The sequence below is a fragment of the Pithys albifrons genome, chromosome 7 (genome assembly GCF_047495875.1).
Source record: "Pithys albifrons albifrons isolate INPA30051 chromosome 7, PitAlb_v1, whole genome shotgun sequence".
Lineage (NCBI taxonomy): Eukaryota > Metazoa > Chordata > Aves > Passeriformes > Thamnophilidae > Pithys > Pithys albifrons.
Window position 1 is genome coordinate 30,623,491 of NC_092464.1, and position 120,994 is coordinate 30,744,484.

Genomic DNA, 120,994 nt, shown 5'->3' on the forward strand with positions numbered 1-120,994 from the left:
AATTATTCCAGGCCCATAAAAACTGGGCACAGAAGTAGAAGTCCTAAATGTGGTTTCTTTCTCATTTAACTTAAAGGAACAGCTACCATGTAGAAGGCAAAATGATACATGTTTGAAACAGACTCTGACAGAAATTCATCAATCATACAACAGACTATTCTGAGTTGGAAAAGACTCACAAGGATCACTGAATTCAACTCCTGGTTCAGGACAGGACAACACCAAGAGTCACACCATGTGCCTGAGAGTGTTGTCCAAACGGTTCTTGAACTCTGGCAGGCTTGTTGCTGCGACCACTTCTTTGAGGAGCCTGTTCCAGTGCTCGACCAGCATGTACATTACTATTTTGTAATCTGCTTCTGTTAGCCAAGATTTCACTTTGCATTTATACTGAAAAGGCGTTCTTTAACAACTCAGTAATTTTCATGCCCTGAACATCCATAATGCCCACAAAACACAATTTGCTGTGTAACTAGCACCCTCTCTCTTTACATAAAGGTATCACCAGAATGGTCAGAGAATGCAGTAGATTCTGTTTTCCATCTCAGTCACAAAAAATTCAACAGATGTTTTCCTGTCCAGTACCCTCCTGCACTGTAGTCCATACAAGCTAGTCATAATCTCTTATCATTACCTGCTGTGATTTCTGTATGATTGATTCTAGTGTTTGAATCTTAGTAGTTTTTATCACACTACAATCTTGTCATATAAAGTACCTTAACAATAAAAATTTAGCTTAAGAAAATAAATGACTGCTCAAGTAATTGTTTATGTACTTACTTTTGCTTACTCAGTAAGCTACAGCTTTATGTAAATGCTAGTTAACATACTCTATAGCATCATCCATGAACTTAACTCCTGTCCCTAATACTGTCAAGCCAGGAGTCCACCTACACAAACAGCTATCTACTAAGTATTACTACACTTAGGCTCAAGATGACACACCCTCTAGAGACCACAGTATTCTTGGTACTAGCAACACTACTGACAGAAAGAAAAAAAATATGGATTCTGTAGCAAGTGGAATAGAACAAATGTTTACATTTGGAATCACTTGGTATCACTCAGGTATCACTTCAGCAAGTTCTTTCACTAGTGACAGCCCATATCTTGATTTTAAAGAACTGTTGTCCGTAACACAAACACCTCTACAAGCTCCACTTAGCAGCAGAACAATGGAGCTTTAACATGTTCAAAGGCGTTTAGCACAACTACTCACCACTAGCCCCAGCACCACTTAGAACCTACATGTAATAAAAAGAAAACTAACATTTTCCTATGTGATACATAGGAGAACCTTGAGCCTCTATTTCCTTTACATGGCACTGCACAAAGTCAGCAAAACTGGTGAATTTCCAGATGCATGACATCCCAGTTTCACACTGATACAATTCCCCAAGACAGCAGAATATTGAATGAAGATCCTATACTTTTCTCCCCTAGATACCCGTGTTCTCACATTAGATACAAGCAGGTCTAGTTTGTTTGCAGAAATGATGTTTGGTATTACTGGGAAGCCGGTATTTTAAACCAATATAAATAATACACAATTCAGCAGATAAAACACAAATTTTTTTTAAACAAACTATAAAGGAATGTTTTCAATGAGGTTCTTGAAAACAAAAACATTGTCTTTGATAATCAAATTCTAACTTCACCATCACACTGAAAAAATAAGAAACCTGTAGCTTCTAACTGGAGATGACTTCTGCAAAGAAAATTTTGTGTTTACCCTAATACAGGCTGGCTATTTAAGAAAACACTAAAATAAACAAAAAAATTTCTGACTATTCTGTGCATGAAATAACCAGGTAACTTGCAGAACCATCTTCTATGTGTACTAAACGACAGTGTTCTCAATTCAAACAATTTTATGAGACTCTCTTACCTAAAGCTCGAGTAAGTTTCATCAGCATTGTTCCACTGAATTCAGAATTAACATGTTTCTTGAGCTCAAAATGAGAAAATTCAGAACAAAGACTCAAAAGACTTGCTTTAAAAAAGTGTTATGGTCAGAAAGAGCAAGTCCATTTTTGAAATTTACATTCCTTACTTGCAATTAGTAGGTCTTGATTGACAATAAACTCCTTATAAACTCATTCTCTAATTAAAATCAATCTCAGAATTTAGGTACTATTTCAATTCTAAAATGCCAAATGAGTATTCTAGCTAGCCCTTACTGAACCAGATATCAAATTATTTAACTGACCTATGTAGATTATCCCAACTCCAACATGCCATAACAATTCAGATGGACATGCCAAGTATCTCAGATAACTGGGAAACAGTTATTTGAGACATGAATACAAAAGTAGTCAAATGTATTTTGGGGAGGGACATACTGCAGTGGCATAGATCTTTCAAGTGTTTAACAGAAATAAAGCTCAATTTCTTTTGAAATACATAACAGAAGGGAACTGTTTTCATGATATAATTTCCTTTCTTACAAGAGATAAATTATGAAATTTGTAAAGTCAACGCAGAATGATGCTGACTACTCAGCTTCACAAGAACTTCAACAATTCTCACATGTGCATTAGACATCAAAACCAAAATTAAACATGTGGTAGACAGAAGAGTTAAATAAGCCACAGATACATTGAATCCTCAGTTAGCAAATGGTAGATATTTTTAAGACTTTTTTAAAACCAAGCTTAGTATGGAATGCATTTTTTGCCATGAAATTACCTTAGGATAACAGCTTCAACAAGTAAGAACTTTCAATTTGCTAAAGAAATTCCTGAGATGTGTCTATATCCTGTAGCGAGAGTGTGTAAGTTAGAGAAAGTGGTAAACACTTCACTCAGGGGTCAAAGAACTAACATCTCTGTAGCTCAGGACATCTTTTTGATGAATGTGAAACAGCTGGAATAAACATATCAAGGGTAACAATTGTGATCCCATGGTAGATCCAGCTGCTGAAAAAATAAACCCAGGGGAAAAAACCACAGTAGAAAACCCCCAACATCATAGAATCCCACTGTTTCTGTGTAAGTCCTTTTAAAATACAGGACTCTCTACAAACACTGGTCAAAAATGAACGTAGAGATTAATTTGTTAAAAGAAAAACCAGTTTACAAAACGTTAAAAAAACAAACAAAAGAACGAATGATTGCTTTATTTAAACAGCAATGTTTTTTATAATTAGTGATTTTATTTCAGACTTGTGAAATATTCATATCTGATAGCAAGAAAGTTATTTTAAAAACAAACAGAGACTTATAATAATCCTGTTAATACTTTATTAGTGTAATTTTTTAGCTTTCTATTGGACAGAACATAAATGCAAACTCCAAAAAAATTCAGAGTCCTCTGCCATTCAGTAGAAGTGACCATGGCAGCCTGTTCCATGTTTGCTCTTTGTTACAGAAACAAGAGGAGGGGGACGGGAGGGGAAAAGCATCAATAGAACAATTAGGCACACAGCTGACACTTACTGTACAATGATATGCATAAGTAATTTATAACAGCTCTATTTATGAGATGTGTTCTTCACATTCTTCCCTTGTAATATATGAGCTTTGCTTAGGTGAGCAAAGATCATTGAGAACAAAGGAGAAACAAATAAGACTTTTAAAACAAGTCCTTAAATAAACTAATGCAACATCAGAATGAAAAATTGTTCAGCTGAGAAGACATTTTTTACCTAGACTTCAGAACATTAAAAATTTATTTTACAGCTATTCAAATACACATGCATTAAATGAAAATATTGCACAAAATTAAAATTTAGATTGTGGAATTTATTTAGGTTTATTTTGGTAGACATTCTGGTAGCACTTAAAATTTACTGTTTAGTTCTAGCAAACACCAGTAGCACAAGCTTGAGGATGAACCAAAAGAAAAACTCAATTGCTCATTTTCTCTTAAAAATAATTAAGGCTAAAACAAGTGCATTTGTTGACCATGGCACAATTTTCAGCAGCCAGTCACAGCACCCAAAGGCCAGAAGATACACCCAGACACTTAAGTGCTGCATATTAACATTCAGTTTTGGAAACTTTCTAGAATAGGCTACATGGGTTGACAGGGTAGGTATTTTAAATCGTCAACAGGAAAACCATTTAAATAAAGATTACAAACTCGCTTTAACAGAAAGTATTAATTTCTGATGGTTCTTGCCAGCCAACAGGCACCATTGAATTAGGAAGCCACATTCTGTAATTAAATACAGAAGACAAAACCTCAATACATATATACATATGCACACATGAGTATATAAATGTGTGTATAGGTATATGTACGTAACAAATTCATTAAGTAAAACAACTAATAAGCACGGTGTATTATGTTCAGTTCACATTCCTAGAGATATTATTTTATTTTTGTACAGAAATGTACCAGATAATTAAAAAAAATCCCAAATTTGTATATTATCACTATTCTCTTGAAATTTTTCATGGTACCTAGAGATAGATAAAAGGTTCCACAGATTTGACAAAACAGTACTTAAATTTCCCACTTTCATACTGCATAACAAATTCAGTGACTTAAAACACATAAATTAGATTTGGTAGGATTAATGAGATATTTACTGTATCACCAAGAACAACTGCTGAACGATCTGTCATCAGTCAGATATCAGTTATGCCTGAGCACCCTGACATCAGAGGAAGATATAGGCATGTAAACAATAGGAGCTGGCTATGTTGATTACTTCACACAGAACTCAAGGATTTTGTTAAATTCAAAAGCATTTAACCATCACACTTCTACAGAACCTGCAGAGAGGAAGAGAGAGGGGTTCTTACATATTTACAAAGTTGTCTTCCTAGGGATTACAAAAGAAAGGGATTTAATTTACAGCATTTAGTTCTGCAATAAAGAAAAAAAGTGCACTTGAGCCCATGCATACTGTATGAGAATGTTGACAGTACAATATGATCATCATTAAGTAGTATGATAAAAGGCTACATTTCATTAATAGAGTCCATGAGAAAAAAATGATCTATATAGAGGCTTCAGTCAATTTAAGTAGGTCCTTTGAGAGCCTTCTGTCTTTTCTTAGAATGCTTTCATACAAGGTCTGTGTTCCTCTCTCACATAAAAGGACCATTTGTTCTCATCAAGACACAAATTATTACAAGGATCCTTGGGATCCTTGATTCACAGTTATATCTTACCCTGTGTTTAGCATTCAGGGGAAAAAAAGGGACTCTAACATTACTTTCTGTTCACTCAAGATAGTGGTGCTCAAACAGGTGGGGACTATGAAAAACATAAACTGAGATATGCTGTGGCCAAACAAGATTTGTTGTTAGTGTATTTTTAATCGGACAGAACTTTTTCACTGAAACTAAAAAGATGGATGTGGGGCCTTGATGTCAAAAATTTGTATTAAAATTTTACACTATGCAAAAAATAAAAAAATTATTTAAAAAAATATTGTAGTTTTATCTCCATTTTATTTTCATATATACACTGATATGCGTTCAGAAATTTCCAAGTGTTTGCATATGACAAATGAAATCTTTAACCTGTGAGAAACCAACTAATTCTAACATTTTTCCATATGAGGCTTACACACTATAAAGTAAGGAATCTTTAAGTAAGTAGGACATAGTCTTTTACATCCCTGAAATGTTCCAGATTTTAATGGGGAGTTGTGTACATACTGTGTCTTAGTGCAATTTCCTCATCTTCTAACACAGTATCCATCCTCTTTGAAATATATACTCCCTTCCTTCTACAACTATCAACCTGACATATGTTCATATAGACCAACTGAACATAAATATGATGCTCCCTCTCCACTGAAGTCACATGCAAAATGTATGCCAGGTGCTGTAAGAGCAGCATATGGCCCTTAAAGCTACAGAATAATCAGAATAAAGGGTTTTTGTTTTTACTGCACCTCTGCCTTTACTAAAACCCCCATTAGATATAACATTAGTTTAATTTCCAAAACATGAAAGGTGATATAAATGTGGCATAAAAGTCACATTATCTCAACCTTTCTTCAATAAATCTACTTTTATGATGGGGCTATAGCTATTTCTCCCCTCTCCTATGAACCTGCTATTCCAGAGACTGCTTTTCCTGTTAGGTTAGCCTTTACAGGAATGTTAAAATAGCCCTACGGAGCCTCAACAGTCATAACGCAGAGCAATTCCACCTGACTGTCACACATTGCGCTATCTCCCAGTGCCAAAACACCTTTTTCCTCAATTGTATCACTAAGTTGTGCTTTACTTGAACAGTCTGGCACTTTTCATTGCTGGCAAAACATCAACTCAGGAATGGAAGGGATCAGCATTCTTTTGTATTGGGCCAGTTTTCTTCTCAATGTTGCATGAAGACGCACCAAATCATTTAAGACACACAAACCCTTCTGGTAGTGGTTGAATTACACATGAAGATGAGAAGATCCACAGGTCTTACAGATACATTTATAATCTAATAAGTGACACTAGAAGACTGGTGCAGAAATGACAGCATGTGAGTTTGAAGCCCCAGAGAATCTGCCCAAGTAATTAGTCCTGGACAAACATACACCAGCTTAATAGGTTTGAAGTGTCACCTTTTCTGTAAGGAAGGCGCTTGAGTAGAGTGCAGTCTTTGCTTATATCTCTGCATCTGCTTTGACCGTGAATGTAGTTTGTTGAAGAGCTCAGGGAACTTATTTTGTGGAAATAAGGTTTCTAGGAATCTCTCCAGAAACACATACACCATTCTCTTATTCAGTTGACTATGCTGGAACATTTCAAAGACCCGAAGAATGCCTTTCCGTGTAGTCTCAGCACCTATGATGTGCTTCAGTTCATCTACAAAAACAGAAGTTACCCAGAAGTTTAAGCTAAATTATACTTCCATTTTAACAAACTTAAACTGAATATTAAGACTTACAAACTATGTAGCCTGAATTTTGAGATAACAGTACCTTTATTATACATAACATGACTAAACTAAAAGTTCTCTTACAGCACAAAGGATTTCTGAAAATTATTTCACTCTTATCCTGTATACATGGCAACCATGTTACAAGAAATCATACTGTATTGGAATATACACATTTCACACACTAAAATCATCTAGGGAAACTAAATACTGGGTTCGCTCTAAGAGACCTACAGTTGCAAATTCACAGTAAATGTAAAAATGTCCAATGCTTTAATACTTGGAAATCTTTTTATTTAAATACAGTTCACACATCAGTATTTCTTTTCAATACTTAATCAACAAGAATATTGACATTAATTCCATTAACAACATATGGTAAGGATTATTAGGCTTCAATCCCAAACTAACTCACCTGGCATTACCTCCAGTAATTTGGTCTTCCCTGCAACTCTTGTTCTCATTCTAATAGCTTTGTCCCTTCGTGGAACAGTCTCTGCTAAAATGCCGTTGGGCCAAAAAGCATCTCTGTAACAAAAGCAAATCTGTCAAAATACATTAACATCTTATCAAGTAAAAGGCTCTTTTAAATCCCACAAAGATATCTCATAAAATAAATGTATGTATGTATGGCCAGACTTCGTGAATGAAGATTCGGGAAGGGCTCTCCCCACGTGGGGGTGCCCTCCCAACCTGTGCAGTGGATTTTTTAGGTGAGGCACAGTGTGCACAGAACTGGCCTCACCGTTTAAGTCCTAAGGTCCATTTGCCACGGCTGAGCGAGCTTGGACAGTGACAGTGAAGTCCTCGGGACTTTCACAGCACCTGGTACTAACCGGGGCTGACCCTGCTGAGCATCTGAGATCTGACGGGATGGGATGGTAGGGAGGCATTGAACTGCCAGGGGACAGTCCCCACTGAGACTTGAACTCAGGACCCTGGGATTCAGAGTTCAGAGTGCTCTCCTTTACACCACAGGACTGCCGCATAAAATAAATACAAGAAAGTAATTTGCACACAACCTAACACACACTTAGAAGAGGAAAAAGAAAAGGTGAAGAAGAAATCAAAAGAAAGTAGTACAGTACACTCCATCTATTAGTAGCTACCATGTACTTTTTTAGTACAAGAATCAGAAGAAATAAAATTTTAATAAAGTATTAAACACTAAAACCATTAAAATACCACATAGTTATTACATAAAATAGACCTTAGCCTTGCTTTTACCCATTAGTCTCTACTGTCACTGAGAGAGAGAGACTCTAGGCTTAGGTCTATTTATTGCTTCATTAGATCTTTGGCCTAACAACAAGGCTAAGATCCAGTAGTTTCAGTGTAGTGTAAAGCTCAATAAAAAAAGACATGCCTCTGTCTAATAAGCTATTTGGTCTCAGTGAATGACAATCTTTTTCTGAATAAAAAGCACACATTCTTACACATTTTAATTAAAGAATAATCAGAATACTTGCAAAGTGTGACCCTTTGGTGAATACACTTCACTATTTTATGTCTTTCACTCCAACAAACTACAGGAAAAAAAGGGTGGGTAACTCTTTCTCAGCAAAAATGTAGAAGTCATTAAGACTTTTAGGAAATTGAAAGACAAAGACACTATATGCAGTAGTGATGAATGATGAAATTCCTAAGTATACCCATATTCGATTTCTGCCAGATTGGTTAACAAGTTTTTAAGGTAGAGGAGAAAACTCAAAAATACTCTTCCTCTTGTGACAACTGCTTTCTCTCACTTAACATATGCAAAAAGCAGTGTGTGATCTAACTGGTATTCTGTAGAGAGATAATGATTTCCTCATGTAAGAAGACTAGGAAGGATACATAGATATTAGACATCAATTGGCAAGTACTTCATATTTAACATCTATGATAAAAGACATACCTGAAGCGTTTCACCGCATCTGCTACTTGCTCAGGAGATGTCATCCAATCAACATGATCAACTATTTTTCTAAAATCAAATCAACAAAGTCTCTAATTTAATTTTTAGAACAGAGAACATTTAAGTGAAGCATTTTAAAGAGCACTCTAGGGCAAACAAACTATAATTTCAACTTTCTCCAATCTTATAGGTTTACAATAGCGCTTACTTGGAAGACAAAGAGTGATTTTTACGATAAAAGTCTAAGGTCACTGATCACTCCCTAAAGCTGAAGCTTTTTTCTATTTCAGTAAGTGTATGATGATGAAGCTTGGTTGCAAAACTGATGTTGCATTTCCCATCAGCATTAGATAACTGGTTTGCTCGTAGAGCACTCCTCTTCATGGAGCACTCCAAGTTCTGCTTCTGTAAGCAAATGACCTATTCAGAATCTCAAAACACCATACTTTTGTATGCAGATACTTCATAATCCTTAGCAGGAGATACAGTCTAATTGTTCATCAGACCTTCATTCATCAGCACACACACACAGTTCTACATCCAAATCCGGTATGCTTATAGAAATTATATATGCATCCATAATTCTAGGACTGTTTCCCTAATCTCAAATTGAATTCAGTTTTCTAAGAAATAAAAACCCCACAATTTTGCTGCTCAATGCCATTAAATTCCAAAACCTTGCCAGGATGAGATATGCCCGCTGAAGCAGAGGAAGCCATGAGCATCTGGAATGGCTCCAAATGCAGAAATAAAGTAGGATACTAGCCATCTCTGCAATACGGAAGCAGCAGCCTGTGCACAAACTCTGCTACTTATACTACAATCTGGAAACAGCAGAAAGTATTCAGAGTCATTCAACAGGGCAGTGTGTACTTGGAAGCACATTATCTCAAAGCGGTTGTCACCTGGCCACAAAGAATTATTCAAGAAAGACCAAGTGCTATTTTATTACATGGTTTCATTGCTACTGTTACCACAAGTCTCTATGTTTAACAGTGATGGTGAAAACATAACAAGTATACTTGTGAAGGGAAAAAAAAATATACAGTTAGGATTATCCTAGAAGAAAGTAATAGGAAACTACCTATCACTTGCTAGAAATTAAGTTTTTGATTCACGGCCCTAAATCCAAAGTGACAATGCAGTGCTAAAATCTGTATCTAGAATTTTTTCTTATTCAACATTTTTGTTTACATTTCAGAAACAAATTTTCAGAAGGGCATGTCTGGAAACTGTATATGTCTAAGCTGATGGCAAGTAACATTACTTACTTAGCACTATTAACTGGCTTTGCATTTGCATGATTGAGGGTACATGTGAATTACAGATAAAGTGGAGGAGGCAGAATAGACCCCATAACAGTTCTTTTCCTTGCCCTCTTGCATCTTTTAAGAGCAGAAACTTGACATAGCAAGTCAGTATAGTTCACATAATTTGATAGTGCCAGTGTATCCTTTGTGGCATGAAAGAGATGTAAGCAGAAATAGCGCAACAAGTAATACATAATATTGCTAACAAAAGGTACAGGGCAAAAAGCATCAGTATTAAATTATGTTCACAGAAATGTGAGCTCTTGTTGTACATGAAAGCTCTTTTTTAAGTTCTCTGGCATATAAGAGTTACCAGCATTTGTCTTTCAGCATTGTTTCGTGTTTATCTCCATTTTACACCACTTTTGTACTTTGCTTATTGATCCTCTTCAAAGGGGAATGCATGGAGATTTAAAAAACAGTAATTTAGTAATACTAAGAAGGATTTATAAACACAGACTACGCAGTCTCAACCACACAGTTGTTCTATGTAAGAAAAGCATTACCTATTAATTGTGTCACCATATGTTGCTCTAATAAGTTGCTGAAGCAGATTTTTTATGTTTCTTCTTAACCACTGATTTCTTTCCTTTAAATCAAAGACTTCATCCATAAGAAGGAGCATTACTCTCAGTGGAATATTGTCATCCACCTGATCAAGGGAAAAAAAAAAACAAACAGCATGCTTTTATTTCAGCTCGAGGAAGCTAGTTTTAGTAGCTATGCCAGAGGTCAAATGCTTCAATATAAGCACAGCAATGACAGAAATATTCTGCTCTGTATTTTACTGTAACATGAAATCTTCCCTAAATCTTCTGTAACATCATTAGTAAACTAATTAATAATTAATATATGTAAAATTAAAGATAAACTTAGATACACTGAATTTTCAAAATAAGACAAGAAGAAACAGTTATTTCAAAAGTCCACAGTTACAACAAAAGTTGAATAAAATTAATACACATCCCAGAGAGAGCTGGTCTCTGACCTCTTCCTTTGGTTGCTGCGCTTCCAACTGCCTAACACGAAAACTCTGAAAGGGGCTTTTTTGTTGCATCACTTTCTTATGGATGCTAAAAAAAATGATATTTCATTGCAATGTACTGCCTTTTATTTAGGGATCATTCTAACCCAAAGAGGTGTTAAGTGCTTTTATGCTTGGAGATTAAGAAAAGGATCATAATTTTATTATTTAATAGATGATGTTACACAGGTTAGTTTACAAAAAACATGTTAGAATTATTATTTTGGTGGACTACACAAGTTCATCTTTAGATACATCTGGAACACAGACAATGGGGTTTATAACTCAGATGGAGATTTTATAGACCCGTAGCTTACTTTTACAGTACTGCTTCTCCCTGTAAAATTCCATTCAAATTGCCATATTTTTGTCTTAGTGACTGAAAGTTGCAAGCAATAGATCTTACAAGAACAGTTGAGAGTTCAAAGGTTTTAAAATAACTGAAATCTGCCTTCAAGCAATACCTGCTATGTTAACTTAGAAGATATCAAAATTGTAGCTTCTAAACATTTTACAGAAGAACAATTAAATACCTACAGAGAAGCTGCTCATAAATTTGAGTTATATTATTTTGCTTTGCCTGTGCAAAACAGAAGTTCCAGGAGTATCAAAGATACTTGCAATTCCAATTGTAATTTCAAACTTGGGGATACAGACTTATACAGTGAAAAATAATGCGAAAAAAGAAAATCCAGAAGAACTTAAGGATATGTTAGCTGAGTTAAAGTACATCTAACAAGCCATCATAGCAGTCATGTACAAACTGAAGGGCTTTGATGTGACCAAAGAACCTGAAACATGAAGGGCAGAACAGGTGCAGATTTAAGACCATAGCAAATTGCATGTAATGACTGGTAATCTTATGGCTTTTCTGTCCTACTTAGAGATAAAGGGGTTTCTTCCATTTGTTTGCACACATATGATCAATGTTTCAATCAAAACAATAGCAAAATACCACAGCCTATGATAACACTAGGAGCTTAAAATTGACTTTGAAGTTTCTAATACTACTAACTGAACACATTTTAGGTGTCCGCATACTAAAAGTTTATTATTCAGAAACACATTCTGAAGGTTGCTTCCACAATAACACTTCTTTTGATCCACTAAAGAAATCAGATCCATAAAATGCCAGCTGATGTGATACTAACAGTCTGGTAGCACACTATGTTTGAACAAATGAAATTGGAGAGAGGAGGGAAAAAATCCCCAAAACAACTCCCCAAGCACAAAACACAGAAGCAGTAGTATGTACACTCACAGTTATTCCATTGTTGTGCAAACCATTTCGGTACTAACAAAGATATCAACTCTAGAAGTGTGTACATTTTTGTAAGTGTCTGATATAATGTCAGAAAACAATAAAAGTGTTGTTTAACACAGAACAAATAACTCATCAATTTGGTTTCAGAGGAGTCAACTTTGAAAGGAGTTTTATCAGACTCACGTTGTCATCAATTGGTGCAGCGACACGGCAATGGTCAGGATCTGAATAGGTTTTCTGGATCAGAGGTGGCACCTACAATAAAAAACGTTACGTTTATGAAGAAAAAAACACTTTAGAGTATGAATAAATCTGATGAATTTTCATACGCAATTTGCTTATAAAAATAAAACCTTTTGGTCAAAAGTCCAAAAGATAAGCATATAGCAGTCCTTTCATCTTCCAAAACCAAAAATCAAGTCTGTAGATATTTTCCTATAGCTATCAAAGTTATCAACATATTTAAGACAATCCATATATAATTTCTGAAGTGCCTAATGCTTCAAGTGAAACCTACCTAAAAATTCATACGAGACTGGTATTTCTTCTGGTGTTTCCCATTGATCTTATGTCCTGCCTAGTCACAGACTTCTCAGTGAGTATAACTGCAGGTATGTTGTGAGTCACTCATCAGGAGGTTACCAGCAATGAGAAAGCCCAGAGGCAGTCATTTTAGCCCATGGTATTTAAAAAACAAAAATAAAACAAAAACCCCACCACTACCATGCCCTGCTACTGATTTGTATTGCCTTTCATGGTTTAAGGGTTAACTTGCTCATCTCAGTTGCTGTTTTACATCTACCACATATAACTGCTTTGGTAACACAGAATGGAACAGTCCTTGACGACAGACCTTACAGCTACACACAGAAAGAGGAAGACAGGAGAGCAAAGGGAAGATGAACATGTTATGAAGATCACTACTTTCATAGGACCTTTAGATGGCATGCCATGCTACCATTACCCACCTCTAAAGTACTATATTTTAGGAATCTAAGAGACAAGGAAAGATGGCAAGAAAGACAGAAAGAAAATTTAATTCAAAATCAGAATTCAATAAGCTGTAAGCAGGAAAGAGGCTATCTCCCTGTTTTAAATTTCAAGATATGTTGGGGTTTTTTCCTAATGAAAGCAGTAGATGCAGAAAATTATGAGAATGGTTGATTAAAAAAAAATTAGAAAAATCAGTGAATCTCAAGTACTTTTCAAGTGGCTGCATTGAAATAAGTGAAGGATCACAGTAACAGTCTGTAGATGCCATCTTAAAACATGCCACTTAATAGCAAAGAGAACTTCATATTTGTAGTATAATGGCTCCTGCATCTTACTAAAAGGGTGTAGGTACAAAGCAGATTGATTTTCTGTTTAATAAATTGACTCTGTAACATTGGCTTAACTGAGTCAATAGTGAATCTTTTATTAATTTACTAGTATGTATTAACTACCAATATTTTCTTACCTTGAAAAATGATTGCTTTATGTCTTGTCCCAGTCTCTCTGACATTTTACCCATGTTGTCTGACATTTTAGTCATTCCCTCTGCCAGGCTGTCAGGGATAGACTTGACCGCATTTGAAACGTTTCTCATAGAGTTACGCAGTGGGTTTACAAATGTGTCCATCTGAAGGGGAAGATGTTTAACCAGAATTGCATAATCTATGAGGACACCAGTATATTAATATACTATGAGAAGTATCACACTGCTCCAGAAAACAATAATATAAAACCAAACTCAAATTACTGAACTTCTTTAGAGAATGTAGAAAAAAGTTTTAACTTCAATTCCATTTATATTTCTCATTCCTTACAGCCTTACTGTAGTTATTTGCATCTTTCAACAGATGTTTTCCCGAGTCATTTCCATTTCCCATCCCTTGGCTTTTCTGAGCTTGAATTTATTTTCCTTTTCTTCTCCATTCAATACCATTTCTCACTTTCAACCTTTCTATTTCCAGATGTTTCACTTTTGCTTTCAACTCTTCATCTTTGAAACATGTCTCTTTTGAACAGCACTGGAGTAGTATGCTTTAGTGTCATGGCAAGTACAATTAAAACCATAATGTAGTTCTATAGAAACTCTTACCATTTTTCTTTCAGTATATACTCTAAATTCAGTCCAAAAGAAGTACAAGTATTAGTGTGATGCCTTTTAAAAAGTTAAGCTTATAAAGAATCTCATAAGCTGGAAATCACATCTTAGTCATTTCATAAACCTTGATAAATATTTAACCGTTTCATTGTTAAGTATTTAAGGAATATAGGCAGAAAAACAACTTGAAGTGACAACAGAGTCACAGATGTTCTTTATATGAAAATCACTGAAAGTTCAGAAATGATGGCATTTGCAAAGCAGATGCCCATGCAAACTGGTTGACTCAACAAAGAATCATGTGTCTGAAGAGACTTCTGGTGGCTTAACAAAAAGGATGTAGAACCCAGAGCTCTGAATTTGACCAATTACTCTGAATGATTACAACACCTAAATACAAAACAGGTGCTTTTGAAGGGAAGCACTTATCGTCTTTTGGGCTGGAGAGTGGAAAGCATGGTAACAGCAGCAAATACAGAGTAAAGAACTGAAAAAAGAAAACAGAAGGAGTAAGACTACAAAACAAAATCCCAGACGTCTGACAGAAAGCAACTTGCAATGAATACGCTTTCAGAGTTGTCTTGAAGTGGTGTCCAATTTGAAAATTTTATTTCATTGTCATACAGAAAAATTTACCTATTACAAAACTTTTCATTTTTGGTCCCACATGTCCTCAGATACTTTACCACTCAAAAGTATTAAAGCAACTCGTAAGCTGCTTTCAAAGTGCTATACAGCTGTTTAATATCAGTTCAACATGTCTGTTTAATGCAATCATTGCACAAATTAATGCGCTAAAGTTTCTTTGACAGAAAAAATACTCTTACCTTCCGTGCAAAATCCCCCTTCCCTTTGCTGTAGGCTTTATTCTCCAGGAAGTCATATACATAATGGGCTAAAGCTGGAGAAGCTTTCATCATTTCAGGATTCAATAAGAGCTGAGTAAAATAATTTTTATTACATTATTTCAATAAATAATGAACAAAACACGAATTTTATTCCTATATTTTATTCCAACATGACACTGTTCTCAAGATGGAAACAATGGGCTTCGTGGTAATTCCCATCATTTTAACCATTATGTTCATTATAGCATCTCACAGGAAAATACACATCTTTATGACCACTAAAACTGTCATTTCATAATGTTTTACTTATCTTCATTATTTCCTGTTGATGTGTGTATAGAGTTGTCAACTTACTTTAATGCTAAATTGCCCAGAAAGTCCCTGTGGAGTAAGCCAACTGAATTCCTTTGCTTGGGTTGAAACTCATCATCTGAATGGAGGAGCTGTGTGGTTTGCTACGCTACTAAAGTGGGTGCCACAGAAACCCATATGCAATAGCACAAGAGAAAGTGATCACGAACATGTGTGTGAACAGAAGAAAATCACTGGTTAAAGCTCAAACTCAACACAGCTGGAACCTCACCAGCTTAGAAGAGTTGTGACAGAAGTGGCTGAGAATAAACCAAAGTAGCAGAGAAAAGATCTTGATTCTGTCTAATAAGTTTGTCTCATGGTATATTATTCAGGATTACATGCTACCTACAACACCCCTTTATTTTTTTTTACTTAGGGAAAAAAAAAAAGAAAAAGATACTGCCTCTGAAAAATAATTCCAACCAAGCACAGAGCTAAAATCCCCTAACAGCTTACCTGCAAATATGCATTTAAATCTTTTTTCCTCTTTTCCAGAAATTCTCTGTCCATATTGTTAAATGTTTTTTTGCCAGGAAGTTTCAGTATACTTGCAAGGTTTTCAAACTAGAAAAAAAGAGAAATTTTTTGTTCTGTTTTCAAGAATTTAAATTCTCTGTAAGGCCATTACATTCATCTATTCTTTCATATAACACCTGATAAAAAAATTTCTGCACCATGCCTGACACTCAGAATCCTCAAGAAGCCAAAATGAAAGGTACACTGTCGAGAACAAATGCATGAAAATTCCCAGGAGATTATCAAGGATAAAATAAATTTCTGAACTGACATTTGATATTCACTTTTGAAATACAGAACAATACAGTGTGCAAAAGTCTTAGGCTCAAGATTTATCATTATTATTTGGGCTGAAGTTACTAGGGTTATGAGACTCCATGAGAGAACTTGTATATCTTTCTAAAATCTCTTCCCTTTCCTATTCTGATCAAGCCTACTATGGAAATGATTAAGCTTTCATTCCTCGAGAGATGGCAGCACCCAGTTTACACATAGGTTATCATATCATGCTCAGTGTGCCATCACCTGTGCCTTTTCTCCAGGCAATGACAGTGATTGGCACTGGTTGACATGTATCCCATTGCACCAGTTTTGCAGAAAGAATGGTAGTTCTGGGGAAGCAGCAGGGAAAGAAGATGCCCTAACACTTAAGAAGGCAAATATATTTGGTACGATGCACAGAAATGAAGTGACAAGAACAAAGCTTGAAGAATCAGGACTATCCGCATATCCACATTTCCTGTAATTAATAAACAATATTCTTAAGGCAGTAAAGAAGGAAACATATAGTATCTAGGCTTTAAAAAATAACCTGGAACCAGACTGCATCCTATTCCCTCAAGAAAAGACCACAAAATTACAGATTTAATGAGATGGATTCCATTCAGTTCCTGCAAGATCTCTTCTTGCATCATGAAGCTTTGTAAGGTCACAAAGCTCATATAAAATTTATGGTCTGTAGGAAGCACCAAAAAATAACTCTTTCTAACTTTGCAAATCCCATTCCCTTGCAAGTAGGCCATGCAGGAAAATAACTGATCAGAATACGGTCTAGTTTTTATTTGCACACTTGTATCTAAGCAGAAGCAACGTAAGCAATTAACAGCCTCTATTTTAAGTACAGGTACCTACTTCAAATAATATTTATTAACAACTGACTAAAGCCACTGATGTGAATCTATTCAGTACTTTAAGGAAAAAACCCTCAGATACTCTACACAGCAAACTTTAATTCCGTTTTGGATCAACTACCTATTTTCTCTAAAATCATACACAATCCCTACCCTTCCTATTAATTTTAAATTAATGATTCTAACCTTTACCCTTAACATGTCAATAAAAATGACTCAGACAAGTCCACAAGACAGTAAGAATGTCTATGTTATTGTCAAGACTAAGCAAAACTGTTGGGAGTATCTGAGATGCTACAGCGAAACACAGAAGTTTGTTTACTCTTCGCAATCTTAGTGTTCCAGGATAACGTTCCTATTTTCCATAAATTCAAAGAGATCAGATTTAGCAACAAGCAATGTAGAGCTCTGACATTAACATTTTTGCTTTTGCCTTTATTCCTAGTCATTTACAGTTAGGTTAGCTTTAAATGACTGCCTCATATCAGCAAAACATTAACTCATTATAAGATCCATTCAAAACAGTGAATAAATTAAAAAAAAAATCAGCTTGAAGGAGTGTAAAAATTGGTATTTTAAATTTACTGTCAGAACACAAAGACCATCCGAAATTCAAAGGAAGGTCAGACTTCTTTTACCATTAATCCAAATATTAAACACATTTGCTTTATCAATAAAGCCTTTTCCATTTTTATTACTGCTATTACTTTTAAATCCTAACCTACCTGCACAGAATTTGTTCTCTATTCCTCTTTATTAATAACAGAGTAAAGGGATACAAACTGACGCTTCTGACTAGTTCAAAGGTTATGCAGTCAAATCTGACTTCTCCAAAGGCTTAAAAGCACTTCAGCCTCCTTTTAAAAGCACTATTTTCCTCATTTTTCCATATCAGCAGGTTCTACTTTGTACCAGCTGGTAAATTACAACTCTCTTCCTTCTCACATTTTAGAAGGATTAAGAGACTGACAATAAAAGTACAGCAGTAAAAGGCAGACTATCTAGCAGTATACTGAAGTGCTACCAAGCTATACCCTTTTGAGACCCCACCAATTCTTAACACTTCACTGAAAACCTAAATACCTATTTCCCAAGCTCATTTTTTATTTCTTCATCTGTGTGACAAATATAACTAATACACGACAGTTTGAGACCAATAGCACTTTCATTCAAACATCTTAAAGTAAAATTAAGCAGGAGGGGGAGAGGGGTGGAACTTTCTAAGTTTCATTTCCTTTTCATAGAGCAATTATATAGTTACTAAATGACAGGAATGTGCACCTATAAAGATTTTTATGAGATTAATGACCTGCTCAGTGATCCTCATATGAAAGTCATGGAAGTCACTGTAGCGTCGATATGTCTTCCACATCTCTTCGCTGTTCGGATTTCGCCGATGGACTGTGATGGCATACAGTGCGTATGTCTTGCCATGGTCATTACACACTCCTGCCACAGCATATGGGTCAGAGTCAGCATAGACTAGCAGTTTTAAAAACAAAAAAAAAAAAAAGGAACAAACAGAAAGAAGGAAGACGAAAGGACACAAATGTGAAGTGAAGAAATGTCTGGAATGACAGACTTGAAAGATAAAAATGGACATGCAGGCAGACAAGGAAGCTATCCCTTATCCAAAATACTGTATAAATGATACCCTCCAAAAACTTACTATGTAATTGTGAACAGAGATTAAGCAACTTTAAAGTTAGACATGTTTCACTGACATGCAAAACAAACAAATAAAAATCAACTTTAAAATAGTGAATAAATATTTTAAAAAATATTTTAGCCTGATGAAGTCAGGATGGGGGTAAAAGACAATTGTGGAACCAGAAGAAATTCCAGTCTGCAAAGTATTCTAATCATATTGCAAAAGTCTGCCCATCAAAATAATCTATAAATACAATTATAGCAAGCTGCAGCCTTCAGTTTTGTTATTAGCATCAGCAGTTTGTTATTAACTCTACGATAAAAAATACTCCCCACACTATTTTAGTCAACACAAGCTATATACACAGACACGTATGTGTACACACATATATAATATATTCTCTGTGTGTACACACATATTTTATGGAAAAGTTATTTTGTAAATGAAAAAGACACAGAGAGCTACCTGAAATAGACACAAGCATCTTTTTGTTCTTCATTTAAGTCCTCTTGGACATTCCATCATCACAGATTTTTCCCACTATGGTTTGTTTCCTTACCTTTAATTTAGTCTAGAGAATAATCTAGAACTAATATTGTTTACACTGCACATATTTTAAATTGGCAACATGTTGTATCTCTAAGTATTGAACCAATACCCAGTACCTATAATTGCCTCATGGCTAGAGGAAAATACTTTGTAATCAAGGTCTGTGAACTTTTCAATGCAGCCAAGCTCCAAAACAATACACTTTTTCTGACAAATCATCAGTTCCATCCTCTGTGGTGCTTCCAGTCTTGACCTCTCTGAAGTCTGATGATTAAGTCTAAGCAGCCAGGGAGCACCTAAAGGATAGTGGCAGCTGCTGACAACACAAGAATTATACACTAGAAAGGTGCATCATGGACACAGAACATCTTTTTGCCATCTACCCGCTAGAAGAATATTGAGTGCTGAACCCCAAGAGGAAAGAGCAGGATGTCAAGAGCAGCTGCCAAGGCTGACCAGAGGATGGAGCCAGGAAAGCCCAGGCTCAGAAACGCTGCACAAGCTGTAACCTCTACATTCACATTGACCACTTGGCCATGCAACCATCAGACCACATCTCAGGGGCACTGCTAAGCTGCACCTTTAGGAGAACCACTTCAGGACAGGAGTGGCAGAAAAAGAAAGAAGTTATTCCACTGCCCCTTATGTCATACTCTTAATCAGTATTTATTTTGCAACACAAAACAATGTGAGTCCTGAAACACATGGAGATAATCCTGTCTGTATATACCATACAAACTCAGTAAAGCACAGTAATTGGCCAAGGAAAAGAGCCTGCTCACAGATGCAAGGTGCACTTGCTGCCAAAGAAGGGACTTGCATTTCCTGTTCAAAAAAACCTGGACATATTCCCTATTTCAACTGGAGCATTATGGATTCACAGAGTCAAGATGATAGTTACCAATGCACGCTGCCAGCAAAATTATAAATTTTACCATTTGTATGGTACTAAGATTACCTCTTTTTCTTAGGTAAAAAGAAACTTTTAACTCTGAAAAAAGTATCATATACGATTTTAATAAAAAAGCAAAATCATGATTCTTAACTTTCAAGTAATTTTCCCCTTTCTCTGAGGACTGACTACCATGACACTTGGAGTGCACAAAGCTCTCAGACCAGATTAGAATAACAGTTTACAAGTTCAAGTAGCTGAATTCTCACTTACAGCTCATGTGTCTGCTATATAAATGCATAGATGTGAAAGCCTATTGAATAGTGTGAGAAATAAAAAGAGAGGGTTCATTGTGGGAGGTGTGGAAGGAAGGGGTTTTAGTTGATTTGAACAGTTGAATTAAAAGGTTCTGTGTTAATTGCTTTTTGGAAAAGCGGAATGGCCCTTTAAGGGGGGGATTTCTCCACATGCAGGTTAGACAGGCGAATTTGGCGGGCAGTCTGTGAGGCAGCAGCCTCAGCAAGGGGGGCTGTTGTCAGGGCCTGCGGACGGTGGTAGGGCCTGATAGGGCGACTGGATGGGCCAATCAGCGTTGATGACGCAGCAAGAAATTGCCCAAAGAAGGCAGTGAAGAAGTGAAGTGATGGAGTAACCTCAAATCAGCGTGCACGGGACCATACATGGACTACGGAGGGATGGACTCCTGGAAGGGAGGCAAGAGGGCGTGGAGTGAAGGAAATAAATGGGGGTGACCTCCCCCTCCCCGGTGTGCTCCCCGGCGACTTCGCTGTGGTGAGGCACCCTGTGCGCGCAGTTTGGCCATTAAACCCTATTTTGCTTTGCTCCTTCAACTCGTCTCTCTAAAAATTCTTCAAGACGAGATTGTTCTCACAAATAGTAAAATCTACCAACGATAGTATCTGAAGTTAAATTCACAAATTAATTACCCAATGCAATCTCATTTGCTTAGAATATTTACAAATATTATCTGAGATTTTTTTAAAAGGTAACCAAAAATGCCACCACCACTATAAAGACTGAATTAATTTCCTCAAATTAAGTTAGATCAATAAGGAAACACAAAAAATAGGGGTAAAATATTATAGCAAGAGAAGTAAACAGTCAAGAATTTTAATTGTGTGACAAGAAAGAGATGGCTATCAGAGTTTCTTTAATTGCTAAAATAAATACTACTCAATATTAAATTTAATGGATGATTCTCCAGAGACAGTAGTAGTACTACTACTACTACTACTACTACCATAAACAACAAAAACTAAATCACTTTTTAAGGACAAATATAGAGTCTATAACCTACAGCACAAATATTGTAAAGATTTCCCTTACAAAGACTTCATGGAAAATATGAATTCAAACGTTTTATGAGGTCAAAATAAATGAGAAGATTAGGATTTCAAGGGCCTGTAATATTACAAAACTCAAAATAAATGGTGGAAAACAAGTAAGCAGACATTGTAACAGCTTCACTTACCAGTATCAGAGATGTATGCATGGAGCTGAACTGTCTCATCAGAAGGGACATTTGAAAGGTCATCTAAGGACTGCAGTGTGGGGGAGAAAGGGGAGAAAGAAAAAAGAGGCAAAAAAAATAAGATCATAGATACATCTCATTTGGTATGTGTTTTGATTAGTGTATCTAATTTTCAAACTTTCAGTTCGCTACTCTAATAAATTAATGCACTATAACAAGGCAAGTAAGTGTTTGTACTACCTGGTTACCAAAGCCTTTCTTTCACAGAGTCTAAGGCCCTTCGTTTCCTTTGCCATTTGCACATATAGTTTTGTGACCACTCATATTTGATCAAACGTATTTGCCACTTTAGATTGATATCTCAATTCTAATGGAAGTATGGCTACAAATAGTTATTACTGAGTCTTAGGGAAAACAAAAAACCTCCTAAACAACTGGGGAGATACAGATGTTATATAAGAGATATTTTCATTTTATCTTTATACCATTCTGTTTTAATTTCTCTGCTGTATGTAAAAAAAGAAGCAGCAAAAATTTTTCTTAGGAATGTTTTCTGTTGTAAAAAATGAGCAGGTACATTCTTAGCTGGCTAATTCACTGTTTCCATATTCAGTAATTACTGAGATCAAAAAATGCCTAATGGTCTTTAAAAGAAGCTTTGCTATTATTTAAAATTAATACATCTGGCTACTAAGATTTAACAGAATAAAGCTCTTCAAGTGAAAACCTTGGATACACAAGAATGAAATAGAGGATGGGCCACTACCCACGTGAACCGAATCTTACATTACCAGGTTAAGAAAGTGTTGGAGCTGCTTAAGCAGAATTCACAGACACAGAGATCCCAGATACTTTATTTATTTTCCTCAAAGTTCTAAAAATTCTCCAAAGAAACATGTTCAGAGAGAATATAGCTATCTGTTATCTTTTTATCATTTTAACCAAGTCAGTTTTACAGCAACTTGCCACAAAAAGTTACCTAGAATGGGACTTACAGGTTAGCAGTGCCATAGCTGTGTCAAACTAAAATCTCATCCTACATCAATCCAGTTTCTAAAACTCCTGTTTCCTTAAACATAAACCCATCTATGTAATTACAATAAAAAGGTTCATTTTGAAAGCATAAATTATTTATAAACACTGTTCTTGCCCCTTCTTCATTTGAATCTTTATCACCTCCATGATATCCCAGCTTAATACTCCACTCTTTCCTCCTCCCGCTCTCTACAAGGAATGGCTCTTCTCTGCCTCAATCACCTCAATCAGCCTCTGTCTTAGCATTCACTATGGAAGGTGAGATATATAACATTTCTGTTATAAGGTCTGGACACTGAATAAAAGGCAGGGTTAAAAGGGTCTGGACACAAACTATGCTTTAACATGTAACACACTAAGGAGTCTCTTGGGCAATTTTATTATACAGGTTGCAGACTTAAAGTACTGAAGTACTACAATAAGAAAAGGTAGAGGAAAGAAAAGCGAGTTTGGAAAATCTGTTTTGCCACTGCATGCTACAGTGCTCCAAGTTCTTGTCTGTTGAATGGTAGAACAAATGTATTCAAGCAAAATTATTTTTTACAGCAGACATCTTTACTTCAAGAATTCCCAAATCTGTAAGATACTGGACGATGGACAGTATTCTGGTAAAGTATCACCACAAGTGGGCTGTTCCTTCAATCTTTACACTTGCTTTCAGCCATTGTTGGACATCGGACTAGACTTTCTCCAACCTAGTCCATTCTCAAGCAAGTCACTCTTGGACAGCAATGATCCTGTAAGGTGTGTTGCTCCTTACTACAGTGTCCAAATTTAGGAGCAGAATATCATCCGAGACTGGTGAATGGCAGGCATTTGTGGAAGCTTGGGTGTTTGATATTCTGAAAGCTCTAGAATTTGATAATCAATTACATGAAAGGGATGTCCTAAAAGAAGACAAGTAACTGTCAACTGCTCAAATATTTTGTTTGTTACGGAATACTGAAATTAAGGTATTGTTATAATTTTTTAACAAGCATCATTATTTGTGTTTTTCTGCTTCTCTTCATTGTAACTGAAGTTCAGTTTTATTCATGGTAAGTGAATGGACTTCAGCTGACTTATGGTAATGAGTGTCAGAAGTTCAACCCAGTCATTTCTGCCCTTTAAGGTCTTGGATAGGTAACACCTGTGTAACTCCTATTTTCTCAATGCAAAAGCAGTATGTGAAGCTCACATTATGGATCCATTTAGAGGAAATCTGCAAGAGTCTGTAAATATTTAAAATGGTTTTATACCCCCAAAATTTGTCCTACTGGTTTAATATAGTAGACTAATGCATTGAATTAAAAGGCAGAAATTAAGATATTTTTGTAAAATAACTTTTCCTCAAAATAGTTTTGAGTCTTTCTTCCAGATTTTTCCAGTGAAAGTATAAACTGCAGGTGATGTACTTTATAATAGAAACTTAAGGAAACACTCAACTGCTGTGGCAAGGCACTCTACAGCAACAATTCATACAAGCAAATGAAAAGATTGAAACAGATAACACAACAGACATTTAATATGACCTAATATCTTTGCCATTAGGTATATTCGCAGGAATACAAGTTAATTAAAAGCCAAAAAATATCACATCACAACTCAATCTTGTTTAATACATTGTCATTAACTGCAAGAACAGAAATTCCCTGACCTTTGAAGTAACCTTTCCAAGGTCTATTTTTCTTTGTGTAACAGACTTAACACAAGGGATCTAAACTATGTGTACTGAAATTTATTCTTGACATGGAATTCAGCCAGGAAAAACTAATCTACCAGTATTCAAACACCTGTAAAAGCACTGAACACCCTGAACAATATGGACCACAGAAAAGCAAAAGTGGTTCTGCATAAACAGAAATTTATTATGCATTTCTGCTAGAATGTTCTTCACTCTTTGTAAAATTAATAAATGTAGTGTTCTATAAATACCCTTTTCACAACAAAACCAAAAATCAAGACTTTGAAGTGTCCCATGAAAATACCTATTTGTATTGCAACATGGCTTGGTAAAGGCTTTAAGACTTTCTGGCTTAAATTGCAAAGTCACATGAAACTAAGCGGCAGAGAGCCACTAGCCAGATAACCCTATGAGAAATCCCCATCCATAAAATACTGCTCTCATAAGTCAGAACATTATCAAAAACAGTACATAAGAGAGATTTGAAAAATCTTAAGAGATTTTAACTGATTAGTAAATCAAAAGACTCTCTTGTGAAATGTTACTAGAACCGCATGTACATGTATTAAAAATATGACTAAATTATGTTTTTCTACTGCATCTTCATCTGCATTCAACCAGGCAATTGCACAAATTGTAACAGTTAACCACCTCTCCTTTTGGTTTGGGTTTTTATTTTTTTTTCATTTCAAAACATAAACAAGAAGAAAATAGTAGGGGAAAAAATTCCAGTTTAAATTAAATGAAATCACCAAAAAAACCCCACATAACAAAAAAGAAAAAAAAAAACAACACAAAAAATGAAACCCCACAAAGAACCAAACCCCACATGGATATACATTCACATTAATGTTAAGTCTACTTGTTTACAAAATACACTCATTCCTCTGCATGTAAGCAGGATCTAATCAATGCAGTGCAACTCCTAAGGAGCTACAGCATTTTCCAAGAATGAACTGTAAGGGCCTATGAATCACATAAGCCAGGAAATGGCATGCAGATTATAAACCTTTACATAAACCTTTATAAAGGTTTGGAGACATATTCTCATATGCAAAACTGAACCTTGCATACCTTGTGGCTGAGTTACACATAGTCTAAAGAAATAAGTAAGAGCAAGGGGAGGACATAAATCATATTTTTTTTTATTTTTTAACTAAATATGATTTTTGGGTTTAGTACATTGAAAAAAAAGGTTCTGACTAACTGACACAATCAAGAATCACTTGAAAAATACCAAAAGTTGAAATTTGACAGATTAGAAAACAAAGATTCATGTTTGGAATAAACTTCAGATACTTTTACATGTCCAAATTAAGTCCTAATGACAAAAAACCCCACAAATCAAAAAAAAACAAAAATCCCCACAAACAGAAAACCCTACAAAAATCTAATTAAATGCCTCATTTAACACTCTATTTGAACTAAATCCTTTGAGATTTATGTTTCAAAGGATTTGTTTTCACATATTATTTCCTAACTCCAAATTGATCTCTATTTATGAAAACCAAACAGGGATAAGAAAGTATGCTTTATATAAACTAACTGTTTCTGTGAGAAACACTGCAAAATTCATTAAACACTGTAAAGTACAAAAGGGACAATTTTATCTTACAGAGTAATAACTTGCGTCTTTCAACTTGATTCAAGAACTTTGTCAGAAATTAAACTGCAGTGCAGTAAAACCTGTAATGCACATAAGTTAAACTTTCTCTACTCTTGAGGAGACACAAAAAATAATTTCAAAAAAATCCAATCACTTACCAGATTTATGCTGCCAGTAGGAGACCCATTAAAAGATTCTGGGAGCAGTGAGGAATAGAAAAGGAAAAAACGGTTAGAAGACTTCTTCCTGTTGTAGGGCCACACATAAATAAAAATGCATGGATAAAACATTATGGAAAATAAAGGCAATTGTGGTACTGAGCAAAATGTTGCACCCAACATACAAGTGTTTCAAGTTTCCAATAAAGACATATAAAGAAATATAAGCTTATAAAGGTATAGATACTAAATAAATACTCCAGGTAACATTTTTTTAAGTTTATATCCCCATATGACATTGCCCCATTAAGGAGTTAGTTTCGTACTTCAAACTATTTCCATTGGATTTGTACTTCAGTTAACAAGAACACGGATTTTATTTGCTTTAAAGGGACACATCTCCTACACACTTTCAGTTTCTATTTCCAGAGGAACAGTATAGTTATGTATTAAAACAACCCCACATATTGAAAAGTCTTAAATATTTCTTAATAAAAAAATTAGGGTGGAATAGTCACATATTTATTTTAGCAACACACTTGTTACAGACACCTGACAAAAATTTAAGAGATTAATAAAGTTACCAGGGAGAAAACCCTATTTGAGTCCCAAAACAATTTATGCACAAAAACACAAGACAGAAATCCTAATTTAAATATCAGAGATACCACAGGAACTATTTAATTTCTTAAAACCAGTGCGGATAATTTTCTTGTTTTCATTTTAAAGCAGAGAAAAGAATGACCTCAGGAAACAGCCCTTACAGATATAGAGCTCACCTCCTTCACCATCATCTGATCCTCTGAAACTAGGATCCTTCAGCATATCCAGCTCAGCTAACATCCGCACATATAACACATTCTGTTTGAATGAAGGGTAGAACCTTTCATCTCGCAGCATCAACTCATACACCTTATTGAAACAAAAATGCCACCTTCAGAAACACTAATATGTTTCTCTGGCTTCCTCTTAATGGAAAAATTTATGAGAGCTAATTGTGCCAGAAGTGTAACACAGTCTCAGAAAATATCTAACTAGTGAGACATGCACACATGAGAAGGGAAGTAGCACAACAGTTGTAAATGCTTCCATCCTCTCCTCTTAACCCTTCCAATTGCACTATACACATATTTGGTCTTTATCCATTTTGTGACAAGTTATCTGAGTCCTTCTTTTTTGATAAATTATAAAGGTAGATCTGCAAACATGCAGGGTGAGAGGGGAGAAGAGGGAAAGGATGGGCAGGAAGACACCATATGCTACCTTCCTGACAATTTCCAGTTCAGCCAATACAGTACAACCCCACTTACAAAGATTTAAACATATCACATAAAAAAAAGAGTACATAGTATATACACATGTATCTACACATAGCTGAAATTAATTCATAATATTTGGACATTCGTGTCAACTCTACAATATTTTAATGATGATTTTTATATGGAATACAGTTCAAGTCCTATCATATATCAAGAATGAAAAAAATCAACTCATGCAGGTCTGAGGAAGTTAATTTGTTTTATAACACGAGAAATTTATGCTTTTTAGTATAAATTGCCCTTGTAGCCTACTTTGAGCAATACAGATTTCACAAGATGTTTTCTTTAGTCTTAAATGTGGGCCTCCAGTACAACAGTGTGATTTTAAGTTCTACAACTCATATCACTAATTTTTAGCATGAATGAGAGCATTAAGTTAATGACCTAAATTAAAACCTCCCAGACTGGGTATGGAAGTTACTATGAGAGTATTAAGCATTCACATCTCCTGTTTAAATACAGATGTTAGACTTGAGTGATACACTTTTTGTTCCTCAGTACTTGCTGCTTCTTAGTACTACACTCGGCAGCTTAACTTCTGGAAAGAGATACAGAATTTAATATGGGACCATCATATCAACCTCCAAAAAACAGAGCTAAAACTGAACCAAAACTGTACCTCTTAGTTACTCTGTATATGTTGCTTAAAATTGGTGCATAAACAAATAAAAGTACCATAATTCTAAATTGTGATTCCTTGTTAATTTCATACAGGGTACCTACTCTTTCTGTCTATTGCTTTGAAAACCACAGGCTAACAAATGAGTAAGCAGAAGTTGACAATTTATAGAGTGTGATTTTTATGGAACAGCAAAATGTTAACAGAGGATTAGGTATCTGAGTTCCTTCTTTTTCAATCTCTGTAATGCTGTTTAATACCCTATAGCATTAACAGTTACAATGAAATACAGGATGAATAGAGTATACCTTTCTCTGAATGTCATCAAAGATTTCAGGTGTTGGATCCTCATGGTTCAATGTTTCTGCAAGTTTTGCTACTAAGTTGTCATCTATATTAACTCTTGGAGATGCCTGTCATGGAGATCTAAATCAACTTTTGCAGTATAAAAATAAGAAAGCATTTTCACAGTAAAATCCAATCCAATGCTGGAATTCTCTAAGTAAACTACATTTCTTCTTGACAAATATCTCTGTAACTGTCTAGAACATACAAGAGTCAAACCCACTCCTGTGACCAAAATTAAGTTCTGAATTCAAATTAAAACTTAGAAGTCTCACAATTAAACACTAACAGTTGCCTCAAAAACATTTTATGCATACTGTTTTGAAGCAGTATCTAAACCATATTTACCCAGACTTAAAAACAGACTTCATTTATTTATGACTAGAAATACCTAGATACAGAAATCAAGAACAAGCCAATAAGAAAGTAAATGAATAAAGTCCTGCAACTCTGAGGAAAGGCTAACAGTTTCTCAACTCTGCCAGCTTCTGGAGAAGTTACTGCAAACAGAGAAGCTTTTTATGCAGACTCTACCACAGCTACTAGCATTCACGATATTCCCAGTCATTCCTTGGTATGACGTATTTCAAACCACTGCCCATCAAGGATTCTTTTAGACAAGCCTAAGTTCACACACTTCCCCCATTTTCTGTAACAGGGATAGGAAGCCAGCACTGAACAAGATTCAGCACAGCTCACTTGATAGTGTAGCTGACAAGGTGAGTTTATTAAGTGTTAAGTGGCTCCTGAATTCAAACTGGTGAGCAGCCAGTCAGCTCAAGAGCAAGCTCTGCACAGTCCACCACGATGACAGACTACTGAGATGAAAAAACAAAGTAAAGGAAAATATGTGGAAGGAGAACATTGCTAGATTATTTGAGATCATTTCTTCAAGGAAGCTTTTGAGTGAAAGGTCATTTTTATGCAGACACAAATTCAGAATCAAGATGCTTCTTTAACACAAGTTGACTAGTGGTTTCTTTCACAGAAGAATTCATTAGTGCCTATTGGAAGATATCCAATGGATATCATTAGTGCCAATTGGAAGATACAACTGTAGAGAGGCACAGGAAATTATTTCATTTGAAAACCCAATCTCAATCCAAATTTAGATAAATATTGGGTTCTAAGGGCACAAGCAAGAGTGGAGGGCAAAGTAAAAGGAAGGGAAAGGGCAGCATATGCAAAGAAAGAGTATTTATTACTCTGTCTTCACATTGTCTCTAGTTTGTCTATTCTAGAAAGCTTCTGGGGAACACATTCATTGCATTTGACAGGATAGTCGGTAGCAGTACAAGCCTTCTAAAACAGAGAGAGAAAAAAGGAGGACATTTTCTTTCCGCTTAACATAAAGACACACAATAGCTTAAATGTCAATGCATAAACAACTTGTGCTGCATAACAACCACTTCATATTAACTTAGCCATAACTATCAAAGACATATCTGCACAAAGAATAAATGCCAAACAATGCAGAAATAAAATATTTCTACCTTTTCTGATAAATATTGCTCATAAACTCCAAATGCAGCTGCTCTTAATAGACCCTTGGTCTGATTAGTCTGATGTTTTCCATCTTTCTGCCGACTTTGAAGTACCTCCAGCTGTTGCTGTGCTGTAACCCTGTATCCTTCCACTGTCATCCAGAAAAACAGATGTGCTTGGCCACCAGTCTGCTGCATGTAATCTACAGAAAACAGACACCACACTTTTCTGTAGTTATTGTTGTCCATCTCAGAATAAGAATTCTCTATGACATTAACTACTCGTGGAGCTCCAGGATCTGGTTATACATCTAGAATACTTGTCACAGAGTCAATAAAAAATACTATATACATATTGGTGACAATTAGTAAACTAAACTGAGAGCAAAGTCTAAGAATTAAGCACTAAAAGCACTAAAGCCTCAAATACACATGTAAAAAGTGAATCCATTATTACTGTGTGGATATAATAGGCTTGTAAAGCATGACAAAAATGAAGAGGAAGTTCAAACTGGAATTCTAAAATATCAGCCACAGGACCATTAGGTTGAAAAAGACATTCAAGACCATCAACTTACCAGAGCCAAGTCCACCACTAAATCATGTCCCTAAGCCATGTCACAAAGGTGATTATTTTCACAATCACTAAAAAGTGCAGATATATGTTTTTCAAGTACTTCCAGAGATGGTGACTCCACCACTTTCACAGGCAGCCTGGTCCAGTGCTTGACAACCTTTTTGGTAAAGAAATGGTTCCTAATCTAAACCTCCACTGGCATAGCTGGAGGCCGTTTCCCCTTGACCTGTCACTTGCTCCTTAAAAGAGACCAACCCCCACCTGGCTACACCTTCCTTCCAGGTAGTTGTAGAGAGTGATAAGGTTTCCCCTGAGCCTCCTTTTTTCCCAGCTAAACAATCCCAGCTCCCTTAGCCACTCCTCATAAGACCTGTGCTCTAGATCCTTCACCAGCTCCATTCTCCTTTTCTGGACACACTCCATCACCTCAAAGTCTTTCTTAGAGTGAGGGTCCCAAAAACTGAACACAGGATTCAAGGTGCAGCCTCACCAGTGCTGAGTACAGGGGGATGATTGCTGCCCTCGTCCTGTTGGCCACACCATTGCTCATCCAAGTCAGGATGCCATCAGTCTTCTTGGCCACCTGGGCACACTGCTGGCTCATGTTCAGCAGCTGTCGACCAGCATCCCCAGGACCTTTTCCGATGAGCTTTCCAGACACTCTGTAGTGCTATGTGGTGTTGGTGTGACACAAGTGCATCACCTGACACTTGGCCTTGTTGAACCTCATACAACTGGCCTTGGCCCATTGATCCAGCCTGTCCAGATCACTTTGCAGTGCCTTCCTACCCTCCACCAGACCAACACTCCCACCCAACATGGTGCCACCTTCAAACTGACTGAGGGTGTTCATTTCATGATCACTTTGCCCAAGGCAGTCTCCAACTATCACATCACCCACACGTACTCTGTTTGCAAACAACAGGTTCAGACTGGTGCCTTTCCAGGCTGGCTTCCTCACCAATTGTGTCAGGAAGTTATCTTTCACACACACTCCATGAACTTCCAGGACTATTTCTTCTCTCTTGTAATGTATTTCCATTGACTGCATTAAAAGGACTATCCCCATGAAGACAAATATTTTTATTAATGGCAATTAGCAATTCCAAGCATACAGTCCTGTGAGTTAGCATACTTTTTATAAATAAAACAGATCAGTTAAATTAAAATACTTACCCATAAAAAATTGTAGTGCAACATTGTCTACCAGAATATGGTCCAGAGGGACTGTGCAAAGTTTTCCGAAGTTTGCTGCCAGTTTCACAGTATCTATTTCCTGTAAGACACAGTTCAGTGTGTTCACAGGCTTCATTTTTTTTAATGAGCTTTTATAACTCCTACTTACCACAAAGTAAATGTGATTAAAAAATAATCACAAATAATGAAGTAGCCTTTCAATGATAGCTATTTTCACAATCAATAATAAGTGAAGATCTAGATTATAAGGTCATGTTCTCATAACTATTTGTCTTCAACATGGGCTACAGTTATTCTGCTACATGAGAAGCTGGTTGTTAATACTGCTGTTCATGTAATCCTATACAGGTCAATTTAACCCCAAATCCCTCACCAACAGTGACACCAGCAGAAAATTAATTTACAGGATGAATTAATTTCAGCATTTGAAGGGCTGCAGGTTACCAGAACTTAAATTCACCTCTGTCCAACCTTCTTCTGTCAACATGACATTTCTTGATACTATAGTGATGTTTCTGGGTCCAGATGTAGAATCCTTTATCACTATAATAGTTAGTATGTCCAATATTACATTATCTTGGAGCCATATCTAGGTCCAGTTAAGAGAGTCAAGAAACTAAGTGAACTCAAACATACCAACTCTGTCAGCCGTAAATTACAGAACAAGCAAAGAGAACAACCAGTCAGTCCAGTCATTTGCAGCTTCACTCTTTCAGAACTAAAAAAAAAAAAGTAACACTTACTTTTCCTGACTGCAACCTCTGAATTCTTGAATCACATACTTTTATAACATATAATAAACTGTTTATTTGATTTTTTATAGTGTTGATATCTGAAAGAAAAAGAGAATTAAGCAATGCAGATGAATAAACAAACACTTTTTCTTAAGTGCTCTAAAAATATCATACAAAAAGTGACAATCCACATACAAAACAAATCACCTTTGAAGAGAAGGGGATTTTTCAGTTTAAATACCTTACTGATGAAAGTGAAGAAGAAATACTTTTCTCTTCCCTTTTTCAGATTAATAGGCAGCTGACTACCCACTGCTACCTAAAGTATTACTGAAATTCTGAACCATCAGTTAGGCAGTTTCGATTTAGCAGAAATACACTTACCTAACCAAATAATCTATATTTAAAACAAACAATCAAACACACCAACCAACCAATCATGTAGGAAAATTTAAGTTTTAAAACTTCACATGTAATTTTGTTATTTTTTAAATAAAATATTTTATACTACACTGCATCAGAGCTTTTATTTTCTAAATTTTTGGACTATTCTTCAGAAATCATGCTGGTAAATGCATTTCATATTTTGCAAAACAATGCAGCACTAACCATCTCCTGCTGTATCTAGAGATCGAAGATATTGCAGTTCTTCACTTGCTTTATCTTTCACTGCTTCCAACTCTCCTATATTATCACTTAATTTAATAATATTCATAAAGGCCTCATAGTTACAGTTGGAATCACGAATCTGAAACACAAAGTGTTACAGTGTGAGTAATGCAAAACAGCTAAAAGCCTACATCATGATGTTTCATAAACTACTTTGATACAGCACTGCAAAGTGGCATTTTGAAAGCTCTTTGATGTTTCTAAACACTCCTTTTGATAATGAAATTTCACATGGACTAAGAAAGAAAAAGCATGCACAGTCAAAATCTATTTCACACCATCACTTTTTGTTTTCAAGAAGTACAACACAGATACACGGCAAGTCCGTCAACCTACTTAATGAAGATCTTGACCAAAACCCAATCAACTTTTCTCAGGTATTACACATTTCTTTAGCTAAATAGGCAGAAGGTAGTGAGACCACTGAAAGGGTTCAGCTTTACCCAGGTCTCCTGCAAGTGTATCTGCTCCCAACATAAGGCTTTGTGAGATACAGAATTACAAAAAGAAGCAAAACATTCTACAATGTAATCATAACCTACTGAGAGGAAAAAATGAAATAGAAATAACTGAATTAATATCCTCTCCAGAACCCTAATTCGGATACTCTTGCAAATACTATTAAGCTATTTCAATACATACTATTTTACCACTATTGGCACAGAGTGAACCTGCTCTAGAGACTCAAAGGAATTTGTGCAAGTGAAAGAAGCCTGCTGTGCTGCCAAGATCACTGGAAACTGTTGTGAATGCAGCATGGAGACCAGGGGAAGGTTGGCAGCTTTACAGCATGTGCATGCAGGTGCTGAGGGTTGAGTTCTAATGTTGTCTATCATCTGAAGGCAAATAAAGTCATTTCATCCAAATGTTTTATAAATGCTCACTTTGATATGAAAATGTAATGCTTGGTCTGTACCACAGAAGTGCATTGGCATGAGTTGCACGAAGCAGAGAGAATGAAGACTCGATACCATTGACTAAAGTTAATCAAAAAATCTCCAAAGAAATCTGGTTTTAGAAGTAATAGTACAATCAATACTGAACTTCAAACATTTAGTAAAAATGTGAATTTCACAGTGAAGAGAGAAGTTTGAATTAACTTCTAATTTTATATTGAAGCTTTATATTTTACTGCAAGATAATTAGTATCAAACTGTGGTATGCGTAGAAACCGGGAATTAAATTTCTCTTTTTCAAAAACTGATGTTTTTATTCAAATCTGATTTTATGTCAAAGGTTCCAAACAGAGCCAGGATTATTTCAGTCATCTCTACTTCTGACCTTAATTTCTGCAACAATCTTCATTCCATAAGACTTGTATTAAATTTCTGGAAGAGTCTATGTTTCCTTATCTTTCCCTCAGCACATTTACTTCCTCATCTCAAAAAGCAATTTTGAGAATTAATATTTGGGACGTGACCATCGTAACAGAAAGCTTTATAAAAAAGCCTCATAATTCTGTCACTGGATGCAGTAAGGGGCAGTGCTTAGTAAACAAAGAACAAGGCCAAGTTACAAATAAAGAATATATGTAGGAGGAAAGGGGAATAAAAAATTGAAAAGTCTGGCCTACACGAGCAATTTTTTTTCTTACTAAAGCTAGGTTCCTGGAGAATAGCAGCAAGCAAACTTTTACATGAAATGGAGGAAGCTGGAGTGAAGGAAACATTGTGCATGCACATCTGAATTCATTCCATAATTCCATACATAAGAACTTTGAAATGCAAGGGTGTTTTCAGCATAGTATTTAAAGGCACAAGACAAGGCTAAAATACATGAATAAAAAGCGAGAACTTGAGGAAAGAAAAAATTTAGCCTATCATGAACTATAAGGGATAATAAACTGTAAGAGTAACTTTTACCTTCTTTTGCCAAAAATCAGTAATGTTAATTAAGGTGTCAATATTCTACTCATGTTAACTTTACTATATAATACCACTTTTAAAAGTTTGGGGGCTCTTTTGCAGGTACATTAGAGGGTTAAAAGAAAGAATTTATTTCTTCCCATTCAGTTAAATTAATAAGGGTTACCACAAACAGTACTAAAAGAATTGCCTTGAAATTCCTTAGCAGAAAATTAAAAATAAATCTTACTACTTTTCATTTTTGAGGCCTCTTAAGCTTTAAAGCACAAATTGTAAACAGTCATGGGAAAACACTTCTACAGTTACTGCCATATTTCCTAAACAGCCAAGTAAAACAGTCAAAGGAGTCAGCTTTATACTCTGTCAAACATTTGTCTTCAGTCAGCCAACTTTTGCCAAACAATCACAACGAAGAGTCCAGACAATACAGAGTGTGAGTGTCTGTGTGTGTGTAAAATTTAGCATAGCAGTCATAAGTTCACCATCTCTGTCAATATATCCTTTGGTAACTTTTATACCAGACGTCTAACCGCCGTGATTACAGGAAACACAAATAAACCTTCATTTGAAAATATTCTGGAATACCATTCATTTTAAACACTTTAAATCTTACCATCCATATGACATACTGATTAATATAATCAGGATCACTGAGCTGGTTTATTAATGGAAGAAGAATTCCTCGGGAGAGGATTTCCTGAAAAACAAAGGATAATAAATCATTTGATACATTTATTCATAATAGTAATATAACTGCAACAATTTAAAAATCACTGCATAAAGGCTAAATTAAAAAATTTTCATTACAAAAAAACATTTAATAGGCACTAGCACGTTCTCTTCCAATTAACATTACAAAATGTTAATACCTAAAGAAAAGCAACATCTATTTCATCATGCTTTTCGAACGTTGCTAAAGCTAAAAGAACCTTCAAAAATGTTTCACACAAACTGCTCTCTGATACTAAATACTCATCAAAACTGCATTGCATTTAAAATACCCTAGTATTAAATTAGATCAATTTTAGAAAATAAGAGCAGCAATTTAGATCAAAAGTTTTTGGCATTAAACCAAAGAATTGGGATGGGTTTTGGAGTCTGTATTTACCCTGACAAAGTATCGCATGATCTTGTTCTGGAAGTCTCCAGGAGGTAGCAATATATACAGTAAAACCTCACATAGATCCCTTAGGAATCCTAAAGAAGGAGAACAATAATTTTATATTATGTTATTTCACATCTTACCTAATATTATAAAATCCTTTAGATAAATTCTTAAGTTCAATATGTATCTTACAGTCCAAGAATCACAGTAGTACCCCTTCAGAATGGAATATAAGCATCACTGATGTTAACCTAATTGAGAGATCTACCTCAAAACCAAGACGACAAAAGCCAAATTCCAAGACAAAAAACCCAAACCCTAATATATTTTCCCTACTTAACATACACAATGGGGTTTTTCCCTCCTTCAACACTTTGCCTAAAAAGATTAACTGATTGTTTTTTTTAATGAAAACTACAGAGTGATAAGGAAGGCAAATCTAACAAAAAGCAGTAAGACTCTGCAAAACCATACCCTGCCTCCCAGAAAATGTATTTATATCTTAAAATTCTTCCAGGAAAAGGAAGAAAGTTTACATATATATAGGCTTCATTGTAATTATGTGTGTACGAATTAGAGGAAATGTATATGTATAGTAGATGATCTCACTTTGTAAGTCACATGCCAAGATTTTAATATATTTCATATGGCGTACACAACTGTTAGTATTTTAATTTAGTCTCCCATACTAAAATATTTACTCAGAAAATAATATGAAGAGACCTTCTTCATCTTTGGGAGAAGTGCAGACTAGATCACGACAGACTTCTTTTTCCATTTCAACTTCAACCTCAAAGAATGTATCTACAAGTTCCTCAGCTTGATCTATACAAACAAAAAGAAACACACTTTTATAAGGATTAGAAACCTGAGAGCAAACCCTGATTACAAAATAAAGCTAACCATATTTCACACATGTGGCCTACTCAGAGTCAAAAATATTTTACATCACCTTTCATCTGATCACCTTTCTCTGCTATCCTTTGCTGAGCTTTTCTGAAAACTCGAAGATGAGTGCCAAAGTCATCAACAAGTCGTGTAGTGAAATAAGGCTGCCAATCTGTTTCCTTTGACCTAATAGAAAAGGACATCCATGAAAATGAATTATTTTATCCTGAACAGAAAGAAAAATAATAAATTTCTACTTCTCTTTCCTCCCTGCCAAGAACAACACTGATAGTAAACATGGAAAAGCAAAGAAATAAATCACTCTCCTAATTGTCTATTCACTGAAAACAAACCAAATATTGTAAAATATCACTCCTGCACCACAGTAATAATTATGCTTGAATTAGTTTAAAATCAACATTAGTATCTTGAATAGCATTCTGATTCATGATCATGCCAAATAGCTGTGAGAAATCCTGATAGAAACAGTCTACAACCTAAAGCTAAAATGTTCTCCAAGTCTTCTTCAGCCATACTTTCCACCATTTTGGAAGGCACCTAAACAAAATATTTTTCTTCTGAATTTGCAGTATATACACAAGTGAGAAAACACATATTTCACTTGAAAGTAAAAGCAATTCTAATATTATCAACAATTGCTTTCATAGCTTGTATCAGGTAATTAGTATGCACCCCCAACAATGCACATCAGTTTATATCAGAATATAGTCACTGTTAGATTTGCGTAAAACTATTTCCTTATTAGTATGAAAAAGATAAAGAGATATTCTTACGATGTCTGTGCCTTACTAGCCAAACTCAAAATGCTCTTGCGCATTATAGGTTTAATGAAACTTGATGTTAGTGACGGCTGCCTAGACTAACTATTCCACTACCTGGACTTCCTCAGACATTTACTTTGTTATAGCAGAATCCTTCTACACTTCCTTTTTTGTGTTTTCTCCTTCACCTGCTCTTTCTTCTCTCTCAAGAAGGATGGGAAACTCTGAAAGAAAGGGATGCCTACTGCAAAGTCTAGATGTGGGAATAAGAAGCAGAGCAGTCCCAAAGAGCAGCCAAGAATCCAGCTCCATCATCCGCACAATGATAGAACCACACAAAACCACTATGTGGCAGCATCACACCAGATTCCCAAATGTGCAGCTCTCAGGGAAAAAAACTTCCCACTGTATTCATTCTCTCCACAAGCTCACACATTATAAATACACTAATCATCATCTCTGCATAAGAAAAACTGCTGCAGACCTGTGAATTCGATTTGCTTTGTATAGCAGAACAAAACTGCACAGGAGCAATGCCTATTTTTGAAGAGCTATAGTACTGCAGGAAAGAAAAATAAGTTTGTTGTAACTTGAATGCTTTGACACAAACTCAGTGCTTGATTCTGCCCAATGAAGTCACTTCACCAAACAGACAAAAACACTGAAGCTGGGTGGCCAGGTCTATTTCATGCAAACCCAGGTTTGGTTGCTGTAACACACAGTGTATGTTGCATAGTTTTCACTATTTCCAACACCATTTCCAATGATTTCCATTATTCCACAATCGCTAACATTATCGTATAATGAATTTTTCTTAGTATTAAACCTAGCTCTACATCTCTGACCATTCTTGCCAGAAAAAAACACTGACCTACATTTACAAGTCAACAGAAAGATGGGATAACACCACCTTAAAATTGCTAAAATGTTAATCATATTTAGGTGACCCATAGCCTCTTCTGAAGGGAAAATAGGTAAAAATCAGCAAAGGATGAATACCTGAAATAAAAAAATTAACAAAGTAGGTGGATTTAAAGGCATGCAGTATGTGGGCTAAGAAATCAGCCATACTAAATAAGGTAAATAATTTCACAGACAAATTGCTTAATCAGGTAGCAGGAAATATAGAAACAGCAGAAAAAATATGGAGAAATTAATAAACTATCCACTTGTTCTGAATCAACCACATATTATAAAAAATAATTCACCTATGTCACAGAGCATTTAATTCCCCAGACTAATATTCATATGAAAATAACCACTCTTACATATTGAAGAGTGATACCAGATTTAAAAGTTATCTGAGCTGATGCATATTGTATTCAAGACTTTCAGGTTGACTTACCTACTCTTTCTATGAAAAAGACCTTAGGACAAAGAGGTGATGATTCACAAACTCAATGCTTAGGTTGTGAAAAAAAAAAAGCAGCTACTCAGTAATTTTAGACATGAAACTAAATTTGGAAATGGCCATTTTGCAGAAGACCTTGACTTCAAACATCATCATATCCATTATTTCCTTAAGGGATCAAAGACTGTAGTTCTTAACCTTCAAATTTCTCTAAAATGCACTGAAATATGTCAATAGATTAACTTAAATAACTTATTTACTACCATACAACCCATAGTGTATTGATGTAAATACAAATAATCTTACCTGGCAGAAAACTGAACAAGTGCATACTGAAGAGCCTGCCTAATCTCCAGAAGAAACGATTCATCATCACTTAGTGTGTAATACCAATACTGCACATAGTCTCTCAGGGAAAACTGGATTACCTGAAATAGGATAAAGAATGAAAAATAAAAATGACTTAATGAAAAAGGACAAAAAATATTCAATAGCTTTTTCCGCCTGATAATGCAAGAGCGGTTACCTTAAATGGTACATACTGAAACCTCCTTTTAATACTCGTTTCCAAGTATTCTTCATTACTGTATTGGCAAACTATAATATATGAAAAACATACTCGGATATTGTCCAATATCCTTGCTCATCTTCACTGTTTTTCCACTTATCACTCTCAAATACGATAATATTTTTGAAATTTTATCCGTTGTTCAACTATTTATATATGATACAGTCAGTACGTGGAACAACAATAAAAAAAGTTAAATAGTCCTGGTTAGAACTTACCTGTTGCAAAGGCTCATCAATTATATTTGCACCTGTCAGTCTTCTGTCAATCTTAATGGGTCTGGCTTCACGTTTCATTTCTTCTATGCACTTGAAAGAGATTGGGAAATGTAACTGTGCAGGTTTTAACTCTAACTAAAAAACAGCTCCACAGATCATGATATATATACCTCTAGTAACGACTTAATACATTTCCCCTGTTACTATAATTTATAGAAAAGATAGTAACAGCAGAAAAAAATTATTTGGGTTAGAAGGTCATCTAGTCAAATCCCCCTGCAATGAGCATGGACTTTTTCAACTCAGAGCCCCGACTTTGAATGTTTTCAGGGATGGGGCATTCACCACCTCCCTGGGCAACAAAAAGATCTGTATTTTTCACTATATACTAAATAATGGTGAGGAACTAAGCTTAAAATCTACTTCTTACTCATTGTAAATGAACAAGTGTTTGCTAAAATACTAGATCAGAAGGAAATAAAACTCAAATAGCCAGAAAAGGAGGGAAGAAAGAGACATGACAGGAGCATATGATAGTTTTTGTGCAAGACTCCAGTTCCCTAGGTGATTGTGCAATCTCAGCCAGGTAATGGTGCAGTTGGGTTTTTCTGGTTTCTTTATCCATCCAATTTATTATATATGCCAGAAAAGAGATTAGTCTTTTGTACCATTGCTACTTGACAGATGAGTCTTTGGAAAGCAGCTGATGATGAGGAAAGAAACTACAGAAGAAGTTGCAACTCAGAGCAGTTAACTCCAAGAATGACCTCATCAGAGCTGACCTTTGGCAAGTGACATAGTGAAAAAGAACACCCTGTATCAGTGCTTCTCTAAGTGGACTAATACAGTGTCTTTCTACAAAGTTTTAATTAAATATGCAATAACCCCCTCTATTTACACAGAAATAACAACCCAACAACTTACACTACTGTTCGAAATAAGCAATAATTTCTTTATCTAGCAAGTTATGACTACACTGGAAACAGACTGCCAAAACTATAAATGAAGAAATTATAATCCATATATCCAGTGTTTGTTCTGTGTGACTCTCCCCAAGTATCACTCATTCAAATCAGTTAACAGTGAACAGCATCAAATCCACATCTAATCTATAATATAGCATATGACTCACTGATTTACAGAAATTCAGAAACTAGTCAGGGATCAAATATGCAACTAGCACTTTTAAGTTGTTATCATTGTTATCTTACAGTAATTTGGCAATCTTATATCCAGCCTACAGAAACTCTTTGTCTTTTGGGCGTAGCATAGAGATATCCAAACATACCCAAGCATAGAGATGACCAAACATTCCGCATTTCTGTAATTCTAATTGAAAATAGCATTCAAGTTAACAGAAGGCTCTAAACTTGCCCTCTGTTCAACGTTGTTTTAATATAACTCTGCAGAAAACTGTATCTTGCAGAGCCATTACATTATCACATCGAGTGTGTTTCTGACACAAAAGTTATGTAAGACTTGCAAAAATAAATGCAAGTCTAATCCTAATTTTTTAGCCTCCCTGCCTGTATGCAAACAAAAAACAAATAGCAGAAAGGTATATAATGTTCTCTCAAATGTACATTAAGTATTTCTCTTTAATGTGAGGTGTCTTGGTTTGAGATAAAGTTTTAATTGTCTTTTTGAAAAGAGCTGCTTATAAAGAATGTATATCACCAGATTACTTTTTAGGGTAACAGAAAATAATTTCATATTAAGGTGAATGCAATTTGTATTTGGTTCATGGAAGAAGTATAACCTAAACAGACTAGCCACGAGAAAGAATATTTCTTGTTCAAGACCACTTGGGGCCACAATGGTTTTAAAGAGGAAAACAATTTCAAATTAAAAAAAATACTTTCCACAAAGATAAGTCAGCAGAAATAGCAAATAGGAATCACAAGCGAACTACACATTTGCTTTTGGTTAGGACTCCTCTCTTTTTGCACTGCTACTGAAAAACTCTAGTCATTTTAATGCAGTGGCAAAAAAGAAATGTCAAACGCTATTGTACAAGGCAAACACATTTTATTTGGTGAACAACTTCAAACAGCATTTTGTAAGTCAGCTAAAAATAAATACCTTTGGTATTACAAAACCTAAACTCAGAGATTAGTTGAGGCAGGTCAGTTGAAAAAAGTGAGTGGCAATAATCCATATCCAAATTATAGAAGTCAAACTACTGAATTTGTGAAGATAACACGAAAATCTCCACAAGATTTTATTCTTTTAAAACTGAACAAAAAAAAGTTTCATTCATGCGTTGGAAATTTTAAAGACAGAAAAACTTCTTTCAATCTGCTCTCAAAACACAATGACGTAACTAACACTCCGCAATCCATGTAAGAACTAAAGTCTATATAGCACCAAGAACCTTAGTCCTTAAAATGAGGTTTCATTAATGGAACAGAATCATTAGTTGATTACTGATTTTCCCCTTTTCAGCCTTAACTGTTTTTCATTTGGACCAGTGAATTTACTGTTTAGAAGATACTTAAGTTATAGGCTTATTTCAATACATTCAACAAACCTAAGTGAAGGCCACTTGCCAACCAAGCTATGAACCAGTCACAAAAAAAGATCTGTAATTAGAAAACATACTGTTGAATCACAAGATAAATTTCCATGGACTACCGATAATGTTGAACACTCATCCTTTTTCATAGACCACATTAAGTGTAGTTAACTGATAGCTATGAAAGAACAGGATGTTACAGCTGTAAGATTGCTAGGTATGTTAAATTCAACCTTTGTGTTAAACTGTTTTCTCTGTTCTGGTGAGTGCAAATGGATTAGGCCAAGATATAACTAAGCTTCTGAGCTACCAAGACATATTGGTTCATAAACCAAGAATTCCTAGAAATTCTACCTCTTGGCTACTAATAACTTTTTCTGTACTAAAAGATGCAGATCTGTCCAATGAGGATCCTTGAATTTAGGTGCATCAACCAAAATGATACATCTGTTAAGAATTCAGAAAAGGAAAGCTAAAAAGAGTGAAATGGGCACAATTCTTAAATTAAAACTGATTACTAGTGTCATTCTGATTTCCCAAGTTATAAAATCTGATCTAGAAGTTAAGACCAGAAAACTTTCCTTACCTTAGGGATCCCAACTGATGTACAAGGGAGGAATGAATGTTCGCACTGTTCAAGGTATTTTTCTGAGTTGCTTTTTCCAAATAAAAGAGTCACCACAAAACCCCTAAAATGGAAAAAGAAAGACCAGCTACAACAATCACCATCTTTCCCCACCCCTAGAATATATTTTACAGCAAGTTATAAAATGACAATATATCACAGTTGTTTACTCTCCTACTCTTTCACTGTGTAGCATGCTGCTTAAAATAACTGGCACAAAACAAAGTATGAAGTTTCCCAGTCTTGTATTATGTGTCTTGATATATTCTTATCACACAGCAGCTCAGTAAAGCAAAGTCTATACTACAGAGCCTGCTGCACAAGAAGAACCTGTGATGCAACACTGCCTGTGCTCACAAATATGAAAGAGGAATATGTGGAAAGAAGTTGCTCTGCTTGTATTTATACAAAGATTCTTTTACTTCACCACTATGAAGAAATAAACTCTTTACTGATAGTTTTAGGGCACTCCACTGTAGCATAAGCCACAAAAGCTCAGTCCAGGAATAAACTGATGTAGTAAGCATAACGAACCACTGATAGCGTGTGTTTAAAGATTGCACTCAAACTTGCTACAACAGCAATAATTTATTTACGGCTTATGGCACTAGGACACAAAAACACATAAACATGAGGCTGGTTTTACTAAGAAATAGATGAAAACCTAATGCCTGTACCACTTACAGCATAAGTAAAGTACATAGCTTGGAAACACCAAGCATAGTAAAGAAGTCACTGCTCAAACTGGCCTTGGGATGTCTAAATACACAGAGCTTTTTAGTCAAGCTTCAAAGCATTCAATTTAAAGGCCAGCTAACCAGTGTTTGTGATAACAGACACTCACAAAGCTATTCCAGGCTTGAAATGGGGTGAAACAATGATTTTAATATAGATTGTTGTTGATATATGATACTCTTCCTTGTAAGATTAGAGAAAAATTCCTATCCAAACTAAAATATGTCATTCGAAGGTTTTAACTTCCAAAACAAGAACCATTCTTTTGAAGTCCCCCAGAGGCTCAGTAATCCAGAAGCAGGGAACTAGGTGGTCATTAATACCTCAACAACTCAAGGAATGAGAAAATAAAAAATTATTATCAGTAACTAGACAAAGCATAAGAAAAGTTCACTTGATACTCTATTCCCATACAGCCATCTTTACCTGCTATATGACAGCAAAAAATAAAAGCAGGTCTAATTGCCCTTCTGCTCCAGGTAATTTTAAAATCATTACAACCAATTACACTAGTAGCATCATAATTCAATTCAAGGACAAGAACTTATTTAGAAAAGTCTCAATATTAGCTTCATCAATATTTTGGTTTTTTGGTTTTAGTTATTAAAAAGTTAAGGGTTTCTTTTGGTTATCTATGACTTCTCTATGAGAAACCTCAGTGGTCTTTTAAGGAAAGCAGTAGACTCAAATTTGGCCTAAAATCAGTTTTAACTTCTATCATCTATCAGCAAGCTGCTTCTTTTCTTCAAAAGGACTCAAGTCTTGGAAATAACTACTGTAGATTATATCTCTGTTTCCTCACATATGTTTTGACACTTTTAAAGGTAATGACTCATTCAAAAACATTAATACTACCACTATCTTTTAAAAATATGTTCCTCTTCTTAGATGCCTTTAAGTATTTTGAATTTTAAGCTAGAAATGCTAGGAGCTTCTGCTTCTACAACAGAAATTTTCTAATTTAAAATCTTGTGTGCATTAGAGGATACATAGTCTAATTATTCAGGGCACCTGTTATCTAACCAGAATCTTGTAATGTAAATGCTTATCTAATTCATCAAGAGGATTGTCAATACAATAAATGAGAAATCATTTAAGTCTTCTCTAAATGGTTAGAACAGGAAAAGGAAACAATTGTATTTTACTTAATTTTAAAAAAATTCTTCCAAAGATCACTGGAAGATCAACTTTTCTCAAGGACAGAGTAACAACAGAGCCAAGGTAAAAACCAGAAAAATGAAGACCATAGATTTATCATTTTCCCCTCAAGTCTGAAAAGTAACAGTCTCAGCTGAATGCTTTGTGAAAGTCAAAAAGCAGCTTCAGAAACATTTCTGATTTGGTCAGCACTTAGAATCACCACATGGCAGCCAATCACATATATATGGATGTGACTGAGTATCAATAATTATGGGTTTCAATGACACAGCAACTTTGTCCTTTAAATGACAAAGCAACTGATGACCTAAGAAATTTCAGTTCTTGCAACATCAAAAGCCCAAGCCTGGTGGTAGAGCCACATTCACGTAATTTCTATTTTTCCTCCTTAGGACTGAAAGACAGAAGGAAATAAAATAAGGCAATTAATTTTTAGTAGAAAGAATAGGCAGATAATAAGGAACAGGCCCAGAACTCAAGTTAAGGGATCTGCTTCAATATTGGAAAAAGAGGCAAAAAGTATTTCACAAAGAGTAACACCCTGCAATACTCTACACAGGTTAAGGAACCAAGATCTGTATTTTGTCTCCTGCTTTTGGTGAAAAGAGCTCAGTTCCCTACGTGATGAGTTACCAGATCCTGAGCTGAAAAAGGCTAACACTTTATAAATCATCCTTGAAACAAGGAGAAATTTTGATTAAGATCTTTTATTCAAATACACTAATGGCTTCTGTATTTTTCCATGTACACAAAACCCCAATAGTACACTTACTACAAATGATCTGTTTGAGAGTAAAACAAAAAGAAGGAATTAGCACATAATAGAAGTTAAGCAGTATAAATAGATTGATTACAGATACAGATATGACAGATTGTCTTCCTGCACAGCTCACTGGCATACAATTTAAATGCTACAGAATGCTAATATTAACCATAAAATTCTACAATAAAAATCCCTGTCCAAAACCCTTATTTTGCTCCAGCAAAGGATACAGTAAATGTTATGGGCACTACTGTAATCTGGATCCAAAACTAGATTTTTATTTTCTGTTTTTACATAAATGATGCAAATCATAAGCGGAAAAGTTAGTTCATAACATTAATTTGTTTCTGAGAGAAACATGACTCAGCATTTTATGTAATTCTAGGGAATTAATTGGAAAAAAAAGTGGGCAAGAATAACTTAGATATAAACCTATTTGACCTAGTTAGCACTCATGGTTCTGTGTGCTGAATGTTAAAGTGAGTGTGCCACTCTGAAAAAGATTTACAGTGTAAAAAAGGGACTGATCACAGCCTTAGCCAAAATGTGTATGTTAAAGTAATGAAGTGATGACATTTTACTGGAAGAGCTGAGATTTCACATCTGTGTAAGTGCCTTGGATTGAGCTGGCAAAATGCCAACTGCCCAATACAGAGTCAAAGCCTCCCTCTCCCCACTGAGAAAAGGGAGAAAGGAAAAAAACTTGGAAACTCAAACTAGGTTTATATATTTATACAGAAAAGAGAAAATTAAAAGAAAACTACAATACAACACACACACAAGTTAGATAGAACAACAATTTTCTACCTCCCATCAAAACCAGATTTCATTACTCTAGATTCATAAAACACTTCCAAAGACACCTAGCAAGGAACAGAAAGAAAGAATAACAATAAAATGTTTAATCCCTGAATTAAAACCAAATACGAGTAGCGGCAGCAGCAGCAGGGCCCAAACAGCAGGACAGCGGCTGCGTGTCCTGCCTCTACTGCAACTACGATGGGAACTGAGTGAACACCTCCTACTACTGTATTTATATCTCAGGTTTGCGTCATCCGGTATGAAATATTTCTTTGGTTGATTAAGTCAGGTGACACCTGCCTCTCCTCATCTTACATCAGATTTTCAGGGCCTACTAAAACTGAAGCCTAGCTAAAACTACCACAGTCAGTAAACACATAATAGGGAGGGGGATACAAATTCTGCTTCAACAGATATACTATCACTAGATGAATTTATCCTTAAGATCAGTGTTTACTGACTAGCTACAAAAATCACCCAAAGCAGCAGAAAAAACACAGAAGAGAGACATCAGAGCTGACTTGATAATGAGTGAGCTGAGGTACCACAGACAGTTTCATGGTGGCAAATTGCAGCTGGCTACATGAGAGACTGCTTTGACTGTCAGCTCTGAAAAGCCAAGCAACTGAAACTGAGCAAGAATGAAGGATAAGCTCTTATTTTAATACTGCAAATACTAAGGAAGTGGTAAGATGAAACAGTAAACAGAGGAACTCTTGCCCTTTGGACAGACTCAGAGCCTTCTGCTCTGGACAAACAGCCAGCAAAATATGACAGTCATAGAGGCATCAAGACTGAACAAGACAAAACCATTTACTCACAGTTAGTTTTACATTAACTAAACCCCTGTTCTAGTAGACTGACTATTCTGATTTCTCCAAGATGGAATACCAAGCTTAATATAGCTGAAATTCAAGCACAGCCACTCCAATTCTAGCTATGAAAGTCTATTACATTTTTTGATGAGACACACAAGAACATATATATATTCTGTACTGTATCAAATAAGGTTGAAAGACTGTTTCAAAGGAAGGAAAAAAAATTAAAGAGAGCCCATGCACCCCATTACAAATCAAGCAGCCCTTGGAGAGCCTAGAAATGTTGTTATCCTGCAGATTAGTCTTATGAGAGAGAAGAAGGAGGATTAGCCCATTAAGACATTTTGATTTGGCATTAAAAATGAAAATTTTAACGATTACAAGGCAAACATAATATACAATGCAATAATGGTGCCAAAGACTATAAAAACTTCACCTATTTGCTCCCTTTCTATCTACATAAAGTACAAAACGTCTACAGCTGCTGAACTGATCTACCTGTTCAAAGTGTAGCACCATTTACACACACAGAGGAAAACATCCACTTGCTTTCCTCATGAATCAAGTGTCTTAGGTAGGAAAATAAGATAGTGATAGAAAAGGAGATAATTACTTAGTATCTGGGAAAAGAACTGACACAGCAACAGAAAGTATGAACTGATTAACATTGGTTTATGTGAGCATTTGCCCTCTAACACACATTATAAATAGCTAAATTGAGATTACAAGGAAAAACCATTGCTTGGAAAGGGCTGCTCAAATGGGGAAATATTAATTACATAAAACCACTACAGATTTTCAGAGCAAGCTATTTGCTAATATTCGTGTTAAAATTTTACTTTCACAGCAAATTATACAAAACACTAAGTAGTGTACTTACCCACCCACAAAGCAGAGGATATAAAATGCAAAGTAAAATATAGCAAAGGGTCCAAAAGTTACTAGAAAAAGCACAAGGCCAAGACTTCCCCATCCCCATATGGAAAGACTGGTCTGCAAACAAGAACACATAGAAAAGGAACAATTAATATGATATTCATACATCTTTAAATGTCCAGAGCAGTATTTGTAGCTTCTAAAACGCTTGATACATTTTAACTAGATAGGAAATAAGTTTTGCTTGATTAAATAAAAATTACCTCTGTTTTAAAGAGTACATTGCTATCAAACATGCATGGGATAGTAGTCCAGTTTAGCCAACACTGGAGTATTTTTCTTTCATATACTGTTACTCATCTCTCATTTCAGATGACACACTTTAAGGTGCCATTTCTTTTTCTTCTCTATCCTCATTTTGTGCACTTTTGGATCCTTGAGATCCCCCCTTCTTGTTCCCCATGAAAAGTTCACCATCACTTCAATAAAAAAAGCAGGTTTTGAGACAGAATACAACACTGTTTTACACACCTAACCATATTATTTGATATAACCAAGCAATGCTATTTTTTCCCTACATAAAAGCAGTTGCAAGACTAAAAATGTGCTCCTTTCTTCAGTCAAGTCACAGATGAGTCAACAGGTGCACCAAATACTTGGTGTGAGTACACTTTTACTCTCCCCCATAAAGAAAAGGGAGAAAACTGATTACTACCTCTAATAATTACTACTACAGAAAACAAGAGCATTTCAAACAATTCTTTGAAATATGTAAGTACGATTTTCTTTTAAAGTCAGGACATTTACTATATAAATATATAAAACAAACAGACCAAGAAGAGCAAGAGAGAGATCCCATACTAACCCTTTTTCCACACAGAATTACCACATTCCTAAAACAGATGAGGCTTAGCAGGCAGAGGTGGGGAGACAAGGGCTGTTTGAAGAGTCTATAGGGCACTTAAAGCTAGCCACAAGAATATCTGTGGGGCTGGTGGGACTTTGATGCTGATGTCTTGCATAAATGCAGCAGGTAAAACGTCACCTGCAGTGGTGGAACCACCATGAGCACCAAAAAAAAGCAGCAAGATTCAGGCTACTGTGCCAATACAGGTTACAGTGTAACTGCATTTATACACACACATATCTATGTAAACATACATGATCTATCTACATAGACAGATGTGCGTATGCATATACAGATATGTATATGCAGGGTAATCTAAGAAAACAAGGTACGGAAAACCTGATTGATCTTAGCTACAATAGTTTTCAGACCTTCACAATGCTGCAATGCAGTCAACAAAGCTTTTATAAATTTAATTCAATCCCGTCTCTTGTTCAATATGTAAAGCATGTTCAGCCAAGACCCAGGAGTATGAAACCAATCATGGCAAGTATTTATAGGCCACCAAAACTGTTCCAGCTTCAAGGTTCTCAACTTTTTTTTCTTTTTTTTTTTCCTCTTTTTTCTTCCCCTGTAATTTATGCCTTTCCTAACAGTGAACAAATGATACCCTGATGGGAACTCAGACAACTGCTATGTCAACAAGTAACACTAAGGAAGTATTTAAATAAACTCGTCTTGCAGTTTGACATTTAGAAAACAAGAAGAGATTGAACACCATATTTGCAGAGAGCCCTTTTTTAGCTTTTAATATGGAGGAGAGGGGAAGCTTGGCTACAGCTCATTTCTCTCAAAGACTACTTAGATTTCATGTTTTCATCTTAGGCATAGGATTTTTTTTTTAAATCAACTTTTTAAAAAAAAAGTTTTAGAAACCTACTACTATAAACAATGAAAAATAACACAAATTGAAGACTCATATCTAAAGCAGCTTTGATTATTTTCTGAGAGCAAAGCCAAAAAGCAGAATCACAGCTCTGAAGAGACATTTTCACAGATCTAAACTGTAATACCCAGAATTATTTAATTCTCCCTAGTTGTAAGTTTAATGGAACATTTATATGAAACTCTATATTCTTCTTAAAGTTTCTTAGCAAAGGATGTAAGCTATACTGGTTTTTTACATAATGTTTGAGGCTGGGAAAAATTAAACATACCAGTATGTAGACGAGTGCAATTAAAGCGCTGCAATTAAAAAACTGCGTTGCAAGTTATTCAGTTCTCTTTAAGCTGAAGTGTGCTATTAGATGATATAAACCATACAATCCACACAGCTAAAATACTGAATTGGGGCTAAAATAAATAAATAAATAAACAAAAATCTGGATCACAATTAAGTAGAAGATTTTGTTGTTTTGTTGACTCATAATAAGTAAATGAGTACATAATTGTGGCCTTCCAGTACCTGAAGGGAGCCTCTAAGAAAGATAGAGAGGGACTATTTACAAGGGCATACAGTGAAGGGACAAGGGGAAAACGGCTTCAAACTGAAGAATAGGGTTTAGAGTGAATATTAGGGAAAAATTCTTCAGTGTGAGGGTGGTGACGCAGTGGAACATGTTGCCCAGTGAAGTTGTGGATGCCCCATCCCTAAAAGCATTCAAGGTCAGACTGGATTGAGCTCTGAGCAGCCTGGTATAGTGGAAGGTGTTCGTACCCATGGCACAGGGGTTGGAAATAGATGATCTTTCAGGTCCATTCCAATCTAAGCCATTCTATGATTCCATGATAAACTCTTTGAAGGGTAGAGAGACCTGCCAACCTACCAAAAAACCTCAACCAACAGACAAAAAAAAAGCCCCAGTGAAAGCAAACAAACAGAAAAAGATATCACCAAAAAATCCCAACCAAACACCAACCTGGTTAATACAACAATTAAGTAAACATGAGGCATCATTATACATCTACATTTCAATACAAAAGAAGACTGTCTATTCATGCCCTCAGCAACACATTTTTAAACTTCTGCAGAACACTACAAACATCAGGAAGGTAAGAAAGACATGCACACAGAAAATAAGATTTAATCATGGTCCCTATTTTTGCCAAAAAACCCGTATGCTTAATGGCATCATTTTAAAAAGTTTAAGTTCTAAATATGGAGTAAGCACTCTAAATGACTTAATTAAACTAGATGGCAGGATGCATATTCAGAGTTGGATGAATGCATAATTAACAAAGAAAGTTCTATAACTCTAATAAATAAAACAGTAGCCTTTTGTCCTCTGCTCTAGTTTTGCAATTTAGCATACGGCTACAGAGGTTCAAATCTCATTTGGTATTTTAATAGGATTTCTTAAAATTTGTACAACTTGGTACACTGCAGTAAGTACAACAGATAGTGGCCCAATTCTTGTATATTCTAAATGAGTTGTTTATAGTCTTGCAGATTTTGAGACATTCAAAGGAATTTAATCATCAGGATGGTACTCTTTTGGAGGACTGTAAATAAAATTTATCCAAACTTCACTCTTCTATAAGGTACTTCAGCTGTGTAACTCCTAAGAAAAAATGAAAATTTTGTTTAAAGTTCCTTAAAGATATCAAAATCAACTACTAAAAGAACATCTAAATATTACACAAATATGACTATGCAGCTGGTCACTATGAAAATAGTTCAGATATTTAAATTCAAACTCTACTTACAATTTATTTCCAAATCTGTTTTGCTTATGATGTTAATTTTTTTAGAAGATTCCCAGAATGACTAAAGCTCTGTCTAGCCTTACTAAAGTTAACTGCATGGTAAATGCTTATCACTCTTCACAGAAAGAACAAGCCAGTGTTCTGAAGAAATGGTATAAATGCTGGCATTTAAGTCACAGCTATCAAGACTCTTTAGAACAAGCTGACATTCCCTGTGTTGGAAGGGCAAACATCCAAGCTGAACTGGCACAGTGCTTGCTGTTCACTGACTGAAGGAAGCAGGGACAGTTACTTAAAGGCTAAAGAAGAACACAGGCCTTAGTCCCGAGGCAGGCATGTTTGGGTACACACTGTGTGCATACACACATGCACATACAGATAAGATCTCTATTCCAGACCAACAACTGTTCCATCTTATCAGTTTAGCCACTTTTGCTTACCACCACTGCGGATATCGTATGTTTGCCCCATCATCACCACTTCTTAGCTTTCAAGTGTTAACATTTCACAACAACTCCTGCAGTGTATTACTAAGGTCATATATGCAATGGGCTAATGCAGCATCGTGGTCACACACAGTAGTTTGCTTTCCACAGTATGGAACTGGTTTAGCAAAATAAATTGCAGTTGAGGTAAAGGGTTGTATGTAAGCTCAAACAGTGCACTGCAGAGCCTTATCCAGTGAGAGAAGACAAAGGTGAATATTCACACATGCTTGGTTCAGCATTTAGAGATAACAGGACTATCATCTCAATGACACCATCAGTTTTCTTTTTGTTTTTAATAGGTTTTGTCCATTTTTCCCACTGAGCTTTTTTCCCACAGTATACAGAAGGACAACTACATGAAGAATTTGCTTTCTTGTATACATCTGCTTTCTCTTTCTTTGGTTTCTGCTTCCTACTCAATGCAACAGTTTGATGGTCTTAGTTGCAGACCATTATGGCTAGCAGAGCTAAACTATGTGACTTACCATGACCATTCACACAGGACCTTATATAAAGCCACAACAGCAGTGATTTATTCCCATAAAAAGTACAATTATGCCTTACTAAAAAGTAGCTTCAATAGGTTTCTTGTTTGTTTAAAGAAGCTGACAAGCTTTCAGATCTTTGCCCCTCTCCCATCTTTAAGCAAAATCCTTAGCCTTGCCACACCTTTCTCTAAAACGATTCACCAAGGTAACACAAGTTTGTTTGGATTTAAACCAGTCCTGTCAATTTTAGCTTGCAACTGGCAGTAAGACACATGGGTGTCTCTGGTTCAGTGCAAAACAAGTGCTACTTCAGAAATCTAGATGACAGGTTCTTCCTTTCCTGCCCTTTGCCACCAAACAGCAGGCACATGGTGTTTCCTCTCAAAGCTCTGGGTGCGACTGTCTTCACACTCCAGCAAGAAGCTCCTGTTCCAAACATTTGCCTCCCTTCCCAATTTCTCCACACAGAGAATAATAGTGGTTTCAAGTTTGGAGGTGCAGTATGAGAGGATATAAAGGACATCCATACAGAAAGGTCAGTCTCTGAATTCACCTCTTGTCAATCTTAAAGCTTCAACAGAACACTACTGAAGTCTTAGAGTAGCATCCAACAGGCCCATACCACTTGGGAAGATTGCTAATTGTGATTGTTTTCAAATTTAATGATTGCAACAGAATAATCTGAACTCTGAAAGAATAATGTAATTTAAAAACAAAAACATGTTTCTTTGCTCACAGTTCTTTTACTGTGTTAATCAAATTACATTTGTCTATTAATATGTTAAAAATTACTGTATCTGACCTATCCCTAACAAGACATAATCAAACCATTCCTTGTCATTTGGGTAGTTCAAACTATCACGCTTTACCAGACGTATTTAATGCCTCCTCTGGGTTCACATTAAAAAAAATTGTCAGGGATTACACATAAAGTAGATGTCAAGTTTAATTCTGTTAATTCTACACATCTGCCTTTTATTTTGACTACCATTTTGAGTGTAAATGGAGCATGTTCACATACAAACCTTTCTATAATTAAAGTGAATGTCATTTCTGTCAAGTGATTAAAACCACTATTTTAGGTTTCAAATTACTGTCTCTTCAGTAGCATGACAAGTAAAATTGGAAAGCTGTACCAACTAGGGTGCCAATTTCACTGCATCAAAATTGTTATAGTACACTACTCAGAGAAATATTTAACAATTGTGAAATAAACCATTAAGAACTTTGTAGCTACCTTCTCCTATCTGCCAAAGTAACAGCAGGCATTCGAAAGACATGTCAAACAGGGTTTTGAAGAGTTCTGCATATTGTGGTTTCCTAACATCACTAAAGGTCTCTTTTTAACCTCTTTCTTCTTATCCTTTTGCCCTTTTCTTTGATAAGCCCAAAAGGCAAAGCAAAACAAAACCCTAAGTTCCACTGCAACCTCAGACTACATAAAAGTAATTGTAATGAATCCACTCAATGATTTACTGCAGGACTCACAAGAAAACTCTTGGGATTTTAAAATTTTTTTAAAGGAATTTTGCATAGTCTATTTTGCTTCTACTGTTCTAAGTTTAGATTTATTACTTTTCCCAAAGCAAGCTTAAAATACTAAAGCATATAAATATATACCAATCATATTTTAATTAAATAAAAAATTTAGACAATTAATGTTAAGAGTTAAGAAGGTTGACCAATGGAGCTTCTTCTAGGTAAGTGCAGTATTCCTGGTGATCCCTCCTGGTTACAGAGGCTGAAAACTCCTTTCTTCCATTCAGTTCATCTGCCCACTCTCTACCTCACCTTTTCTTCCACTCAGTACTCACCTTGTATGTCAGATGTCTTAACTCATTAACAGTTGGATTAATTCAAATGTATTCATGTCTAACTGTATTGAGTTCAGACTTTCCTGCTCTTCCTTACATTGCACAAAGCAGCCAAGCTTTTGAGATCATTTTCCCCTACCCCTACAGCTTTACAAGGCAGTCTAACAAATTAGGCTGTTAAGGATAGGCAATAATTTTTCATCTCTACTCTAAGACCACTATCACTGCACTGTTTTGCCTATTCATGAAACTCATTTTCAGAAGTGCAAACCTTTAAATGAAAATACATGTTAACATTTTCTTAAAATATATAACGTTAGTGTAACTAGAAAGTTTAAAAGTATTGAGCACATTACTTCAATTTCAGTATTTATTGAGAGCGCAACAAATTCCATTAGTAAAACCTACCTGTTTTCTAGTCAGAATATTACTATGCAATTAGTATTATAATTACAATAAAATATAAAATTATGCTCCATATTTTGATACAATTTGTTATTTTCATGAAAAAGACCAATCTTCTGGTTAACACTTACAGTTCTAACAGGATTGGTAAATATTTTCAACACCAAATTTTCTTTTCAAGAGAAAAGAAACAGAGTAAAATTCAGCCTGCAGTCAAAAGTCAAAATTAGTAAAGATTATTTTCTTCTTCCTCTCTCACACCTGCTCTGCCAGCACTGCTGATCACTACATGAAATTAGGAAGTGAAAATTTTAATTTTAAACTGACCTTCATTTCACTAACCTTTATTTTCATCCCTAACAGCTACTTTAATATACCATGGAACTATCACAAGGCACAGAAAGCCTCACTTCGTGTCACTGTTTCTTGAGCCTAAGTATTTCTCTTACTATGAAAACAAGAGACAACCTTCACAGACACACTTTTCTTTTATATTATGCAAGCATTAAAATCCACTCTGAATCACGTTCTGGTTTAAAAGGTTATGAAGTTTTGGTCAAATTTAAAAGAAGCACTTGGGCATCTTGGATAGCAATAGGAATTGCTTAAATATACAAGTGACATACTCAAACTTATCCTCAATACTATTTCCAAGAAAATATCCTTTTCCATTGTAACAATCTGTTTCGACTTGTATCCAAGCTAATTTAGTTATCTGGACATAAAACAAGACACAAAGGATGAAAGCATTTTGGATCACCTTAGGTGATTGAAACAGGGCCAGGTTTACTGCTTGACAGGATCACCTAAGGTGATCTAAAGTCAGAAAATAAAGTAATCCCTCTAACTCTACCTTGAATTCAAGCCAGTGAGATGATCTAGACTATTCTACATTCAGCCTCTGGATAAACAGATTACATCTATTTTAAGTCTTTCTAGTGCAAAACAACGCAAAGGGGAGAGCGGGAGAAGCCCCAGAATCTGTATCAAGTGAAAAAAACACCTCTGTTCTCCTAAATAGCTAAAAATAATGAAGTCACATGCTCTTTAGTCAAGAAACTGTTCTTGTGTATTTTATTTGTGACTACCACTCAAGCAGCATTTTAAGCTTTTTACTTTCTTGCCTATAGCTGCAGCAAGGAGTTATTTAGAAGTTCTTCTCACCAATATTTTCTTCTTTCAGCGCTAAAGAAACTTGATTCTACCTAATGAATTTAATCACCAGCTTTGTTTCTAGAGCAATTTATACCACTTAAGGTTCCCAATTTTTATCTAGATTCAAATACATTACATCAATCTCTCTCCATAAGAGTCAGATCTCATACGCTGCCTCTTTATGTTTCTTCTAATAAAAACAAGAGGGCAGAGCTCAGGGATACTGCAGAAACAATTGCATGGGACACATTTGTAAAAAAGGCTCTTCACACCTTTACAGCTATGCTTTCGAAAGGTAGAAATTTCATTAGTTCTAAGCTCTTCTTCCATGGTATGGTAACTTCAATTGAGCATCCTTTTTGCCAGGCCATAAATGTCTACCTATTCCTTGAACTTCAGGCAGTTAAATGCCTCCCTGACACCTGATCCTGTCAGATCTCAGAAGCCAAGCAGGGTCAGCCGCAGTTAATACTTAGGTGGGAGACCTCTTGGCAATACTGGGGGCTGTAGGTTCTAGTCCTGAGGCCTTCACTCTCACCATCCAAGCTCGCTCGGCCGTGGCAGATGAAACTGAGGAGTTAAAGGGTGGAGCCAGTTCTGCGCACGCTGTGCCTCACCTAAAATATCCACTACGCAGGCTGGAAGGGCACACCCATGTGGGGAGAATCCATTGCGAAGCGGAGCCATACAATTCCTTGAACTTAAGACTCCATCATACCACTCAATTTATGCCATTAACTTATTTATATACTTATTTATATATAAATTGTCTGGGACACAGTCTTCTATCCAAAGGCAAGCCATTACTCTTTATGATCTTAACTGAAGACAAAGTGGAAAAAGGTAGATTATAAGACAGCTGAAGAACAACTCTTACTTTTCTTAAAATAAATCCATTATTTTTTCTATGGAGGTTCTACACCATTTCACAGCAGTGGCTGTGTGCTAAATAGTTTGTGCAATCTTTAATAGATAGAATAAGCTTAATTAAAAAAAAAAAAGCCCAGTGATACATTATCTGCTTTGGAAAATCTTGGTTCAAACAACAACCACACAAAAAGAAACAGTGGAAGAAAGTAAAAGTGCCAAGTTTTGGCAAAGACAAAACTGTCAAAGACATGAAGATCTAAGAAAAACTACACAAAATTTTGAACAGTTCGGAACTGCACAGTGCTGCAGTAGCCATCAAGCCTTTTTATTTCCTTAAATAACTCATCCCATGTAACCGCAGACAATACCTTCAACTTTTATGTTGAGAAAAATAGTAAGATTTTCATTTCTGCCACTTGATGACCTGCTCGAGAACTATCAATAAGCAAATAATAATTTTGAAGCAAACTCCTTAAAATCAGTAGTTTCTTCTAAGCAGACTGATAAACCATACATTACAACAGAGATCTGTAGGAGGCATGATTTCTTTTTACTGAGAGTTAAACTTATACGTGTTTATACATATTTCACATATACATAAATATTATATACACAAACAAAATCCAGTACTTAAGTTTACTGTAGAAACATTTAGTCATTAACTTCTTAATAACCTTTTAGTACTTTGGCTTCCTCAGGCTATAAAATTAGTCATCCAAGAGTTTTGTTTACTTCTTCAATCCACTGGTGATGTTATATCCACTATTTGCTACTTGCAACACAATTTTCACCATTATCCCACTAACTTTAGGATGAAATTGCTATGGATGCAGTGTAGTGGTTTACTGAGGGCTTTGTATTCTTCTAATAGTACGTACCCAAATCTATTAGTTCCCAAATAAGCAACATTTCTCACCTAGATGAAAAAGTTACTTTAAAAACACTAAGCTAGCAACATAACTTCAGAGTATTTTTATCCAAGACTGGACCAAATATAAAGATTGACAAGATTCTGAGATACTTGGCTTATTAGGTCAGGTTACAATTGTGAGAGAATGTAGGTGAAAGAAGACCATTCATATTATCTATCTTAATTCAGTAACCTTCATCGTCCTACACAACATTCAAAAAGTCAACACTCAACAAGACTAAAAAATTTCTACATTGTCCCTAGTGACCAAGACTGTTGTTTTTATCTAGTCAGTTATGTCACATATCTTTGCAGAACTACTTTGGTAAATGAAATAATGTAGTTAAAAGATCCCTATCCCTCATCACTTCTGTAAAAGTCTTTTTTTTTTTTTAATTTACTAAAAAGGAGAAGAAAAGCTCTAAGCAATAATGCAGTATTTGCAAGAGGAAACCACACTGAGTTTCTCAGCTATAATGTCAAATGGCACCTTGACTACCAGTAGTACTGCATCCACTATCATGGAATTCAGAAAGCCAAAGCTCAACAGAAAGCCAACATAAATGCCAGACTATACTGGCAGCAGAAAAGGATCAGCAAGAAAGAAGCTCCAGACCAGGAAGGAAGGGAAAATACATTCCAGTCAGCATCTCAGTCCCTAAGAAGGTTGTGGGCAACCAAAAGAGATTTACCAAATGCAAATCGTGTATGATCAACCCAGTTGCTTTCTATGATGCGACTGACGCCAAGGACAAAGGGAAGCTCAGACAATGTGCACCCTGTTTCAGCACAATATCCCACAGACTCCTTATCACCAAATTGGTGAGGTATGGGCTGTGAAAAATTGACTGGATTGTTGGATGCAGAGACATCATCAGTGGTGCAAAGTTCAGTGGGCAGCCAGTAACAAGGTGGGAACCTTTAAGGATCAACATGGGACCAACGATGTTTAATGTCCTAACGGTGCAGGTGATGGGACACAGCAAACTTTCAGTAACTGGACAGAATAGCAAAGTGGGGCAACTGCTCAATACACTGGACACTTCAGAGGGGTGTCAACAGGCGAGAGATATGGGCTGACAGCAACCTCAGGAAGTTCAACAAAAAACAAGCACAGTTATGCATCTGGGATGGACTAACCCTGGGCCACAATACAGTTCTGGGGCCAACTCTCTGGGAAGCTGCTCTACAGAAAGGGACCCAGAGGTGGGCCATAAGGTGGACATGAGTCAGCACTGTGCCCTCATTGTAAGGTAGACAACAGTATTCTACCCTGTATCAACAGAAATGTCAGCAGCAGGTCCAGCAGAGTGATCATTCCTCTCTATTTGGACACTTCTGGAGTCCTTAGTCCAGTTTTGGTCTCCCCATTACAATACAGATCCATCTGGAAACTAATGTACCACATCCAATTCCATCACAAATACATTGGTGCAAAACCAAAATATATCCATATAATGAAGCCACAGACTGGCTACTCTGGCCACCAAGGGAAGGGTAGATTTAGAAAGGTTGTTGGTGCTTCGAATTAATATTCTGACTCTCTTTTATGTGACTAACAAGTAACAAAATTTTTAAAAGTATTATCCCCTTCCTCCATTTCTTGATTCTCACCATTATCTGCAAAAATAAGCAAGAGCAGAAGTCTCTACAGATCTACCACCAACTTACTAAAGGGTATCTACTGCCTAAACACTGGAATCTGAAGAAACAGCTACCAACAACGTATTCACTGATTTTAATACTTGGGAGAGTTGTTTTGTTCTTTGAATGCCAAGAACTCATTCAATGCCAGCATCATGAACTAGTTTCAGTTTGGACTCCTGCTTGCTATGATCGTCCCTTCACTATACCTAAGTTCTCTTGTCAAAAATTTCCTGATAGTTCCCCAACATTATTTGCAAGTATGTGGTGCTTTTTAATTAGCAAAATATAAAATGAAATGGATATAAAAATAGAGGAACTTCAAAGGTCAGAGCATGAACCATAAAGAAACAGTTTTCAGTACACAAATAATAAATAGATCTGAAGCTGCAAATACAGTATATTTTTTAAGAAACTTAAATCAACTGACAGATGCTAACTACTAGCACCTTCTTCTGAAGACTGTGATGTTACTCCACTGTTTCCTTCTTAAGTTTAAATTTGGTACTGTTCTTTGAGTGACATAGATTTTCTCCAGTTACAAAACACAGAAACTGATACAACTACTCCTTCACTATAAATTCCCAGTGGTCTCTGACAGCACATCTGAACTCCTACAAGGTCAAATTTCCTATGAAGCATGCTTAATGGATGAAGACAAAATAACCATGGAAACAGCTGTTATACAAAATGACACAAAGCTCTATGAAGTTAGATTAAGCCACAAAACTTCCAGTTCCTTGCAGCCGTGTTTCTGTTGGAATACCATCCAGTTGCATAAAATAAAGCAAGAGACAGAGATTAGTTAAGTGTGATCAAGTTATTCACGAGTCCACAATATTCAGGGCAGACAGCACCTTCTTCAATAAGCAGTTGATGCCTAACTCTTGGCAGAATGGACAGTGCCAACACAAAAAATTAGCACTTTAAGGGTAAGGCAAAAATGCCCTTAAAAGTGGGTGGAGTGTTTAAGTATTATTGTCTTTTTCCAGTGGGATAAATGTAATGGGAATATAATAAAAACGAACCAAATCTTCCCCCCCTTCACATATTTAATATCCCCCTTTCCCAATCCCTCCTCCAGTCCTTACTGTTTGTGTGCTTTACCCACTCTCTTCCTTTTGGGAAGGGATGCTTGCTCTGTGCATCTCTTTCATGGTCCTCTGCACACTTTTGCCTTTCCCTGAATGTTGTTGCTGAGAAAACCATTGTCCACTGCCTGCACATCCCTAAGAAACTCTGCAAGTTTTATCAAGGGATTGCTACAGAACACCACTCACAAGCACTGCCGCGTGTGGCTCAGAAGCAAACAGGTAAGAGTAAGCAGGGTGGAGCCTCCTCCAATTTCTTCCAAGAATCTGCTTCAAAACCTCTGTCCATCTGGCCTCTCTATGGAAACAAAGACTCCTCTTTGCTGTCAAATGGACAGAGGAAGGAGAAGACTAGACTCGAGTAGTCTCCTCTTTCCTCACAAAAAATCTGGACCCAGCATCAGCACGTCAGCTCTTCTCTGGATACCTCCCAGGTGTATATACTACCTCTCCCACTGAGACACTGAAGAAGGAAAGCAAACATGAGTACCTACAAATAATGTTTACATAGAGGAACATTTCTATGAACTCACTGGAGCACTTCACTCTCCAACATCAGTGCATGGAATATTTCCAACACATTTCAGTGAATTTGGAAGGAGAAAGGAAACCACAGAAATGGTGCATCAACTCTTGCCACTTCAAGATTATAGACAAACTAATTATAAATTAAACTAATTGAGTCATTTGAGCACCCAGCTCTAAGGGCAAGTTAACAGAAGATAGCTAAAAACTTCAATCAATGCCACTTGATCAAGAGCAAAATAATAAAAAAAAAAGCTACCAAACCTTACGCATAGTTTTTTCAGGAGGCACATATGCATTCAGAAGTCACAGAAGGAATGATGACATTCCCTGTTTTCAAAAGGACAGGATAGAAAAGAAGAAAAGTATCAGTTAAAAAAAGCACAATTAAAAGCAACAGCAATGGGCAACAGCAGACCACCATTAACCGGAGAATTCAATAAAAGAAAATATCCAATAACGTAATGGAAGAGCTTAGAAACATTCATAGAAATATTATTTGCTGTTGGTCTCTCTCTTGCTAATTCATAACCTTCTCAAGAATTTTTTAAGAAGCTGTAGTGGTGCAACTGTCAACTGAAAGACAGAAGACCAGCACCATTTAAGTCTAGACCTTAAAACTAACATAAAGAAATAAATTTAAAACTTATTTCAAAGTTTTAGGCACACATGCAAGTCAAATTAATACAAGCATGAAGCACAAGAGAGACAATGCAGTATGTAGTCATAAGTCCATAAAGTAAGGTACTAATACTAAATGTTTGTACATAAAAAGCAAGAGCAAATTATTTTTAACACACCAACAGCAAAGGATTCAATTTAGTAAAAATATGATTTTGAAAAGAAAAAGTTTGGTAAGTGTGAAAATTCAAAATAAAAGCTTATTCTCCTAGTCTAGTGTTGTAAAGCAATACCTTGTTATCAAAAAAAAAATATATTCATACAAAACAATCTGTTTTGCACAAAAATTTTAATTTTATAGATTAAATAATTATAATTAATTACCATTTCATTACATATACCATCAGACTAGATTTGTAATTCAGACACTAAATCACAAGATTTAAGATTTCCATAATAGATGATTTTGCTTTACAAAGTTGATGACATTTCAATTTGTTAGCATTGTGATCAGAAATACTAAGTTGAGCATATAAACTATAAAAAAAGTACTTTAGTTCCAAGTATGTTACAAGAGGTTAGATACCTCAATCAAATATACTTTTCAGCAAAAATTAGGGCATCTATCTACTAAGATATGCTGCGGGAAAGAACCACTCACACAGGTTTTTAGAAAAAAAAATAGGAATTAAATATAAGACACACACACCAAAATACAGATGTAATTTTCATGCACAAATAGTTCCTTTGGTGGATAAGGAATAGCTACCATTATTACTGACCTATTATTTTCAAAGTATCACAGAAATTATTACATGTACTTCAGAAAAGTAAGTTGATACAAAGTTATCAAACAGTACAACAGGGAAACAGAAAATAACAAAGTTTCGAGTTATTTATAAAGTCCACAGTGCAAAGGTTTAACTTGGCCTCACAAAGAAAGGACTCAAGACTCAGACATTTCATCTGCAACAGCTGTTAGAACAGAAGCACAGAAACAAGCAAGGTCCCTCATCTCTCCAGATCAAACAGTTCCAAGATCATCCTGACAATCAGCAAGGCTTTAAAGCAATCACACGTTCTGCAGTTACAGTGCTTGGACACTTGTTTCTCAAAGCATGTACTCTACCAGATACTCAAGTCATCCCTGCAGTCTGGAATGTCAAATGCTGAATAAAGGACGACTGGGAACATGACACAGGTTCATTCCCCATTGCCTTCAGTACTGATTAACAGGTATGAAAGAAATTACTCCAAGTCTGAGGTGCTGTTTCATAATCCATGGGACAGCTGAGGCAAGAATTTCATGATTCTTGAGTATTTTCTACTTGGCCTTGTCTAACAGCACTGACTGGAAAAGTGGAAATGCAGAGGATCCTACAGGATATGTAGCAATTCAGACTTCCTGCTCAAGTTAGTTCCCTTACACAGCCTAACCTGCACTGCCCCAGAGGCACCAGCAGAAGCATTGAGTACAGCCATTTCTTAGAATTGCAAAAACGCACAGAACAGGAGTATGTGATCTTAAAATAGTGACATTTATGAAATAATAGCATTCTGACACAAACAGATTTTATTGAAATAGAACTGGGATCACCCAGTTCCTCCAAGAAGCATGGGATTAAGGGAAGAAAGGCAGAGGAATGGAACAGACAAAAATAGAAATACCACTGTAACAAAAGCACAACTACATTTAAGCAGCTAATAATCTTCAAACTACATTCCCAAGTGCATGAACATTCTTGGAAAGAAAATGTGCAAAGCTCACCCTCCTAGCCAAAACTTCAGCTACAATGGGACACTCAGTTAAACATTTTAGACATCATTGTTACCTGTGAACTCTCAGCTAAGCCACATTAGCCCTCACTTGAATAAACACAACACTATTTCCACCAGTGAAATAAAAAAATAATTTTTAAAAAAGAAGTTCTTGAAATTTAGTATTTCTGATCACAAAAATTCTTCCATGTGAAGTTGCAGAAAGGACACCGTGCAGCTATTTGAATCATCAAGGCATTTAATGGGAAGCAAGCCAGCAGAAATGAGTTTACCTTCTTCTGCTGGCAGTTAGTGGACTGAAGAACTGGTGAGGCTCAAATCAAATTAGTCTTGTGCTCACTGTTCAAGAAAATATGTAAAACAGCAGGACTGAACAAATTTCACTGTCATTGGTAAAATAGTTTCAAAATAAACTACTGTGCCAACCACTATGGTTAAACTCTGTATTCTGTCCTGGGAAATCCCTTATTTTTCATAGAATCCCACTTGAACAAAACTAGTTGCAAATCTGTAGGGCTTTTTAGATGTTTGTAAAATGCCAATCAAAATACAGCAATAAATTTGACTCGCACTACTTTAACTGCAATTCTGAGATCACATCCTTTCCATACAGAAAACACAGACAACCATAACTTCTTCAGAAATTAATTTCCACTCTCTGAGGATTTTATAGCTATTCCTGCTTCAGAGAAATAGTAATCTTTAACAGGTACTCCCAAACTCTGACAGGGTAGGAGTTGATCTCTTGTCCAAAACACATGGCAGTTATAAAAGGAGTCCCTGTAGCTGAACATACCTATCAACTGTGCTTACTCACATTAAAAATAAACCCCCGTTTCACCTTATACCTGTAAACCACAATTACAAAGTTATCATTTAAAGATGCAATGCTATAGAAATTATGTAAACAAAGTTAGAGTGCCCTTGCTAAAGCCTGGCAATGTGTTTACATCTTGAAATAATGCCTCATTTTTTTTTAATTCAGAAATCACACGTTACTTTGGCAGGGGGAGAAGAAGAAGCAGTTGGGCACAATGATTTCTGCTTCTTGAAGCTTCTCTCTCATGTAACTGCAAGTGACAACTGCAATCGATTTTTCCATCATTTCAGTCTTGGTATTCTCAGCCAAGCAACACCGAAAAGTGTTAATGGGGCTTCTAAATATTAATTCTTTAAGTGTTGCAAATGACTTAGCTACAACACCAATGCTTTCTTGTTTCTAATAATAGCAATTCTGCCAATGCTGGTTCAAAGGAAAACATGCTTTATCATTTTGTAAGGGTGGGGAGAAAAGGACAAACATATTTAAAACAGAGATAATTCCCTAGCGTGCAACCAGACTGAGGAAATCATCATTTGGAGCTCCTTCAGCTATCTAACCAGACAAGCTATTACTATTTTTATTGAAGTAAGGAACTTCACACTATTCTTCTTCTACACAGTTAGTCCAGACTAACATTTTAGAGTTGTTGCAGAACTCTACATTCAGTCTCAGCAGTTCAGGCCCAACTCTAAACTGTAATAGTCCTGAGTGTTTAGACACAGTCTTTTAGTAGTAGCCAGTTAAATACTTGAAAACAAATACATAGGAACATATGACAACCATTCTTTGCAGAAGGTTCATTTTCTTAATTTTACCATTCTTCACATAAGTTTAACTGACACTTTCCAAAATACGGAGTTATTAAAAGAGGTGTTATAGCAACAATTAGGGATACAATGCAGACCAGCAACAGGGTAGATCTCACTTACAGAATATACCAAAGGAGAAAGAGGCTTTTTACCTCCCAAGGGCTTGCAAATAATGCTGCAGCCAGACCTCATCCAGCAAAACACTGGCACCAAAGAAAGCCCCAGCTTCTAAGTTTAACAAAAAGACAGAAAACTAATTTCTTTTGACACCCTGATAAATGTCTACACATTTGACGCTGTCTACCAGCAGAATATAGTTGAGACACATGAAACATCAGAGTAACCTGCCACTGCCATGTATCAAGGAACAGATAACGTTAACAATGTTACACTACATCACCCAATTAACTGTGTTCTACACCTTTCAGAGCTGGGCTAACACACATTACAATGTGCTACTATTGCAGGAAGGCTAATACACTATTATGTTAAAGTAAGTCAAAGCAAGCTGCTCAGTCAACCTTTATTCTTAAAAATCAGGCAAATTTACTCAGCTTTGCTCAAAAGTAGTTCTCAATGGCTAGTAGTTATCACGATCTAACAACAAAAATGTTTCTTAAAGATTGTTTAATGGAAAGGAAATGCTGCATGTAGTTTTTGAATTATCTTGACAGATGGCAATAACAAAAAAATACCAACACATCAGAGCTCATTTTTTATGGTTCTCTTTTGGTTGTGGATAAGAAAAAGTTTTCCTACTTCATCAAATTTCAAAAATCTTCTCAACTATCATTAGTACTGCCACAAGGTACTCTTGCTAAACTGAGACTTAAGTTGACAAAAATTCTGAAGGAAGTCCTCACAAAGCATCTCAAAGCAGTTTAGTGATTAACTGGAGGAAAAAAATAAAAAGGAAAAAGAAATCTATTCCTCAACTTTATCTCAAGTGCCTTCCTCAGAGCTAGCACAGGCTGCAAATGCCAACACCACAGGGCATCAACGTGAAAGACAATCTAAAACTTATTGTAAATTAAGTTCCCATAAGAATTTTAGACACTATTGACCACCAAGAGCCAGAGCTGTAAAACACCAGTTGCCTTACTGTAGTCAGGGCAGTACAGTTGCTACCGCACAAGGGCCAGCAGGATGAAGATGCTTGTCAGAAAACACAAGAGACAGATCATTGCAACTTGTGCCCATCAGCCTCGTCAGACGAGAAAGTGCTGAGACAGGAAGTCACATGGAAACAGGCCACACTGGGTCTTGAAAAGCAGAGGAGACATCTGATGAGCAAGAAAAGGGGAACAAGTGAAAAGACACGGAACGGCCAACACGACAGACTAGGGAAGAGATCACTTGCAACAGGAATCTGAATGCAGATAGAATGTATTCGACTGGACTGCAGAAATAAGTTTTGATGGCCAATAGGATGAAAAATTGGGAAATGGCATTTGCTAAGAAGGTAAAGACGTGTATGAGCTTGGCATCCAATGACACGATTTCTGAATGCAACTAAAATAAGACGGGCAGTAAGGGCCAAATAAAAAAACACACAGAGCACTTTCTTCCTGACAGGAAGTGTGATTTTTCCCTGAAATTACTGATGACAAAGTACTAATCCTAACTGCATCCACACAAAACTGAAATGAATCTGCTGGGGTCTGCATATATGGATACAGTCAAAGGATGTAAGGAACTGACCTTAAGAAATTCTAAGTTATATTTTAACTGCATGATAACAATACATATAGAATCTGATTGTGTCTTTCCTTTATGATCAAATATATTTAAGAAACAATATTGTCCACATTCTTATGTTATAAAACTTATAGATCTAAATGTTTAATGGCTAAAAAAAATTAGAGTGATCTGGGTCATTCTAGACAGTAGTAAACTAGACAAGTCTACATATATCTAGCATCAAAATAAGTGCAGTTTTTGCTTCTACTATCAGCCTACCATACATTCCATCTCAATTTTCATATATAAAGAAAAACAAAAAAAGGAGAAGAGGGGAAATACATGCATAAGTAGACTTAAAACAACCTGCATCTTCGTCCAAAGTCTGGTAAGCCTTATTGGGTGCAACTGCACAGTTTTCACAGGGTGTTTTAGCTACCAAGCCACCATTGGAACACCCGAAAAAAGGTGTGCTGAAAAAGGACTTCTCCAGTTCACATTAGGCAGGTACTCCTGACAACGAAGGGCTTCTGATTACCAGAAGAACTCCCTACCACTGCTTTTCAGGCAGCCAAAGCCTGCAATTTTGCTAGACTCTCTTAAAATTTAAAATCATCTCCTTGGTAGACACCAAGCTTGGAATACTTTATCCTGAAGCATTTTGTCTACAAACAATTTATATACAGGAACTAGAAGGAGACATCAGAATCCTGTCCTCCTAACACAGGGCTAAGTATCATAACTAGTAAGCACTAGGTTTTACTTCAAAAAGCCAATGGATCAAGTGTCATCCACACTGCTACTCACACTGTATCAGCAGTATTAGAAAAAAAAATTCAGTTCCAAGACAATGAAGTGTATTGGATAGGCAAACACAGCCATCATCAAAAGGAACAAACAGTCCAGTATGAGGCACTGACACAGAATGTTCTATGTCACCCTTAAAATAATCTAAATTACTATGGCTAATGCTTACACATCACACTCATCAACTCTCTTTAATGAAGATGAATAATCTTGACCACTCATCAAATACCCTCAATGCAAAAACAGGTCATGTATTTTTACAGGTTAATTCACTCTGCAAATTTTATCCTCCTGGGGAATTCTGAAAGTTCGTGGCTCTACAGAACCACTTTCTTAATGCCCTTATGCAAACTGAAAGGTGGAGGATACTTTTTTAATGACATTCAGGGGGTCAGAAAGCAATCCTTAACCCTGCAAGACTTAGGACAATTCATTTTTGGACGAATAACCTTCACTGTAGGATAAAATAGCAAATTATAAAGCACGGGAAATCCAATCATCGTGTTGGAGAAGTATCTGCACTCCGGACACCTTGCTGACAAATCAAAAATAGAAAATCAATTGGTCTTTGAAGAGGAACCAGAATACGGGGTAAAGTCTCATTCCCAGCAACTAGAAAACACTGGCAGATAGTCCTGCCAGATTACCCCTTTTAGAGTGCCTTTGGACACAGCAGATATTTCTAGCCCACGCTGATCCTCAAATACCTGCTTGCCTCACTGCTGAGCTGCCTGGCTGCTTCGGGACGGAAACCCCCCATCGTGGAGAGGCGAGCCGGGGCAGCCAACTTCTAATGATTACCTATGGCCGCAGCCCCCTGCCAGCATAGCTCGGCTTGAGCCCTCCAAGAAGCAAACACGGCGCACTCACGGAGCCTCCGCAGTGGAGGAGGCCAGAGGGGCCGCAGCCGGAGCGGGGCCCAGGCGGGGGCCCCCTCCCGGCGCGGTGCAGGGCGAGGCGGGCCCCGCTCCCAGGTGCGCTCCGCGCCGCCTGCCACGACCCGGTGGATCGCGGGGAGGACGGGCCGGGCCCGGCGCAGCCGCCGCAGGGAGCAGGCACGGCGCACCGGGCTCCGCCGCGGCGCTGGGAGCCCCTCTCCCGTCCCGCCCTGCCGAGAGAGGAGGGACAGAGATAAGCGCGGCCCGGCGCTGCCCTGGGCAAGCCGGACAGCGACTCTGCCTTCCGCGGCCAAGGGGCAGGGGCTGCTCTTCGCCGAGCAGCTCGGAGGCCCCGAGGGGCGGCAGACCCGCGGCACCGAGCGCCGCGCCCCGCGCTCCCGCACCCCGCCGGCAGCGCTCTTACCTCTGTTAACATTATTACCCCGCTGCGCTGCGGCGGCGCCTCGGCGGCTCTAGCCCCGCAGCATGGTGAAGCCCGGCGGCCGCGCGGAAAGCTGCCCCGCACCCCGCGGGGACGGGACGGGAGGCGAGCGCCGCCGGCACCGCCGTCTCCCCGCTCAGCACCCGCCCGGCCCCGGCCCCGCCGCCGCCCTCGCAGCCCGCTCCGGAGCGGCAGCCATCTTGCGACGGCTACGTGCGCCGCCGCGCCACGCCCCTCGGGGCCGCCCCCGCCCCGCACGGCCCGGCCCGGCCGGAACGCGGGGGGAGCGGCGCTCCGAGCGAGTCGGGGTTTATTGCTGAGTTTCTCGTGGTGTGATCTGTCTCTGAGCTCTTTGGTGCCAGGCAGCTGTTCTGTGAGCGCTAATGGAAATATTTTCTTACATTTCTGCCCAAGCAGTTTGCCGCTATCTACCAGTGACGTGTGCAGCACTGTCTGTCCCTGCCCCGCGTGTCAGCAAAGGGCACATGTCCTGCCTGGAGCGGCCGAGGGAGCTGGGCGTGTTCAGCCTAAAGAAGAGAGGCTCAGCCGTACCTTATCGCTCTCTAGAGCCACCTGAAACGGAGTTGTATCCAGATGGGGGTCGAACTCTTCTCCCAGACAACCAGTGATAGGACAAGAGGATATAGTCTTAAACTATAGAACAACATGACATGGTTCTTAAGCGCCACAGGAGGTTTAGATTGAACAAAGGAAGAACTTCACAGAAAGCAGGGTTCTACATTACAATGGGCTGCTCAGGGAGGTGGTGTAGTCACTGTCCCTGAAGGTTTTTAAGAAAAGACCGAACTTAGTGCCATGGTCTAGTTGACAGGGTGGTGTTTGGCCATGGGTGGGACTTGATGAGCTCAAGGTCTTTTCCAACATAATTGAACCTGTGATTCCGTGAGGGAGACTTCCATAAGTCTGTCACCTACAGTATTGCTAAGTCCTGGCATAAAGTACAGAACTGGCACATGTCTCAGAACCAGAGCCATGTGTGCCACAGCCCAGTGAGTGCTGTGGGCCCCGCTCCAGAGATGAGGGGTCCCCACAGCTCAGCATTTGAACACAGGAAAAGAGTCCTGTCTGAAACTTGTTGCTCTTCCTTTAAACGCTGTTCTCTGGGGTTTTGTTTGCTTGTCTGCTTTTTGACTAGACTTTAAAGTTAGTCTCAGGGACAATATGAAAGTAGAAATAACCTGGGATTTTTTTCTGCGTGTCCAATAGGGCAACATGCACACCAAAGAAATAGTAGTGGTTAGAAGGGAAGATGGAGGAAAAGCAACACTGCTATTAAAACATGAAGAAACCCAACCTTCTTCAATTGCAATGGTTTTTGTCCCTGAGTAAAGGTCAAATTTGTTTTCTTGCAGAAATGTGTAGCACATTAAGCAGTTCTCAAGGCCGGTGGGTTTTGTAGAAGTTCTGTAATTTTCTCGGGGATTGTTAAACATTTAGAACATTAAGGTTGCCCCCTTCTTAGTTTTATTTTTGAATATTACTGAGTTTCAGTTTTACTCATACAACCCTTTTTCCCCTGTCAGAGACCCAGCTGTTAGTCACATGAATTGAAAAGAGCAGACCCTTTATATCCATACTTATTTATTTTCCTATTCTAAATAATAAAAAGTACTAACTTTAAAAAGTATCTAGTATGCTTTGTACTTCTGAGTCTATATTTTGGAATGTTTCATGTTAGCAATACTCTTTCCTCCAAGCTGATCCCTCAGAGAAAATCCAAATCTCACAGGACGCATAACTCTACTTTAAACAATAGACTTGACAATAACAGAACCATGCAGTGGTCCTGCACATGGTATTTCAACATCTTGATAAATTAAACATTGTTTTAAAACACTGAGCAGTGGGAGTTGTGAAATACTAATTCCATTGTATTGGTTTGGTCCCCTAATATTTTGAATGTGCTTATTTGGAAGACAGTCATCTGGGTACACAGCTATCATTCTGTGTTCGTGGCTTTTATCATACTTCTCTTCAAGCAAATAATGCCCTGTGCTCGGATCTGTGGTAGAGGAAACCCTGAAGGTATGCATAAAATTGCAGAGTGATCAGTGAGCCATCAGTAGTGTAATTATGCAAAAACTTCAACACATACTTAGCTAGAGAGGAAATGAAACCAAAATACTTAAATCATCTACTGCTTGCCATCTTATTGAACCAATACATCCTCTGGGCAAGGCACAGTATCATGAACTGATAAGATAAATTACCCAGTTCATAAAATGTAAGGGATAAACATGAGGTAAAAATCCCATTATATTTATATGTAAATTATAGTAGTTGAACCAAGGTAATGGTCTAACAAAAGAAACTGTCTATTGGCACCATATTTCTTTCCCTTGTATGTTTACACATAGCGGTTGAGATTTTCAAAAGAAATAATCCCCTTTGAAATTTTTTTGCAAAACTGTGTATATCCTAAGTGTGCTGGATGTAACAGAAGAACAAATCTTACGCAAATGTCCCAGCAAAATGAAGTCACAATATTTTGTACTTGAACTTGCCCCTACTTCTGCTGGGGACTTGGCAGCCCAAAAGCATACTAGCCTGGGAAGCACTTTCCATTCTTGTACTGCTGAAATAAAACTCCTAATGCTTCAACTGAAAACTGTTCTCTGATTTTATACCGGGTCAATATAGCCTTAATATTGTTCAAAAGTTTTACTAATGCTTGAATCCATTGTTCTAATTTTTGGTCAATACTATCTCAACTTCAAAAGGGAAAGGCAGTTAATTACAACAGCAGCAATGAGGCTTTGAGGAAGGACTGAACAACATAAAAGTAGGCCCAAGGCAGAAGATGTGGCAGCATCATAAAGCAGAGGTGAGAAGAGGCAGCAGCTTGGAAAGAAAATGATAAGAAAGACTTCTTGAAAAATTGCTGGGAGTAGCATAAAGAAGGAAGTGAAAAGAAAGCTGCAGTAATGCTGCCTGTTCCTTCTTACCATTCTTAGACTATATTGGAAAAATGTACAAATTTTTTCTTCTTTTTTTTTTTCCTGGGAATGAGGGTATTTTCTAATATGAACAGGTCTGGAAACAAGGCTTCAAGAGACTGAAAGAATTATCAATGGTAGGCCATAAGCACTAGAACAATTATCTGTTTCCCCTGACCCCATCTTCAAGTGGCAGTAATGTTATTGGATCTGATGAGTTAGAGAGTTTTATCCATTTTATCCTTGTGCATTTATTACATACAGCTTGGGACTGGTGGTGCAACAAGCCAGCATATTAACGGCAGCAGGGCAGACACGTTAGCACCACACTCATCCAGGAAGAGCAGCACATGCCTTAATTTTCATGTCACTTCCACAAACCTTCAAACACAGTGTGAAGAACTGTGTTAGGGCAAGTATTTATATCTGTAATCAAATGCAAACCCAGCAGAAAGTTTTTGCACCCAGTCCTTAAAATACTCAGAGAATGTTTTTTCTCTTAGGCCTAGACAAATGCTTGACTAAACTAGGAGTACCTGAATATGATGGCTGCAAATACCTTCATCTTTATAAAACACTACCTTTTGCCAAACATCTTACTTTTCTTTGCACTCATTACAGTTTTCACTGTCTATAAGCAAGAAGAGTTGCCTGATAGTCTAGATCCACATTTTGAAATCCCACAGAGGACACTGGAAGCTGCGGGGCTTTCTACTGAAATGATAGGAAAATGCAGTATTAAAATCTGAAATACAGCAAGAGGAGGTAGAGATAGCATCATCAGGGTCTACACCCAGAAGTTGATAAAGATTTTGTAAAGTATAGCATAGCAAGTGCACTGAGTTAAGAGACAAAAATATAGTTGTGAGGGAGTGGAGGCAGCACACAGAAGCAGGGGCACAAGCAAGATTTAGCAATAAAAGAGCAACTGTGCCAACTTGCAGCAAAGCACAAAGGAGCGCAAATTATTTTCCAGCCCTGAAAGGAGGCCAGTTCCACAACCTAAATAAGTGTTAGCTTACCAGCTGAAAAATGAAATCAGCAACCTAATTGCCATCATGATAACCTCTGAAAGAGCAGTTATCTGCAATTGGAGAGCAAAAGGATGTGTTCTCTTGGCCTACACAAGAAAACAAGGGAAGACTAAGGAAATAGGAAACTACAGGCAGGGTCGAGGGAGGGACAGACTGAATGAACAACAGACACCAATTTTGCTTTACTAAGCAGCTTCGTGGAAGTGACTACAAGACTGTTTCTGATGTCATCAGCAAGCCTGAACTTCTGTGCCTTTCTCTACAGTCTAGAAAGATCTTTGAACTAAATATTTCTGAATACTGTAAATTAGTTCTGATTGTCCATAACAACTGATGTAACCCAAAATTTGGCTTCTCTTCTCTTGTTAACATTGCTTGTAGCTCAGGCTGGCAGTATGGTTGGAGTTTGCATACAGTTGTTTCGTTTGAGATTCACCTTTGTGTGGGCAAAGGTGAGGTTGCATTCCATTACATTTCAAATATGATCACATGACTCCAAAAGTCTACACAGCAACGTGATTGAAAGGGGAACTCAAAGCATCTTTTATGTGTAAAATTTGAATATTCTGTTATTTTAGGATGTTGCCAATTCTAAGCTCTTTGGTCTGAGTTTTGTTTCTGATCAGGATCACAACTGTATAATTTCCAATTAAAGATCTCATTCACTTTATGATTTTTCAACACTTAACATGAGACGCAGCACAGACAGAAATTGCAAGAGTATGTACAAAAGGGCCACTCCAGACAATATGATGTGAATGCTGGGCATTAGATAAGTAATTACTGAAGAAGCTTTAATTCCTGCTTCATCATTTGCAGTAAGGATGCAATATTTCCCCAATGTTCATATTATCAGAATTGTTTGCCAGAGGGTTAAATTACTTTTAAAGCTTTTGCCAGCTTACAAGAGTCCTCTGTAGCGAACTTTTTGCTATTCAAAGAGCTGTCTGAAGCTAGAGAGACACTGTTTGCCTTAGCAGCTTAATCCTAGCTGTCTAAGTAAGTATTAGAATAAACTATATTTTTAATTCAAAGAAAACCCTTTCAAAATTTCACTGCTGTCTTTTTCAGAAGTCTATCGTGGCATGACTAGAGTCATGTCAGAATCATAACACAGGTGTTAGTCACCAGCTGCTTAGCTTCTAGCTGGGGATTTACTGTGAAAATTATGCAAATAGAAGGCTCCCTATGCTATTTTTACACTGCTGTTACAAATGCAAGCAAACAAAGAATACAACAAACTGTTTAGAAAAGTCATCTGAATCCTTAAAATTCCTTTAGAAGCAATTAAGGCAATACTTTATCTGAATGATACCGTAATTTGAAGATAAAGCTGTTAAATGGAATTTTTATTCTACATTATGGTTAATGATCCCTCTTCTTTCAGGTGGGTTAAGACACATGAGGACGTGTTTGTGGTTTGAAGATATTTCTGTTGCTCTTCAGAGTATTTGCTGTTACCCATACTTGACCTGGTATCAGCAAATGCCTGTTGCAAAAGGGTTTGTGTGGTGTGTCTTCTGAGATTTCAACCTCTGAGTGCATCTGGCAGGTAGATCAGCCTTTGTGATGGGCTCACAGATCTGAAGAGTACCTCCTTTTGGTATCCTCTCAAGCACACATATGTGCATTTTTAGAACATACTGCAAACAATTTATGTACATGGCTTTTAGTTTTGTTTGGTGATGGAGGCCCAGTGGACTCCATTTACCTTTCTGTTAAGAAGAATTTGTTTGCATCTTTCGATCATAGTTATGCTTCCAGGCCTTAGGTGTATATCCCAATCAGGTGTTTGGGCCTGAATTTTCAGATTGCATAGTGATTACAGTGTTACTGATACTGTGATTAAGTGTTACAAAAACACAGAACTTCGCCAGTGACTTAAGAACAAAATTAAGATATCCAGGCACATGGAGAACACAAAATGGGTTATATCTAAAACATTTTGGTAGGAAATACCCAGTTAATAAGACTAACAGGACTAACAGCAAGCAAAAGAAAGACAAATAGGAAGGAAAGTCATTTACTATGCATTAAAAAATTTAGCATCATTTACCATATTTGTATTCTGCAAAATCAGTGTCTATCTTTACATAAACCCAGATGAAGATATCATCCTGAGAAGTCTGAGAAGTCCAAATAACTGTATTGCAGTTAACACATGCTATGGGAGGTCCTTAGTTAGGAAATATATTTTAAAAACAAAAGTTGAGCAGAGAGAAATTAGAAGTGATTCTAATTATTTTTTGTAGGTAGTGTTTTCCACTAAGTCCTGAATACCTAATCAATAAGCAATAAAATTTCTAAAACAGTTAATCTGTTTATAGGGTGTGTATGTGGGGGAGAAAATGAGAAGAATTGCATAGCTAAGAGTAGAATAAATATTCCATCTGCAGTATCAGCAACCTCAGGTGTTAACAGCTATTAGCCAAGCTCTAAGAATCATGACATGGGAACTGTAAATTGTTTTCATTTTCCCTGTCTCCTGAACCTCTAAGAAGTAGTCAAGTCATATTTTCAGGCTTTGCTTTGCAATCATAAATGCTACAAACTCTTCTAAAAGCTTCTTTCTTCTGGCAATGCAGGCTCCACAAACTTTAAGGAGGAGGCAAAGTCACTATAATTTTGTAGGACTTGGCAAAACCTGTGAGAATACTGAGAGGTTTATTATACTTTTCTTCCATTGTGCATCACTGAGGTTTGCATTTTTTCTCTGGGTGAAGAACTTTATTGGCACCATCTGTACTCTCAGGGTTGAAGCTTTAGACCTTTGAGGCCACTTTGCAAACTGCCTGCATTCTTCTGGTTGGTTGTTTTGCTCCCCACTTACAGCAGTTTCTTTACAACAAATACTGCGGAGAAAAATCTCTACAAAATATAAAGATTTCATTTAATCCTTGGAAACAACCACAGTAAATTCAAACTCCTGAAAGTAAATGCTGCTTGTAATGCATTGGGAAGAGGACAACACAGAGGAGTACAACAATCATTTCTTATTTGAATGACATTTTCTCTGGTTTTGTTAAAAGCAGACTCAGAGTACTCTCCTCTGTGTCCTTTACAACACAAAGCAGTGTCTACTCCCCTGAAGGAGCATTAAAAACTGGTCCTGTGTCAATGCCAAATTGTTTTGCATGTATTACAAGGATTACCAGATCCTTCCTTCTCCAGAAAAACCTGTTCCTCAGGCACTCCTCTTCCTCATAGTTAGACACATAGTCAGAGAGGCCATTATAAAGAATCTTTAATTGGGTAGATTTTATACCTCTAGCTGTTTCCATGGTTTGTTTGCTTTATCTTTGACATTCTGTTTTTCTCCTCAAATTTTTCACAAGTTTGGTTTTTTGCTTTTTGTTTTGTTTTGTTTTCTGATGTTACTTTTTGAAAAAGATAAATCTTTCTGATTGTGTGTGCTCTTCCTTCACTTTACCAGAGGACTAATCACCACTTGTCCTCTTAATTTACCTCCAGCTCCCAAAAAGACAGACAGGTTTCTCCACAGTTTATTGTGACAGAATTGGAACACTGTATGCCAGTGCTGCTGACATGAGGACATCAGCACTATATCTAAGGTCACAAAGGATCAGTAAAGCCATAATCTTAGGTAAGCTTTTGCAGAGTGACTCACACACCTCTGTATTAATTCTTGCAACAAAGGCATATCCTAAAGTAGGATGGTGACATTTTCTACGTTAAATTCCATGATTTCCTGATAATTCTTGCTGTTCTTAAAATAGTTTCTCTGGAAATGCCAACTTGAATAGGATTTGTAATCCTAAAATGCATGGTTTGTTTTTCCATTTCACCTTGATGTCAGTGGGTTTAACAAAGAGAATCCCTTTTTCTTCAGTCTGAGAATACAGTACTTTAGGCTTATTTATGTCCCATATTACAAGCAGTACAGATACTGCAGTCAAATCATTGCTTCATATTAAACCAACAGCACAATCCCATGGATTTTATTTGGAAACAATGAATATAAACATCATTTGACCCAGACTACTCTGGAGTCAAAGTTGATATTGCAAAGTAATAGCCTAAGCTAAAATCTCTTAAAGAGCTGTGCACAGGAGTCTGCAATGCAGTTTTGAGTTGAAATTCAGATCTGCTTAGTCATCATACTAAGAGATTTTCAATTTATACAGATAACTGCCAGAAAAAACCTAATTTACTCCAAACTCACCAGTGTTTTGAAGGTGAAAAGACAAAGGGGAAAAAATGTGTTCTGTGCAAGGCTAATATATGACTGCTTTTAAGATTGTTATTTTAATTTTTTTTATTTTTAATTTTTAATTTTTATTCACCTTTTAAGTTCAAAAATTTCCACTTAGGAACAATATTATATACATCAAGTTCTTGATGTATATAATCATCAGTTACAATACATGGTGCAATAAAAATTTATGTAATGCCATCAGGTATTTCCAGAGTTGAAACCCAAAAAGCATCTAGTTTTCTAATTTAAGTTGCAAATTATCTGGCAAAAGTGACAAAGAGCAAGGCTGGAACAGAGATTTTCCAGTTACAAAACATAAATCAACTTCACTAGATCTTTTCTTGTTCCTTTCTGAAGCAGTCCAATGAACATACAGTTAGAAAACATATCAGGATAAAGAAACAAAACCAAGGTAGAATAATATACTTATTAGGCAAATTTAAGATTAAAAAAAAAATTTATAGTCCTTTCTACATCCTGCTCTGTAAGAAAAACATCTGCCCTGCAAAGTGCAGTGTCCATCTTCATCCATCTGTACTTTTTCTGCTCACTCAGTGCCCTTTTTCTTTGTGTTTTGATTTGGTTGGTTGGTTGGTTGGTTGGTTGGTTGGTTGGTTTTGTGGGGTTTTTTTTTGTTTTGTTCCTCATTCTGCAATATCTGGAGGTAATACTTTTTTAATTCTATTCCTCCATTTTCATAGAGGGAATATGACTCCCCCATTCTTTCAGCTCCTAGTTCCCTGGTGTAGCAACACATCCATATTCCTTGCCAAAATACCTCATAGCTCAGGATGAATATGGGTGATGTCTTCTGCTTGACACTTGGGGAGGGTACCATCCCAGAGGAGTGCACAAGCTGCCAGGATTTATCTGTCTTTTGTCACTCCCTCAAGCCAAAGAATTTCTATCTCCAAGAAGAAACATGCTCTGGGATAAGGCTGATAGTAGCTACCAAAAGCATTTCTGGATTCTCACTAATGGAGAAAGGACATGTTTGCTCTGTAACTTTTAACTGTATAGCTTTTCAAAAAATATGGAATAGCTTTAAATAGACAAAACAAAGAGTTCATCCTTATAGCAGGTCCTGTGGTTGGTTTTGTTGCTTCACCTAAAGCTGCCATCTGTGAAGGCATGTGTCTGAGCCATGTGATGATGAAAGATTCTGCTGTAGGCAAGCAAGTTTTTGTCCTTCCTCTTGGAACGGAAATGCTTAGTTATGTGAAGCCTAAGAAAACCAGGGAATTAGAGAAGATGCATTTCTGTTTTCTGATACAGATACCCCTTGATTCAAAGCCCTCCATTTTTGTTTCTAACGCTTTAAGACTTCAAAAACTTTTGCATCTCTAAACTTTGCTGCTGCAATAACTTTTATAATCACTCAATGCACAGAACTAACGCAGACATGTTAAGGTGTCTGTAGGGTTGTGACAAAAGCACGTTCAGATATCTTCTGCCCCCTGCCTGCTAATTAGGATTGGGTAGCTCTATTCCAAGCAGTGCTCCACAAGCAGATTAATATTTCAAAGGACATCATCAGTCATCTTCTCCAAAATCTGGAGATTTCCAGAACTCAGAATACCTCTCTATCACTTTAGCAATCTTTACCCAAAAATAGCTATAAGGAGACAGAGCTTTTTTCAACAAGGACATTTATTTCTGGGGTGATAAGGAAAAAGGGAGTAGAATTGCACTAGTTCATTGGTATGCACATAGCTATGACTAGACTAGTTAGGCAGAAGTTGTCGAAGTCTTTGTAAATTCTTTCCTAAAACTTTACATTATATCTAGAGAAAGTTCAATTGTGGAATGGATTGCAATGAATTGGAATGAATCTGAAATGAACTAGAGGTATGTACTGCAGATATATCCACAGAACACTTCTTATTTTTTTCCCCCTTTGGAGTTAACACTCTCATCATGTATGTAAAGTATACAGCTTCTGATTAAAAGATTGCATAAGGGATGCAGAAAGTCTTTTTAAACACACAGAACGAAACAGTGTGAGTGGCATTTTGTGATTTGTTTTCCAATGAGCAATGACATTTAATTTTAAAAGTTGAGCTCTTTTTAAGATAATGTTTTGTTGCTTCAGGTACATAGGCCTACTACTATGATTACTGATTGTAATTCTCACAATTTTAGGCACAGAACAGGCCACCTTGTATCTCTTTCCAAGAGTCTCAATTTTAATGTGTAAGACTATACTTACTGTTGTGAGTGACACAACCCCAAATTTATTTTTGGTCCCAGTTTTAATGTATTCCTAGAGTATTAAAGGAGCTGTATGTTTTAGATCTTTGCTGGCTTCACCAGTGTTGGAGGTAGACCTTTCTATTCAAGAAAAACAAGGGAAAAACATAACTTGTTATGCAGACCATAAATTGTCCCAAGGTCAGTTTTGAGGTGTGTAGGCATTAGCATGGATTCTATGGTTGAACTAATACAATGTGTTATATTCATAATAAATATTTTAAGTTGTTTAGCTAAAAAAGGCAAAAATAACAAGGAAAATCCACCTTTTTAAAGTATCCCAGTTGTATGAAATGCTTCATAGAAATAAGTAAAACTACATCTATACTGTTAACTTGCAAAAAATGGCTGCAGTGATGGCTACAAACTCATGTTAACCTGACACAGATTGACTCTCTCCTCCTGTACCCAGTTGCTCACTCTCATCTTAATGCTGGTACTTTCTTTTCTTAGAGCTGGTACCAGCACAGAAGCCTTAGAGCAGACATAGTCAGGCAAGTTAAGGAGCACATGCACCCATTTTTGCATCTAATCTGCAGGATTTAATCACATTAAACAGACTGTATAATCATGACCTGATTCTGCAAAACTGTAAGTTGAAGTTTTGCATCTTAAATAACTGCACATGTTAATCATGTTATACCTTATATGATACTAAGCACAAAGCAGGAGACCTATGGAAAAGAAATCTATTTTCACTTCAATATGATGCATCTGACAGTAGTACTAAGGAAAACTGTGATGAGGGAATTAGTATCTTGGATATGTGCCTTTTATATAATATCAAAAGTAGGTGTGCCATGAAGTAAAAAGAGGAAGGACAAGGAATCAGAGTATTTCCTATTTTGCTTTCAGAAAATTGTTTACTTTGAAATATTTGCACACCTTTAAAAATGCTTTAAGCAACTGCCTGGATTAAGTCAAAACAATAATTACGATTCCATGAGTTATTCTGTATCTTTTAGTACTGAGACTTTGATCTCTGACATGCTATATTATATTAGTGCTTATTACAGACCGCCATGCTGTTAACTTGACAAACAGGGAATTTTTCATTATGCTGGGCCTTGCATATACTTGAAGTATCTTGCTGAGACTATAAAAATAATGATTTTTTTTCTACATAAGATTAATCCTTAATTTTGTTTTTCATGAGCAATAGGAAAATTTTCAAAACCAAGTAAAGAGTCAGCCATTTTTATGTATTTGCTGTTGCATAACATGAGATTACTGCTGAAGGGTGTGTTTCAAATTGTATTTTCAGATTGGTTTTTTATAAGATAACAAAATTGCCTGCGTGGGTGCAAATGTATGTGTCTGAGTGTTGAATGCATACACACATGCATGTTTATCTCTCTATTTTCCATTAATGTCTTTGAGCCCTTTGGCTAATTCCAACCAAATTAACTTAGGACCATAGTTCTAAAAATAAGTGTGTTCCTCCAAGGCTTGGAAAATGGCCAAGTAAAATAAGGAAATCTTATCAGTGTACTGATTAATGGAAAAGTTCTTGTGTAAATGCACACAGTATGAGACACTAGGGAAACTACCTTGAAGATAACCTGTATAAATATCTCATCTGTGGAAAAGAGAGACTTTCTTGGCTTATGCCTAAACTGGATGATGCATGTTAAAATGGATCCAGCTTGCATGGGTATTGGGGTTTATGTCTTCTTTCTTTACCAACTTTGAAGTGTTTCCAAGTCCTCTATTCCTGTCCAGCCTTTGGTTTTACAGATGTTAAGTCTCTGGAATACCCAGCTTCATGAATCTACTTGAAGAATTTTAAGGGTACCCGTTGCCTCCATCCATCCCATGTAGATATTTGTTCCCTGCAGACAGTATCACCAAACAGGCAGAGCCTCCTGCAGGAACATACTTCCAGCCCTGCTAGCCTGTCTTCTATCTTCTAGGGTCCCCTCTGGTGTGTGGAAATACTCTGCAACAGATAGATAACTGAAATATCTAAAGATAGATTTGCAGAAGCTTCTTACCCCATTTTCATCCGTGAAGTCATCCATGGACTAGCAGAGACTGGGTGTTACCAGCCACCTTCAAAGGTCTCCACAGCACTAGATCTCATAGCTTAAGGGAATTGAAGGTGTAAGAAACTTCGCAGAATGTGCCCCACTTGATACTTTACAACGGTTTTGTTGTTTGGTTTTCTGATGTGTTTTTTTTTTCATTTGTCTGACACTTCCAATCCAAATACTGTATGGCTGAATAAAAGTTTATCCTTTCTCATTAGTCTCACATGTGTCTATCGTACTTTTGTCAGAGTCCTATGACTTACTCTATCTTAATTTTCTTTAGCAGCCACCCCTCCCAGCCCCAAAGTTAGCTTTGTGGTTGAAGTGAAAGCTTTAAGAAATTATGTAGCAATGAAAAAGCAAATTAAAAAAAAACCCAAACAAACAAACAACAAAAAAACCCCAACAAGCCCACAACCTCACACTTATAAAAATAATCTAAGATTTTTTTGTAAACCAGTTTTATGGGTTTGACTCAGGAATTTTTATGTCCTTGTATTGTCCTCTATGTTAATATGTTAACTGGACAAAGATGTTAAGGAGGACATGCAGAACACCCACAGCAACAGCAATACCACAGTCACATACTACTTTTAGAATTCTTTTTATTTGCGTAGAAAAGGCACTGCCCATTTGGCATAGGATATAATTCTACTAAAAATGTTTTCTAAGTTGTATTTTAGTCTTTTCTGGTTATTCTGTATGCAAACATATTCAAAATGCTTGTTGAACTACTGAAGTTTTCTTCTATGTGAAACTGCATTTAAAATAGAAATTGGGAGAAGAGATTGATTTATTGTTATTCTTACTTGAGTTGATGTGCATTGATTTTCCAATAGACTTTCCAGGTTCTAAAATATTAAGAAAATATAAAGGGAACTATTTACCTCTTTTAAAGTAATTAGCAATGACATTTGGGGAAGTAATCATCATCCATGCATGAAACTATTGCGTTAAAGGCAAACATCAGTAGCTTTTTCATGTAATGGTGCATATATATAGTAAGAATTTGGGAGCTTTTATGGAGTTTATGATCTTTTATGGAGCTTTCTGGAAATGTCAGTATTTCTAAAATATTTTACTATAGAAATCTGTATGGAAGACCATTGATATATAAACCAGAGTCTCATTATAAACTTCAGATATCTGTGGATGCATGTCATAGTTCAATCATAAAAACATATTTATAGGCAAACTGTTTTATAACTACATACATATTTACTTAAATACAAAGGCCAATATACACAATGTAGAAAAGTTATCCTACTAAAGATACAGTTTCTTGTTATTTCTGTTAAGGCATCAGATTTCAAAATAAAGTGGTTGAGGCCCCTGTAATGTCTTTCTACACGACCTAGAATTACAAAACCTAATATTCTTGGTAATTTTAAGTTAAAAAATTGCTTTTAAACTCTAGACATAAATGGTAAGGAGCAAAATAAGCTGCCTAAAAACTGGAAATTAATATTCAAATTTGGTTTTCTATGGATTTATGACCTAGTCATATACTCTTGCAATAATCCCATGTAGCCCCAGGTCCATATAGCACACCCATTTCAGAATCTGGTCTTTTCCAAGATCTTTGCTCGCTTCACCCCTAGCAATATCTCCAACATTGACCATAATTTGCAAATATAACCCAAATACCCCAGCACCCAGCATATCCTAAATCTATCTTAATTTTACCTTCTGTGTGTATGTTATGACTGGCTCAGTTACACATGTGCTGCCTGGCCAGTGAATGCAGATCAGCCAAGATCTGTTAAATCAGATGTAAAATATTTCCATTCTTTGTGTCTTTCTTCTAATGAACACTAGTAGCAGCTCTTTTCTCTCTTCCAGTGTCATTTTTTTTCACTAAGCATGAGTGCATGTACCAGCTGTGAAACCTCAGTGCTTTTGTGGTCACTGATGCTGCTAGGTGCCAAGTTACTGGGAGGGGAACTTGAAAAAGAAGAAACATTTCATAACCCTCATTTTCTGAGGGAAGTGCACAATAAAAGAAGCCAAAATCCAAGTTTTAAAAGAGTCATAGTACCTTCTTACTCTCTTTTGCATTTTTCATAGTTGTTTTAACATAAACTCCATGAATAATAATATAAAAGTAATTCTGAGCATTATGTTTTTGAAGCCCATGCATTTCTGCCTAATGGGTTGGCTCATAAACTGATATTGGGTTAGGTGTATGATTCTGAGCTGCTAAAAAGAGGGAAGCCAACAAAAGCTGAAGAAGAATGAGCCTCTGAATCAATATGTCTCATTTATGAGAGCCACATTATACTCCCTGGATATGGATTCCAGAATGACCCTTTGCTGTATGGCCCCAAGCGTATAATAGACCAGGCCTGCCATTTCCACAGTACTTTTGCCATCCCTAGACTGTGAGTGCAGGGTGTCACTGATAAGCATTTCAGTTGGGAGGCTCATTCTACATTGTCTCTGTCAATCCCATTATAATTATGTTTATTCATGAAAATCTGTAGTAGTTTCTGATGTTCTCCCAGGCTTCTAACATTAGTTCAGGAATACCACAAGATTCTTTATTTTGCCAACTTCATAACAATCTGTCTGAATTTCCTCCTAATCACATTCTCTTGTTTCTTTTTCCCATATAAGCCCCAGAAGACCTAATTTAATACATTACATCTTCCACTGTGATGGCTCTACCTTTATGCTTAACTGAAAAACTGACTAAAAATTTAAAATAAAACCCCGTGCAATCAAATGAGAAAGTTACTAATAGGTATATAGATACAGGAAATTATTTAAAGGTCATAAATTGCATCTAATGCAGTTGCTATCTGTCAGAGAGTCAGCCATGTCAAAAACCACAATTCTTATAAAATTTGTGACAAAATGTTTTCAAGAATTACTGAATTTTATTCAACACAACAGTTGTCTCATACCAAGTCTTTTGAAGACTAAAAACTGCATTCTCTGATGCAATGCAGATCATAACCAATGGGAAATAAGTATTTTCTCCAGTCTTTTTCCCAGCTGCTGTTGTTAAATGTGTACCTATGTTAAATGGCCTTTTTAAGATAATTGTTTTTGTGCATGTATTTCAGAGGTGTTCTGGTTCTTTAATGGTATCAGTTGAGCCACTCAAAGCAATATTTTTGAGTTAAGTTTTTTTAGCAAGGACAACTGTAATTCTGTAACCAGAGGAATTTTCATGGTGAATGAAGACATATGGTTCATGTCAAGGCCCCAAGGGCACAAAAAGACTGCAATTGCTGTGAGAAGCATCACCTGAGACCTGGACCCACACAGCTGCAGCCTCTGACTCAAGACCTCTATTTAAGCTCTGTCTTGTCCTTTTTTTTTTTTTTTTTTACTTTAGATGCTTACCATTGACTGTAAATGGGTGCAAAACTATGCCAAAACTCTCAGTTTTCTCTAACTGCTACAGACATATTCTTTCTGAAGCCCTCTTGCTCAACATTTAAGAATAGAGTTAATAAAACAAGTTCCCTGTCTAAAAGTCTGCAACTAATTTATTGCTTGATCTAAGTTTCCACAGTAGCATCTGAGAAAATAGAGGAAGGAGGGGTGCAGAAGGCAATATGAGTAAAATAAGTAAGAATGTGCTTCGCTAGAAGAATCAAAGGTACTGGATGCTTCCTTATGTTTTAAAAGGTCTTATGTGGTTTTTTGCTAATCCCCCAGGGGCTGTTGGTTTTATACTGGGGCAATGAATTGTCATGTTGATCTGTTTGCCATGTGTAATTCTGCAAGAAGTGTTGGAAACCATAGAATCATAGAAAGGCTTGGGTTGGAAGGGATGTTAAAGATCCCCCTGTGGCACACCCTAGTGCTGTGGTCTCTGCTAGTACCCTGTGGTGATGCTCAGCAGGGCTGGCAGCCCAGAGCATGGGTGCAGAGTGAGAAACAGGGCTCTGACTCAGCCTGCTGCGTCCAGTCCTCCTACCTTAATTCAGCTCAGACAACCCTATTAAGACTATTTATTAGTTTTAGTTTCTTTTTGTCAGAAAATAAGATTTTTACCAAATGAAACCATGATCTGGTGCCACTTTCCTGATGGGTGCCTGGGCTTAGCTTGTGACATTCAGAAATAAGAACTTCTTTCCTCAAGAAAGGTCTTAATCCAAAATAATCCTGCCTCTCTATCAGTAGTTGGTGTATGCATTAATAGAATTAGAATTTCTGAAGAAGGTCTGCTGGGAAAATTTGCTATGTGTTTGTGCTACGTGTTCTCTGTGTTCTTCATTGTGTCTTAGCCTATTCAATGACAACAGAAATAAGAGCAGGTTATTAACTGCTGAGTTTTTTTACTTCCAAATTGCAATACAGAGGGTTTCTACAACCAGAGGCATATTTAGAATGAAGCAGCATCTTTCTTGAGTGCAGCACTAGCTCCAATATCACTCATGCGATTTCAGTGGTCCTAGATGAAGTTGGCAAAGCGTGTGACTAGTGAATCAACTGCAGCAAAGCAAAATTGTTAGGCAGATAGAAACATAGGTATATGACCCTTTCTTTTGTCTTCTAGATGGGACTGAGATTCAAAATTCTAGACAGTGGAGGTCATAGGTTGTGTTTGTTTATTTTAAAACTTGTGTCATTACAGTTTATTTTTATACCTGCTATTTCTTATCTTGCAAGTATCCAGGCTACTTATTGAACAAAGGCTGCCTGGGCTGCTAACAGAGTAACAGAGAACCCAACCTCTACATACATCTAAAAAAACCAAACCAAAAAAGGTGATTAGTTAGAAACCTAGATTTTGAAGGACTGAAGTTGTCTGAATGAAAAAAGTATGCTTTTTTCAAAAGCTTTTCAGTGTTTTGATAGTTGTCTATCACTGAGCTTAAGTATGGAAATGCACAAGTACTTGAAAAAAGCCGTTGGTAAATATTGCAGATGAAAGCGATTCTACATTTAAAAAAATGTGACCTGCTTCTAGGGAATAGTCATGCATTTATGGATAGTGCAGGTATTCACACAGCTTGTCCTAGGTATCCAAGGCTTTCAAGGCTGACTACTGTGATAAATGCCACCTTTGTTACTAAGGTATTGTCTTGAACTTTGTAATCATCTACAAAGATAAATGTATTTTTAATACAAAGTATGTATATAACTTTTTTAAAAATATCACGTACCGTGTCCCATTCAAGTAGTAGTAAGTGATGCTATGATTCTGTATATCCCTGGTACATTCCAAAGGAAGTAAAGGATCCTTTAACTACTGCAAACAAGATGTATCCCATATAATATTTTCTCTTTCTTTTTTATATTTAAATAAATCTAATGATAATGAAACTAAACAAACATTTCAAAACGTGTGAAATGGACTATATGCCATTACTACCTGTCAAAACCTTCATTTCTAAGTCACTGGACTTATGCAAAATTAAGAGGATTAGAAGGAAAGGAAATTGCTGTGCATGAGAGAGTCAAGAAAATCTTGAAAGGAGAGTAGACTTACAAAGTAGGGAAGCAGTAATTTATTACTTTATAGCTTGATACAGAACTATTTGACATAAGCTGAACTGCATAGATTCCCTGTATTGTGAGAACTCAGTATTTCAATTTTAAGAATAGATGCAACTTTTTGAACATCTAATGGCTTTGTGCAAACTTTTTCACTCCTTCAGTATCTGTGATGTGACAAGTCTTCACAAACTGCCACCATGATATAGCAACAGTAGCAGCATGGTTTCTACAAATGCTTCTAAAGTGCTAGTGATAGACTTAATGGTGCACAACAGCTCTGTAACAGGGAATATGGTTGTAACATGTCAGCTACTGTCTGAAGTGAAATTTACTGGTGGATTTGAAGTTTGCTGTAAGCTATTACAGTGGAGAAAGACATCATGCTTTCAGCACACAGTGACAATACAGTGAATATGCACAGTGAATATACCTTTTATTTTTAACTTCCTCTTTATATTTGAGTTTTGTCAGGACCTCCCTGTTCATCCATGAAGACCTTTGCTTGACCTCCCACCTCTCAGCTGCAGGGATCCTTGCAAAACAGCCAGCTCTTTTGGACCTCTCTTTCCTCTGGTACTATCTCATGAGATTCTTCCAGGTAGCCTCCTGAACAGACCAGTCTCATCTCCTGAAGTTCAGGGTTGTGATTCTGCTCACTGGCCTTGTCTCCTCCTCTCAGGATTCTGAACTCCACAATATCTTGGTCACTCCAACCAAAGCTATCTACAACCTTCACATTCCAACCAGTTTTTCCTTGTTTGTCCAGCAGAGTGCCTGCCTCTGTTCAGTGCTCAGTTGTCTGTGTTAGGAAGTGACCACCAATGCACTCCAGAAACCTTCTGTATTTCTTGTGCCCTCCTCTGATTCAGATATTCAGATATCCATCAGATAATGTGTGGTTCCAGCCCTTCCTGACCAACATTAGGGATTACAAACATGGAAGCTGCTTCAGTTGTCTGAAGAGGCCTCATTTATTTCTTCCTGATCAGAAAGTTTGTAGCAGACACCCACAACACGTTCCATTCTGGCCTGACCTCTCATCCTGGTCCATAAGCTCTCAACTGACTCATTGCCCATCCCAGAGCAGAGCCCCAGGCACCCCTACTGCTCTCATGCACAAAGGACAGGTCCCACTCCTTGCCCTCCTGAGTTTACTTTTCCTAAAAAGCCTACATCCACCCATGACAGTTCTCCAGTCACATGAGCTATTCTGCCATATTGCCATGGTCCTGATGAGACTTAAGTCCTGCAGATGCACACAGACTTTTCCTTCCCCCTGTCCATTCCCCATGTTGTGAATGTTAGTTCAGGCACTCAAGAGGCTCCCAGTTGTGCTGATTTCCAAGAAAAGTCATTCCCTCTCATACTATCCCCCTTGTCAATGCCTTATTCCCCCTTTCTGCCTTGTTTTGAAGGTCTGCCTTACCCTCCACCCCTTCCTACAACTTTGCTTACCAAACGTGATCCTCATTCAATTGCTGGTTGTTTTCTCCCTGGTTTAAATCCCTCTTCACTGGGTTAGTTGGCCTGTTAACAAAGATGGTGCTTTTTTCCCCCCATCTGGTCAGATGAACCTATTCTCTTTCTACCCATCCTTGAAGATGTTCACACCATGAAAGCTGAATCCCCAGCTGTGCAACCTGTTGGCGGCCCATACATGAGTAATTGCAATTCAATGTGCATATCTATCCTGGGGCTGTACTGACCTTTATTTACCAGGAATGAGATCTTGGAGAATATCAGCAAAATCTTTGCTGTGTTTTCAGCCTTTCCTTACATGCTTGCTGCCAAGAGCACTGTAGATTCTGTTAGCTGAAACTTACTGCTTTCTGTGCAAAGTTTCTGGATTCTTCTCTTCTGGAGAGAATGTCTTACAGATTACTATTTTTTTAATTGGGTGTTTATTAATTTGAAAAAATATACATACTGGATTTTTCAAAGTTCATGTATTTTCTAATAACTTACAGCTGAGTATTTTCTTGATTGGAATTCATTTTCATCGGTCATTTGAGTGGTCCCAGTCTCTTAATTGAAAAGAAGGCAAGGATTAGGAAATCATTAGCAAACAAATGTCAGTTGAGGGCATCTCTAGTTTGTTATAGATTTGCTTGTTATTCCTAATGCCTCCCTCCCTTGCAATAGCCCCAGTTATCTCTCATATTCCTTTGAACCTTATCTTCTGTATGGCAAACCAGATAAATGCCAAAACCATGTGCTTTTTCATATATGCAGTTATGCACAAGATGATCATATAGTTGCAAAATAGAAGGTGGGGGGGAGATAAAATGGCTTATTTTGTTGGCCTTTCCTTTCTAGGTCACTGCTAATTTAGGTTTATCCTCTTTTTACTCAAGCGTAGGTTTCTTCACAGCTTGGAGAAATTGAAATCTTTCCGGTTTGGTCTGTAGAAGCCAATGCATTACTGATTTAGCATTATTTAGTCAATCACGTTGTATCAGAAAACTAGCTCAAAAAAAATGTAATAAGCTTGTCCTACATTAGAGGACAGAGAAGTGTTAGTGTAAGGGAAGGTATTGAAGTGGTCTATTTCCCTTTCTGCCATAGACTGTGATCATCTTTGATGTACTTCTTGTTGTATCTCTAATAGAGATATCACTTTTTAAATGTAAAAATCTGTGTAAACTGCTCTGGGAAGTCAGATTATAGAAACCATCAGTGTCTGGAGAAGGTAGGTATTCACGGTACTCTGGTCAATGACCACTTGCTGGATTCACTGCTGTGCTCAGCTGTCACAGCTGCCTTGATGCAGAGATTATTTTTCTACAGGGTAACACAGGATTTATAAGCACTTTCAAGTTACTTGTTGGGATGGAATTGACTTCCCCAATAGCAGTACCTTAGTGCTGTGCTTTGTCTTTGTAGCTCAAGTAATGTTGATAACACACCAGTGTTTCAGCTATTTTAGAGCAGTGCTTCTACAGCATCAAGGCTGTCTCTTCATCCCTACTCTGCCAAAGGCCAGCAGGCTGGGGTGGGCAAGGATCTGGGAGGCTGGGAAGGCTGTCCCAAACTGACCACAAGGATATGCCATACTATATGATATCATGCTCAGCAGTAAAAGCTAAGAGATGGGTGTCAGGGGAGGTGGAAATGGGCCACTTTTTATTAAGGTATTTATCTTCTGAAGCAACTGCTATGCATACTGAGGCCCTGTTTCCCAGAAAGTGGCTGGACACTGCCTGCTGATTGAAAGTAGAAAATAAATATTCCCTTTTTCATCTTTTTTTTTTCCTTCATTAGAGCCTTTACCTTGACCTATGAATTTTTAGTCTTCTTTTCTCATTGTCTTACTGAGGAGGGGAGCTGGCAAAGCAGCTTGGTGGACACCTGGCAGCCAGCCAAGGTCAATTGACTACACTTACGTAACATATTTAGTAATATTTTAGCTTAAATACAAATTAAAAAATAAAATTCAGAATTCTTGCTGCAGGTATAGGGGGCAGGAGATATTTACTTGTTTTAAAACATGTCTAGGGTGAAATGAATCAGATAATGAATTTATGGAGACTTGCTAATGTATATGCAGTCCCAGTGGACTGAAAGTGACTGCCAAGTAAAAAAATGGCACCTTGATTACAAAGATACTTGCTCAGCCTCTTGATCACCATTAACAGAGTGAGAATAACATGTGCTAGTAGTGATCTCTAGTTCCACAGTGATTTTTAAATAGATTTGTATGTCAAGAAATTAAGCACATCATCAGATTCCATTTGTGATCTATGACAAATGTGTACTCCCTTTGCCAGTGTCCAAAGGCTATGTTGACTTGTGGTACCTGGGTCCTGAATATTGTAATGATAAAACTGTCTCTCTTGAACATAAATATAACTAATATTAACATCAAGGATTTAACTCTAGGTGGCAGTTTATTCCATATATTTTTTTAATGCAGGCTTAGCAGCAGCATAGTGGCCAACAAGCTTTTGTAAATGCAACATTATAAATGCTGAAAATGATAGCCGGACAAGCTGTGATAACAGTTATTCTGATTTTTAAAATGTACTCTAGCCAGGTCGTTGACCAAAAGGATTTTAGAGGGTATCACTCAGATTTTACTTTCCTGAAGGTTAGTTTTTCCTATAAAAAGAATAGAATTTTAGGCCTGGGAAGAGTCTGCTCCTGACTCCAAAGCCCCTCTACCAATTCTTTTTTTATCATATTTGGGGTCAAACCAGTCAGTAATTACTGAATAAATCGACTTTAATATCCTTACTACTGCTGCTTCAAGTATTTGATGCTGGTTGCTGCTCCTCAAAAGCCTGCACCATTTTTTCAGCCTGTGACTGGGCTGCTTACTGTTGCAGTGTCACCTTTTCTTCTGGCTTTCTGCAAGCCATTTGCAACAACATTGTGGGTTCACTGCAAACTCTTTGTCTGGTCACACTTCAAATTTGAAAACTGCTTCCTTTTTAAGGATAAGACTTTCTCATGTTCTTTAGAAAAGAAATGAGACACAGGAATTATTTAGGGCAAACCATGTATCACCAAGTGATGGTGTAATATCACTGCATTGGTCCAAGGTCAACCTAAGGCAGGGCAGTTCTGGAGGAACTCTGATCAGGTCACTGACATTTTGAAGCAAAAATACAAACTCAAAAAAATAAAAACCCCAAACAACAACAGTAACACAAAAAGCCCCGAAAACAAACAAAAAAACCCCCTGGAACAAACAAAGGAAAAAACCCCACAAAATGACCACCCCACACCAAAAAAAAAAAAAAGGCAGGTAGGAGCAGTCATAGCATATCGTTGTTATGGTGAAAGTTTTTTGGGAGGTTTCTGTATTACTACAATTGCAAAAGATAATGAGCTTTCAGCACTATTTTACTTCTATTTCTCTTTTTGCTTTTTAATTTTGAAGGACAGTGGTAAGCATTTGTCATGTAACAGGCAGAGTCCTCAAAGGCAATGTACACCCACCTGAAAGGCAATATCATTAGATAAGCAATGATTCTGCACTGGCACAGTAGATGAAAGCTATATTCCAGTTTCTTCTAGAAATTTACTGCAGATACCATTAAATGCAGTTGTATATTTAGGTAGGCTAATTTACCAGGCTACATAACTGTAATAAGTTAATGAAGGCTTGTACTAAAGCAGAACTATCCCCTACTGAACTTCACAACCTTTCACACATGTTGCTATGCTCGTGTCATTGTCATAGTAGTTTGCCACCAATGTGGGTTCAGACGGGTCTGTTAAGATGAAACCAGATATAAGCACCAGTGGGTTGATGGTTGTAGAAAGGAAGTTTTCACATGAAGAATTAAATAATGGGGCCATAAAAATATCCAAGCTGGAAAGGAAGAGCCCTGGAGGGTTCTAGCCCTACCTCCTGCTTAAAGCATGGTCAGCTGGGAATCAAGCCGGGTTACTCTGTTCTCTGCAGAGAGGTTCACTTTGCAGACTGATGACTCCGGTTTTCAGTTAGACATGCAAAGAAAGCCAAGAGAAAGGAATGGCCACCTTTCATATTAATGTGAAGTAATTACCGAGGGTGACAACATGACTCATAATTGAGAGGTTCAGGGTACTATTCAGTGCTATGCATAAGGAAAATCAGAGATTTCCTTTTCCTCCTATGAAGACCTGAACTATGTGAAGAATTTAAATAGTGATCTCAAATGACATACCATGATACTTCAGGCACATACATTTGAAATACAGCAATGATCAATAATCAAAAACTGTGATTTTCAGTTGGAAAATCTAAAATTTAAAACTAAGGGAGCTGGGATTTTCACTAGAGAACTTCTTTGCAAAACCATTGACAAACATCAATAGAAGATACAATGGCAGGCAGGTAGGAAGGAAGAGCATAACTTGTTGTCAATAAAACTTCAGCAGTTATTGCTGATGGACTAAGCTCTGGACTATCTGCTAAACTAGGTATTTAATACATGAACTAAACCAAAATTTAGCCAAGAGTCTACCTGGTCACAGAAAATGTGTTTTCTGAAACAGCACTAAGATCACACTAGATGTTCTAGTGATTAATTCTGGATAGGAAAAAAAAAAAGAAAGCAGTGGATTCTCTCAATTTCATAGAATTATTTAGGTTGGAAAAGTCTTCTAAGATCATTCAGTCAACTGTTAACCTAACACTGCCCAGTCTACCTCTAAACCATGTCTGTAAAACACCACATCTACACATCTTCAATACTTCCCAGAATGGTGACTCCGCCATGTGGCAAAGGCAGTGGCAGCATGTTCGAACGCCTGACAGCCCTTTCAGAGAAGAAATTTTTCTTTATATCCAACCTAAACCTCCCCTGGTGTAACTTGAGGCAGTTTCCTCTTGTCCTATTGCTTGTTACATGAGAGAAGAGTCCAACCCCCACCTGGCTACAACCTCCTTTCAGGTAGATGTAGAGTGATAAGGTCACCTCTGAGCAGCCTTTTCTCCAGAATGAACATCCTCATTTCCCCCATATGTTCTTCATGGGACTGGCATGCTAGATCCTTCACCAGCTTTGTTTGCTTTCTTTGTGAGAGGAAAGTAAATACAATGTGATACATTATCAAGCACTAAGCATTTGATAACTTGGAAAGTTATAGAACATCCTGGTTAATTCTTTTGTGTATGTGAAACTATAGATGAGTAAATGTAACTTTCACAGGAATTACTGTATAGTCAAACCCTTGGTATGATATGGTTCACCAAAGGAAATATTCTAAATAACTGATACCCAAGGAAAAATAAGAGATGCATAGTATGAAGATTAGAAAAAAAGAGTGAATAAGAAGGCAAGAAGTACAATTTAAAGAAAATGTTCACTATTAGGTAGAAGAGTGTTAATTTGCTGTACTTTGAAAGTAGAAGCCAGAGAAGAAATTAAGCATAACAAGAAGGAAACTATTTCTAAACTTGCCTTTTTTTTTTTGCCTTTAATTGATTCAATAGTAAACAATCCCATCCTACTGTAATTGATGCCAGTGACAAATCATTCTGTGCCTTCAGTTGTGGCCACATGAAACTCACCATTAACTGAGGTGGGAACAGTGGGAACAAATGTGTGTATGCTCTAGCTAACCCTCATACAGGGTTTATCACGTTAGCTCTTTGGATTAGGGTTGATAGGGGAAAATCTCCTGCTTAGACTGAAATGTTACTTTCTTTTTTGTCTTAAACTCCTTGTGGGACAGTAATTCAGACCTAATATACTTTGGATGGTGTTCATAGTTTCTAAAATTAGCTAAATAGTCCAAAGTTAAAATTGGTTTCGAAAGTGGCTAAATATTTAGGGGTTAGTGGAGAGTCTAAGGAACCATGTCCCTGCTTGCATCGCAGCTGATCCAATCCTGTTACGTAACATGGATTTTGCTGATAAGACTGACAGTTTCTAATTTTTAATTTAAATAGCTTTATGAAGATAATTCAAGTTTTGGGGTTGCTGTATCTATCATTTCAAGATGCATTGTTGCATATTCATAGATATCCAATCCCAAACTCTTGTCTAATTGAGTGTGATGACTAAGGAATATAATAGAGTGCTGCAAGTGAATATGGGAAGTAGTCCCTGTAATTTACATACTTACTTTCCATTTTTCAAGTCAGAAACTCTCTGTGGATGACCACTAAAATCTTTGCACTCAACCAAATGCTTTAAATAATATAAGGGAATTTTCTATTAACTTTGCATAGTAGTCTGTATTTTCACTTCACCAAATTCCAGGCAATGGAGCTATGATAACTACCTCCTGACGGATCCACAAAACATACTTTATTCTCCCAAAGGCTGACTAAGAAACCTAGTTCAGATGTTTACAGATTATTGCCATTTCTTAGCTTCTTCCTCTGAAGGTTCTCACCCCCTTAGCAGCTGGGAACATGGTTGGCTAACCAGTGTGACACTGCTGACCATGATGGTTTAAGCAATGTTGCTGGCTTAGTGCCAGAAGCAACCAAGAGCCATGTTAATGTGCTGCAGTCTGATACTTCCACTGTGGGAACAGAGTGGCAGTACACTAGACTGTAACAGGCACCTGAAGGAGCAATGGCATCTCCATTTTCACAGCCATTTGCTAAGCAAAAGTGTACCACTGCTTTAGATTATACCTTGAAAGTCTTTGAATACTTAAAAGTCTTTCCCTATTCTTTATAATTTCATATTGGTTCTTAAGAATGCATGTAATTGGACTTGGTTTCAAACATAACAAATAAAAAGACATCCCCCAAGAGGTGTGGTTCTTCCACCAATTCTGCCTAAAACAAGATCTAACAAGCCTAACATAAGCTTTCCTATATTTTTTTTTTTCACTTAACACAATTTAAGTCAAGGCAAAATACATAATCTACTTCAGTCCTACTAACTCCTTATATGCAATCATTAATTATCTCTCTTTTCAAAATCCCTATTCTCTTTCATTGCAACCAACTGAAATATTAGATACCAAGATCTGTAAGAGTGGGCATGGAGCCCTGCTCTCATGCCTGCTGAGCACTGACAGCACCACTAGTTCTTGAAGTAGTGTCATTAAAAAAGGTTGGCAGTTTGGTTCCAATGCTTTTAAAAGTTTTCCATATGGCATAGTAGTCTCCTGAGTTTCAGCTTTTTCATTTTTATTTTCAGTGTGAAAAAACCAAAATCCTGAACTCTTAGGCTTCCAGCTCGAAAGGACTTCTAGGGTATTTTCCATCTCTTTTTCCAGATTCAGAAATTCAGTTAAGTGTTCAGATAAATACTGTCTTACAAGGCTATACATACTGTCACATTTTTTTCCTCAAAAATATGTGCTGTGAAAGAAACGATGGGCCAGTTTTGGTTTTTGAGTGCAAGCTCTAGGCAGTACATTTTTAGTTTTGGAAGGTCTATGTCTACATGGGCATGTGCCAGGAACTTTACCACCCTCATAGCAGAAAGCATGAATGATAAAATATGATTTACCTTGGACTGGGTTTTCCTGCAATTTTGTTTATATAGATGCTGAGGCATCCAGAGCTGGTTTTGTTTAATGCACTCTCATTTGAAAGCATTTATTTATGGGTCATAACCACTCTAAGTATTAATATTAATTAAAATTATTTTCTTGATTTATAATCACTATGACATCAAACAATGTCAAATTATACTGATTTAACTGCTGAAATTGCAATATTTTCAGTACTACATGAAGAACAGAGATAAATTTTCTTTTAAAAGAGGCTAGCTAGGAAAGGCACAAATTTCCATGGAAAAGCTAATTGTTTTAAAGTAACTTGGTATTTATTTTGTATACTCCTCTATAGTTTGCTTATTCCCTATATCTCACAGTCTGGGAGTCTGGGAACTCCCTGACTTCATACTATTACATAAGCATGTTAGAAAGTTGCCATCAATACCCAGAAATAAACAGTCAGAAAGGTAAACTAAGCTGAAATCAATAGAACAAGGATCCATCTCTCTTATTCTCCCTTTGTGCTTAAAACATTTACTATAGCTACCACTGTACCTTTTCCAATGATGCAGAATTCCTCCAGAGGTGCACATCTTCAAATAGATTTCCAAATGTGCTAATAGGAAGCCTAATTCTTTGAGCAGACTCATTTTCCATGTCTGTGAATGAAATTCAGGAAAAAACTTAGTCTGTATTCTGAGAGAATATATTAAGTTTATAACCTGAGACAGCTTTCTCTGCTCTTCTTTAAACATCAGTATAGAAACACTATGCTTTGTTATCTTCTGTCCAGATCACTGCCCTTAGAATTAGGATATCCATTGCATGTAACCTTGTGTTCTCTGTTATGAAAATAAGAAACTGTAATAGGCCTTATCTGCCTATTAGATGAGGTTATGATGTGTTTTATTTTGATAGCATAGTTTTGTAGATTGATTCTCTATTTTTTTTCCTATTTCTACGATGAATTAGTAACTTTCCTTTAATTATTCCTATGGAATGTGACTATTTTCCTTTCATATTTAAGATCTTAACTGGTCTCAGGGGTATTTTAAAGATACAAAACTTTCTGATACATAAAAATTTAAAGATCTTTCAAAAAACAGGTTTAATTCCAAAATATTCTTTTTTGAACAGTAAATAGTTACTTATTTGAAAAACGAAAATCTTCTGGTGTTTCAGTAATGATGGATTTTGGTATTTCCAAATTCTTGGTTTAGATACAGAAGACAAATAGAGATGGAAATGTCTTTCTGAAGCAGTGGGATTTATCAAAGAAACACAGACTCCAAACAAAGACAAATTTGATCAAAATGCAATTGTTGTTATCCTTACAGATTCCCAAAAGAGAAAAGTCTGGGTTGTGAATTAGGCTGTAGCAATCTAACAGAAATAGAATTAATTAACAAAAAATAATATCTGAATAATATCTGAATAATATCTCATTCAAGTATTAGTTATGAGAACATTTTGACTCATGTTAAAAAGCATATAATCTTTTCTGGAATGATGCACTCACTAATGTTCTCAAACATCCTAGAAAGTGCCCAGTAATCATCAACACCCAACTTTTTTGAATTCTCTAGTAGCTGGGTACTTGGATCTTATGAAAATTTCAGCCTTACATCAACATCACAGTGATCTAAAGAAAAGTTATTATGGTGAAATAAGGCAAGCATTGTAGCAGTGCATCTGTCGGCATTATAAAAAGGAATAGAGGCAACCTTATGAGGCGATCTAATCAATCTATCTGAACAGAACAGGAATATTATGCCAGGTCTCTTGCAGTCTCTATTGCTGTTAATCGACTCCTGTGTGATGTTTGGCTTTTTCATAGCAGCATGAAACTGCTAACTCATGCTCACTGTCTAATAGCATGTAAGGTTCAGATCTTGTTCCAAAGTAACTTTACCTAAAGATTGTATTTGTGGACTCTTCTTGTCCAAGCATAGTATTTTTTTGTTATTGTATTTCATCTCTTTTTTTCATGTTTCCCTGCTAATCTCTCAATATGATTTTGAGTTCTGATCCTCTCCTCTGCTGTAGTTATGGTTCATTTCAGCTTTCTCTTTTCCTCAGAACTATACTCTCCATTCCCTTGGGTCCTGTCACTGGTTGCCACAGAGAAGAGATCAGTGTCTGCTCCTCTGCTTCCCCTCACAAGGAAGCTGTAGACCATGATATGTCCCCTCAGTCTCCTCTTCTCCAGGCTGAACAGATCAAGTGACCTCAGTTCCTCCTTGTATGGCTTCCCCTCAAGGCCCTTCACCATCTTTATAGCTTTTTCCTGGACACTCTCTAATAGCTTAATGTCTTTATTATATTGGGCTGCCCAAAACTGCACACAGCACTTGAGGAGAGGCTGCCCCAGTGCAGAGCCTTGACTGGCTGGTGATGCTTTGCCTGATGCCCCCAGGACATTGTTGGCCCTCCTGGCTGCGAGGGCTGCCTGACAGACTCATATTCAGCTTCCCACTGATGAGGACTCCCAGAGCTCATTCTGCAGTGCTACTTTCCAGCATCTTGTTTCCCAGTCTGTACAAACGTCCAGGGTTGCCTCATTACGATTGCAGAATCTGGCAATCGCCCTTGTTGGACTTCAAAGCTGGTATGAAGCATTCCCCACCCAACTCAATTTACTTCTTGCTTTAAAAGCCTTAGCCACAAGAACTGAACTGCTTACTTATTCCTCACTGCATCACTTATTCATGTGTGTGAAATACAATCTTTAGACAGACCTAATGGCTTGTGGAAAATGCGCATTGAGTTACTGGGCAGGTTGCTACATTTCTGTAGTGTTCATTTCAGAACATGTTTTCCTTTAGGTAAACTTGCATATCCTGAGCTATTTTGTTCATGGAGCTGAACATTGCAGAAGCAGTCTTATGAGAAAACAACAATGAAGAGCACCATTTAGGCAAATCGTTAATTTTATCTTTGTTTTGCCAAGTCACAATTCATTGTCCTTCTTGATGATGCAAAACTAATTGGCTCTTATCGCAGTCACATTACCTCCAAAGGCAGATAAAATTAATGCAAAGTAAACATCCCCATGATCAGAGATTGACTGATTAAAAGGGAAATAGACTCGCATGAGGTTGATGTTGAAACCCACAACAGGCTCTCTCAGAGTTGTAAGTCAGGAAATTTTTCAAGTTATCAGCTACGGCTCCAGTTTATTATTTTGTATCCTTTGTTTTAACCTTGGGTCACCCTTAATACTTTTTTTCTGCAGTGATTAATACAAATGATGAAAATGAACTATGGAAGAGAAATGCTGTATTGGATGACTGATTACTCTGTCCTGTTACTTGTTTACAGCTTTTAAACATGTTTTTGGTCATATAAATAAATCAAAGCCTGTTGAGCTCTGTGTTGTACATGAAACACTGCCTCATCTGACTGTGAAACTTTCAAGTGGAGTTGTGACTTCCAAGAAATTACACTTTGAACTGCAAAATTTCCAGACTTTTATTTTCTTCTATTCAATCCCTTTAATATTTACTATGTTTGCAGGAAGGTCCTCTTTGAGTGTCAGAGTAAAGTTATTTCTCTCCTCGGAGTTCATACTTGAAAAAAAATCTATATACTAAATTCCTTCCAAAAAATCTCAAATAGCTTTGGCAGCAGGCCTTTGCTATTGAATCTGACTAGATTATGGTGTATAGGGCACAACCACTGAGTGGTCAGGATCATCATTTGCCTTTTTAAATATAAAAATAAATATGCCAGTGGCCTTATTTAATCCCAGGCTTCAAAGAAGAGTGCAGAAACATTCTTGGAAAAAGAGACGTTTCAACCCTAAGAAAATAAGTTATATTTAATCAAAAGTTGCAGTTAGTTTTATGTGAAGCAAGTAAAATTCTAGAAAAGATGAAAGATATACATTTACGTGGGATTTGTGTTTGAAGACTTGACAGTTACTCTGTACAAGATAATTGATTTTAGGAAATATGATTCTTCATTAAATCGGATGGCTTGGAATCTAGTATTGGGAAAAATGTCTAAGAATTGTTAAAACCCACTCAAAAATAGGAAAAGTTCAGAAATCATTGTGTTTCATAAGTTTATATACTGACATGCAATCAACAAGACAAATACATAGAAGACTCTTGTAAAGACAAAAGAAATTAATTATTCCCCATGTGTATTGGTGATAGTACAAGAAGTCTGGAGCATGAACTGTATGAGAGGGTGCTCATATGGCCTGGAGAACAGTGGAAAAGAGAAGCTTCTCCTCAAATTATTCCTGGAGAAGACAAAGCCTATCTCTTTCTCATGACCGTCATTACTGAGGATCCAAACATGACAGGTTGTTCTCCAGTGTAGAATACATTGGAGGTGATGGGCTTAATTAGATGGATCTATGTTTAATATATTCTATTATATTTATTATGTGTAATACTAAATATCTCAAAGAGAATATGTTGGGACATTGATTTGGGAGCCTGAGAATCTGAAACATTAGGGAAAGTGGGAATTGAGAGCCTCTATTCTATATGTGAATATAGGGAGCAACAGAAAGACAGAATCTAGAGACTGAAGAAGTTACTTGAGGAACTCTGATATCCATCTGCAGTTTTCCAAAGGAGCAGCCCATAATGATTGTTGGTGATACTCATTTTATATGCAATTTTTCATTTCCAGTCCTTTAAACCACAATCTGAGTCTCTCAATTTCTTAAAAAAAGTACACAATTTTTTACTTCTTTTTACCAACAGATTTGTCTGTTTTCATGTAACATGGTGAGTGGGTTATGTTGCCAGCAGCAAACTAATTGTTTTCTGTATTGTCAAAGACAGAATTAATATATTAATGGTGTGCAGGCAATCTGGAGGTAACTAAACTGTAGGGGTTACACTTTGTAAGTAGGTCTGCACAGCATTCACCGATAGTTCCCAGATGGTCACTGTAGAGGCTACGTTGTCAGATAATGTCTTTGGGGTTATTTTTGCTAGGCCAAAAGAATTGTTCGTCTTGTTAGGTAACAATGAGTCACTGAACTGCCTCAGTACTTCTGCAAAGCAGCAGGAGAGAAAGTTTAAATTAGACCAGGCCACTCCTGGGGTAAGGATTGCTAAGTACTAGAATAGATGTCATAGGAGGATGTGTAATAGTCTCCTTTAGAGATTTTTGAGAGCATCAGCAAAGAAAAACCTCTCTCAAGTCTGACAAGGCACAGATGGTCTATTTTTTCTGTGATACATATTTTACTTTCTAAAATCCAGAATGTATAGTTTTTACAGAAAAGAAAATGCATTACATTTAATATTGTTGACATGGGGTATTCAAAATATTTACTTCCAGTTCATCACCTTTCACATAAAACTCTGAGTGCATAATAAAGACAAACTGAACTCTTGTCTCCATTTAACTATTTTTTTATTAAATACTTTAATCTTAGAGAGAAAAACTGCAGAACAGAATTAATTTGTTGTCAGTGTGTTTGTATGGTCATCTTTATGTAGTCACAGAACACCACCATCGCTGTCTTTAACAACAATAAACAAGTGCAGCTGCATTCCCTGGAATAGAATGAGGAAACAGAAGGTGAAACTTCTCTCAAACAGCAGCTAAGTCATCCTACAATGAGGGAATTTATGTAGGGTGAACATATTTGGGAAACATAGCCAAAAGAGATAATGTGTTTTCATTTAAGTGCAATTTCGTAATTGTTAATCGATTATTGGCCCATTCTGAATGTGAAAATCTTATTGCTGTCCTTTGTTTTCCAGTTCTTTTGCTCTTCTACAACATGTTTGTGAGGATTAGATGGCAAGCTTTTCTCTCACGTTCTGTCAATATTAGCTTTTTATCTCACATGGTCTGCAAAGGACATTCAGCTGAGGCCTCTGACAAGCACCTTCCCATAGACCTCCTGATGGACAGCTAATGCCAGGCCCTCTGTGCTCCTCTCGTGGCCATTAGCCTGCTGGCACCAATTCACTTGAAGTTAGCATCTTTGTATCATAGCAACAGAAGAGAATGCAAAGGACGGATAATACAGAGGTGTTTTGTTACAAATAACAATTGGGAAATTCCTGAATTGACTTTTATATTTGAATGATTTTTATGTGCAAACTCACAAAGCAGATTTTCTACATCAGATACATAAATAATTGTATTCTAGAATTAAGGTAGTCCAGATGAAGAAAAACAGCTTTTTTTTCTTAAAATGTATGACTCTATCACCTGCTCTTCAGTCATGCAAGGAGAAACAAGTTCCACAATGTTATTGTGATGAGGGCAGGTCAGCTGGTTATTTTTATCTTGAGCAAACTCCCACAAGGGGAAACATTCTCTACCTGCAGCTTATTAGCATTCAGAGCTGCACAACTCCATCCATTTGAGCATCAAAACATCTATTTTAGTCTTATTTTTACAACCAAATGCTTGCTGCTCAGTTTTAAGAAAAAGGTGACTCAGAAAAAAATGGCATAATATGTTTCTGATCTCTAAAGCAAAATGCAAACACTGATTACTTAAGTCTCTGACAGTGGAGTAATCAGGACATAAACATTAGGATATCCACTATCTGTCATTAATGACTGTGGTCATTAAAACTCTCCTGAATTAAGGAATGGAATTTTCACACAATTTTTTAAGGTTTTTTTTAAATTTTTCATATCTATGTAGTTAAAATTTTGATGGAAGCTACACTCAAATTCAAACCTCTTTATTTAGGTCTAGTTAGGATGGCATTTTAGGATAGAAAGGATCTCTTCTAATTGTGACCTGGATGCATAGGGTCACACACCTAACGGTTTATCTTTCTCCTATTTAGCAAACCAGACAAAGGTACCCCAAAGGGAATTCCAAATTAGCATCTGGAAAGGCATTGAACTATGATCTACAGCTTAATATTAATTGCATGCCTTTACAAACTCAAGTAGGGGAGTATTCTCAGAAAGAACCTCTCAAAAACTCTCTCTGCTTGCTCTCATTTCCTGGATGTATTCCCACTGCAGAGTGATATACTGTCTGAATTAGCAGATATATACCAGGAATCATAAAACAAAAACAAGAACAACAACAACAAAAAAAACACAAAAAAAAAAAACCAGAGGGAAAATTCCATGCTTTGTTTTATTAAAATATTGCTCTGCTAATACAGTTGATCAGAAAGGTAAACTTCAGTCAAAATTTTAAATTGTTCATTGTTTACTAGGAAAGAGCAGAAGTTTATTCGTTTCCTTCAAAAAGAAAGGCAGGTTACTTAAAATTTGTAATATATCTGTCTTTTTTTTTATTAGCAATTCTCTTTATAGATACTTGTTGATAATACTTTCAACCATGAAGTCCAGCTTTTTAAAACCTGACATCAAAGGGGCTCTGACATTCACTTTTTTGCTGAAAGTCCTGAGCATTGCATCTATCAGAGACTCCTTCAGGTCCCAGTGTGCCATTTCCCATTCTCATCAATTTAAAAGATTTCCTGAAATCTGCCTCCTTCCATCCCCTTCCATGTCAAGAACTCCTTACTCTTATTCCTAGAATTCCACCCAAGTGTTCTTTTTTTAAACTTGTCAAGCTTTCTGCATGTGTTCTACATGGCTCTTTCGTACCCTCATCCCACAGAAAATACTTCCATTCCCTACTCTTATACTAGCATTTCTCTTTTCCAACTTCCCTCTACCATTTTCTTGTTTTTAGGTAATTCAGGAAGCTTATGCTTAAAAGCTTCATGGTACAGATAAATAGACAATGAAACTATTGTTTCTCTGGAAGATGTTACTTGCTGGAAAAACCTGAGATGTCTGTCCCTCTGTCTTCAGTCACCATGGCACTTGAAGGTGCTGAATATCTGACCATAATGTCAGCTCATAAATTTGTCCTGTATTTCTGTATTTTCTCCTCCAGCTTCCATTGACTCCAGTATCCACTTAGGGATAGAACTCAAAAAGTCTACTGCATTATACGTAACATAGGAATCGGAGCATATGGATAGGAGACTGGCTTTGCTAAGCAAGCAATATCATTGAAACACAAGAATGCTGGAAAATTCTGTACAGGTAAAGGATATATAATCTGAGACAGGAAAAAAAAGCAACACCACCCAACACCCTCATTATTAGTTGCTCCAGCTCAGTGTGAATTATGGGCAGATATTAACTGAGGACAAATATAAATGAAACAGAAGCAGTAATTATGTGTGCCCATATAAACAGATCATAGACCTGAATCAGTTATTTACTTTCTCCCTGAAATAAATTTTCCGTTGTTTAAGGATACTCCTAACAAAATGTACTGGTTACCAGTATCTCAGTGTAAACAGGTAAAAGCTGATAGAGGCATAAATTGATTATCTTTTCATGTTTTATTGAATGCCTTGCAGCATTCATGAATGTTGGACTACCCTTTCCAGTTAAATTTAAGGAAATGCATTTGGCAAATAGCAGCTACTAGTTTGTAAGGCTCTTCCTGTTTCTAAACTAACTATTTGGTGTCATATTATTATTTTATGACTTATAATTTGAACTGAAACTGAGCTTTGGAATGACTACACAGTGTGGCCATTCTATCTGACATTCAGGTTTGCAGCATGGACACCCATTGTGGACAATTAACTGTGTGTGAAGGAACCAATAATGATTGTGATTTGAGGGTTGGAGAGACTTAACTGGCAGTTAAAGAATATAGTGTGTAGAAGTCTTGCAATTAGGACTGAACAGGTGGAGAAAGTTAATGCAAACTTGTGCTTTCACTTGTACAGCAAATCTTTTTTTTGGCTTCCCAGTCCATTTCCAAGTCAAGCTCCAGTCAGAAGGAAATGTTTAGTACATTTACTGACCCCTTTAGCCAACAGAGAAGGAGTTTACCGTGTTCTTCCTCAAAAGCCCCATGGCTACACAGTACAGACATGGCAGGGGACAAACACTTCTCACCAATAGTGCACCTGGCAAAGGGCAGGCCAGGCAAGTGTGAGTAGCTCTGGAACTGGGGACCCCCAGGACTTTACATGCAGTCCTGCTGCTGTGTCCCTGCTGCATCCATCACATAAGAAAAAATTCCAGTTCTAATACCCGCACTCTCCAAAGTGCAGATTGTTGTTTAATCTTGCTAATGTTCCTGTTAATTAAATTTGATTGCTGGATTCGTTTTGGTGAATAAACACAGAAGAACCACAAATGCTGCCAGAGTTAATACTGCTATGGAGTGTTCACTGTTGTAGCAGGGACTTTTAGTGCTCAGTACTTCAAGGAAGTACAATTAAGACACAGGCCTGGTAAGAATTTGTCTACTACTGAACCACCTGAGTAGTTAATTGGTTATGCATTGGTTGCAGTTCTGACTACATGGACTGTTAATGCCCAAGAGACAGGTCTCATTTCCCTAATACAAAATGTTCTTTCAGCTCTCACGTTAACGGCTTCCATCATGGGATGGGGGCATATCACCAGCAGCTCCCGTCTCTATCCTGTAGCAACATTCATGGTCACATTAGGATGCCATTTATCCAGAGTAATAAAATGGCCAATACCAGGGTACTCTTCCCACTTTTTGACCTAGGTACCTGTTGTGATATTCAGGAGAGAGTGCCTTTCAAAACCAGCTTGACATTCAGAAATTTTCAGTGGTGTCAGTAGACATCCTTAGGATATTTCTGTTAAATTGTTCTTTCTTTCCTCAAGCTAATCATTCTTTTAATCTGAAAAGTTCCAACTTCTGTCAGAGGATAAAAACCTGAAACGGAAAAAGGAACAAAAAACCCTGAGATCTGACTTGCAAGGCCTAATGAGAAAAGAAAAAAATCTGTCATCTCATTCAGAAGAAGGAAAAAATGCTAGCTTTTCTAAAGTGAAATAAATGCTTTCTCTAAACATGATCGCAGTTGACAAAATGCTGGATGTTTAGGTGGCAATTATAGCCCTTTCAGAGACTGTCAAATCTTGTCACAACACATGTTATAAATGAGGACAGATTTAGACATCCTTTCTGACAGTTATGTGTAGGATGTGGAGGGTTGGCAGTTAAATTTCAAATGCAGGGAATTTTTCCTTCCAATAAATCTTTGCTTGTTTATTAAGAGGGAGTTGCCGTGCACTGAATCTTGTATCTACCATGTGCAGCTTTTCATCCTTACAGCTTTTGACATTTCACTTTAACTTTCTTTGTGACAGCCATCTGAACATTGTTTTAGGTAAAAAGTAACCTACGATGCTCTGGAGATGTATGAATTCTTTTGGTGTTTTCATACTGAGTTTAGAATAGGAAATGTGTCATATTATACACGGATGGATAGATAGCAAGAAAGCAAATAACTGACACTGCAACAATGCTGATTGAAGGGAGCAGCTTCATGATGCACACAGAAAATGGGATAATGCACTAGCCCACATTCATCATGTGAGATGCGCAAGATGTTGATGAATTATTAGTAATAATGTGCTTCACAAAGCACAACTCATGTGATGATAAACTTTGTGTGTCACTAAAGGCCAAGCCTGACATGGATTTCAACCTATTTCTGATATTAAGAGGCCAAATGGGGAAAAGAGAGGCAAGATGAATCATACTGCCATGGGAAAGAGTCTTGGCTGGGTAAGACAGAACTGTTTTGGAAGCTCAGACGGTCACCATGCTGGAGCAGCTTCAATCTCACAATGAGTGCAGCATAAGCCTTTTTGACTGCAACTGCCTCAATTTGCTAAACAGCAAAGACAGTGAAAAACTTTGCATTCACCCATTCTGCAGAGGTCCATAAAGAGGTGAGAACAGGACAGGCAACATCTCCCAGTTATGTAGTATTCAGCATACATTGCATCATATACAGTGGAGAGAAGGCAGCAACAGCTCCTTTAGTATCTGCTCCAATTTTCAAAATCCCTTCAAGATCTAAGAAACATCTCCTCCTGGAAGAAACTAGTTAGAGGAAAATATCCTCTTATCCGTTTTGTAGTCCTCTCACATGGCACATATGGCACGTTATAGACTTTTATGAATGGTGGTGTTTAAAACTCCAGTGAATTAGGTAAGTGTAATGCTAACACTTCATACACAGAGTGAGGAAGAGATGCAAACTATGATATCAGGACCTTGTGATTCTCTTATTTAGCTATAGTAGCAGTTTAGCATAAGACAGTTATTCACGTGCATACTGTTAAGCAGATCTATGAGTCGTTTGCTGGACTGGGACCAAAGTGCTTATTGCGTTGGAGGACTGAACCCATAAACTGGAACACTGTGGGCAGTGATACCTTTTGCAGAACTGAAGTTTCAGTATTTTCTATTTCCATAAGAGTGACAGTGTTATGTAACTAGCATATAGATGAACTTGTGTTCATTCCTTAAGATCATAAAATATTCAGAAATATTTGTGAGACTCTTCTATCTTGAGTAGTTTAGCTTAAGCTCTTGAATTCTGAATGGGTAGCTCTCCTGTTTCTGTCTGGTTACAGACCATCCACTTAGCCTTAATGACATACATTCAAATAAATGCTTGCTATTTCACAAATGTGAAAATAAATTTACTGTTTCTGTGCTACAAGACATCAGCATTTATTGCCACATTTGGGAAAACGACAGACTTATTTGGTTCATTAAAATACTTGTTTGAGAACAGGGACCAGCATCTTTCATCTCAGAGCTCTTCAGGAGTACAGCTATATATTCCCAGGTATCTTCCCTTCTATTCAATTGTATGAAAAAAAACCTTAAGGGAAAAGGCTAACGAATGTCTCAGGTGTACATAATTAATTTTCCCACAAACTACTAAAACGTAACGTCAACATTTTTTTCATTTGTTCAGTTCCTTACTGAACTGAGCTTGTATGTCTCTTCTTGACTTTATAGGTTGATTTACTCTGTGTGAATAAATTCTAATGGAACTATGTGTGAATAAATTATAATGTCTCTCCTTCTCAATCATTTAACCCATGAAAACTTGTTGGTAATAAAATATTATAAAATATTTGTCTGAGAAATAATTCTGACTATTTTTAAAGAAATGTCATATTTGCACGTATGCTTTCAGAATGAAAAAAAAGGAATTAGCTACTTCAGAGGTAATCATCAGATTGCTATGGGACTACACCATCTAGTTTTACAGCTTTAGGCAGTAATTCTGATGGTGATGAAGCTTATCAGAAAATTAGAAGCACCAACCATTTCAGCCCTTTTTATTGTCAGAAAACTAATTTTTAGGATTTTAATTGCTTGAGGTTTGTCAGCCTTGTTCTCCTATAGGTACTTGCATATTTCTAATCACAGTAAAAAAAGGAAAGATATCTCCTCTAGGGATAAAATAAGCAACATGTTCTCAGATAATGTTTTTAAGGGAGCCATTGATCAGACCTGAGAAAAATTCAAGTTCAATAACAAAACATCCATGTTTAGATAGAAGCACTTTAGGGCTCCTTTCAATAAATGGCTTCCCTTCAGGGCAAATAGATCTTTCAATACCTAGGGATATAGGTATTTCTATATTTATACTGTTCAAAATTCTGAGCTCTAAATTCTTATATTAGACACTCACATATGCTACTTAATGGGACTGCTGTTGACAGTGGGTAAAGGAAAGGATACTGTGTTATTCTGTCACTATATCTGCTCCTAGTGTCACAGAGGGGACAGAGGCTGCCTGGATCAAGATAATAACTCTTCAATGAGAAGGCAAAATTTAACCCATGTGAGTACAAGTTCCTTTAAGTCAGTGCTACAGTAATTGAATTCATGAATATGTAAGTGGAAGCCCTGTTCTATTTTCAGGGCACTGGGGGATACTACCAAGCCCTACTGATCCTTCCTTGCCTCTCCTGAAGCTTACCTCAGTCTAACCAGAATCCCATTTCAGCTCCTCCTGAGGCTGTCAGTCCTTGAACTAATGAGATAATGACATGTTGTGCTGCCACAGCCCTGCCATCACCCATCCCACCCACCAATTCCATCTCCAGAGAGTCTGCAGTCCCAAACCAAGGGAGACCTTGGCCCATATAAGAATAAGGTGCCCTTCACTACGTAAAGAAATCTGAAACATACCAGCAGCATGAGGGATCACATCTACTCTCTGTCAAGTTCTACATGAACTTCATGGTGAAACCAGAGCAAAAATGATCGCTGTATTTCATTGATGCCATCTAGAAAAATGAGTGACTAAATTTGTGTGCTCAAATCTATGTGCCTGTATTTGAAAGGATTTGGTGTAAATCTCAAGACCAGCATCCATTTTGACGAAATTACTGGATAAGTCTTCACCCTCCAGCTGCCCACAGCTGAGATCTGGAGGCTGCTTTGTATTTCAGCTTCTCAGTCTACCATTAAAAACTACCTGTAATTGCTGATAATCTGCCTCTGTACCACTGGCCAAAGCACTAACCAAAAAATCCACGGCATAAGATATTAATGCCCAGTACACAATCAAATCCTGATGAGTTGCTTGTTAGTTTTCTTCAGGATTTGGGCAAAAATGTAGCAGCCAGTTCTTATATGAGCAGTGTACTGGAACTTAATATGATGCTGCAAGGTGATCTCTAAGACAGTAAAGAGCAATAAAGAAAACACCAGAAATATATAGCTAGAATGATTTGGTTTAGACAGAGCAACAGGAAAAAAATAAATTCTTTGGACCTAATGATTGCCAAAGATCATAGAATCACAGAAAATGTTGAGTTAGAAGGGACCACAAGGATCATTGACTCCAATTACTGGCTCTTCACAGGATCATTCCCAAGAGAAACCTGTGTCTGAAAATATTGTTCAAATGCTTTTTGAACTCTGTCATGCTTAGTGCTGAGACCACCTCCCTAGGAATCCTGTCCCAGCACCCAACCACCCTCTGGATGAAGAACCTCTCTCTAATACCTAACCTAAACCTTCCCTGACACAACTTCAGGCCATTCCCTCAGGTCCTGTCAATGGTCACCACAGGGAAGAGATCAGTGCCTGTCGCTCTTCTCCCCCTCATAAGGAAGGTGCAATTGCCACCATGTCTCCCCTCAGTCTTCAGCCTGAGCAGACCAAGTGATCTCAGCCACTCTTCATATGGCTTCCCCTCAAGGCCCTTCACCATCCTTGTTCCTCTCCTTTGGACATGCTCTCATAGCTTAATACCTTATATTGTGGTGCCCCAAACTGCGCACAATATTCAAGGTGAGGCTGCCCCAGTGCAGAGCAGAGTGGGACAATCCCCTCCCTTAACCAACTGGCGATGCTGGGCCTGATGCCCCCCAGGACATGGTTGGCCCCCCTGGCTGCCAGGGCACTGCTGACTCATATTGAACTTGCTGTTGACCAGGACTTCCAGGTCCCTTTTTGTGGCATTGCTTTTCAGCATCTCATTCCCCAGTCTGTACCTACATCCAGGGCTGCCCATTCCAGGTGCTTTCTGGCACTTTCCCTTCATATGGTTGGTGATTGCCCAGTCCTCTAATTTGTCAAGGTAATTGTCATTCATAAAATTGGGCATTGGGGTTCTGATAGGGTTCTAAAGAAAATTATTTTTAAATGGACTGATAATGAGGATTACCTCTTTCAAGCTCAGGAGAGATGCTTCCCAACAAAGAGGGTGTCAAACAAAAACAAACAGAGACCTGCATAGATGACCAAGGATCTCCTGGACAAACCCTACAGAGAGTGGAAACATGGACAAGTAGCCTGGTAAGAATACAGAGAAACTGTGTGAGCAGACAGGGATCAGCTAATAGATAAAGAATGTGGGTACGTTTAGATTAGACATTAGGAAGAAATTCTTTCCTGTGAGGGTGGTGAGTCTCTGGAACAGTGGAACAATGAAACAGATTGCACAGAGAAGTTGTGGATACCCTGTCCCTAAAAGTGTTCAAAGCCAGGTTGGCTGGGCCTTGAGCAACCTGGTCTAGTGGGTGGTATCCATGCCAATGGCAAGGTGGTTGGAATGACATGATCTTTAAGGTCTCTTCCAACCCAAATCATTCTATGATTCTACAATTCTATGATTTCCCATTCTTTATCATCCAAGAAGAAACAAAGCTTCATCATTCTGTTTCAGCAGTGCTGACAATATTTAGGTTTGTATTAAAGCCTGCCAGACATCAGCCATGGGTACAGGCACTGACACAATTATAACAGCATGACAATTTTTATAAGATATGATAATGAAAAAACCTTTTTAATTCAAGATTACAAACGTTTGGTCTTTACTGACCAGTACAGCAATCCACTCCACCACCTTGGAAGACAAAATGAGTTTTAGTCATCATAATGGTTTCCCCATAGATTGTTTTATTATGTCAAAAACTGTCTGTGCTCCAAAACTTTAATAGTATCATACTATCAAAACACCAAACAACTATAAAACAAATGCATAAATACCTGCCTAAGGCTTTGGTCAATGACCAAAATGTGGCTTGATAGAGAATAGACAATTGTCCTTTATATCCTAGTCAAGAAACTACAAATTCAAACTTATTTGGGAAGGTGTGGAGGGAAAACCTGGGACCTGCAGTACTTTGATTTTGTCTTACATATATGCCACTGACAAAAAAGATAATTATTATATTTAGCTATATCTTTGATATTTTATGTGATATATAGCCAGAACATTTACATTAAAAATGTTTGTCTTAGGTTTTGATAAATAACAGTAAATAAATAGAAGTTTTTCAGTGAAAAAATCCTTGTTTAAAGTGAAATTCTACAGGTGAATTTAAGATTTTCTAGAGTTTTGGTTAGAGTGATGACTTCAGTTGCATAGTTGCAATCCTCAAGAAAAAATGTAAGACCTTTCATTTAAACAGGCTTACACAAATAAATGTGTGTGTTCATTGAATTCTGTAAAAAATAAAGCAGTGGCTGTTTTACTAATCTTACTTTTTAAAATATCTGAATATTCATCAGTAGCTATATTGTATGCAGAAAAGATTTCGGGCAGAGATCATAGTTTCTCTCCCTTACACATAAGGACCAAAATCTAGAAAGAAAAGTCTTTGTCTACTTTTCTTCTTATGTAATTCTAGTACTATGACTCAGTGGAATAGGAGGAGTTTCAAAGGTTATGTACTGGTGAATTTCAATATAATCATGAATTCCTTTTCTATAGGAAAAAGACTGCAGAAAGTAGAGAAAATTTTTTTCACTTTGAGTAGGGGAATTGAGAGCGCTCTCAGCTATAACCTCGAATATGTCTGTATGCACATGCTTAAATATTATAAATATACCTACCTACATATAAATATGATATCTATATGCAAATTTAGATGTTAGAACTATATAATAGACATAATATATGTATGCATATACTGATTTTATACTGTACTGTGTAATTTTTTAAATAACCATTAGCATAAAAAATATATAATCCTCCAAAACCTGGAATATGTTACTCCTACAGAATATGTTGGTATTCAGTGAGGAAGTATATTTTTGCTTCAGGGTACAACAGGCTGTGTGAAAGCTTTCAGAAACTGGTCATTCATGCAGTAAAGTGACCTCAACAGTGTTATTCAGTGGCATTAAAAAGAAATGGTAGGCTCTTGTTAGCAACACTTCCTGAGTTTCTTTATCTGACAGATAATAATCATGGTGAATGATTAAAAAGAAAAGAATGAAACAGTAGAGGACAGAAAAAAATAGAGTGGAATATTTAAAATAGGCTAATTACTAATAGGATTTTCTGTAAGTAATTGACAACCCTTGTTAATTACCATTTCTGACCTTTCGCCTGAAATTACTCTCAGATTTATCAGGAGTCTATCAATGTTTCTAAATTGATTTTGGGTGTCCACTTCATCCTGTAGTACTAAAATTGCAAAACATGGAAATTTTAGAAAGAGTATCCATTTGACAATCTTGAACACAATACATCACCTTGCTGGCATATGCATTTGTAAATTAATATTTACTTTACAGATCCAGAGTTTCTGTAAGAGTAGACATGTCTCTCCTGGTGGTCTACAAAATTAGTTATTTTTTTTCTGTCAACTTGACTGATAAAAATTCCCCTGTAAGACACAACATAATAAAAAAGAAATGGGTAAAACCTGAATAAAAGGCAGCAGACACCTCAGGTGTGCTCAGCACCTATATTTGAATGAAAAATATTCTGTGGAAGTATTTCTGTCTTATCACTTGAACAGAGAGTTGAGGGTAATGCAGTCACCTAAGCTGGGACAAAGGAGTTTCACTTCTGTGAAAGCAGGATGCCAGCATACATTGCTGTTTGTAGGATGCGTCTGTTGGTATGCTCATGCACTGTGACAGAGAAAGAAACTGTTTTTGGCTTTTGTTGGAGAATGAAAAGTTTGACACTGCAGGCACCAAGGCTCTGTGACTCCTGTTGGTTTGGACGAGTACTGATGGTGCTTTTTGCCTCACATGATTACCAGGTTGCCTTCCTCCTGTGTGCTGAGCGCCTGCTGTGAGATACTGAGCAACCTCAAACCTATTAAAGTCATTGGATAGAGCCCTGAGCTATCTCATGAGATGAAGTTGCACTATTTATACTCTGAGAACATATGTATACTGTACTATTAGTGCTAATATTTTTGTCAGAACACTTTCTTAAAGCAAAATGTGAGAACATTTGTGGGCAGTAATCACAAAACAGGGTTGACAGCTCCTTCCTTCTCTTACTCAGTCACAAACGTTTTTCCTTTCAACAGATGATGAAATGTAAATGGAACTGGTCATTTTCAGAAACTAGTGTTATTTTATTGGTAATACATGAACACCAAGAGGGAGCTGAGAAAGTTGTTGTCAAGTAGAGACGATAACTGCAGGGTGCCTGTGGCCCTACCTTAAAATGAAAGAAGAGTTATGCAGCTTGACAGTAACACCTGCAAGCAGGGAGTGCATACTACATTTGCCAAAGTTCATAAAAGACAAGGGGACTAAGCCCTTCTCTCCCATCACCACCTACCTAGGTCAGTTGATTTTTATTTTTCCAACAGCCTTTCACATCACTGAAGTCAATAAAAATAAAAATTATGTATTTAAATATTAATATCAAATTCTATTACAAAACTATCCTTTTATTGTGTGATTATCTGTTTAACAGTGGAGTGGCCGTAACAACAGAATATATCTTTAAGTCAACCAAGACAAAAGAAACATCTACAACACAGCTCATCTATCCCTGTCTGGAAATCCAAGATGAAGTCAATGATAACCTTCTCTCATGGATGAAAACTGTGCAGGAAAAGCTCTCTTTACATGGACATCATGGTTCATACAACCCAGTGAGATCTCAGGCAAGAAACAGTACTGGAAATTAACGAGTCAGAACAGGAAGTAGGAAATTACAAGAAGGGGTAATAATGACAGCAAATTGCTTTGTCCTCCAGAAAATGGCTTGCTCAGATGCTCTCATAGAGCTGTTCGTTACACTTGAACATCAGCGAATCCCCATCAGGACCAAGCTGCCTGCATCAATCTGAGTGACGAGGCTCCCAAGCAGTAACTTCTGCCTGTTCTGCATCACAATTCTGTCATCACTACAGAGGATGGGGTAATAGAAAAAAAAAAAGATAAATCAGAAAGCTGAAACACTACTTGATGAATCATTATAGTGAGATAGATCTGTGTAATTTCAGACTCAGTCTTTCATTCAGAATCATATATTATCTGCTAATGCAGCTGACAAAACCTGATGCAATGATCCACCTGAACAAGCACGTTTTGGTCTGGTATAATGACAGGGTGTTCCTCAGAGAGTTCCTCTTCTCGACCTAAACACAGCTTGTTTTCACATGAGTTCCGTTAGGACCTTAAGAAATTCACCTCTTCACCCTCTAAAAATGATGATAAGCAAGAAATAAGACACACCAAAATGCAAAGGCCAGCCATTTTATTTTTGTAATTATTGAGCACTTTTGCAAAGACTAATGCATTTGGAATTTTTTGTGCTAGACATATTTATGATGTGATGTTCTTGATATAGTTGTGATCTATCCTTGTACCTAGTTTCTGTTCAGGGTAAGTAAAGGAATAATTTAATGCTTGCTAGCTTAGTAATGGCAAAGACTAGAAACTACCTTCCAAATTGTGGATAAACATGACAAGGCTGAAAAAGGTGCTCAGTCTTGTAAGTCCACATTTGTACAGTGAAGTGTGAATACAAATGCACTCCTTTGGGAGAACTGTACATCATATGCCAGGAAGAAGCAAGGACATCAGAAAATCAAGGAGACAGTAAAAGAACACCAGCAACATGTAAACAGGACACAGAGTGACAAAACTTGCTGCTCAGCCTGAACAAGACTACAGATAAAACTATTGCTGGAGTCTATTGTCAGATGACTTTGGGAAAGACACCTGGTTCAGGATGAATAAAGGATGAGGTCAGAGATCAGAGCAGGGTTATGAAAACTGAGAGGTCCCTTGCACCAGTATAATGGGACATGGCAATATATTCAACATAAAGTTCAGATAATTAGGCAGCAGAAAAAAATGGGAAAAAAAGAAATCAGACAAAAAGCAGGCAAGACCACAACAGTTGGAGATGGACAGAAGAGGACTGAAGATTAAGATCAATATTGAAAGGTAAGGACAGGCCTCAGCTCCAGCTCCAGTTAGTCCAAAGGTAGTGTAAATCTTTCAACAGACATTCAAGCCTTATATTTAGATTCCCTTTTCATATGAATGTTTCCAAGTTCTGTGCAGTTCCCCACAGAATTAGGGATCACTCAAAAACCTTTGCTTTGTGTGAGTGAAAGAACCATGCTGAGGGCATAGTTGCATGCAGGCTTGGCTTTACAAGTGAGCAGCCCAGTATGGTCACTCACTACACGACTTACTGTGTTCAAGGACATGAGATATGTTTATATTCTGTGCATAAAAGTAGGCCAGGATCAAAACACACATGACTCTATCATGTTTCTGAGAAATAGCCCATAAATTTCCAAATATTGGCTAACCACTGGCCCTAAAATAAATTTAATTTTAACCACTTGAATAGTTCTGTTGAATGTAGGTATGTGTACACATTTCTGAAAGCCTAGGTACTGAAAGAGATGTATGTATGGCCAAACTTCACGAACAAAGATTTGGGAAGAGCTCTCCCCAGGTGGGGGTGTGCTCTTCGAGCCTGTGCAGTGGATTTTTTAGGTGAGGCACAGCGTGCACAGAACTGGCCCCACCGTTTCAGTCCTGAGGTCCATCTGCCACGGCCGAGCGAGCTTGGACAGTGACAGTGAAGTCCTCAGGATTGTCTACAGCACCCGGTACTAACCGGGGCTGACCATGCTGAGCATCCGAGATCTGACGGGATCAGATGGCAGGGAGGCATTGAACTGCCAGGGGACGGTCCCCACTGAGACTCGAACTCACGATCTTGTGATCCAGAGTCTGGAGTGCTCACCATTACACCATGGGACCGCACTACTGAAAGAGATAATCACACATTAAAATATCTCTAGTGTGAAGGAAATATATTTTCACATGACATTTAAGTATATAAAAAAATTCTATTTTTTAAAAAATATAAATCTAGAAATTCATATTATCTTTAAAGTATTGGCATCTGTGATGATTTACTTAGATTGCAGTTAACAGTAGCGGTTCAGTGGTTATTTACAAATTGCATAAAGCTGTCTGATCAGGTAGACCACTGATCTTTTCTCAGGAAAACAACCAAGCACCTTCTGTAAACAAAATAACAATAATAGCCAATCTAAAACATACAAAATATAAATATTTATGAGCTACTGAACAAGCTACTAAGAGACTGGAAGTCTCACCCAAAAGAAGAGCTTTTAATTAATTCTCAGTCAAAATAACAGACACCACAAGTTAAGTTACACCCTTCTCCTCACTCATTTTTGATAAGTTTCTTAGGGAAGACAATTTTAGAGAGGGACTTAATGCAGACATTCTTAACATAATAGAAATAAATGCAACAACAGATACTCTTGTAAGCATTTATACATATATAAAACATGCAGAGAGAGTTGCACAGAAGTGGTTAGAGCTACATATTTAGACATATATGGTTCATGGATAATCATGCAATTATGTAACAGTACATTAATTCCATTAAAAAAGAAGTGATCCGAAGCATCAGAAGCATCTAGCCCTATAAGGTGACAGAGAAGAGGCATCTGGTATGGATTTCTACAGAGGACTACAACATAGACTGGATCTCCCCAAACTTTGAAGAAAAAAAGCAGAGCCATGATTTCCATTGAAAATTGGGAAGGAACATAAGGAACAGACATCAGTTAAATTTCAAGGTGTTTATTCATCTTATTCAGTAAGTAGGTGGCTGCTTCCTTGAACTTCATGCTGAATTTAGGAATTATCTCTGTAAAGTATTTCTTGTCAGTCTGCTCTGGATGTGACTAGAAGCATGGGTGTTGCAAGATTGCAACCAAGAATAGTAATTGAAGCCTCTTGACTGCCAGAGATAATGAAAAGGATTTGCTCTCAGGTCATTGAGGAACAGAAATACAACCAAAAGGACTGATTGTTTCAGGAGAAAGCTGGCATATATGGTCAACTAATGGGGCACACTTAGCTTTTGTTCATTCCTCAACAGGTTTCCTGCATACACATTACTTTCATCTTACTCAGATCTAGAAAGTAACAAGCGCAAGTAAATTTGAAGTCCGGTTTGGTCTTGTTAAATTTTTAGGGTTTTTTGCTGTTCCTCTTGATTAGTATCATTTTCTGTGAAATGGTGGTTTATGAACTGGATTGGAAAAGGACATAGATGAGTATTATTTTAATTTTATTGGTCACACAGTGCAGAACGTCCTACACATTCCCTTTCAGTATCATAGCAAGGGAATTGCTCACAGCTTGATGAGTCTTAGGTGCTCCATGATGAGCTGTTATACCTCAGTGCCTTTTTAATACCTAAGTTAGTTTCCAAAGACATGGAATTTCTGAAAGGTATTTTCCCACAGTAATAATGGAAATAAAATATGTGTGAAATGGTTTACTGAATGTTATAGTGTTTTTTAAGTATTAGTTTTCAATATTTTCAGCGTTTCTATTTGACTGGGGGTGGGGTGTTAAGAAAATATGTTTTTTCTCCTAGTGCCTTTACAAGGCACTACTGAAGTGAGGAACCACACACGGGGAAGACAATTTTTCTGTTTCAGTGTGTTTTTTTCAGGATTGCATCACCTCATCTCATGTTTTATAAATTAAACTTATAAATTATACTGCAGGCATACCACATTCTTTTCTCACCCCCATGACTTTCAGTAAATGTTTGTAATAACTCAGAAAGACAGTGACAAAATAGGGAATGCTACATTTGAATGAAGAGCTACCCATACCCATACTTTTGCAAAAGCAAGTAAAGAATACTACCAACATGTACCACTTTATTATGGTTATTAGCACTGAGCGGAAATAAGTGGGGCAAGTGCAGCAGTAACCAAAACATAGTGGTATTTCAGAGATGCCTGTTATTTTCCAGTGAGAATTCAGGAGTTCCCAACATAGCATTAGAACAGTGTTTTAAAATGTAGTTAGAGCTGATCTTGCATGCAGTAAGCTCCAACAGAAACTTCGAGACATCCAGAACAAATGGTGGCTCGACCTAGCAGAAAACACACAACTATGTGCAGATTTGGGTGACCAAAGAGGATTCTATGAGGCCCTGAAAGCAGTGTACGGACCCACACACCAGGTTCAAAGCCCCCTACTCAGTGCAGATGGCCAACTGCTTCTAACAGATAAAACCTCCATCCTGAACCGATGGTCTGAGCACTTTCAGACTCTCTTCAGTGCCAACCGTGTAGTCCAAGGCTCAGCGATTCAGCACATTACACAACAACCGGTGAAACATGAATTGGATGCAGCCCCTACTATGGGAGAGATACTCAAGGCCATACAACAGGTGAAAACTGGCAAGGCAGCTGGGGTTGATGGAATTCCACCTGAAATCTGGAAGCATGGAGGTCAAGCACTCCATGCCAAATTCCACGAGCTTGTTGTGTGTTGCTGGGAACAAGGGGAACTACCACCAGATCTCCGTGATGCAGTCGTTATCACCCTGTACAAGAAGAAAGGAGAAAAATCAGACTGCTCAAATTACCGAGGTATTACTTTGCTCTCCATTGCTGGTAAAATCCTTGCAAGAATACTTCTGAACAGATTAGTACCCACTATTGCAGAAGATCTTCTACCTGAAAGCCAGTGTGGTTTCAGAGCCAACAGGAGCACCACAGACATGGTGTTTGTTCTCAGACAACTGCAAGAGAAGTGTAGGGAACAGAACAAAGGTCTCTATGTAACCTTCGTTGACCTCACCAAAGCTTTCGACATTGTGAGCAGAAAAGGCCTGTGGCAGATCTTGGAACGTTTAGGATGTCCCCCCAAGTTCCTCAAAATGATCATCCTGCTACATGAGGATCAGCGTGGACAAGTCAGATATGGCGATGCACTCTCTGAGCCCTTTCCAATAACCAATGGTGTGAAACAAGGTTGCGTTCTTGCACCAACTCTATTCACAATCTTCTTCAGCATGATGCTCCAAAGAGCCACAGCAGACCTCGATGAAGAAAACGGCATCTACATCCGATATCGTACCGATGGAAGCCTATTCAACCTAAGGCGACTGAAGGCCCACACCAAGTCCCTGAATCACCTTGTCCGTGAGCTGCTTTTTGCTGATGATGCCACCCTCGTTGCTCACACAGAAGCAGCTCTGCAGCACTTAACATCCTGCTTTGCAGAGGCTGCTGAGCTTTTTGGGCTGGAAGTCAGCCTGAAGAAGACAGAAGTTCTCTACCAACCTGCACCTCAAGAAGTCTTCCATCATCCTCACATCACCATAGGCAATTCAGAGCTTAAGTCAGTCCAGCAGTTCACCTATCTGGGAAGTATCATTTCCTCAGACGGCAAGATTGACAAAGAGATAGACAACAGGCTAGCAAAGGCATACAAAGCCTTCGGAAAACTCCATAAAAGAGTCTGGTCCAATAAACACCTGAAGAAAAGTACAAAGATCAGTGTCTACAGAGCCATTGTACTGTCTACTCTTTTATATGGGTCTGAATCATAGATCATCTACAGCCACCACTTGCGACTTCTCGAACGCTTCCATCAGCGCCGCCTCCGTTCAATCCTAAACATCCACTGGTCTGATTATGTGACCAATGTGTCTGTTATTGAACAGGCAGGGGTCAGCAGTATCGAGGCCATGCTGATAACGCAGCTGTGCTGGACAGGGCACGTCTCCAGGATGGAGGATCACCGCCTTCCGAAGATTGTGCTCTATGGTGAACTCGCCACTGGCTGCCGCAAGAGAGGAGCCCTGAAGAAGAGATACAAAGACTCCCTGAAACAACACCTCAGCCTTGGCCATATAGACTGCCACCAGTGGTCCATTCTGGCCTCCAATCGGGATTCATGGAGACACACCATTCACAACACTGCTGCTTCCTTTGAGAATGCACAGAGAGTCAGTCTGGAGGAGAAAAGACAACGCAGAAAGAACCGTTCCTTGCCAATGTCACCTAGGGAGACATTCAGCTGTGCCTTTTGTGACCGGACCTGCCTATCCCATATCGGCCTTTTTAGCCACCCGCACGCTTGCAGCAAGCGTGGGTAGTGCCCTTCTCAAATCTTCGTTCACGAAGTCTAGCCATGATGATGATGATGATGATGATGATGATGAGAGCTGATGCTTCCTTGGAGTAGGCAGAGGGCAACCATATATAATGAAACAAAAGTATGTATCAATTTGAAGTGTATTGATCTGTCAGAGAGACAGAGCTGTGTGATTTCATTAGCCAGTCTGGGCTAGGATCTGTCACATGACAACATCCAGCAATGCCACTGAAACCAATTTCGCAAAGTAAAACAAAACCCAAAACAAACTAATGGGACTCCTCTCCAAGTTAAAACATACTCAGTTTCAGTTCTAATTTTGAGAAAGGAGATTTATTTTGAGGGACACAAAGACCACTGCTTACTACAGCTGAGTCTTCATCTGTTGTATCCCTTTAGCAATCAACAACATTTAGGCCTAAATTCCAAACCTCTTTCTTTACCCATCAGCTTTACCTTTTAGTCTTAGCTAGTTCTTCACCAGTCTTGGAAACAATGATTTTAAACATTTGTTTCAGAAAATCTAATGTCTGAAAGCAACACGGTGGAAAAAATCTTTAAATAGA

At 37.2% G+C, this 120,994-nt stretch overlaps 1 protein-coding gene across 4 annotated transcripts; it reads right to left on the bottom strand.

Annotated features, from left to right (window-relative positions):
- Window positions 1-3,102: 3,102 nt before the first annotated feature.
- Window positions 3,103-69,332, bottom strand: SNX13 (sorting nexin 13). 4 transcript variants are annotated; one of them, XM_071560852.1, is made up of 26 exons: window positions 69,092-69,332; window positions 48,332-48,444; window positions 43,138-43,240; window positions 40,037-40,126; window positions 39,557-39,678; window positions 37,182-37,303; window positions 36,953-37,054; window positions 36,233-36,321; window positions 35,738-35,821; window positions 33,200-33,338; window positions 32,600-32,688; window positions 31,836-31,935; window positions 30,092-30,285; window positions 28,562-28,666; window positions 27,095-27,227; window positions 26,316-26,353; window positions 21,854-21,923; window positions 18,579-18,751; window positions 16,080-16,187; window positions 15,249-15,359; window positions 13,792-13,953; window positions 12,516-12,587; window positions 10,551-10,696; window positions 8,735-8,803; window positions 7,253-7,365; window positions 3,103-6,764 (listed from the first exon to the last, which is right to left on the bottom strand). In XM_071560852.1, exons 1-26 carry the CDS (start codon window positions 69,101-69,103, stop codon window positions 6,517-6,519), a joined length of 2,907 nt encoding a protein of 968 aa, XP_071416953.1. In that variant the 5' UTR covers window positions 69,104-69,332; the 3' UTR covers window positions 3,103-6,516. The 4 variants fall into 4 exon arrangements, with proteins under 4 accessions (XP_071416953.1, XP_071416956.1, XP_071416955.1 ...); XM_071560855.1 differs by lacking the exon at window positions 48,332-48,444; XM_071560854.1 differs by lacking the exon at window positions 69,092-69,332 and having other exon boundaries at window positions 27,095-27,176.
- Window positions 69,333-120,994: the final 51,662 nt, after the last annotated feature.

What these genes read in the sequence shown, in the direction of transcription:
- SNX13 (XM_071560852.1), bottom strand. An exon ending in TTGATGAGCCTTTGCAACAG is followed by an intron (nt 39,679 to 40,036) that starts GTAAGTTCTAAC and finishes ATCCTATTTCAG; the next exon opens with GTAATCCAGTTTTCCCTGAG. An exon ending in TGCACTACAATTTTTTATGG is followed by an intron (nt 30,286 to 31,835) that starts GTAAGTATTTTA and finishes TGTTTTCTGTAG; the next exon opens with ATTACATGCAGCAGACTGGT.